Genomic DNA, 111,376 nt, shown 5'->3' with positions numbered 1-111,376 from the left:
GGTAAGGTAATTTGTTATATAAGCCAACGAGATTTTCTTTGTGATCGCAAGCCCACCACTCCACTTTGTACACGTCTCATCCAAGACTCCCCTACAAGTGACCAAAGAACTTGAGTTCATAACAAATTATCTTTAATTGCCATTGAAGTGACGCTTGCGATAGGCCGTGCAATGCCCTCGCTAGATATACCTCTGAATATCATTCGTTCAACTTATGTTAATGCATATTTTATATGGCCTATATCACGTTATTAAAACTCTCGGCGTGGATGCAAATATAGGATCTATAATCAAGGATTAGGGTGAACCAGCTCTGGCCTGAAATGATGCGATCTCTTCGCGCGGAATTACTGTATTCATATTTTCGAGTGTGTTATTAGTTAGGTACTAGATGTTGTGCGGGGCTTCGCTCCTGTGGGAATTTTAAGATGAAATATAGCCTATATATAGCAATCTTGGATAATGTACCTTTCTAATGGTGAAAGAATTTTTTAAATCGGTTCTATAGTTTCGGAGATTACCCGCCTCAAATATACTAACTCACAAACGCGTATACCTTTTTATAATAATAGTATAGATTATTACACTACAACACTGATGTCAGTTTCTATTCAAGTCGCCTAAAGATATCTGATACGGCCATGGAATTTGTAGATACTCCGTAGTACATAATGCCATGAACACGGCTTTAGTAAATTGGCAATCAGTGTGCAGGTTTCCTTTACCCCTTTACCGGAAGCAAGTGTCTCTCTCTCTCTCATTATATCAAAAATTACAAATGAAAGTGATTGGTATACAAACTCATGTTGCTCATTATACATTTTGAAGATTCTTCATTATTCTTCTTCAGATTCTTCATTAACGACCGACCGCCTACCTGAGGTCAATCCTCATTGGAAATTCTATTTTTGCGGTATCAGCAATTATGTAAATTATTTCTTTCACGCTTAATATACAATGCATAGGTACATACCTACTGCACAGGTCCTTGTCTCCTGACCTTAGGACAGAGCAGCAAAGGTCGGCGAGGTCGTGCCCGTGTCCTTTGGGTTACCTCCACTCCACGTTCAGCGTCTCTTCACCCCTGCAAATTAGATTTAATTGAAATTTCGTCACCACAACGTGACGATCAACTATTTATTAAAGCAACATTTTTCTTCATATAGGTGACTACTAAATCGTCCCGACTTTGCATGGGCAATTTCATCCATGTTATAAACATGTAAATTGTAAACCTTCCTCTGAAATCCTCTTATATCTATTAGAAAAACCTACATTAAAATCCGTCCTTTGAATACATTATAGGAACAAATACAGAGCGGGAAGCGACTTTCGTTTTATACTATTTAGTCTGTGTAATGTCGTAGTCATGTTGCTGGCCAAGTCCAAAGAATGAAAAGCGCGTAGTGTAGCGATTCATATAATTTTTAATTTACATATATTATTATATTCAATAATAAAACCGACATATCATGTCTGTCTGTGGACAATGACAGGATGGCGCGCGGCGTATTTCTTTGCCGGTGATGCCAGTTGTTCATGGCGATATTAATGAGTTATGACTCGGATACAAATAAAAATAATGTACCTATATATATGTACAGTCAAAATCATATAAGTTACCCTGCGTGACTTTGGCCAACGTCTTAGTTTGGCCATACAAACAAAGGATGTCACCAGCCTTCTTCTCTGCCGCGTAACGATGACGATCTACAGTCAATTTTTTTTTCGGAACAAAACTCGTTTAATCATGCCAGAAGGGCTTACTAATATTGTTTCTTACATACCTATTTAAATACATACAAAATTTATGATTGAATACCTAGGCGCTCAAAGGCATTTTCGTTAAACACCAAATATAAAAACACCAAAGGCTTCTTGGCGATGTTGACATTTTAGATTTAGCATGCGACTACGTAACAATGATGGATAGTCACATCATGACGATATTGCTGGTGACGCCTGATGACTCACTTAGATTTGCTGTGATATGATAACACCTTGTGATAATAATGGGCGGTTTGTGATAGCGCAAAAAATATCACAGCTATCAAATAATGTAAGCAGGGGTCTAGGGGGACATGGGGGCGTTATTCGCGAGATTGTGGAGGCTTCCGCGGGCGGGGTCACCGACCTCTCCCCCCGCGCGGCGCGGGCGAGCCAATGTCAGGGCCGGTGCAGCCGCGATCAGCTGACGTCTGGCGGCGCGCGGGGGACGCGGCTCGGCGGCGGCTGCAGTCCAACAGTCGGGCCCCGATCCTCGCCGGAGGCAGACGTCTCCGAAACTCGCGCCGCGTCTAATTATAGCAGCAGGCGGCGGCGCCGCGCGCTACTCCGGCGCCAGGACTGTCCTCACGAGTCAGGTACCTGAAGTAGCGCGCGGGGCCGTCGCCTCGACCACCAACAAGATTGTCCAGTCGGAGCCGAAACCGCCGCACGCCCATTGTACTTCATCAGGTGCTCTGGTGATGTTGGTTCCAGGCGCTTGTTGGAGTACACTTACCGTGTCGGCGGTTATCTTCTTAGTGTTGGAGAGAAGAGGATCCACGTGGTTCAGTGAGAGCACGTGGCCGAAGCGTCGCCTTCAGCTACCGGGAGCTGTGACGAGTTTGAGAGACAAAGCCGCGGTGAGTCACGCGTTAATCACCGGTTGATGACCGCTGCAGGCTGCACTCGCCTCACCCCTCTACACCCTCGCACCTAAAATCGCACACACATACACCCACATCACATTTGCATTGGTCAACGAACCCACCGAAACATCTGAACAAAAGCAGTTTAAACTGGTTTTCGCATATTTTTCGCCGTCGCCGTTTTCCTGTGCGATTCTCAAGACTATAAATTCGTCCAAGCATTACGGGGCAGACATTATGGGTGCAAAATAAAGGCATAAGAACAAAACACGCTTGGTCGTTATCTGACTGGTAAAAGGAATGGTGAGCCAATAATATGACTTGATTTAAATCGAGAACAAAGAATCACGTCAATTTTCATTTAAATTGCAAGGCTCGCATTTCAATTAGGTCGATTTCGCGAGCGATTAGCGAATTTCGCAACATCGAATTGTTGTTTGGACCTTCGATGTTCTCGACTGAAGTGTAATTTTTAATCTTATCAGAATGATATTGTTTGCATTTTGTATCTATTAAGTATTTTATATTTTTAACTGAACTTAAATACTCTACAGTAAAAATATTATATCACCATTTCACTCGCTATAAATCCTTAATTTATATAGCGAATGGACGGACATGTATGTGTCGCAGCCAAATGGTTAAAATAGCCGTTCAAACAAACAGCTAGCTCTTTGACTGAACAACGCCATCCAACCACACGTCTAGCCTTTTAATTGAATATTTGAGGCGCTCAAAACGTTCAACACTACAGCTGATTTAAAAGCCGCCGTCAAATTGAATTAGTTGAGCGCTCACCACCGCGACGCTACTGAGTTTTGTTTTCAATATGTCAACTAGCCGTTTTTGATTGTTTCAAGATATTTTTCGTATAGTAAATATACGTTACTGGGTGGTTCACGGAGCGTTTCGACCACTGCGGCTGCGCTGTCATTACAATCCGTCAATTTTCTTGAGGAAGGAATCATTTCCAAAGTCAATCTTTCATAAAATTGACATTACTACAGTACAGAGTAATTAATGTAAAGTCATATGGTAACTAAAACTCATTCTTGTCTTTGTTAAAATTTGAAAAATTGTAATGACAGCGCGACCGCAGCGGTCGAAACGCTCTGCGAACCACCACTTACAGTGTTGTTAAAGAGACAAAAATTATGGAAGCATATACGAGTGATTCAAAATATAAACAAATATTTTGATATATGTTTATGAAATGCATCACCAAGGTACCCATTTATTGCAATTCTATAAATAATTTCATTTTTACTTATATTTCATCAAACTTTTGGTCAATCCAAGAATAATCTCCCAAGAAATTACAAAAAGTTTTCCTATTCTTTCCAATTACATACAAAACTAATGGCCACCCTAGTTAAATTGCCATTTAACCAGTTGGCTAAGCGTATCGTCTCTGTAGTATTGAACGTTGCAGTCAACAAGTCGGCTAAACGACGAATAACCGTCATAGGGCTAGCTGTTTAATTGAACGGCTATTTTAACCATTTGGCTGCGACGTATGTATGTATGAACAGCAAATAGCCAATAAAAAGTGTCTCGACTGGATGAATCACTGGCATGTTTCTAATTGTCCAGTGAACGCAAGGAATTCTTCGTGTTAGATTGCAAATTAAAGTGAAAAGAAATATAGCGTTCGTTATTCTGTGTAACTTTCTATTTAGCACGAGGCAGACATGGACCAATTGTTGCTAGCTGACGGTTTTAGTAGCTAGCGGACGCCCTGGGCGAAATAACTACGAGGCGCCCCCGTCTCTATGCAAAGTAACGTTAAATGCGAAAGTCTCTCTGTCAGGCTTCCAACACGCCGCCGGTGGACCGATATTTACGAAATTTGGAATATACATAGTTAATGACCCGATGCCACGCATATGTATAATTCTAGGGTATTGTACGGATTAAACAAGTTACTTTGCAAAAAAATAACTGACCTGGCTAATTTAACATTTATGTTTTGCGACCTAAAAATAAATTTACCAGTCTCGTCTTGTTACCATTCTCTTCAGAACTGTCTAGGATAGATTTAATATAAAAAACACAAAAGCACAAAATTAATTTTAAAAAAAAGTATATATGTATGTGGCCGTCCAAATCAAAAGGAACCTTATGGCGGCTGGCACATAGGTCTTTATTGCCGTTGTTCGAATACAAAACAACGGCAATAATGGCGTAAGTGCCGGGCGCCGTAAGGTCCCTTTTGATTTGGATGGTCACATATTATCACGAACTAGGTGATTAAAAGTATAAAAGGGGCGCCCTTTTGATCCAGTGCCCTGGGCAACGCCGCCATTACTTACTGTTATTGGCAAAGCAAATAAATCAAATCAATAGAGAAGTTACACTCCCAATATCTGTGATACTTTCTAAATAAATAAATATTTAAAAAAGTTCTTCACGAAATGTAGTCTAACCATTCTATATTCTTTTTCGTTGATCTATGATCCTACTAACCACAAAATAAATTAAATGAAAAATATTATGTTCACAAAGCGTACATACAGACAAACAAAAGGGACACTAATTCAAATTCAAAATTCTTTATTCAATTTAGGATTGACACTTATTGACGTCAAAAACTTAAACTAAGTCTACTGCCGGCTTCCAAAGCGCAGGTGAAGAAGAAGCGGCGCAACAAACTTCACCGCAGCCTTTTCTCCAAGCACGTCAATTAACAAATATAGGTCATATACAGAAATATACTAATTAAGAAATGTTCATTTTTCAAGTTACTATTTAATTTACTATGTATGTATGAGGGTAACATTTTTGAAGCTAATATTTTCCGAGCTGAAATTTTGTACAAACCTTTAGTTTCGATAACATTGCGTTATTTTGATATGCATAATCTGATGGTGCATCCGGGTACGGCTCCCGGCCAGTGAATTCCTAGCGCTGTCATGAAATTTTACACGTGGCTAAAGCTCAGATGAAAAAAAGGATTATTGCAATAAGCAACACCCGATGGTGGACCAGAGTCGGCTCCCCACGAAGGAATTTAATTGCACATGATTTGATTTTTTTTATAACGCGTTGAACGAAATACAGACAAACTTATAATACACCTTTATGTCGGAGGTTATCTATTACATATTATAAAGAGGTAAGCGTTTGTGTGTTTGTATGTTTGAGGCGGGTTATCTCCGAAACTACCCAACCGATTTCAAAAATTCGTTCACCATTTGATAGGTACATTATCCAAGATTGCTATAGGCTATATTTTATCTCAAAATTCCCACGAGAGCGGAGTCCCGGCCAACATCTAGTACGTAACTAATAACACACTCAAAAATATGAATACAGTAATTCCGCGCGAAAAGATCAAACTGTATGGTCCTCTCCTAAATGGTATGTACTCTCCAAGAGAAATGCTTGCATTGTTGCGTTTCAGTTTGACAGGTGAGGTGAGAGAGAGAGAGAGGTCGGTGAGAGAAAGAGAGGTACAAGTACAGAGTTATGTGGCAGAGACCTTATGCCGGCTCCACACGTCGAACATATTGCCAAGCTTTTACGGATACATTGCTGGTTTTTCATTACGGTAAATAAGCTTTTATTTACCATACTAACTGCACGATGTTCACGCATTCGTGTCGTGTCCGAATTCGGCGACTGTGTGGACCTGGTATTAGGCCATAACGGGGGTCTCTTGGGGTGATGGTGTCCATAAATAGCGGTTATTGCTTACCATCAGCAACCCGCATGTTAGTTTGCTTACTATGCTACGTATATAATAATAGTACCTACTAATATTATAAATGGGATAGTAAGTTTGTTTGTTACCTCTACACGCATTATCTTCTGTACCGATTGTTATGACATTTGGTACACGGGTAGAAAATAACCTGTATTAACACATAGGGTGCTTTTATCCCGAAATTACCACGGGAGCGAAGCCCCGGGGCGGAGCTAGTTACATAAAAATCCATAGTATTATAATCCGATACTTTGTCTATAGATAAGGTATGTCTGTCACGCTTTCACGGCTAAACCGCTGCGCCGATTAAGATGAAATTTGGTATAGATATCATTAAAGACCCGAGGTCAAATATAGGCAAAGCTACAGGCAACAGCTAGTCATCAGTTATCAGGAAAGACATAAAAATATTTACCTTGATATTGTGGGTTCTGACTCGAATTAACAATGATGTGAATCAGAAATTATATGAATCATTGATAGATAGACTCATCGAAAACATTAATGTTAAAAAGAGACAAGATGTGACAAAAAAAATGTCAGTAAATTTGACAGAAATGTTTGAGAAATGTCAGAAATTTCTATTATGTTAATTTTAAAAGTAACAATTTAGAATTCATTGCAATATACCATTTGCCAACAATACAAACACAGCAAGCAAATCATCAAAAGAAAATTCGTATTTTCCGTTACAAGAGCTGGGGTAACTTAAACGTAAACAAAATACATATAGGTATAACGTTAGGTTTATAAAACAGAAAGACTATAGTATTCAGAAATAGTATAGCGTAATCATAATTTGCCTTACCTTGTCCCACCATCTGGGGTCGGCGCAAAATGTCTGTTCCCTCCACAATTCTCTATCTTTCCTCATATCCTCCCTGACACAATCATCCATCTCTTCCTAGACCTTCCTCGTCCTCTATATCCGTGTACCTTCCTACTTAAAGCTTTCCTCAGTAAATGATTCTCTTCTCTCCTCATCACTGCGTGATATCAAATTAAAAGTAAACTTTAAAATAAATGTGAAAAACTTGGAAATACAGTATAGTTGGCAGTATTAAATTATTTTAATACAGTCCACTCAGTGTTCCACGGTTAACTTTTTGTACCCGTGGTTCACCTAGGTGTTCTATTTAAGTTAATTTTTTTTTACCACAGATTAAATGTGGTGTGGAAACAAGTGATTCTTTTAAAATACCGAAATCTTAGTGGCATGTGCGTGTTAGTGGCATTATCTAAACTGTGGTTTAAGCTAACTAAGTTAAGAAATCTGCATGGTCTTTAAGTCTGCCTGTAATACGACTGACAAAGAGTCATGTGAAACTATTCAACTGTGTTCCTTTTGCATTAAACTTACCAGTTCTACCAGCACACACGTTTGAGATGAGCATTGAAATAGTGGATCTATAAAATGAACATAAAAGGAGACGGGATTTTTGTTCCCATATTGCTGACCCCGACGTGATTTGAGCAACTAACAATTACGTTAATAGCTGTAGCACCATGTTTTTCTTCTTCACCATCTTATATTGAATCCCTCTAATTAGATAATGATAGTAGTAGACAATTATTATCATGATGCGATGTGACTTCAAAAATCCATCTTATTAAATAACGTTCAAGAAGAAAACTAGCAAGATTTCACATTTAATTTTATTTTTATGATTCACAGAGGTTTTTGAAGTGTTTTCCTGGGAGGTGCCAAGATAATACACCAAGCAAGCAAACTTCTTCAAAATATCTATGGATGCAGTGAAGACTTGTAATACATAGACGAATTAACATTTTGTCATCACTAAAATTTCGACCAAAAAGACGAAAACGCCTAGAAGTAGTTTCCCTTTTTGATGGTGTATCAGTTGAAAACTATACAGAGCGTCTTACTATATCTTTGACAATATCCTTGATCCTTGAGCTTTGGACAACTTGTGGGTAATTTATGATTAGGTAAGTATCAGTCTATATTTGCATAAAATACAATTTGACCATAGATTCAATTTGTGATTACCAAAATTGATCTTTAATTTCGCGACATAAACAACAGCCAGTGTCCTTTTGCTTTGCGAACTTGTCATCACTCTACCGCGTGCCCAGAGCCGTATTTCCTATTTTACGGGCCGTGGATGAAACATTACTTTCGCTGAGCCTTGATTTTTCCAACCATCTTTTTCTTATGGCTACTTTTTTAAAAACTCAACCCCCAAATGACTATAATGTGGGGGGGGGGGTGAAAATTTGTATGAAAATCGTATCTCCGCTTTCGCCGTGAAATTTACGCGGGCAGAACCAAAGGAAAAAGCTAGTCATTTATATTGGTAATCCAACCAAATGGTAATCATGATGTTAAAATTACTATACCTAGTACTTATTTCTAACCTAGGTACATTATGTATATTTTAGACTTATAGTAAAATGTCTGCTTTGTACAAGCTTTTATTTAGCTTACAATGTATGTATGAAAGTTACTATCTCACTATGATTGTTCGGGTTCAATTTTGATGCAAATGTCTTCAACCGATTGAGCTGAAATGTTGTATAACTACACGTCATTTAGTTTTAGTGATAATGCTTATTATTCTACGCATGGGCATATGTTGTACCCAGAGGATTGGCTCTCGACGAGGGAACCCCTCAGCGGTTTACGGTTTGGGCATGATTTTATTGCCATCTGTTGAATGCAACAAAATCTCTCGGGCGACAATAAAAGCTTGTGTCAAAATTTAATTTTTGTAAAAAAAATTGTAGTTTTTAAAAGTACATAGGTACTTTTAAAAACTACCTATATACCTACGGTTAATGTGCGACCGTCCAAAGTACAGTCTGTTATGCTTTGCATATCAGAAAGACTTTTTGTATTTTTGGTAAGTTGTGTAGTTGACTGTAGTTTCAAATTAACACCAAGTAGGTAGGTATTTTATTTCTAACACCCTAAGCCCTTTGAGAATTCGTCAACAAAGAACAACTTACAACGTTATTACTTTTTTCTCAGAAAGAATATAGGTAGCGTACCTACCTACTTACGAAGTTTATGAACGTGTCAGAGGCCCGGAGGTGACCGTGAGCCGTCCACCCCTGTTATCTGACAACTAGGCACAAACATAAAATGAACCAGCCAACACAACGGTTGAAGATACATTGTACGCTTTATTAAATTTTATTTCATTACTGGCTGTAACGCTGTCATTCGATTCGTAGATTCTTAAAAAAAAAAGAAATTCAAAATCGGCAAAATATCTACCTATTTTTTTGCTCGCTGTACCTAAGGAATATCTAGCTATAGATTGATCTAATAGGTTGGTTTATAGGTCATTGTAACGAAGGTCATTGTAACCATAGATAAAAGAAATTAAGTAACATAATGGATTTAGTAAGTCGGAGTACCTACTAATTCCATGAATAGTAACTGTAGTAGGTAGGTACCTATGTAGGTGCAAAGTACGTAAAAACATAAAAATAATGGGAATGGTTTATAAAATTATTGTAATTATAAATCACATCAATTTCGATTATAAGTAGTAGGTATATGTGGCTTTGTGGTCCCTAGTAAATTTTATTTTTCCAACAAAAAGTCATTTCGCCCCAACCGCTCCAGTTAAATTGCTATTTTCGCAATGTCATTGAAGACAAAGGTCGCTGACCTGACACTGCTTCGGACATCGTGATGCCAACAATGGATTCATTTTGATAAAATCGATGTATTTGTGGCGATATCTTTGATACTTATGGCTTTTATGAAAGTTTTATGCATAGACATACTACCTAATTAGATACTAAGTAAATAGGTACATTTTTCATTCGGAGAATCTCATTCAACATGGAGATGTGGTGTATTTTCGGTCTCGTTTAGACATAATAGCAAATTTTTGAGAGTCTCGATAGTTATAAGTTAATTAGAATCGAATTTCACGATAAAAGGGCGACCTCTGCGCATACCTACATAATGTCATTCTACCCGTGTAGGTACAAATTTCAACGAATTCCCTACAGCAGATTTTGCGTATTTGCAGCTTATTGTGTTGTGATTCTGTATATAACACTTATAAACGCAAATGAAATGCCTCTGAAACGTCCGTCTAACCATTTCTCCCTAGTTTCATGTGAATTAATATTTAAATGTATATAAAACTCTGCGCGCCCGTCTGCCCTTCACGTTCGAAGGTAAACGCGCGGCCAATCCGCGAGCAGACATGTTTTTTTTTTTTTTGCTTGCGATTTTGTCCGACTTGGCTGTATGAGTAGCGGTGCTGTCGGCAGTTCTATAGGTACGATGCATAAGTTTTTAATTCGTCCCACAGAGTATATGTATTATTAATATATTTACTCATAGTTTCATTTATTTTATTTACTGTGACTGGATTAACAATATGACAGCATAGATCAATTAAAAAGAAAAAAATAAGCAGTTTGATGTATCTATGTATGACAGCTAGTTACTTTACGTAGACATTAGTAATCGTTATTTTATAATATTATTATATTATAATTATATAGGTAAGTACATACTTAGTACAGACTAATGTATAAATATTTAAATAAAAATATTTAAAAAAAAATAAAATCTATGTAGATTTTGCACAAATATTTATACATTTGTCGAATGTAAATAAATTCCAGTAGGTATTTAATGAAGAAAAAAAAAACACAGCGAATGCAATGAACAATTTGCAATCCAAACCTATATCATCGAATCGCTAGGGAAGATAAAATGATTGTTAATAAGTTGAAGATTCGACGATTGCTCAAAGGTCGTCTCGAGGTTACAAGTAATCGAATAATCCCCTCGTCACCCCAAGGTAGAGGGAGCCACCCGCGACCTACCCCAATGTCCTTGCCTAGGGAAAGGTCAAGAATAAATAGTAGGGCTTTGGCTAAAGATCAAAACAATGTTGATGCCGCGCGACAGAAAAGTAAACGAGGTTTTTTTTAAATATTTAAAATTTTTAAAACAAGATTAAAGTACCTACATTGCCGCTCGATTCCAGAATGTTTTCATCTCATTTACTATTTTCAAAAATAAGATTAAGTACAGTCAACACCATATCAAGTTAAGCTGGATGAACTTCTATGGCGCGGTACCCACCTAATAGCGGCGAGTTTGCAATGAATTTGGGTAAGTTGATGTGCTTTTGACTGTACCCTCGCTACTCGTTTTTTATACACTGACCTCCTCTAATATGCGTGGCTATGCTACTACTATTATAGTACAAAAATAAGAAATGTGAATGTTATGTAAAATTTAAATTAAAAACCCCTTATTGATTTTATATATGATTAGGACAATACAAAAATCAAATAAACTTTAATAGTCTCGCAGGGCATATACGGCATAAAATAATGGCCGAACTTCTTTCACATGGGCAAAGCCACAGGCAAAAGCGTAGTTGTGTCCCGTAAAAAAGAAAGTCATTTCAATAACATGAAAATATTATCGTTATGAGATACTTCACCTATTGGAAGTCGCAGATTGTACCCTTTATGAGCCCGTACCACGAAAGAAGTCCCGCCTACATGGCGCTACTGTCGCTGAGAGTGAACAACGCGGCCTATACTGACCTGAATAAATGTTCAGGTCAGTGGTAGCCTGCCTAATTCTGTTATTAATAGTTCCTCGTGTTGCCACGGGACTTCTTTCATGGAACGGTCTATCGAGCAGAGGATATAAACTTATCTAGCGTGATAGTCGCTGCTGTTAAAATTTGACAAGAAAATGGCTTTTAATTAATGTATCTAATATCTAAGTGTTGGATATTTAAATCCAATCAAAAAGAAATTTCGCTATGAAAATAAGTAAACAAACAATAAATATAGATTTACCAAGTAGATGAGCAATTAAACTATAATATAAATATAGGTACTGATAAAAAATGAATAATTGTCTGTTTGACTTGCAGTTCCTGATAAAAGCAAGTGATACGAAGTCTCTAGAAGATAAATAAAATATATCTATCATACGGGAAAAGCGATCGCGCTGGAGGCAAACAATATGATTGTGTTCCCTGTGTTACACTCACCTCTGTGACGTCCCAAATCCCGAGGACTCAGAAACAACTGTCAAGGTCTTTTTCATGGGGCTTTTTATGCCTCAGTTGCCTCGTACGACCTATATGGAGTTATATAAATAGGTCGGGAATATATGTATTCAGCCAGCTCCACGACGTCGTCGTCACGAACAAATCGCCGACGCGATGCGTGAACATTGCTTGGTATGAGTGCTTTTATTTACCGCAAATGATCGAAAACGAGCAATGTATACCGAATCCTCGTAAAGTTTGGCAAAATGTTTGACAACATTGTGGAGCCGGCGGCGTTAGTTGAAATCTAAACATATTTTGCGTCATTAAACCTATAAAATGCTGTTCAACTTTCGCTAAGGCTTCATTTCCATACCTGTTGGTGTAACTGGGTTCTTATAATAAAGTATAATATTAGTATCCAATGGAAGTTTATTGTGTAGGGAATATGTAATTAAGTCTAGTTATTTTTTTTAATTTGGGAAGTAATCATATATAGGTATAATAAATCGGAAGAAGGGTCAAATTTGTGCATTGTATATCTTTTGGAAATTCTTACTGGAATACACTTATCTCTAACGACATAAATTACAAACCTACAATTTTTCATATTTTTATATATCTGTCTGAACGCGCATCACGCAAAATCTTTAAGTAGTTGAAGTATGGTAAGTACATATGTATAGTTTATTCCGAAGTAATCTTTGATTCCCGTGGAAAAGTCAAATATTTAATTAATTCGTTTGCCTTCATATCAAATTTCAAGTAACTCGGATGTGTACGTAGTTCAGTTTATCTCCGTCGGCTACTTGAAATTTGGTATGAAGGCAAACGAAGTCGCGGGCACATAATAATCTTGCATAACTTGACGTAGCTTGAGTCACATAAGTGGTTGTAATAATAAAATAATTAAAATTACAATTGACATATTTACAAATGTAATTTAAAATAAATAATGTAAAAATACCCATAAGTATGTTTCTGTTGTAATTAAAAATAAAAATGTTTTTCACATAAAATTGTATAAGATTTGGTAAAAATTAAAAGTGGTAATTGTAATCTTAATTTTACTTAGATGGCAATATTGTTTGCACATATATACCTATTACGGTATTTCGATCAATTTGAATTAAATATAAACTTTATGAGAAAAAGAATAAATGAATTTGTTAATAAAATAACATGTTTTACTTTCCATCCAATCCATTTGTCAGGTTCATTAATAGATTAACAAAAAAAAACCAGTAATTTGGGCATTGACATTCATCTCTATTCAAATCATTTTAGCAATTTAATTTTGCGGGGGAAAGGGTTAGGTATTATATCTGTGGGTTATACGCACGTGCACTATGGCATACACACATAAAAAATATTTTCTAGTATAATATGTGAAATGAAACACCATTGTTTTGTTGTTTAGTTTGTTGTCCCCGGTTCTTTTTTGCAGCAGAAAACTGAATTTCATTCGCCCGGTAGACTTAGTCTAGGTGGGAATCCGAGCACATCTTGTTTTATTACTCGTGCAGGTCTGATGACGCATACGTTTCGCTTTTGTTTTAGCAGAGGGGTTAGCTTAGCTATGGCCTCTAAAACATGACATGTGGAAATCCCTTGACTATTCTACTCCCATGGGAAACAAGCGTGTGTATCAAACCCATATATATAACAGCAACAATCCTACATCAAATAAGTTTACTTTAAAACATAGGGTTGTTATGAGTATTTCATTCAGGGAATTAAACAAAATTAGGGGATCAAAAAGAATATTTTAAATTTTAGAAGAAACGTTGCAAGCAAATAGAGAAGGAAATCTGAATGAATGTCATCTCTCAATATGGTATAAATCAATCCGTGTCGTAGTCGACAAATTACATCAAGATGGGAGATTTTGATACTCCCTGTTTTTTTAAATATACTCCTCCGTATTCCTGAAGTGAGAATCAAATTTGAAGAATTTACTTATTCAGAAATTGGACTTTCCAACTTTCAGATGCAATTATTGTCAATTTTTAAATCAGATACCTATAGTATTTCTCAAACGCTAACCTTCGAAACTACCTCTGCTGAGAAGAAATTCCGAATGAAACTCATTTAAACATTTTTGGTCGAACATTAGGCTAGTCCCTAGGCCAATGGTGTAGTGGAAAACTTGGAGAACATCAAACATTCAACAAAAATCTGTATAGGTATTCAAAAATCATTTTAAAGGACAATGTCCAGAATCCAGATACTGCCAATACAAGATATCAGTGGTTTATATGTAAGTATCGCATTTTTGCATGTCTGTGTGTATTTATAGCTGTAGGCGTCGGACGAGGCGACCTTGCGCGCGAGACGGTCTCCATACCACGAATCGCAATTTCTCTCGCAAAATTATTAACTGCATCGATTTATTCAGCGCACAACGATGCTGCAAGTTTAAGAATGGGTAGACGTTGAATGCAACGCAGCAATGGTGTTGGAAATGTGCGGTGTTAGCGATTTCTGTTTGGATGAAGTGGTAGGGAGGCGATGGACAACGCGCCACACGCCGGTTTGCCAATTTTGCAGTGATAAGTTCATCGACACACGCCGTCGAGCCACGAAACTGACTTCGGTGCGATGCGCCATTTTTTACTTCCAAAGCTTCCCCATCAACGACTGACGACAACACAACCCAAATATTTATTAAAATTTTCATAAATTGGCAAATGTTATCATAAAATTATAATATGATTTTTTTGACGGATAAAGTTATTGTATGTATTAATTTACACATGTTTTTGCAAATAAAATATGATTTATTTGTTTCTTTTTACCTTTAACCCCTTCTAAATGGGACTTAAGCACGCGGCTAAGGCTCTGAATAACAATGGACTCTCCATTAGCCGCTCAGTGATTGCGTTACGACCATTTTGAGCAGGACACAGTATTTTATTTATATGAAATACGTGATAGCGTACACATTTATGAAAGCTTTTATTTAAATATGAGGGTCGTTTATTGGAGCGATGTCTTGCAACTCAATTTTGAAGCATATATCTCTAACCCATACCTACTTCCATACTATTAGAGATGTGAAATTGTGTTTGTTTGTCATTCTTTCACGTCAAAACGTCTCTTGTGAACTGTGGAGATAGGCTACAGCTAATAAAAGCATAAAAACTGAAATGATGATTTTTTTTTTATTCCCTCTTTTGGCTTGGAGAAGGTGTCTCCAAAATTATAAATCGATTCCTAGTTTCACGGATCCATGTCACACGCACACATACATATTTGGCTATATGGAATCAATTGGTATAAGTAATGTGTGCGTGCGCTGTGCATACCTTACAACAATTAGTCATTAAATTATGAGCAATTATACTTCTTCATTGCTTTGATTGATATTAATTTTGAAATCCAACGTATGACATGTTACCACGCCACCATTTCTAAGATTTAAATACATAATTAGTAGCTTAGTTATTATTTTAGTAAAACACATTTTCGGTAAAAATAAATGTTCATAGGAAATGTTGCAATGAAGGAGGCGTTTCTGTCGATTAGAAAATAATCAATGTGGGTGCTTAGTTAATTTAAAAACAACAGTAGGAAAGTTTGAGCTGATGATTGCTATGTTCTAAATTAGGTGTATCTGTACAAAATTTCGTCAAAATCAGCCGAGGAGTTTAAACTTGAAAAAGTGAATTAGGCGTATGTAATATTAGTATGGATTGGATAAATCGGAGATAATTATCATAAGACTAATATATTTTTGAATAAATTTGATTTTTACATCTGATGCAGAAGCGAGAGGACAACTTTGTCTAAACGGGGTATATATACCCCGTTTAGACAAAGATTAGATTTCGCTTCTTATTAGTTAGTAGTTATTTTAGACATATTTGACTAATTTACGTTACGTTGGATGGAAGATATTCTTGAAATGAGAGCGCTGTCTCCTGTTGGCTGGCTACACTGGGTGTTTAACAACCAATCCTGACCTTTCTCTTTGGTATTGCAATGGCAAAAAATGTAGTTTGTTTAAAACTAGTTTCCTTGACAGAATGTAGATGGCAGAATTCCAGGGCATATTTCTCAAGGGATTATAGTTTATCCTCGGAATAATCTTAACTAGATTATTCTTATTCACAAATTAGCCTTTCACATTGATTTTATCACGTGATTCTTTCTTTACATATTCTTCATAGACGTATTCCTCATGGCTGAGGGTCGTGGTCATTACGTGGAATTAAACACACACAACAACTTTATTGGCATTAGTAATGGAGTGGTATGCCATTGCCTTCTCCATTTCACACACAAGTTAATAATCAACCAGTGTGCAGGTTTCCTCGCGATGTTTTCCTTCACCAGAAGCAAGTGGTGGTCTATGAATACTACTATACAAACTCATGTGGCACGAGTAGGATTCGAACTTGGGACCTTTCGATCCACCACAGCTTCTCTCCAGGGATAATAGTTCATCTTTGGAAAAATCTAATTACTTATTCACAAATTAGTGTTTCACATTGATTTTTTCACGCAATTCTTTCTTTACATAGGTAAAGGTATTTCTCAAAACCAAAAACTACTTTGGAACGACCATTGCTGAGAAGAAACGCCGAAATAACTCATTTGTATATACTCCCATGATGCCAGAAATGCTTAAAACCTTGGAAAAATCTAGATATCTACCAACTAGTGCTCAGGGTACGAGTAATGCTGAAGGTTCATTGCCCTATATTGCTAAAATTAGCTTTGAGATGCGTCACTTGGTTAGCTGGTGGCAGATAAAAAATTGTGTTTGAGATAGGTAGGCATTCGGTGATTTTGTGTTCCTAGGTACCTCTAAATAATTTATCTAGGTAAGCTAGGTAGTTAGTTAGTTATGCCACTCAAATGTGTCCCTCCCTATCCTCGCATGCGATTTCCATGATATGGCGAAACGGTGGATACTTATTATTATTTGTCACATATTTTACCTATTCACGTAAATAATGGTACATTCATTTATATTCCCGGTCGCATTCGGCGCTGTGACAACGTGAAGCCGGTGGTCAGCGTAAAAATAAACGTTAAAATTTTGAAGATTTTTATCAAAATGCTAACATAGATAGGTATATTTAAAATCATTAAGATTAATAAAATAAAGCTAATTAAATAAACTAATGAAACAAATATTAAAACTAAAATATACTTATAAATTATATAAATATTTACAAATTCAATATTTCGTCCAGCGCGTCTGATCGAGGCAAGGTTTTAAGCATTTACATAGTAATAGAAATACATTTATTCATAGCATATTAATATACGTCACAGAAAATGAACAAAATTTTAATACTCAATACAAAGGTACATTAAATATGCTACAAAAGGGTACCACTCAGCTTGTGCTATGACGAAGAGCCATGACGCTGATTTTCAGTGTAGCGCGACTTCTCTCTGACCAAGGAAACTGCCACAACGTTGCCTCACGTCAAGTTTTGAAGGTTCATCTATGATTTTAAGGTAGAAAATCTAAAATTTTTATATATAAGTGATTTGATTTTGCAAAAAAGTCAAAATGTGCACTACATTGGATCACGCACGTCTCGCATTCGTGCCTAATTAGATGATTAGACTACTTTTCAGAAAAAGCAATTAAAGGTGTAATAAATTGTTTAATTTATGAGAGCAGCTCATTGTACTCTACCGCACAGCAGTGTACACTCTACCGCACAGCAGTGTACACTCTACCGCACAGCAGTGTACACTCTACCGCACAGCAGTGTACACTCTACCGCACAGCAGTGTACACTCTACCGCACAGCAGTGTACACTCTACCGCACAGCAGTGTACACTCTACCGCACAGCAGTGTACACTCTACCGCACAGCAGTGTACACTCTACCGCACAGCAGTGTACACTCTACCGCACAGCAGTGTACACTCTACCGCACAGTACAGCCAAATAGCATTTTATAGATCTATCCTTATCACCCATTTCCTATCCTGTGAAGTAAATATAAATCTCAAGCACCAGCTACCAAGGCTATGTCCGATAATCCAGTCGTAAGACATCTACGGGAGGATATTGAGTGGTCCTATTTTAGGGCGGAACCAAACGCTACAGTCAAGTGACTATGATAGGATATTTTAATATCAGGCGTCAACATGCAACTCAGTAATCCCTAAGGCTTGTGACTCATTCGTTGAGTAATTTCCGATTGAGATTCCTATAGACTGACAAAAATTCATTTGGCGCTTGGTCAAAAAGCGAACTAATGTCTACGCTTATAAACGTTCTTATTTAGAACTAAAGTGGCGCCGCTAATGTCAAAAGATCATTGTCAGACTGTCTGCTGACGTCACAGGGGAGGCGCGCGCGCGCAAGCCACGTTGGAATTCCGCGATAAAAATGACTTTTATTCTTCTATTCTACTTGACACATGCAACAACGGATTTCTAAACTTAATGGAATGATTTTGCAATTTTCTTTTATTCTACAACAACTGAAAAATATATCTAACAATCATCAAATTACAAGTGCCATCGAACAAGCAATAGTTAAAGCTACTACTTAGTACATCTCAGCCCTTTTCTGCTTTTCTGCTGAGAATAAACCTTCTTTTACGCTAATCAATTTTATCCAGTGCTAACCTAATCAACGTACAACCTGCGACCTTAATGATGTTTCACCTGTCTGTCGTTGTTCTTTCAACACTTCGTTCCCCTATCCTAGGCTGTCATTCAGTCAGCGTTTTACTCCACCTTCACAATGCTTAGAACGCGATCTGTAACCTGATGCCGAGCATAGCCCGCTCCATGGCTCTCTGTTGATATATATATACATGTATAGTAAAGAAATAATTTCTGTTAAGTCTTAGTTACATGTTTACTACGTCGCTTATAAGTGCATCAAGTTGGTCGCGTGCCGCCTTCAATAATTAAACAGAAAAACGCGTTACGGCGCGCGGCGCGGGCGCACGTTTTTTGCAGAGGCGCAATGCGCATAGCCGGAAACCTATGCGCTTTTTGCATCGAGAGCAATGCCCGTATTAATCTAAGCTATTGGTAGATATCAGGTTGATGGTGAATAGTAAACAGAGGAACTATATGCAGCGCGCTTTTACGTTCGGTTAGCTGCATAATAGAGAGCGTGTATAAGTACCTATATTACAATTATATATGGCTGATAGAAGCGAATTTGCTATGAATTTTCGTTGACATGAATGCGTGGTGCTGAAAATTATATTCCACATTTGTCAAAATCATCAAAATTGAAATAATTCACGCCATTTGTGAAATAGGTATTGATTTTTTTTTAATTAGAAGAACCACCACACGCATTGGACCAGCGCGGTGGGTTAAGGTCCAAGTCATCATGACGTAACAAGCTAAGTTGAGCCAACCTCAAACTCACATGCCTAAGCCCATTCAAATTCAAATTCAAATTCAAATCATTTATTCAGAAATTAGACCTTCAAAGGCACTTTTTCTCGTCAATCTTTATATTTATAGTTATTTCTCACAAGCTACAAACTACTGGCATTTCGGAACGACCACTGCTGAGAAGAAATGCCGAAAGAAACTCATTTGAACAGTGTTGGTCCCTATCATGCCAGACCGAATAATTTAGTCAAAATATATGATACATATACCGACAAGAGCATTCATAGATGAATTAAAAGACAAGGTAAAAGTCATGTCGTATAGGGAGGTAAAATCTATGGCAGGGGAGAGTAGAATGGAAAATAATCCATCGACAAGAACCTTGTTCTTAAAATTGATGATAAAATTGAGAAAACTATGTAACAAGTTTACTCAGAAAACTTTTCTGTTAAGTATCTATGCAATACTACAATAGTTAGGTTTGTGGTAAATAGCTCCCTAACCTGAGCTAGCATTGGTACTTAATTGATGTATTCCTTCGCGTGTCGATTCAAATCCAGACTAAATTCATTCTCGGTGCCTTATTTATAGCAATGAAACGACTCGCAGGTTTGCAATAAATTATGGGTCAGATAAAGGGTGTCACCTTCTGAATGTTGTGGGTGTATGACCTTCCAAGAGAAATACATACATATAATAAACGAATAGTAAATAATCTACTTACATGTGTGTTTTCTTCTGTTTGAGAGTTGACTGACTGAGTAATAAAATGAAGAGTGACAGCTCCTTTTTTTTCATGTTCCCGCGCATTTGCGGTGGGCAGGGAGGGCTATTATCATTAAAATATTTTTTAAAATGTCGGCTCAAACATTCAATTTTTCAGGCCTCCCCTTCTGTCTTCCAAAAGTCTGTGTGGAAGTCTTAATAGGGGAAAATTGTAACCCACCGCGCTGGTCCAATGCGTGTGGTGGTTCTTCTAATTAAAAAAAAAATCAATACCTATTTCACAAATGGCGCGAATTATTTCAATTTGTTTTTGTCGGATACCCGCGATTTTCTCTATCTATACCGCGTCTGCTCACTCGCCTGCCTTATTACCTAGCAAGTATTGCCGCCATAACGCGGGCGCTGACCGAACTTTTTCCAGCCTACACCGTTCTCTTGTAACCCCATTTCGCGGTGGTTTTTCTACCGTCACTCGCTCTGTTGAGCCACTGAAAAAACCCAATAGCGTGCGTCACACTGCTTGCCCAGGCATCCCCGACAATTATAGCAATGCATTATGGCCTATACTAGAAACATGCAATTAAAAAGAACCTTAAATGCTTGCCTCGACTCGTGGCGACTTTTTGTAAAATTACACTTGCATTTTAATCTAAATTTTTAGGGTCCTCTACACAAAATGGCAGGAGATCCTATGCTCGCCATCTGTAATTGAGAATTAACTACATAAAATAGCTGTCTCCAATGCCACGGGTGGGCTTTGGCCTAGTAAAGTAAATGTTTCCTAGGTAGGCTTGCCAAACATCCCGGATTTTCCGAGATGTCCAGTTTCTGAATCAATTTTGGGGCCGTAAAAATATATAGTTTTTTATGCTACCATTTTGTATATGTTGGCTGTGTCCCGAAAATACCATTTTTTAAGATGGCAAGCCTAGTCCAAGGCAATAGGATTGAATCAAAACAGAGATTGCTATTAAATATTGAAGCCATCTCTTCATAGTCGTATTCCTCATGGCTGAGGGTCGTGGTCATTACGTGGAATGAAACACACACAACAACTTTCTTGGCATTATTAATGGATTGGTTTGCCATTGCCTACCAGTGCCAACCAGTGTGCAGGTTTCCTCACGATGTTTTCCTTCACCGGAAGCAAGTGGTGTACAATGTAAAAAAACTATATATGAGTCAGATTGGTATACAAACTCATGTAGCACGGGTAGGATTCGAACCTGGGATCTTTCGATCCACAGGCGGGCGTCTTAATCATTACACCACCACCGCCATAGCCACCTTATATTTCTACAAATTTATTTTGCCCTATTTTACTTCATTAAAAGTTTTATTTTATTTCAAATTTAAAGGCCCAACTGAAAACTAGCGCCGTATTCGATATAGGTACATATTATTATGTCAATTGTAATGGTACAATTATAAATAAGTTGTTATTTTTTTTTTCGAATATAGCTTGATTTTCTTTCTTTCAGATCTCTTCAGCCTCCAACACTGCTCTAAGTGCTTCAGTGTTTTTAAAATTCTTATTATACTTAATACAACCCTTACAGTCAAATCAACTGAATGTCTTTGCTTGCCTTGAGCGGACCTCTTAGAGAAGTTATAAACAAAATTTATTTGCACCTTACCATAATTTATTGAACCATGTTTAATAAATAATTTTACTAAGCAGAATTCTGTGTTAATCTTCCCCCACCTCCCGCGGTAAACCCATCTCTGGTACCAATAGAATTTATTCACAGTACGGAACCCCGCATAAATTCAACTTGCTCGTATAAGTTTTTTGCTTGCCATTTGTCTTCCCAGATACCTATATTCCTCGTTGCTGTAAGGTCGTGGTGATTATGTTGAACTAGCGGCCGTCCCGGCTTCGCTCGGGTAAAACCTTAGGAATCATACTACCTACTTGTCTATAAAAATCCAAAATCAGTTACGTAATTTTAAAGATCTAAGCATACGTAGAGACAGACAGCGAGAAACGACTTTGTTAATTTCTTTTTAAAGTAGCCTGTGTTGTTTGAACGAGGGTCTTTAACTACATGCATAACAAATATCATCAAAAGCGGTTTAACCGTGAAAGCGTAACAGACAGACTCCCGTGGGAATTTTGGGACAAAAATTACTTACCTACCCTATGTGTCATTCCAAGTTATATTATATTATACCTACTTATGTATGTACTACATTTCACAGTATATTTTGCGTGAAAGAGTAACAAATATACTCACAAACTTTCGCAGTTATAATACCTGTTAGTAGGGTTGTTTTCAAAATAATAAAAATTATAGAATCATACAAATTAATTTTTTCGATTTGATTCCGACGACAAGAAATATGTATTTTCTAAAAAATATTTCCAAGAAATTTCACACAAATTGGGGTTTTGGCATAAACAAAGACCAAGAAAACTATATGTAGGTCATGGATTTAGTAAATACTTCGTACAACGTAGCTATGAATTCCATGATGAAAGTATACTTTTTTTTTCGAGTGTCAAAAAATGATATAGAAGACTGGAGTTTTTGGACAAAATTTGGACTTTCTTCGATAGTTTCTGAGGGCATTACATTTCTTACATCTGTTTTAAGTGCGAATTTTCAGAGAACTAATGTTCTTGTATCTGTGCAGAGAACGGAGATTTCCCTCGGACGGCACAACACTAAATGTCACTGTTCAGAGTGTCACTGTCATTTTGATTTGTCATTGTCTAAAGCAATCTCTATAGTCTGTAGTACCTACATTTTAGTGTTGAAAACGATTGTTTTATATCGATAGAAAAGCTGTTTTTTTATAGTTTGGTTGGGTTTTGGGCGGCTGTATAATATCACGTATTTATCGGTTACAATACAGAGTCTAGAGTTACAAAACTTGAAACTTTGAAACCCATATTTAGCTAAACAAAATAATTCACTTTCAAACCAAACACATGACCTTCAAGACACGCGACTCCTGGTTTTGTCTACCCCGTAAAAACAAGACCTAGACCTAGACTAAGGCAACTTTTCTAAGGTATGATCCTAACATTAGTCAAAAATATATCACATAATAATGAAAACATCAACACTTACATTATGTGTAAAGCCATTATACGATAAAACTATCGACATTGGGTTAATAGGCAATCGATTCGATAAGACATCGTGTGTGTTGTGTAATGTAGCAGCACTAGCCATTCATTATATGTTCATTCATTTCACTTGTGTAAATAATTTTTGGTTTATTATTGTTTGATATCCTGCCATTTGAATGCTAATGTTTTCGTTTTATATTATTGCGAAATTTGTCATAAGGAGTACTACTGCTACATAAAGATGTGTGGACGTTTCGTTTACTTATTCATTACATTTTTAAGGTAAGTCTGCTGCAGTGAACGTGACGTAAATTTTCTATTGACATCTGAGAAAGTATATGTAACATTTCGTAATCATTTCAGCTTGGATTATCTTCAACCAGCGAACTTGTTACTTATTCGTAACGTCCCATCAACGGAAGAGCATCCGTTCGACATTATAATATTCACACAGTTCTGGCCACAAACTGTGTGTAAAGAATGGAAAGAACACGACTCGTCTCATACTTGTGCTATGCCAGCTAAGAAAGACTCATGGACGATACACGGCATCTGGCCCACCAAACTTGGCACCAAAACCCCTGCGTTCTGTAACAGGACATGGTTATTTGACCCAGAAGAAATAAGACCTATTGAAAATGAAATGTTGGCTATGTGGCCTAATATAGAAGTTGGTTAGTACTCCATTTTGATAGCATAAACAAAATCGTTGTAATATGAGACTTTCAATTACAAGTATACTAGTAGGTAGCTATTTAACATTTTTTCTCTTTAATATTGTCTGTTTCTGGCTAAAGCATACACACCTATGGAATTCGAGCATGTTTAAATTTTATCATTTATTTGGAACATGAACTTTAGACATAATACTTTTTCACTGCAATATTTAAATTTATAGTATAATTCCATTCAACTTTAAATTTTTCATAAAAATGCAGACAGCTAACACTAATATACTGTCATCAATGTGTTATTTAAATTTTAAATGTATTAATACATGTGTTTCAGAATCACATTACACCCTTTGGTCACACGAGTGGTCCAAGCATGGCACTTGCGCCGCCGTGCTAGAACCGTTAGATTCACAGTTTAAGTATTTCCAGCAAGGACTGATGTGGTTGAAGAAATACTATATTTATGACATACTCAAAGATGCTGGCATTACTCCGTCCGATAGCAAACAATATCGCATTGAAGATATATATGAAGCTGTGGTTAAAAATGTAAGTGCTCGTCCCGCAATTGAGTGTGACAGGGAACAGGGAGCCAATTTTATAGTTGAAGTCAGATTATGCTTCAGCAAGACTCTGCAAATAGTTGACTGTGATGGTATAGCTTTTCTGGATGTGGACCAGGGATCAATTTTGACAAACTGCAATCCCACAATTGGCATTTATTACCTTGAAAATGCTGTGCCGAAATCCCTTTATGTGCAATTTTATAAATTATTATCATGGCTGCAATGGTTTACACTGTAAAATGCATTTTTTATCAGAGTCAAAGATCTTGCAATTTTCAATAACTGAAATTCAAAGTAAATTTGAAGATAACCTTTATTTTCATTTAATTTTCTTTTAAACTCATAAAGATAATGTAGCCATTTTACTGGTATCATTCTTGTGTGTGGTTTAGATTATTTAGATTATAAAATTATACCAAGTGCTACTTCCTACCAATGCCTTGGTTCAATCGTCTATCAATATTTTTGTAAAATTATACATGGTTTATATATGTATACAGATTGTCTAGCCTAATGCAATAAATTACAATCGTGTTTTTAACCTTGTCCCCAGTTCTTAGACTGGGCAGTTATTCTATTTTCAAAATATTGCCTGTGAACTTTTACTTTTTTTTCATGTTTAATTAATTATTAAAATTGACAAAAGAACAAAATTATTTTGTGCATCTTTCAATAGAATAGAAATAATTTAAAAACAGTGCCTAAATTATATAATAACACTAAACTACTGTGGAGTATTAATAGTGCATAATATCATAGAAAATTTCTTTTTGGGAAATTTTGAGATAATTTTATTTTAAGTAATAATTGTAAATAAGATTGATTATCTTCAAATTATTTATGTACTTACTTTTTCAAGGGGTAACTTTTTATTGCCTAGTCATCAGTGTGTATTTAAATAAAAAATATTGGTACAAATAAATATGACAATCTTGATTATTTTTTTCACGTATCTAAATGAAGTTTATGTGGAATTATATTTTACTTTTTATAGATGACTAATTCCAGTTTTTCGTTTTGTGTAAAGATTAATAAATGAATTCCTTACAAATTAAAGACTTTTAAATTCGTATTCTATTGATATATGACATTTTATAAATTGTTTCAAGTTATGTACATACCACATACCTACTTACGATAAGTAGGTAATATCAAAGCACGTCACTGAGAATGATTAATGACACATTCTGAATATTTTTGTATACTAGTTATATGAAATCAGTGTGACATCATACACTAAATATATTATGTATATATTTAGTGTATCATGTCACACTGATTTCGCCGATTTTGCCATTCTACTAATACAATTGTTTTATTGCTAGCAGAATTAAAACGAAATGGTTGAAAAAAGAGAGACCAATACACATTCACATGCTTTATTTCTCGAGCAATTGTTTGACAATTTTGTAACCCCAATAATACACTTGCACGCCTTCGCTTATGAAAAAACATACCCCATAGAGCTAAATAGTGAATTCATAGTTATGACACCACTCTCCCACATGTTCATAGAAATTTAAACTTTATTGCGACCTCTGTAGTCATGTTTTACATTGACAAATCAGCAGTCAGTGCTGTAATCTTGCTTACAGTTCCCGTATTGTCAATGTAAAGTATGTTTACAGTCCACGCCCTAAAGTGCACTTTGCAATGAACATTATATTAGTTGCGTGAAACCGGTTTAAGTCGGCTATATCCGTAATTGCAATTTTGAGTCCAGTACGTAAATTACATTAATAAATTAACAATATATCTACATTGCCAAATATTGAGATAAAGAGTAAAAAAAATGTATTATATTGATATCATATTATTATTATTTATTTATAGTGTTATATCGGTTGCAAGACCTACATTTTCACGTCAGTATGCAAATAGATAAACACATCACTGTATATTAATTAACTTTTAATGGCCCCTAGAGACAATAATGACTGCTGAAGGTACGAGACCTGAAAAAAAATATTAAAATTAAAACAAAAACTATTTGGCTCTCACCAATACACATATGGATTAAAGAACCACTTCAGATTCTAATGGGAAACTTACTCTCCCATTTAGTCAATGATGAAAGTGCCATATATCTTGGAATTTGTGCATCAACACATCCAAAGACATCAGTGTAAATGTCTGCTCCTGCTGATATTAGATTGACTAAATATCAGCTCTGTCTGGCCACCTAGATCTCAGAAAGTGCTTGATGAATATTGTTGAAAATTATATAAAGTTTTTGTGGTACCAGTGCTATGCTATTCATATTTCTACCCGTTGGATACGCGAAACACTAGCTCTAAAATAATTTTCGTCCCCCATAATGGCCTTCGATTTTCTTTCCCGGATAGGCGTATTGAATACTCTTAACTCATGTACGCTACGTCTATAATTTTCCTTGTCTTTGGTAACAAATGATACTTGCCCAATAACTCCAAAGGCATTTCGTAATCTTCACTGGTGAATATTTTCTTGGGGAATGTCGTCATCAGCTTGAAGCTATCCTCCGCTGCGAACTCTTGAGCGTGCATTTGAAGGTATAGTCTGGAAATTGATGACAACAATAATTCTTTCTTTTTCTTTTCGAGTGTGTTTGTTAATAACAGTATAGTCTGAAATTTTATGACAAGTGATGGAGGATATTATGAAGATTACACGCTTGTATGTGAAATAGAGATGAATGGGTAGATGTATTGTACCAATCTACGCATTTTTCTAAAAAAATGTTAGGATCATATTTAAAATCATTACGAATACATTTTGTAACTTGTTGATCATGAAAAGAAAATAATTTCAATACATTTTTATTGTAAAGTAACATCGAGTTGTTTTAAAAAATTAAAAACAATTCTTTTTCAGTATATAGATGTAAGTACTAACTTGACAGCGGCCAGTTGCTCCTTAGCCCCGAAAGTATGCGCCAGCGCCTTCCCGTCCGGCAGCCGCAGCTGTATCCGCGCCTGCGAGTACGAGTGGGCGGGGGCCGTGGCGGGGGCGGGGGCGGGGGCGGGGCAGGGGGAGGGGGAGGGGGGCGCCGCCGGCTGCTGGCCCGACGCTGCCAGTCTGCCATTTACCAAACATGTTTAAATAGCTACAACAAGTGGAACACAGTGGTCCCATTTCTAGGCAAAAGCACCCGCTCACTTTCTATTAACATTACAAGAGATAAATAATACCCTATTGAAAATATTTCTAAATCTACTGCGATTTTGTAGCATGCCTACTGTCGCCCTTCGTCCACATTAAATTAAAATGCACTTTTGGTTAATAATTTCGTTGAAATAGGTGCCTATGGGGAAAATCTATCTAGCTAAGAATTTAAACCATTTAACAACAATCATAGAAGTACTGACTACATATTGTAATGACTACTGTAAAAATACTAACTTTCTAGCTGCTTTGTCCGCCTCAATTTGTGCACGCACTCTTTCCCGGGCTTTCTGGTCCTCAATCTTCTCCCGTTTGCGTTGTTCCACCATCTTCAGCATCTCCTGCTCCTGGAGCCTCTGGCGGGCGTCTTGTATGTCTTTACCGGACTTGATGCGGAGGCGCTCCTTCTCTAGTGCTTCAGCCTACAAAGAATTTAACAAGTTTTGTTTGTTTTATGTTTATTATTAGTAAATATAGTGCATGAGTTGTAGAACTTTCAATACTGCCAGATATTTACATAATATTTTCTCTAAAAAAGCTGACTGTCTTGTATTCAACAAATTAATAAGGTTTATTTATTTATTGAATAATTAGCTGTTGCCAGCGGTTCTGCAGGTGGCAAAAAGTAGCCTGTGATACTCTAATGTTTGGATGGATGCAGCTTCCCAGTTGGGGAGTTATCCACACCAAAAATCACCTCAATACATTGCTCTGTTTTGATGTGATGGATAGACCAAACACACACACTTTCACATAATATTAAGTACGGATATACAGGCAGCCATCATCTGATACCAAGCAATGTTAAAGTCATTTCACTTTATATAGTAGCTTCACTGCTCCACAGGAAGAACAGCATTTTGTAGATTTGTATTTGTTTTGCATCCAATTTTAAATAGTAGTAGAAAATTTGGACCAGTTGTTGTATGAGGCAACTAAAAGACAAAGCCTAGACAATGAATGTTCCCAAAAAGTGTTAAATTCAGACATGCAGCATGGTCATAAAATTTGTCATGATAAATATTTAAAATTTTAATGGTCATATTTTATGCAGACACCATGCCTTGCCTAGTGTCACAGCTGAGGACGAAACTGGGAAAACACAAGAAATCTGTGTCTCTTACACAGAGTATTATCTCCTCAATCATCCTAACTTAAGTAAAAGAGCAATCTTAACATTTTCAACAAGAACCAGATAATTATAATAAGTACCTTTTCTCGGTCTTCTCTCTCTTTCCTCTTTTGTTTCATTCGCTCTTCAAGCAGCGCCAGTTGCGCTTTCTTTTCTTCTTCAGTCAATGGTTTTTTCTCTTCAGTAGATTCTGAGAAGCTGCTGTGATTGGTTTTTGCCGCGTGAAACTCCATTTCGTCCTGGTTCTTGAACAATTTTCCACATTCATCGCATTTGAAGGATTTAGCTTCGGCCTGGACATCGGTGTTAGATGTAGCGTTTTCGGAAGTAGTGGAGGAAGAAGCGGGGGCGCCGGATGCGAGCGTGTGTCCAGTAGCTTCCATTGCGGGGTCGTCCGCGTGAGCCAGAAGCCACTCCATAGCTGGCTCAACCCCTTTGTAGTTAGTTACTGCCAGAGCTTTCTCACTAAAATCCGGAATTTCGATTATAACCTATGTAGACAATATAAACAAAAATATTCCATCAAACTTTACTTACGCTCGTTCCTTGGAGAATCCCATTTCTATAAGAGTTTCTATTTCTGCCATCCTAAGTATTTTTGTAACAGATTCGATAACAATAATTTACTTTTTATCCATAGAATTTTCGACAATAATTTCACTGATCATCATCAAATCAATCAAACCTGTCTGACGAATGTCAAAATTTGTAAAAATATTGACAGTGACACATGTACCTTTTTTATCAACTTCTATTTTGACAATGCCAAACAGGCTACCTTCAAATCAAACTGATATAAAAAATTGCGACGGGGCGGTAAAATTGAAAATATTTCTCATTTGGATAAATGAAATGAATAGGTTCTGAGATAAAAACAAAGCGTGTTCATTGTTAGTTAATATTAATAAACAACATGATAGCAACGAAGAAATATGGTAAGCGCAAAACTTTACAAAACAGTGACCCAGGGAAAATATTGGATTTGGTTATGAGTTTGGAAGACGAAATATGCGCAGACTTACAAATTAAAGTTAACAATTATGTGAGTATTTAATTGTTTTATTTAGGTAGACACCTAATTAGTTACCTACATATGTAGATTTTCACATTAAAAGAGTATCAATAACAGAATAGAATAAAGAAAAGAAACATCGGTGGTTTCCAAGCACACCCACCCGTGCATGAGAACCACGGTCACAGATCCTATAGTATTCAATAAGCAACTGTTTATTTATATAATCGTAACTATGGCGTTTCATAGCAAATGCAATTAACTTGGTTAATATGACTTAGCTGATCGAAGAATGCGAATCGGAAAGTGTATTGCAAGTCGTGGTGAACAGCGAGCGGATGGAGGCGTTTATTGAGGCAGTGGGGGGTTCCGCTTTGCCCAGGAAGATGAAGATCAATGTGAGTGCTTTGTTCCGTCTTTTCATGTATTCCCGGTTACATTCTGAGCGGTGAGGCACTAAAGCCTGGAGTTCACGCAAAAAACAGTGATTATGTTAGCCGGCCGCCTGCCTGACGTTCCCTCTTTGGGAATGCTACCATTACCCATTAGGTATATATAAGGCTTAGTGTCCTTAGTCACCGGTACGACATACACGAGAACATGACTGGCCCAAGGAGGATATGGAGTGGTCCTATTTTAAAGTGGGACCACACGCCACGAGAGCTTCATTCATAGTTCATTATTCAGCGGATATAGACCTAGGTACTGTCTCATTTCAGTCTACTAGTAAGATATGGAAAAATATATATTTGGCGTTCGTCGTCTCAGTATGGACGTAACATATGTCTAATGTTATTGTGACTCCGATAAAAACCGTTACACTTTTTCAAAATTTTCTGTCTCGAGGTCCCGTTCGCTCTGGTCAGTGCCCCCGTCACATCAACAAGTAACAGACTTAGCCCTTCCTTATAGGATAAAATGGCCACTACAGTTAAAATCGACTTCTTTCAATATTTACAGATTTCACAAAAATTAGTAGATGTTATAAAACTTGGGAATGAAATAACTGACTTCTTCAGCAATTTCGAAGCAGATTTTCAGGGCATCGTATCACCGGTAAGTTTGTATTTAGGTATATCTTAATAATCACACTATGGTCGCATCAGCGCGTTGTCATCAATCTTCATCGAAATATGTTAAAATAATTATTTTAACATTATATCACCGTGAGCTAAATACGTAATTACTATGTTTTTTGCTTGGTACGAAAACAAAAGGGTACGCGATGATATAGAAAAAAAAATGTAATGGATGACAAAGTTTACGCGGGCGATGTCGAGGAAAAAGCTACCTATACAATAATTCTTAATTTATCACACTTACTATAGGTAATTAAACAAACTATAGTTTGTACAATATAGGTTGATATCTGTGACAGACCGATGTCAACTGGTATGTAAATATTACTTATTTGACAAACAATAGACAGATTTTTAAAAAATGCTAGGTATACATATTATCTATTCATGATAAAGAGTGGAGGGAAACCTTTGTCCAGAAGTGTGACACAGATGGCTCTAAATAATAAAACAAAATAACAATAGATCTACGTAGATACCGGGAAAATAGAGCAAATATTTGGTAATAGTCGATGTGTTTTCTTTGTACGATTTTCTCAGCGGAAACGTTAGGCATTATCCATGATTTCAGTACCTCTCAAAAGAGCAAATCAAGAGGCGGGTAGTGCTACACCCTATAACGGACAAGCCGTTCGCGTCCATCGTGTGCGTGATCGCGCCCAAGATCTTGGAGGAGAGGGTCAGTGGCGTCATTAACGAGTGCTACATGTGAGTTTTCAACTTGAAACTACATATAGTTAACTAATTTTTGCCTGCAGCGTCGCCCGCGTTAATTTCCCACGGGAAATGTATTCTTCGCGGATGAATACCCCTGTTTTTCCCTGTTCCTATCTAAAATGTTATTTAATTCTTCCTCTTTTTGACCTTATCCCACTCATGTGGGGTCGGCACAGTACACAAGTTCCTTCCATTTCGTTCTGTCATTTGCCATATCCATTGACACTCCTTTCCTGTTCATACTATCCTTGACACACTCCATTCATTTCATCTTAGGTCTTCCTCTATTCCTGGAACCCTTTACTTCTATCTGTAATTCCCTTTGAGTGATGTGATTTTGTGTTTTTAATATATAAGGTTATTCAAGTTATATCATCAGATTACAAATACTGTCCAACTCTGCATAACTTTTCGCAGGTTCGCATGGCCGACTTTGAAGAAAACTATTTGCTATGAATACGAATGCACTCTGAAACAGAAGTGTCAACAACTCCTACGTGTAGCGCGGCGGCTGTTCACGCAAGTAAGACGTTGGAAGTTGACATTAGGACAGATAATGCAAGTTAATCACGTGGTCCAATCAGTTTAGGTTTCACAACTGTCTTGAAATTACGCTCATGTGGTAGGAGCAAGAGTCTAGCGGCAATATGCAGAATTTTCAATGAAAGACCTAGGCGGTCTTTTATTGATAATTCTGCATATTGACTGTAGCGATGCGTTTTCGGCGCTTTCTCTCTAAATTTATAAAGACCAGAGACTGGCCGAATGAGATCTGCATCACTGTCGCGGCAGAGGCACGGGGCCATGTGTAAATTAGAAACTTCGGATCCCAATCCAATCTTATCATGCCTATTTCTCAATATTACCATTATTTTTAAATAAGTATTATCAGAAACAAAATACAATTCATATCGAATAGTATGTGAAGTTAGATTTTCTGGCCACATTTTGTTTTGACGCAAGGTGGCGTCCCTGGAGACGCTACTGCGCATAGCGGTGGAGCAAGCGAAACTGCTCACAAAAGCAGAGTACTGCTCCGTGATGCTGGTGGATGTGGAGAAGATGGAGCTCGTCGACTCGTACTCCATCAAGCTGAATTTGGTACTTCTATTATTTCTTTGACTATCATAAAACATAATGATATCTGAAAGGTTTCAAAAACTTGTGTGTTGTCGTGGTCAGTGACACCACCACTGGTGTCATAGCTTATACTTATCCATAAGCTGTGACAGGGGGTCACGCGGTGACCACTTCAAACAGCAAAAAGGCATGTGGGCCGCATGCCTGCTTGCCTGCTCAGTAGCCATCATTTCAGCTTACACCCACTGCTCTCTCTTTTACTCTCACTCTTTTTGTACGCTATCCTTCCCTGTCCTGTGCTTCTCTCATCTACCCAAAATGAAAAAGGCGTACTAGTTGCGAGCAGAACCCAGTCATAGTGTCACCAACCCATTGTATAGTGTCACCAATATCTATTGAAGGGGGGGAAGGAGCAAGTGGAGCGGCGGTTCCCGCTGAACATCGGGGTGGCGGGGCAAGTCATCCAATCGGGGAAAGTGATCAACGAGAGGGACGCCAAGCGCTCCACCGCCTTCGACGCGAACATTGACGGATTGCCTGGCGTTGAAAGCAAGTATGAAAGTTTGGTATATTCTTCTTTCTGTAGGAGTATTCAAGGGTAGAAAAAAAGAGGAGACGCCTTATTGCCATTTCTCTAAAAAATTAAGGTAATATACGCTGGGTAGAAGCAGACGAGTGTCCGTCGCTATATCGCCCCTACATCTATGCACTTGAGAATTTTCGAAATTATCTATCGACCGGCTGGTTTAGTGTACACACGAGTACTTGTCACTGAATGGAGGTAGTGGATTGGCAGTTGCCTTTAGATAACATGAATAAAATTTAACATCAGTGCTAGCAAAATACACCCGATATGGAATGACTAGTAACAGGCGATCCGATTAAGCTGACGCTGAGCCTGATCGTCCGAGAGAAAGGAACACACGTATTTTATAGAAAAGGCGGCCTGCCTTTTGCTATAAAATACGTGTCCTGCTTCTCTTTATTTTGGTATATCTATATCCCATTCTGTCGGTCTGCGTCTGACAAATCGAATCGTCTGTTGCACACACTTTCATTCCAGGGCAATCCTCTGCTTCCCAATCCGCGAACAGACCGGCATCATAGGCATCGGCCAGCTCATCAATAAAGTAGGAGACCCGTACTTTGATGCCATGGATGAGGAGATGGCGCTAGCCTTCAGCATCTACTGCGGCGTCTGCATCATGCACTCTGTGGTCTACCAGAAGATTCAGGAGGCGCATATCAGGAACACCTTGGCCAATGAATTGGTCATGTATCATATGAAGGTGAGGGTGCAACTTAGTTATCCAGCAGTCTGCTGGATCCTGTGTCATTGGTGTCAAAAGCTTTCTTCTTTTAGTATCTTTTTAAATCATCGCCATTTAAAGAATGAATATCGAAAAGCTCTAGTTTCAAAGAAGCTCTTCGAATTCCGAAAACATTATCAGAAATTTTTACGCGTTGAAGAGATGGCTGCAGCTATGTGGTCACAAGACTGCTCCGACATCTGACTTACGTGACGGTTCAAAAGCCAGTCAGTTCCTGAAATTAATCCTTTTATATAGGTTTTAAAAATGCACAAATTTGCAATACAAATCAGTATGAGTCATAAACTGGATATAGTATTAAGAGATAGTAGGCCCTCAGGTTTCTTTTAACGTGTAAAACAAGGTGGGCGACGCGGAAGTGACGCGGCTGCTGGAGTGCACGGGGTTCCACACGCACCCGCACCTGTCGTCGCTGCACTTCAACCCGCGCGCGCTGCCCATGCGCGAGCTCACGTGCTACGCCATGAAGATGTTTTTGGATCTCGGCTTCGACAAAAGGTATCTGAAGGCTTTCATCATCGTCAGTCTCAGAGAGGGCAATCGCTAGACATATGCCTTTATCAAAGATTTCCAGCTTGTCCTACCGAGCAGATTGTAAAAGTGTATCCATGGAAAGAATTACAAAGTGGTGATTCTCATAGGCGATCATAGGTACAGCTAAACGTGCCTTTCGAGTGTCGCAACTCTTATGCCACATTTACACTCAGCCCTATTGGGCAGGAAAGTGAGCATCCGAGCAACACGATCGAGTATGTAAATACTCGCGCTGTCACTGGCACTGCCCGGCACGCAACTTTATTAAATTGAGCAGGTAATATGGGATGACTTATACTGATCGGACATAATGCTGTCGAACCAGCAACCTCGACGAGATCGACGTCAGCCATTTTTGCGAGTTGATAAATAAAGAGAGAGAGAGAGAGAGAGAATAAGAATATGAAGGCTGAGTGTGAATGCTCACTCGCGTCGTTATTGCCGCATAAGTATTTAGGGAAATATTTCCGGAAGCGGCAGGAGAAGAGGCAGTGGGTTGAGTGTAAATGTGGGGTTAGCTCTGTGAGTTTCGCAACTCCTACTTGCGCAACTGTCCACCTACGGGATAAAGACGTGACACTGCATCACATGTTTTCTAATTTATGATTCGGCGACGATTTGAGCAGGTTCAACATAAACATCCAGAAGCTGGGCCGCTTCATCCTGTACGTGAAGAAAGGGTACCGAGACGTGCCCTACCACAACTGGCTTCACGCCTTCAACGTCGCGCAGTGGGCGTACGCCGCACTCGTCAACTTCAAACTGGTTTCCACTGGATATATCAAGTGTGTACAGTGTAGATACAAGTGTACTTAATAGCTCTTAGGGTCAGTTTTATTTTATCCCCAAATCTGAGTGGTACAATTCAAAGTTAAATAAAGTGGGTAGGTGTGAAATAAAATAAATTCTGAAACTTTACTGTTAGACGCTGATCATGAGATGGTCCGACGAACTGTCGGCCTTTTTGACGCTTTAAAAATACATTTTTCAGCGACTTGCAAGGTCTGATGTACCTGATAGCGGGACTGGTCCATGATTTGGACCATCGGGGGACCACCAACAGCTTCCACATACACGGACGTAAGTACTCCACTTAATCGTCAGATATCGGCTAATCAAAGGGTCGCCATGTATTATTGGAGTTGTCTTATAAAGGACTCGTCTGCATACCTATTTTATCCAGATGTAGCTAGAGCGTCTTATGTTCTTTATATCAAAAAGTTCTTAGCAATGCGTGTTCCAGTATTACATATAGCTACACAATGGAACCATTGGGGAAACCGCTAGGGAATAATGAACTTTATTCTCAACATCACAGAGACGACACTCGCCGCGTTATACTCCAGCGAGGGCAGCGTTATGGAGCGCCATCATCTGGCCCAAGCTATGTGTATCCTCAACACGGAGGGATGCGACATCCTGCAGTCGTTACCGAGGAGGGACTATGACAGAGCTATCCTCATGCTGAGGGATTATATCCTTGCGTCTGATTTGGCTACGTATTTCAAGTAAGCTGAGATGGTTATTTATTCCCTTATGTGTTGTTACACAGGATCATATGTAGGTAGTATAGGGTCATACATCTTCTGCCACCTGGGGCGTAGAACATATTGGGCAAACAGTTCCGACAACACATCTATAGGTTAAGTTGACTTTTGTATCACAACTTACCTGCCTTCTTACGTTTATGTGTTAAAGTGAAGAAAATAATTGTTGGCTGGCAACATTTGGCAACGTTTGTCAACCATTCTTGACCATTTTGGTGTAGCAATGGCAAAAAATTTTAATAGTTTGTTTAAAATCAGTTTTTTTTTTCACTTTCATGACAGACTGTCCCTCTGGTTGTGTTGATGGTTGCGCTGATTGAAACAGATGTAGGCACCTTTCGTAGGAATCTGAACGAGTATAAACAAATAGCGCAGGACTTCCAGAAAGGCAACAGGATACACGTGGCGTGCCTGCAGTCGCTGCTCATGAACGCGGCCGACCTCAGCGACCAGCTCAAAGACTGGGGCAGCGTCAAGAAGACCGCGGTAATTTATAAATTCCAATTTGTTTATTCAACTTAGGATGATAGACATCACTATTGACGACGACCTCGGTGGCGCAGTGGTAAAGTGCTTGCCTCTGAACCGAGAGGTCCCGGGTTCGATCCCCGGTCGGGTCATGATGGAAAATGATCTTTTTCTGATTGGCCCGGGTCTTGGATGTTTATCTATATATGTATTTGTTATAAAATATAGTATCGTTGAGTTAGTATCTCATAACACAAGTCTAGAACTTACTTTGGGGCTAGCTCAATTTGTGTGATTTGTCCTAATATATTTATTGATTTATTGACGTCAAGTGTACTGACGACTTTTAAAGCGCAAGTGAAGAATCGAAGCCACATACTTCACCGCAGCAAAACTGGACTAACGTGGACGAATATACAATTATTTATAACTAGCGGTCCGCGATGGTTTCGCTCGGGTGAAACATAACAAATTGTAGACCTAAACCTTCCTCGGGAATCATACTATCTATTGGTGAAACCGCATGAGAAACCGTGCAGTAGTTTTTGAAATTTATCGCGAACAGTTAGACGCAGCAAAGGTCTTTATTTTATAATATGTAAGTAGGATTAAGATATTAAGGATGTCATAATAAAAATTAGCTTTTTTAAAAAATATACGATAATGATAGTTGCGATTCGATTTGAAATGTTGAACCGAAAAAAAGTAGAATAGAACTAGTAGCAGTGTCCTGTAGCTGGTGTGGCCGGCAGGCGGCGGTGCTGACGGAGTTCTTCAACCAGGGCGACGTGGAGAAGAGCCGCGGCGACCTGCCCGCCATCATCATGGACCGCGACAAGTGCATCATCCCCGAGCTCGAGATACAGTTCCTCACGGCCGCCTGCATCCCGCTCTTTGAGTTAGTGTTATACAGGGTCTAACGAAACACCTATAATGTTATGGACCAGGTGATTGGTTATAACATTATTAAAAATGCCCGGCCACTTTGAATATGATGGTCAAGCAGATTCGGGTGAAATAAATTGAACTTTAAATTGAACTGTCATTAATTAATTACATGGTCCATAACATACATAATTTTACTCCGTTCTTTCTTACAAAGCTGTAGTAAACAATCTTACCCTGTATTTTTATAAATTACGCAACTTATCATGCTCGTAAATGGATCTAAACCGTCTAGATTCTAAGCTCTAGAGCATAAAAAGTAACTTTTTTTTCAAGAGCGTGAAAATAAAATGTCATACAAAAGGAAAATGCTTTAGAGTATTTTTTTTTTAATATTTGCTGCATACACATTAGACGTACACTCCAAAAAAGTGTCAGTTTTAAACTGACATTAAATATAAATAAACAAACCAAAAAACTGAAGAAACTGCTGAGAACAAAGATATATTTTCATGTCCGCAGATTACTCGGACGCATGTTGCCGAAAGCTGCGACATGCACTAAGATTATTGAGAACCACATCGAGAGATGGGCGGCCGCGAAGCCTATATTCGCTGAGGTGAGTTGTTTTTATTCCAGGTTTTACCAGGAACAAGATTTGACTAGATTACATTCTAAAAATATAGTTACTGTTATAATATACTTAATGTATTTTATTTTCTGAGACTAGCTTACCCTGTGATACTGTTGTTCCGTTGTCTATAGCTCCTGTGGTACTCTATGTTTGATATCGGGTTGTTAGCCGTGAAACCGTGACAGAATTTTGCATTTATAATATTATAGCGGCACGTTACGGCTCCGCTCGGGTAAAACCTAAATACAAGAAGTGGTCAGAAATAGAATTAGTCATGTCCAGAAGAGGACGTCACAAGTAGTTGTCACGCCTAAACGAACTAAAACTTCGTTAGGAATCCGATCCGTGAAAACCGTCCATAGTTTTTGAGTGTTTGACAGTGACACACGCGAATTTATTTATACAGACAGACGCGACAGGGGGTTCTTTTTATATATAAGTATATTTTGTAGGTCCCGCCGACAGCAGGTCTGTCTGTGCTCCTAAGCCCAGAGTTGGACAACCTGATCGAGATCAATATGAAGGAGATGGAGCGATTGAAGCTGGAAGCCGAAGCGGCCGCAGCGGCTGAAAACGCTTGATTTGTTACGTGTTCCATTACCTATATGTCGGAATGAAAGACTCGACTTAAATCATAACTTTATTCATAAAAGTTGACGAATGCTTTAAATTTGGTTATGTTATGTCCCTGTCTCTCTTCCCAATATTTGATGAAGGAGTAGTCTGTTTTATTCAAAATATTTGTGTACTTTTCATAAGTAAGACAATACGTTTAGAATTTGAATCTAGGTTTCATAAAACATAGATATTAAACAAGCTTAGGATAGTAATGGATTTGTGAATTTTTAGAACAAATTTAATATGCTATAACATGTGTATTGTTTTTCATTCCGTTAACGTACAAATAAATTATGGTTAGTTAATATGTTAAAATTCTGTGTTTTACGTAGGTTACTTAATGGACATAGGATACGATCTTTATTTTGAAAAAAAAAAACAAAATTAAAAATGTCTTGACACATTGATTTTAGATTTATACAATTTTGAAAATTTACTCTATTCTGGCAGAAGTATAAAACTAAAATATTTGCGACTGTTTTCTGTATGTTTTATAGTTATAACCATATATAATTTTATATATTATATTTTGATAAACAAATTATAGTTATTTATTCGGCGATTTTTTTATTGGTGAAGTAAAATTTGTTGTCGTGTACTTAATTAAAATTTAAATAAAAGTTATAAGTAAGGATTGAATTTTTATTTCCATTATTATACATATCTACTTAAATAACATATCTAATAAAAGATTAATATAGATTCCGGACTTGAAATAAATTAGAGTATATAGCCTTATACATAAATTAATACCTGACCCTTTTGTTATTCAGAAAAAAGTTAAAACATACTTTTAGCTAAAATATGTTTTGTCTATTTCTGTAAATTTCAAATTTAAAAGTGACCAAACATATTTTAGCTTAGAGTATGTTGTAACTTTGTTATGAATAACGGGCTAAATGTTTGTCGCTAATTTTAAAATTTGTTTTATATAGCACCTAGTTTTTTTGTGCGTAAATACATATACTATCGTGCTATAATCGTGATGTAATCTAGGATTTGCAATTTGGATAACAACAAAACATATTACACACAGTAAATAGAATTCATGTAACGTAAAATATTTGTACAATGCCATTATCATTCCGGAAATATTTAAAATGCAATTATTTTATCGTTTATTTAAATGCAAACTGCTAATTAAAAAATATAGGTGCCATTTTTTGTAATAGTTAACAAAAATACATTATTAAGAGGTCCGCGCCTTCGCTTGACCCACCTTGAGAATACATTTGAATTTTTACATCAGGTAACACTACTTACTACAAGTACTGCAATAACGCAATTGACTTACCTTAAACGTACTTGCAATATAAATTTTATATTTGCCTTGCGAACGAACGCGTCGTTACTGGGTGAAAATTCAAAGCGTACTGACAAGTACGATCATAGTGACGTCACAAGGTGTTGCCACTCAATGACATGTATAGGCCGATTGCAGGACTTTAGTGTTACCTTAGGTAAAAATTCGAATACATTATCATGGCGGGTCAAGCTTGAGCTGGACTCCAAATATCCGTTTTTTATCCTTCGGGGGGTGGGGTGGGGGGGGAAGGCTATGTTTTAAGTACTACACTGGTACAAAATGGAATTAAATTTAAAAATAAATACATCAATGTCCAAAATCATGTTTTGATGTACACATAGTTTCTTTCCTAGAGACAATCACAATATTTCACGATTTTGAAGTGAAAACTTTTTGTGATGTGTTAAAGGGTGAATTCTACGACAGTTTGAATGCGGCGTGTAGCGTTTTATTAGCGTCGCTCTCATTATGGTATTTTTTTAATAAAGAATATATTTTTTAAATTAAACAGTAGGGGAGACCGGGGATGGTTGACTATAGGGGTAGGTGGACTAATCGTCGAAAACACTCCGGCATCACGTGTTTCGTGACCTTCAATCAGGCGCAAGGATCGAGCCCAGCGCCCCGCTCAGTCGTACGAAGTGGCGTGTTGCCGACGCGCGTCGTTTTTGTGTGGTGCGGAGAAATCGAATTTTGACCAACGTAAGTATTATTTTCCTACTTCCCACTTTTTGTTGTCACATGTATAAATACGTTGTGAAGTTTATTGTTCGTATTTCACAGATAGTTTTAAGGATGGTCAAACCGGTAGCGGCATCGTGGATCGGGTCGGGAGGTTCCCTCTATTGTGGTTGAGCTTCGCGATGGCTGACTCACGCGTCAACTCGTGAACGGGTGCTGCCGGGGGAACTGGTCAGCTCGATCTTTTATTAAAAGTTTTTTTTTGTTTGGTTAATTATACATATATATATAAGTATATATATATTTTCCTTTCATCGGCACTTGATCACAATCATAATATGTTTCAGTATACCTTTTGACCATGTACTTTATTATGTACTTAATGTTATATTACTGATAAAAAATTATACATAAATTTATATATAAAAAATGGTAAGGCATAATAGGGACCAACACTGTTTGAATGAGTTTCTTTCGGCATTTCTTCTCAGCAGTGGTCGTTCCGAAATGCTAGTAGTTTGTAGCTTTGGTAAACATCATTTAATTTAGATTATGACGTGAAAAAGTGCCTGTGAAGGCCTAATTTCTGAATAAATGATTTGATTTTGATTTTGATTTTGGATATCTCTTTCCGATGCATAGCTTTATTTTCTGTTAAGCATGTTTGTTTAGGATATGCATGCGATCAAAATCTAAAATGGCGTCTGGGGCTTATTGACTAGTTTTCTATGGGGCTGGTAGACTAATAAGTCAACCAACCCCAATAAACCTAACAGATAACAAATTCATTATGTCTTGATTTTGAATAATTTCTTTTGTTACAGAAAATGAGAACATATAAGAGAAAAACAACTAGAGCTGATGTACCCCAAAATATAGTGGAAAGAGCTTGCCATAATGTAATTTTTGATAACATGAGTATTAATTCCGTATCTAAACAGTTCGATATTCCATATAAAACATTGCATCGATATGTGTCCAAATTAAAACAAAATCAAGAAAGTAATCCAAGCTTATCACGAGCTGAGTTAACTCTAGATTCTGTAGGGTACAAAAAAAATAGACAAATATTTACTGCTGACGAAGAAGAGGCTCTCGAGGATTATTTAAAGACATCTTCTGATATTTATTTCGGTTTGACGCCATACAAAGCACGTAAATTTGCTTACGAGTTTGCAGAAAGAAATAGTAAAAACGTTCCGGAGTCATGGAAGATTAAGAAGGTAGCTGGAGAGGATTGGCTCGGAAATTTTCTAAAACGGCATCCCACATTATCAATAAGAACACCTCAAGCCACAAGTTTATCCAGAGCCACTTCATTCAACAAAACGAATGTGGGTGACTTTTTTAAAAATCTGAAAACAGTTTACCAACGCTTGAATCTGGGTCCAGGGGACATCTGGAACGTTGACGAGACAGGTCTAACCACAGTTCATGTCCCTAACAGAGTGATAGCACGCCGTGGTGTGAAGAACTTAGGTCAAATTACTTCTGCTGAACGAGGCGCGTTGGTAACAGTTGCAGTGGCAGTTTCAGCACTTGGCAATATGGTTCCTCCATTTTTTATATTTCCGCGAGTTCATTTTAAGGATCATTTTGTACAAAGTGGGCCTGTAGGTTCAGATGGCGATGCTAATCCATCTGGGTGGATGAAAGAGGAGAATTTCATAAAATACGCTAGACATTTTGTTAAATATGTCAAACCCAGTAAAGAAAAACCTGTACTCTTATTGTTAGATAACCACGAGTCGCATTTATCTATAGAAGTTATTGATTTTTTCAAAAACAATGGAGTGACAATTCTCTCGTTCCCTCCTCATTGCAGCCATAAACTACAACCCCTTGATAGAAGTGTTTACGGGCCACTGAAAAAATATTACAACAAAGCAAGTGATAACTGGTTGGCTAGCCATCCTGGCAAAACGATCACAATTTATGATATACCAGGATTAGTAAAAACTTCTTTACCTCTGGCTGCTACCATTGAAAATATACAGTCTGGTTTTAGAGTATCCGGTATTTCACCACTCAATGAAAATATATTTTCTGAATCGGAGTTTAATGGAGCTTATGTGACGGATAGGCCAGTGCCAGTATCACAAGATATTGCTGGTTCTTCGACGGCTAGGATGAACGTAAATGCTATACCATCAGTGCCAGAACAGAATATCGACAGTGCAGGGCCTTCCAGAGCTGAGCATTTGATCACCCTTCCGAATTCTGCTGTACCATTCGATAATATGGTTGATATTGAAAGTACTTCAGAAGAACCAGTTGTTTCAAGTGAATTGTCTACTGCTTTACCATTACACTCAAGATCTGCTAGTACTAATTGCGAATCACCTTCAATTCTTGAACAACCTGAATTAGGAGAAGAGCTCAGTTTACAAATACCCGAAAGTGAATATCAATTGGAAAAACACTCAAGTGTGACTCCACCGTCTTCAACTTCTGATACCCCTTTTACTTCTTTTATTCATCCAACAGAGATAATGCCCTTTCCTAAAGCTCCAGCTCGTTTAGAAAATCGAAGAAGTATACGCAAACGTAAAAGTACTATTTATACAGACACGCCTGAAAAAGAAAAACTTATGGAATTAAAACAGAAACAATCGTGTACAGAATATTTGAAGAAGAAAAAAACTGAAAAACTTACACCTAAAAGTCAGGAAAAGGGAAAAGGAAAATGTAAAGGGAAGGTTAAGGGTAAGGGAAAAGGTAAGGGAAAAGGCAAGAGTGGTAACAAAGGAGCTAACAACAAAAATAAAGATAATGATGCAGCAGCTTCAGATGAAAGTGATGATGATGATGACACGATTTGTATAGAATGTACTGAATCGTATTCTGTTAGTCTTCCTGGAGAAGAATGGATTCAGTGTATTACCTGTAAACTATGGGCTCATTCAAAATGTGCAAAAGGCAATTTAATGTTTTATGAGTGCAAAAATTGTGATACTGATGAGGAAAATTAATTTGAAAGTTCCTAAAAGAGACTGAAATAAAGTAAGATACTTCATTATAGGAGTCAGATTTTTTGGTAAATATTACAAGACTAGAAGCGAGAAAGACAAGACTGATTACTGTCTCAGTATTCATAATTAGATTTAATTAAAATTGTTACTTTATATGCCATGATCAGTTAAAAAATGTTTTGTTTAAGATTGAGTTTCTTTATGTTAAATTTTGTGAAAATAAGGTTTTCATCTGGATTGCAGAAGTTATTATGATTGTTAATTTTATTAGTTTTTTTTACTAAGTTACCTGATATTTTTATTATTAAATACTTCGATACTGAATTGTTAGATACGTTTGCTTGGTAAATACTACAAAAAAAGTACAAGACTGATTATTATGAAAGTAATTATTAGATTTAATGTGCCATGTGAAGTGGTGAAAAGATTTTGTTTACGTTTGAGTTAATTTATGTTCTTAATTGTTGTTCAAATAAGAAGTGTTCCATCTGTATTAAAGAGGGTTAATGTGATTATTAATTTTGTAGCTTTATTTTATTTTCTAAATTAGATTTCTCTAATTTGTGTTGATAAATCATCATCGTCAGTACCATAGGTCAACTTACCCCCTGAATGTGGTCAACATACCCCGTGTTTGGGGTAGATAGGCTAAAGGTAAGAGCTCTTAAAAAATCTATAAATATCTAATTAAATGTTAATATATGTTAATGAAATAAACTTTTTTAGTTAGAGGAATATATAATTAATCATGTGAGTTAAAATTTTGGTATATTTATCTTAAAACTCCAAAGTTATTAAGGTTCAAACATAAAACTAGTCAACCATCCCCGGTCTCCCCTACTTTACTTATTTATAAAATAGGATAATTAAATTGATTACTGTGTATGGCACAATTTAATAAACACGAATGACAACCCGCGGCGGAGTTTTAAACGCTCGTGAAATTCACCCAAAAATTGTTAAAGTCGCGTCAGGACACGTGACAGTGGTTAGTGCGGGTTTGCATTTCACATTTCACCATCGAATCGATTCGAAGTGAGACGCCGCGAACCAATTACATTGCAGTGTGGTTGTTGTTACGTCACAATGGCGCAATGTGATTGGTTCGCTGCGTCTCACTTCGAGTGAAATGCAAACGCGCACTTCGCCCACGTATCGAAAATTCGTAAGAGTTTTCTTCATTGTGAGAGTTTTCACTTCTGCCGGCACTTCCGGAGTGCAACCAGTTTTTTTTAAATTATTTATTAAAATCTTATCACAGCTTGGAATGACATTCTTGGTCCTATTCATACATACGATATCACTTGGGAAAGTAACTGATTTGGGTATTTGATCGCTTTATCTCTGTCGCTCCTACAAATATTTTTATCTACATTGTATTAGAATCACGACGTCGTGAGAGCGAGATGGTAGAATATCATGCTTAAAAATGTACAACGATCATCACTGATTTTTCAATTCAAATCTTATCACAGAAATTACATTCGAAATTCTTTGGTCCTACATCAAAAAAAGAAACGGTATAAAATGAATCCTTATTGTAGTACCGTTATATATATATATAATATTTCAACTATTAAAGTTAAATTAAAATAATAAACATAGGTAAACGTTAAATATATTTAACGATAACTTAAGGTGAGTTGCATCATTAAATTTGACGTTGATTTTTCTGGCGCGCCGCTGACGTTTTGACAAAATGGCGTACTGCCGTACGTGTATTTTTCTGCGCACGTTAAAGTTAATGTCAAAGTTGACGGTGCAACCCACCCTTAGCGTGTCACCACACCTTGTTTTCTTTACATGTAGCTATCTCACTTGCACAATATTAAATAAGCATAATATAAGTACCATTTCAATGAGGAAGAACGTGTTCTTGGCGGGAAACACACCTGGCATGTTCCGTTATCAAATCAAATAATTTATTCTGAACTTAGGATTTCACATGCACTTTTTCATGTCACATTCTAAATTAGATAATATTTACCAAAGCTACAAACTACTAGCGTTTCGGAACGACCACTGCTGAGAAGAAATGCCGAAAGAAACTCATTCAAACTGGTGTTGGTCCCTATTACGCGAGAAGGGCTTACCATTTTTCAATATACGCTGTGAAGTCACGTCACAGACAATTGTAAAAAGAATTCACAAAACAATAAATTAAGCGGTTGATCCAATTTTTAAGTACCTAACAGGGCGGGATGACACGATAATTAAGTTGGTATTGGTTTTGATATAATTTTACTTTACCCAATTAGACCATTTTCTTTGGGCCGAAGCAACTCTGTTACGAATTCCTGCACCATTACTTCCAATTTATTTTTTATCATTTCTTGCTCACTGAAACAAAAATAATTCTAGCTGAAGACAACAGTGAAATTAGAATTTAATATACACTTAATGGTAGACTAGTAGCCAAGGGCTGTAAGGCATCAATTGCAGCCCGAGATATTTAGTTTTTTTTTTTTCAAGAATGAAATTGAGCTTCGCCGTTCGATATTTAAAATTGATGACTATTATGCTCATACGAAGACAAGGCTGAATAGCGAAGCGACCTTTTTGGTCATTGGGCTGAATGCATGATGTCTATTGCCAGTAGATGATAGAGGTTAGATGTACGCGAACTTTTTGAAAGAGTGAAGTGTTTTTTTTTTAATTACTTACCGCCCTAGGGCTTTTCTAGCTACATTATTACCCTTAAGTGCTTATTGGTCACCTACAAGCCCCATGTGGGGGTAATAAGGACCTGCTTACCGAATATGAGGGATGTAAATTTACTTTTATTACTGGTATCAGCTTAGCAAACCCTGAGTCCACTCAAACATCATGGTCTGTCCCACAATGAAAAAAACTTTAAATTAGTACTAATTAAAAAAAAAAAGTTCAGGGTAATATTTAAATCTTGGGTGCAGAATATAGCCATTACGCGAATACTATATCTCCATGACTGTAATCCTCGTCTAACTGTGCCCACCAAATAAAAATACCATTTAATGGTGTTTATTTTACTTTATAGCTTCAGCTTTGCATTCTGTGTACCTTTTTGAGTTTGTGTTCTGTCCAGCTGGCGAGGACTGTACGTAACATCCAACCCAACACTATCTCCCCGCGACTGTAGCACACGTCCAACACTGCCCACCACAAACAATGTTGATTTACACTATCGACTTACTCTCTAGTGTCAGCCTTGCAGACCAGCTCGGTGTAATACTTCAGTTTGGGCTCAGTGCCGCTGGTGCGGACGGTGACCCGCAGCCCATTGCTGCAGCGGAACATTATCATCTCCCCGTGATTGTAGTCCTTGTCCAAACCCGTGCCCACTACGTCTATCAAAATTGAAAGTGTTATAGTAACTCAAACAATACAGTCGTGGACGCCAAAATGTTTTGTATTTCTCGTTGTCTTTTACTGTGTTGTTAAATTACATAGGTATATAGTAAATAAATAAATAAATATATTAGGACAAATCACACAGATTGAGCTAGCCCCAATGTAAGTTCTAGACTTGGGTTATGGGATACGAACTCAACGATACTATATTTTATAACAAATACATATATAGATAAACATCCAAGAACCGGGCCAATCAGAAAAAGATCATTTTCCATCATGATCCGACCGGGGATCGAACCCGGGACCTCTCGGTTCAGAGGCAAGCACTTTGCCACTGCGCCACCGAGGTCGTCAAATAGGAATTTTATTCAAGTCGATATAATCACAAACTTAAGATAAAAAGAAAATGGTACAAATAAAGCAAGGAATTTAAAAAAAAACTCATACAAACGAAAAAAAAAACAGACAATTCTTTGAACCAAAAAAAAAGAACAAGTTTGAAGTATCATGTGTGTGCTGTATGGAATTCAAATGCCGCTCAGTTGTAATATTACTAGAAAGCAATACACTGAATGAGTGAATTTACATAATATTTTCATATACTCACCAATAAAAGAAATTAATCCAAAGCGTGCAAATGCATGTAACGTAGTTAAATCAGAAAGAAACCACCACACAATAAAACACCTTGGCGCAATAAGTCACCCATTGTTTTATTTATGGTACGGTGTGTTTGTCTATGGTAAACTTACTGAGATGTGATTCCCCGGGCGCTTCGTCGGGGATCCTGACGCCGGCTGAGAAGTCGTTGATAGACGTGATCTCACAGGCGCCGAGTTTCGTCGGGTACTGTCGACAATTTATTAATTTATTATAATCAATACACACATGAGTATGTATACCAATCTGACTCATGTATAGTAGTTTTCATCGACCACCACTTGCTTCCGGTGAAGGAAAACACCGTGAGGAAACCTGCACACTGGTTGATTATTAACTTGTGTGTGAAATGGAGAAGGCAATAATGGCAAATAATCACGACCCTCAGCCATGAGGAACACGACAATGAAGAAGAACCTTAAACATACCTTTCCAAGCTCGCCTTTCCAGTTGCGAATGTTCTGGAAGATGTTGTGTATGGTGTTGGGGTCGTGACAGATATAATAGGAGTTGTAGGACACGTGGTACCCGTACTGGCGGTACAGCTCGTACAGTTTGCTCTGCAGCGACGAACCCGACGAATACAGCTTCGACGCCAGCGACGCTACCTAGACGCGAGGAATAAAACGAATTTGTTTCTCAAGAACTGGTAGTCTGTCCAGAAAGTAATAAATATATAAATAAATAAATATACATACGGACAAATCACACAGATTTAGTTAGCTCCAAAGTAAGATCGAGACTTGTGTTATGGAATACTAACTCAACGATATTAAATTTTATAACAAATACATATATGGATAAACATTCAGGACGAGGGCCAATCAGAAAAAGATCATTTTCCGTCGTGACCCGACCGAGGATCGAACCTGGGACCTCTCGGTTCAGAGGCAAGCACTTTACCACTGCGCCACCAAGGTCGTCTGTTGGCTGGCCACACTGGGTGTTTATCAACCAATCTTGACCATTGGGTATGGTATTGCAATGGCAAAAATAATTAGTTTAAAAAATAAGTTTTCTTCACTTTCTGGACAGACTCAAATTCAAATTCATAATTCTTTATTCAATTTAGGATGATATACATCATTTATTGACGTCAAAAAAATTACTTAAACTAAGTCTACTGCCGGCTTCCAAAGCGCAGGTGAAGAAGAAGCGGCGCAACAAACTTCACCGCAGCCTTTTCTCCAAGGACGTCAATTAACAAATATAGGTCTTATACATATATTAAAAATTAGGAGGACGAATTTACATCATTATTAAAAATGTTCTAATTTGAATGAATAAATAAAATAAAAGTTGTATTTCCAATAAAATTATTGAAAATTGTCACACAAAATACATAATATATATATATAAATAAAAAGCTAAATGTACAAAACGTACGTAATAATGTATAGTAAGTAGGTTAATAGTACCATTATTGTTATAAAGGTGAAAGTTTATGAGTTGTTACTTCTTCACGCTCAAACGTGCTTGCTAGGTTTATTTTTATAACATTTGATATTGGGGTAACACTTAGGGTACTTTTTATCTAGAAATTCCCAGAAGCAAAGCCGCGGGGCGCAGCAAGCACTATACAAATACCCATCAGGGCCAAGGGAGCTGATGTACAACATTATTGAGTAAATACTCATGCCGGGTCCACAGCATCGTCGAACAGTTTGTCAAACTTTGTCGGATTCGGTATACATTGCTGGTTTGTCAATGTTCACGCATTCGCGTCGGCACGTGTTCGAGTTCGGCGGCAGTGTGGAGGCTGTGGGGTTGGCATGAGAATATGAGTCATACCTGAACGGCGGCTGAGACGCCATCTTTGTCGGGCACAGCGGGGTCGCACATGTAACCGATCGCTTCCTCGAACGCGAACAGCGGCCGCGCGCCTTGCTGCTGCAGCAGCAGGCAAGTGTTGCCTGCGTGGAGATCAGCAGCTTTTGTGATATCCGGATAGTGTACAGATTTACATTACCGTTTCTAATGTGTTACAGAGATAAACTGTAACACTTTACACACATTAACGAAATGTAATTTTAAGTGTTCTCATTATATACTGTTTATTTTTTTTGAAACAAAAGTACCAAACAATGATTTAGCTCCCAATGAGAGAAATAATAAAAATGTTTTAAAAAAATCGGACATTATAGATAAAAACCATTAGAAAACAAGAAATCCTTTATTCGGCTAACTCATAATATCCAAACATTAAAAACATATGAGTACACAAAACGAAAAATAAAGTAATAGACTAATTGTAAAGATTTCAACCGAAAAGGCGACCAACTCAGCACGACGTCATGGGAACGAGCCAAGATACTGACTTTCAGATGATCATCAGTCGTATTTCCTCATGGCTGAGCATCGTGGTCATTACGTGGAATGAATCACGCACAACTCTCTTGACACTATTAATGGAGTCGTTTGCCATTGCCGTCTCAATTTCACAAGTTAACCAGTGTGCTTGTTTCCTCACGATGTTTTCCTTCACCGGAAGCAGGCGGTGGTCTATGAAAACCACACGAATCAGATTGGTACACAAACTCATGTGTCACGAGTAGGATTCGAACCTGGGACCTTTCGATCCACAGACGGACGTCTTAACCATTACACCACCACCGGTTGTAACAACAAAAAACAGTTGGTAAAAGGTAAAGTAACAAAACACTCACCCATCCATTTAAACCCAGTCAAGGTTTCCACAAACTGCCCCCTCCCCTTCACTATAGCCTGCAGCATCTTGGAGCTCACCACGCTCGCCAACACGTACACTTCAGCATCTTGTGAAGTAGAAACTATAATGAACATTGTTGTAAAGCAGAAGTGTAAGAACATGTAATATAGTGATAAACTATAAAATGTAATGGATATTAAGAACCGATATAAGATAATATATTAGGACAAATCACACAGATTGAGCTAGCCCCAAAGTAAGTTCGAGACTTGTGTTATGGGATACTGACTCAACGATACTATATTTTATAACAAATACATATATAGATCAAGCAAGACAAGAACTTTTTCTTCGTGCAATTTATATCAATTGAAATTGATGGTGACTTGAAAGTCACCATATAAAAACATATAATAAGTACCTACCCTATGTCTTACTCCAGGATTTGATTCGAATTCTGATCATACATATATTCCTAAGAGAAAAATTTGTCCAATACATCCAAGACCAGGGCCAATCAGAAAAAGATCATTTTCCATCATGACCCGACCGGGGATCGAACCCGGGACCTCTCGGTTCAGTGGCATGAACTTTACCACTGCGCCACCGAGGTCGTCAAAATTGGAAACCCAAAAATATGTATTGTGTCACTGTATTCCTCGCACTACATTAAGATTTAATTTTAAAAAATAAATAGGAGGTTAACAGAAAACTGTAAACGGGCATCCCACCCGTAATAAGAATAAAAGACGTATGAAAGTACGATAGGTATAAATGATAGAATTGGAATGAAAAAGGCTCAAAGTTTGATTAAAATAGGCTCCATTTCTTTTGGAGGTACAAGAAAAAGAAAAACACTTCGCCATCACCTGATGGTGGTGATGACGGTGAGCAGTGCTGCTCCAATATCCACCAGCCGAGCAGAGCACCCATCTCGTTACCCGTGAATATTTTCCACTGGGAGTACCTGCAATGATCGTTTATTTCATAGAACAGAAATTAGACTTGTTTAGTTTCTACGCGCGAGTACATACGGTAAGATGACTCACGTTGGGTCGTACTCAGCCACGGCGAGGCGGTCGGCGTCGGGGTCGTTGAGGAGCGCGAGGCGCGCGCCGGCCGCGCGCGCGCGCGCGAGCGCCAGCTGCGCGCTCGCCGGCCGCTCGGGGTTGGGCTCCGCCACCGTCGGGAACGACGGCTCCGGCTCTTGCTGCTCCACCACGCTTATCGGCGGCTGCAACCACACTTCTACTCTCGAGTAGACGCTCCGAAGCGGTGGTGGCCAAGTGATCGATAGGTCTCGAGTAGGCTTGCCGACTCAAAAAAGGCATTTCCGGGATTTCCCAGACACACGAACCGACACATACAAAATGGTAGCGAAAAATACTATATATAATAATATCAATACTAATGTATGTTTACAGCTTGAATAAACGAACACCGAATGCTCCTCGAGCGAAATATGTAATGCGTAGGTGATTATTCATTAAATAATATAAAAAATAATAATAATATTAATGATCACCGATTCCCGGTACAAAAGGCGTCCTGCATGGGGTCATAGCGGGACGGTCAAAAAATTTACCCAAAAGCGGAACGTCCCGGAAAATTCGGGACGGTTGGCAACCCTAGTCCCAAGTCCGAATATTACCAACCCCCAGACTGACAGACCACTGATTGAGGTGACAATTTAACTTTACTAGTGTATGCGATATACCAATCTGCCTCAATTATAGTTTTCATAGCAATATCGTGAGGAAACCTGCACACTGGTTAACTTGTGTGTGAAATGGAGAAGGCAAAAAAAAAAAACACTACATTAATATAATAGTGCCAAGAAAATTGCTATGCATTTTCCATTCCACGTAATGACCACGACCTAAAGCCATGAGGAATACAACTATGAAGAAAATAATACTGGCGTACATTTATAAATAAAAAAAAAGAGTTAAAAATAACAGATTAATAACACAATAGAAAACTTACCTTTAAATTAGCAACTTCAAAAGCCTTCACAATGTATTTATATCCGACACCATGCATGGCACTGTACACGATGTCAACGGCGGCCATCTTGTTTTGTTCTAGAATGCTCTCCGACAAAGATCCACGGATGTATTCCATGTACTTAGTGGTTATTTCTTCGGTACAGTCGGACACTAGCGGGTCGGTTCGTATCTCGTCAATGTTCCAGTGCTCGTCTGGTATACTGAAAATATTTTTAACTAGCGGCGACGGGTGGAATAGTAAAGGCAGACCTTTGCCCGGCAGCGGGGCACAATAACTAAAGGTTAAATTAAAAAAATATATAAATGTATTGCTAAATTGTATCATACTATCTCCCTGACCCATCTTCGCTCGGGTACAAACATAATAAATTCTTCACCTACACCTTCCTCACCTTCATCTATTGGCGCTTACATTTTAAACTAAACGAAAACTAAAAGAAACTAAAGTTAACTAAAGAACTTACTCTAGGCATCTTAGAATCTCCTCCAAGATATTGTCATCATGGGGCGTTATAATCTGCGAGCCGTTTCCCCAATACACTTTGTATCCGTTGTCCTCCTTGGGGTTGTGCGAGGCGGTCACCATGACGCCTGCGCACGCGCCGTAGCGGATGGTGGCGAACGACACGAGCGGCGTGGGGCACACTGTGGAGAACAGGTGCACGGGGATGGAAGATGATGTGAACACTTTGGCTGTCAGTTCTGCGAATCTGGAACAAGATATTTAATTTTTTTTTTATAATGAAAAAATATATTGTTTATAGCTACGGCATGAGTTTCTGGCCTTGAAGGATATAAGTGGTCCGTGGATGATTCACGAGACGACTTTGGGATAAAAATAGCCCTACAGTTGACTGTTAACAATTACATCCCAAAAAAGGTCCGGCATCAGGCAGGCGGTAACAAAAACAAAGTTTTATATTTTACGCGGCCTCTGCCTTCGTGACGTCGAGGACCAGAAAGTAACTATTATCATACGATGTCGAGTGCTAAAATATTGGCGCAGTAAATATTGTGTGAAAGAGTATTCACAGACTTTGCCCAGTCATGGTGCAGTATCCCCATAACATATGTAATTGATTTATGACATTATTACGTACGTTTTGTACATTTAGCTTTTTATTTATCTATTTTTTTGTGTGACAATTTTCAATAATTTTGTTGGAAATACAACTTTTTTTTATTTCATTCAAATTTACATTTTTAATAATGATGTAAATTCGTCCTCCTAATTTTTAAAATATGTATAAGACCTATATTTGTTAATTGACGTCCTTGGAGAAAAGGCTGCGGTGAAGTTTGTTGCGCCGCTTCTTCTTCACCTGCGCTTTGGAAGCCGGCAGTAGACTTAGTTTAAGTAATTTTTTTTGACGTCAATAAGTGATGTATATCATCCTAAATTGAATAAAGAATTTTGAATTTGAATTTGAAAACTTTCGCATTTATAATATCAGTAGGATTATATATGATTTATTTGTTACGTATGTTATCATCATGTATATATGTTAGATTTAAATAATGTTACGAAAACGTAGGTCTCGTCGTCATCAGATGTTTGTTATCCAAATCAATAGACCATTGCTCCGTAACATTATTTATAACAGATATATATATATAGCAGCAGCGACGACCTCTGTGGCGCAGTGGTAAAGTTCTTGTCACTGGACCTAGAGGTCCCGGGTTCGATCCCCGGTCGGGTCATGATGGATAATGATCTTTTTCTGATTGACCCGGGTCTTGGATGTTTGTCTATATATGTATTTGTTATAAAATATAGTATCGTTGAGTTAGTATCCCATAACACAAGTCTAGAACTTACTTTGGGGCTAGCTCAATCTGTGTGATTTGTCCTGGATATTTATTTATATATACAAATCAACATGGATCCCTATGAACTAAATGAAGGAAGAAAAAACTAAGTTGAACCGCGTTTCGTTAAGATATGAGTATATATACACTGATTTATCACGCAATCATAACAAATATTACACAATTTCGATGTTATCTCTTAGTTTTATATAATATTATTTTAAGAAACTTTAATAAACAAACAATTTTAAACTGCGACTGTAAGCAACCCAATCGAGCGGTTTATTTGTCACGTGCGTAAAGGTGGTCCAGTCAAGTGGTAATGTGGAAAGGTCCTAGGTTCAAATCCTACTCGTGCCAGTGGCACAAGAGTTTATACCAACCACTAGTCTTCGTAGACCACCACTTGTTTCAGGCGAAGGAAAGTGTGACAATGGTTGACTATTAAATCTACTAATGTGTATGCGACTACTTGCCATTAAATGTCTATAAAAGTCATGTCAGATGCCTTCAGGCGACTTGGATAATACAAAGAAAGATGGTTCTCCAGAAGTATTACTTTCAATTTTCATTTCCTTCGTACTTCACAACGTAGTTCAATATTATGAAGACGCAAGTCATGCTATGTCACACAGATAAACAATTTTCTGTTAAACTTATCCAAAAAAAAGGCGTGTGTCTAAAATTTATATAGTACAAATATGTTTTCTTTTAAGACATATTTGTATCTTAAATTTAGACACACGCTTGTTGCCTGTATTTAAGTCGTTTAGATATTGAAGATTGGTCAAATCTAGTTGGAAAAAATACAAAATTCCCTCTGTGAACTCTCAAGATAACTCTAATGGGATATTGACTTGATACTTATCTGCCTATCTGAATAGTAATGATGTCGTAATTACCCACGTCTTCTGAACAGTGGAGATTACATGACCCCCGCCAGAGTGCCGATAACAGCTGATAACACACAAATCGGAATATATTCTGTGGCTGATATCGATTGGATAATACGAACATACATACGAACTTATGAATAAATGACGCTTTAGAAAATAGGTATAACAAAACAATTAGCACATTAGTATACTCATAAACCTACAAGATATGTACCTATGTACTGGCCAAAAAACAATAATAAAAATACCGTCAAAAAAGTTATAAGTTCCTCTGTTACTAACACTATATGAGCTATGCCTGCAATAAATGATTTTTATTTTATTTTATTTTTATTTAAAAATTTAACACTGAAAACATTGTAAACATAGATTCCAAAAATGTGTTACCTAAGAAATACTTGTAGAATAATAATGTCGAAAATGTATTTTTTTATAAATCAACTATTAAATTAATACAAGTATTAATCAGATTTCATTTAATTAATGAGAAATAGATTATTTATAGTATATAAATAGGTACTAGTATATAAATAGGTACTAATATACTTTACTTAGGTATTAATTATACTAATTGTGAGAGAATAAATACCTAAGTGAAGGCAATATTCGCTCGATTGGGCGCAATGAATGAACATAAAGTTGCTGGTAAGTATTTAAGTACTCACGTTGTTTATGGCTTGAGCTGTGTGGTGTAATAGATCAGGCTAGGTTGCTTCTAGGGTTCTGGATTCCATTCCCAAACACTTTTTTTTACTTATTTTCACATATGCGTTTTGCTTTGGGGTACAAGTCTTATTTATTTGATTTATCGTATATCTATTTAGTTTTCTTATTCAGTGTTACAAAAACTTATAATGTCGGCTCCACACTATCGCGAGCCTGTTCGCCGAACTTTGACGGACTCGGCATACATTGCTGGTTTTCCATTGCGGTAAATAAAAGCAGCACATATACAAATTACGCAATGTTCGTGCATTCGCGTCGGCATCTGTCTGAATTCGACGATAGTGTGGAGCCGGCATAAAAGCAATACGAGGTCTATAAATCTTCGGGAATAACTTTTTTAAATAACAGTAAAAACTGCATCAAAATCCGTTGCCGTTGCAGTGGGAGGGCGAATTTGCTTTTTATTATGTAGTGGATATTATAAAATACAAATTTATCTGTATGTTTGCAACAGTGGTCATAAAGTTGTGAAGGAAAATGCTAACAAATATTTACTTGCATATGAACAAAATAACATAGCTGGAAATTGTGACACTATATTTGTTAAGCCAATTTTCAAGGCAGTGTTAACGAAATAAATAAATACATTATTTGTACATAAAATCACTTTAACAGTTACAATTTTATTCCACTGTGTCTGTGACTTCGCCCATAAATAAATAGAGTATTCTTCATTCTTTACGGTATACCCAAGATGGTTAAATAAATTGTTTATTAAATAAAGGTTATATTTCTAAATATTATTTGTAGCTGATTATTTTCATGAATCTATACTTTCATACTAACATTATAAACGTGAAAATGTGTTTTTTTTTATGTCCCTGTTCTATGAATAAACAAAGCATTGGATAGAGATTTTTTCGATTATAAAGTAAATAGATTACACCAACCTCTTACTATTGTAGCGCCCATCATAACCCACAACAACCCCGCCCTGGAGCTTGCTTTGACTGCACTCATCTTTCAGATATGAACATAAGCCCTGGAAATAAACACAGAGCAAAATATTTTATGTTCCACCTCAGTTTTATACATTATGTTCAATAAAATATGCTTAAACATTTCCAGAAATATATAAACTAAGTAATAAAGTGAAATAAACAAACTTTATTATTAACATTACATTTTTTTTTACATTTGTTGTATAATCTATATTAAATTTTAAAATAAAAAGTTGGTAGAGCTTTTTCTTCTGGAAGAATTTGTATAAATTATACTCAATGAAAAATTTCTGTCTCTTTTGGGACATTTTCTTTTCCTAGTTGTGTTCATTATAGTCAAAACTGGACCATAGATAAGTTGTCCTCACCTGAGCAGTTTGCAGAATGACTACATCATTCATACACACATATCCTGCACCCATCCGGCCCCGGAGCCCCGCCGTGCCAAACCTCTGTCGATGGAGCATCACTTTGCGGAGCTTGTCCCATCTTGCATTGGCTATGTCGTCCTCTACTTCTTGACGGGTTTCCACATTCTAAAAATGGTGATTAGTTATATTTTTCCTAACATACAAAACTATATTTTACCTTCTATTCAACTAGCATTTCTACACTATGTATGTTGCTATGAAACAATTAAAATAGCTACTCAATTTAACAGCAAGTTTTAGTTATATTCTCAATTATTTACTCATTAACTGATCACAACATTCAATATTAATTTTCAAAAAGTTTGAGAACTGTTGTTTTGTGAAAAGTCATTTGAGATTAATTTAAATTAAGTTAAGGTGACAAGGTTAAGTTAATTAAAATTCTAATGACTATTAGAACACCATTTGACACATTACTGAGATATCTTCACATAGTTATGGCCTTCATATGTTTGAAAAACAACAAATTACTAATTGTTGGACACATGATTGACAAAGCTACAATTTCCAGAAGTGAACATAATAAACAGTCATTTACATAATTGAAAGTAGGTATAAATGGTTAACAATGATGAAATAAATTTAAAAATAATTACATACACATTGTATGAGAGAGAAGTAAGAAGTTTTTAGACCTTATTGGATTGTATGAATGAAAATTTACAAATACCTACCTTATCACGCTTCAACCAACCGTTGACTGTATCATCTAGTTTGGTATCACCACTTTTACAAAGGGACATCTTAAGAAACTTGAAACTTCCCGTAGTTAGGTGAAATTTGGTAAACAATGAGTTTATATCCACTTAAACGATCAAAACTCCATCGAATTAAAGCACACAGTTTTAAGTAATGATTGTATAATAACACGGAATAAAAACATATATTTTTCTTATTAATTTTAGTAAATTGATCTTTAAAGTCAAAGCCGGTATCACACACTACTTAGAGTAGGAAAGAATGAAATGAATTGTTTTTGATTTGATTTGATTGTGATTAGTGTTGCCGAGCCGAACGATAGGCCACTATCAAATCGACTGAAAAATGAATTTAGTAATAGTAGACTATCGATAGTTTTATGCTATTATTATTATCATCACCCTAGTGGGTTCCTGGAGAGGATGATGTAGCGTAGGTACTTTGTAGATTACATTTTTTTGTAATTTTTTACATAGTTTAATTTTTGTAACTAATATAGGTTTTAATAACTGCAAATATTTAGGACAGAAGGACAGAGACGGTGAGAAAAATGGACAGACCGACTTTTTGTACCACCATCTTATTCTTCTACATCGTGACCTTTATCCCACTCACAGCACAGTACAGGGTCCGTACAGGTACATACATACATATATTTTACAAAAAATGTATTTTTGCCTATAGTTGATTTGTGGAACTCACTCGCTTCGCTCGTTCGGTCGACATCTTTGTGTATAAAATTTACAAACCATATTATCTTTTGATTCACCATCGAGCACTATACACTGTATCGAAGAATAAATAGATGGTACCTATCGATACTTTATCTTCATAGTCAATTATCAATTTTGACAACACTAATTGCGGCTGTCATGTGACTTCCCATGACATAACTACAAATGTCAGCTGTCATGTGGCTGTCAGTAAACTTCACATCAATGACAGTAGGACGAACAGTGACAGTCAGCTGCATAGTTTATGTATGTAATATATTTGAAGCATTGCTATATTTTTAACGCAGGAGTTTTGGTGTAGGTGCCAGGTACCATGGAATTAGTAGGTACTCGTAGGTACAACGAAGTACTTACTAGATCCATGGTGGAATGAAACACATACAACAACTTTCTTGGCATTATTAATGGAGTGGTTTGCCATTGCCTTCCCCATTTCACACAAAAGTTAATAAGAATCAACCAGTGAAGGTCCCTGCTAAGACTATGTTTACGGCTCTACTACCTACTTTAATGAGTTGCCAATGTGGTACATCTCCCTTAACCATTTAAAATCAAATCATTTATTCAGAAAGAAGACCTTCACTTTATATATTCATTACTCAAATAACTACAATCTACTGGCATTTTGTATGGACCACTGCTGAGAAGAAATGTCGAATTTTTTTTCTAATAATATAATTCTCGTCGAACAGCTTGCCAAACTAGCGGATTCGATATACATTGCTGGTTTTATATAATTCTCGTCGAACAGCTTGCCTAACAAGCGGATTCGATATACATTGCTGGTTTTTAATTGTGGTAAACAAAATAACTTATACTAACTACGCAATGTTCACGCAATCGCGTATGCTTATGTTTGACTTCGGCGACAGTGTGGAACTATAGCATTACAAAGTACATAAAGTACCTAGGTACGTAAGTACATAGTCAAAAAATTAGAAATACATGTTACGATCCTGATCAAGTGCTGATAAAGGCACACTTGGCACACTTATTGTCCTGCCCTATGTGTGCTAGCACTTGCACACTGAAGTACCTACCTAGATACCACTGACGAAAACCAAAGATCTCATGTTTATGGTAGGCCTCCGGTTCAGTTTCGGTGGCGTTGTATTGATTCTCACAAATTTAGCCGAATCGACACGCGAAGAAGCTCAAATATTACTTAAGGTAACTACTAAGAAGGTCCTATTTTGTCTAGTGCCTAAAAGGAATTAAAAAATATATACATGAATACATGACCTTGATTTTTTTTTTGCTTTAAAAATTAACAAAGCCAATATACGCGTACATAATACCTTCACCTACATTCCTGGTGGGGGCTTGATTAGGAAACATTTTTTCAATCAGAGGCCAATCATACAATTGTAATTGGTCGGCGGAACCGACCACTACAACCTCGGCGGTGTACCTTCTGCTGCATCCGTCCGTTTTATTCGGTACAAACAAATCTCAACTTTTTCCAAATGCCAGTCTGAGACACATTACATGAGATACTAATAGTATCATACTATGCACAGCACAGCCAAACCAAAACTACTGAACGTAGAGAGCTACAATTTTGTAAACATGTAGGTACTTAACTACCTAATTATGTAATTAAAATTCCCTGAAGAGTGTAAGTGAGCGTATTCCTTGCGGTCAGGTATGAAGCTTCGATTACAGAAATAACAGTACCTTTTATTAATTCTGTGGTTTGAAGTCGCGATTAAATCTAAGTAGTCTTTAATGTCTTACAGATTTCTTGGTTCACTGGTCTATGTGCCGTATTATTTGCAGGCGGCCGTGGTATTCACATATTATCATGGTCAAAGGCTGTCAGAATGTACCTACCATTATCCATGGCAGTTATGTAAATGAAAATTGACCTGGCGATCACAAATATACATAGTAACGATCAGTCTTCAAAGAGGTCTAAATTTATTATCTGAATATTAGAATTTATGAATCTGGCATCAAAAACGCTTCCCATTTCATATAAATCTTGATACCACTTTGATAGAACCGATCACCATAAACTGTATTATAAAAATAAAACTGGCGAACGGATCGTAACATTGGCATTAGTCGATAGGCAGACGTCCAAGAGTTTGCGTCTGCAGCTTGTTGTGAAATAGTGGAAGTGTACCCTCGCCTGTTGCGATGGACTCTCAAGATTCTGATGCTAACGAGTTGTTGTCAGTAGAATTCGAGGTTTATGGTCAAGTGCAAGGTTCGTCAAGTGATTTTTAAATTATAGATTATTATTTTATTAGACCCAGCCCGGTTTCGCACGGTCTAATACGCTGTTGTGTTGTACAAATCTATTGAAAAAATATCTAAACAACAGTGAACAGTGCATCAAAATCCTTAGGGTTGTTGCCAAAGATATGTGCTTAGAACGAAGGGCGGGCGAGTTTGTTTTACTATGTAGTTGGAGCACATCGTCTGTGTAATGTGGTTACTACGTCCGCTCGCCACCTGAATACTAGGTTCGATCCCCAATGCGTTTAATTTTTTGTATTTGTTTTGCCTGTGCTGGTTCGATATGCTCATTTCTGTGTGTGTGTCCATCGGATCCGAGGTATTGCCGTCGAATGTTGAAGATTTTTTGTAAATCTACAATAAAATATACAATTGCTTTTGTCAACGAGGTGACTACTTTTATGTCTGTACCATGTATTTGATAGAACAAATAGTGCAAATGTGATTGACGGTGATGAAAGATCGATCGCTGTTGAGTTCGAGAATTGATTGATTGAAAAGTTCTACGTGTAGGAAAAATGTAGATTTTTTTGATCGCTGAATAGACTTCCGAACTGAATAGAATTACCGAACTTCACCCTGGAGCACAACTCCCATAGGGATATCGGTATAAAAATTATTATACCTACTATATTTTCATAAAACTGTGCTAAAGTCGATGGCTGGAGATTGAATATTTACCCGTGGTAGGTAGATGTACTAAAATTCAACAAAACATGTATTGAGGCACTTATCTTTTTATCTCTGTGTCGCAGATGAGGTTGAAGTTTAGCATATAAATTCCCTTCAGAGTTTATTCATCCTGGGGGCTTACCATCATCTCGAAATACACTTTACGACTTAAACTGAACTGCATCGCAAATTCGTACCATCGACTTAATTTTTCGTATGAATGCGATTCATTGTAGGTTACTAAATTGAACTGAGTAGCATTAGAATCTTTCTGTAAAAGTTGATGGTAGGCCTGTTGTTACTGGACACTTAACGTGTATAGAAGTGAAGTTTTTGCGTCTCGTTTAATGTTCATCCAAATAAGACCGGCGTAAGATTTATTAATTGATTAAGATTCCTTATATATTATAAAACAATATCCTCCGCCGCGTCTATATGTCTGTCTGTCTGTTCGCGATAAACTAAAAAACGACGGCACGGATTTTCATGAGGTTTTCACCAAAAGTTATTAAGTGATTCTTGAGGAAGGTTTAGGTGCATAATTTATTATGTTTTACCCGAGCAAAGCCGGGCCGGGCCGGTAGTAATAAATATAATTATGATGATAAAAAACTTCGGTTTGTTTACAAGCACTAAATTGTATGATACGATAGAAATGATATCGACCTACATGTTATTGGCGCGGCTAAATTTAAAGTCACCACAACGTATTGGCAATGGTAAATATATAGGTAGTAAGTGCTCATACAAACTTTTATAGTGATACATTCTATAATAAGACATTCATCGTTTAATTATGAACTTGAATACTTGGAAATCAAAACTTACCAAATTCATCAAACAATCAGAACTTATCCTTACATATGTATGCATATTGTCGAAATCGAAGTCTGTCTGTCTCTTTGTTCGCGATAAACTCAAAAACTAATGCGATTTTCATGGTTGAGCTAAGGATAAGCATACGTTTTGGTACCAAAATCACGCTACGTATTACCGGAATTCACACTTTTGTGGACTTTGGCATCTCTATCGTAAGAAGAAGAAATATTTAAATATAAATAAATAAATATATATAAACAAATCACACAGATTGAGCTAGCCCCAAAGTACGTTCTAGACTTGTGTTATGGAATACTAAGTCAACAAAATTATATTTTATAACAAACACATATATAGAATATAAACAAATCCAAGACCCGGGCCTATCAGAAAAAGATAATTTTTCATCATGACCCGACCGGGGATCGAACCCGGGACCTCTCGATTCAGAGGTAAGCACTTTACCACTGCGCCACCGATTTCCTCAAGTTTAAAAACATAAAAATAATAACATAATTAAATATTTGTGTTGGGCTCCAACGCTACGGGGAACCAAAACGCTCGAGTGTGAGAGATAAGTGACTAGTTATATGAAACTTGATTTTGTTACAGGATGCTATTTCACCAAATACTGCAAGGAGCTGGCGGAGCAGCTAGGGATGGGCGGCTGGGTGAAGAATTCCAAGAAAGGCACGATTGTTGGCAAGATCCAGGGTAACAAGAAGGACGTCGACCACATGTGAGTAATTTTCATCGTCGTTTCAGCCACAAGACAGTCATACCATAGATTTTCCACTTTCTTTCTTCTATTCAAGTTAACTTCGGTAGGTGGTCGTAAAAGTCACGTCAGATTTCTTCGATTTCACACCAGTGTTAGCAATAACACACTCGAAAATCTTTTAGAGATCTCTCTAAAAGTACTGCTTACGTTGGAAATCAAACGTAATCAGGTGCAGCTGGTATCTCCCCATAATATCTAATTAAGTTTGTAGAATAATTCATAAATTAATTTAATGAATAACATTTTATTTGTAGCTAAGTACTTATATCCGGTTTATATAAATAATTTTTAATAATGTTGGGATTGATCCAAAAAAGTTTTTGGATCGAATCCAAGTGATCAGTTATCAGTTCCTCATATTTGTTGACACATAATTAAATTGTAACTAATTAAGATTCAATATTATGAAACGTGTCACCATCAATTAATTGAAGAACATTGTTCTTGTCGGTGGAGCATTTTCCATCTATTTCTGTCCTCAGCCATTAATTTCATCTCCATATACGTCACGACCTCTGGCTTCTCTTTTAGTTCAAACGTATATTGAACTAGTATTTGCCCGCAGATCCGTTCGCGTGAATAGTTACGTCCTACTCCGCACTTCAAACTTAAATATGTAAATACATATATTAGGACAAATCACACAGATTGAGCTAGCCCCAAAGTAAGTTCGAGACTTGTGTTATGGCATATTAATTCAACGATACTATATTTTATAACAAATACATAGATAGATAAACATCCAAGTCCCGGGCCAATCACAAAAAGGTTATTTTCCATCATGACCCGACCGGGGATCGAACCCGGGACCTCTCGGTTTAGAGGCAAGCACTTTACCACTGCGCCACCGAGGTCGTCAAAACTTAATACTATCTCCATCAATTGTTCCAGGCTTGACTGGCTGAGCACCACGGGTTCTCCTGGATGCAAGATCGAGAAGTGTGATTTATTGAAAACGGAGCACCTTTTGCGGCCCGACTACACGGACTTTAGCATACGGTTTTAAATTGAAATGTTCATTAGTTTTTTTTTTATTTTGTGAAGATTTCAAGAAAAAAAAATATTTTGTACTTACATGTTTTCAATTGTGTGATTATTATAAGAATGCACATCTGATTGTGGTAAAACTACGAAATATAAAGGCTTTTTTTTTAAATTTATTTTTAGTATCTTTCAGCCAATAAAGTATCTTCTACCCTAAAAATATTTTGTGTAAGAATGTTTCATTTCTCATACTTGGAAACTGATCCGTTTAGTGAATGACAAAAATAACTCAAAAATCGCTTCATTCTCTATGGCAGGACATTTTAAAATTAATTTTATGTTTGAGTTCGAACCATTTTGTCATTAACATTAAGAAATAAAAACACGAGTCAAAAAGTGTGATTGTAAAGCAGAGATAGAATATATACACAATTTAACATGTGTCTCGTTCATAAGCCATATAATTGTTATATTAAGTTTATCGTAAGTACTTACTTACACATAGGTAGTAGACCTATCTGATTTATTAACTAACAATATTTACAAGTTATCGCTGCGGTAGGTACATACACACAGAGTGCAGTTCTGAGAAGCTGTCGGTCTGTGTTTTGGTTGATTACAATCTACTTATTTTATTTGTGGGAAAATTTGCAAGAGTATTTCATTTGTTCCTAGCTTTTACCCGCAGCTTCGCCCGCGTGAATTTCCCACGGAAGCGGTACTTTATTAGAGTGGAATGAAACACACAAAAACTTTCTTGGTATTATTAATGGAGTGGTTTGCCATTGCCTTCTCCATTTCACACACAAGTTAATAATGAACCAGTGTGCATGATTTACGCGTAATTTTACATAATGTCTGGTGCATTACTATACACTTTCAATTAACACCAACAGTCTTAATTAAATAAAGTGATATCGCTATCAGTAGAATGTCTCAATGAATCCGCAAAACTCGTGTTTCTGCCACTTACATTATTTTCAACTCTATTCTAGTACGAGATAAAGATGTAAACACTCGTAAATCTAAGTTTGTTAGGCATTTTTCAGGGCAAGGAACTCTGTTTTCTTCCAGTAGTATTTATAGATGATTTCAATATAATTATAGAACGAAGGAAGTGTTTTATATCGCTCGTTGTCTTTGTTGCAAGTGCAATTTATGCAACCTTCCCGTTTATGCAATAAGTAATATGAAAAAATATTGATAAATAAAGACTTTGGTCTGGTTATTTAAAAAAATAATTGCCCGCCGCTATCCTAAAAAAAAGCGATGCCGGACTTTTAAGAAGTTGTAGAAGCTCTTGAAGATTATAATATCGCATGAAGTGGATTCCACAGTTTAGTCGTACCAATAATCGAGCCAAATCGTAAATATACTTAAGTACATAAGTAGGTATCTATTTTTCAGGATGTCGATAAGAAATAAATAAAAGTTTATATAAGCTTATATTTTTATTATGTACTTCCGTCTTCAGATAATATTAGGTACATAAAATCCTTATCGTTTATTGGTTTAAGAAAGACTTCTCTTTTCACGATTTGGTAAAACCCTCTATGGGATCATAGGCGAGATGCCGTCTTTTTTTAGAATCTCAAATAAAGTGTTTATAAACTCAATTATTATTTTTTTTTTACTGACCAGTAAGAAGAGTACGATACAATCGAAGAGAAATAGAAAACGATGTATCGATTACAGAGTTGAAATTTATTCATCACAATAAGAATTCGAAATTTGCATTTTGGCGAACATGCGTATTAATACATTATTTTATGCCAGCTATACATTACACAAACAGTCCGCCAAGCTTGGCGGTTTCTACGTACATTGCTGGTTTTTCCTATCGATAAAAAAAACTTCACACGCAACGCAATGTACGTTCATTCGGATCTGTCTGAATTTGGCGACAGCGAGCATAGCCGCTTTATATAATACATAGTATACTCTTTATATTTACAAATAGATTTTTTGCATTATATTCTTACTTATAGGCATACTACACCAGCACAGTATAAATAACAATTAATAGCGGTATATTGCGGCCACTCCCTGCCCCCCACTGAAAATGGCCCTGCCACATTCGCTTACGTAACAGGGCAACTGTTAAGGCTAAAGGCTTGAGTTTGAACACCGCGCCGTATCAACGGCTCACACGTTGTTGAATGCACGATTATGGCGCCAAACCTGGCGTCTGTTGACTTGATGTTTTATGAACTACAGTAACTCTTGACAATTCTATTAAAACAATAGAGTCGAGTCTTATAGAAAGTACATAAATAAATCAACTACGTAATTAACACTACAAATTATAAATTTAAAAGAATATGTTATTACAGGACTCAGCTCAAATTTGTCATAAAAAATAAAATAAAGTTTTAAATTAAACATATCGTAACAAAATCTGTTTATAATAATGAATAAGCTTTTTACAAAAATGTTATTTTTGACTTGTGTCTAAAGAGCGAGCGCTTATTGCATTAAAAAAACTGTCTGACACAAATTCATGTCCGTCCGTACAGTAAACCGTTGAGGAGTTTCCACGTCTAGAGCCGTTCCTGAGCGCACGATCTGGTCAAGCTTATCATTATAATGCATTGCCATCCAAACTTAACGTGTGTACAAAATTTTAGCTCGAACGGTTGAAAATATCTGCATCAAAATGGAGTTGCAAGATTCCACCCGAGACATAGTAACATTGCAAGTAAAATGAAAGCTAGTAATAAAAACCAGTGCAAATAATATAGCTGCGGTTCACTTTATTATCTTACTACTTTAACACACCTATTGCTTCAATCATTAAGTGAATGTTACCCTAAACTTAATTAATGTGTTTTATTTACATAACTTTACATCAGTGGCATGCAAACCCATGTGGAGATGCTATAGGAGATCTCACTTTGGGTCATTGCCGCACTATTTAGTGACCTATAGTCGAAACCCTTCGAAATTCTTTCAAAGATTGGTCACAGCACATTCTTCATCACTGGATTTTTAATGTAACTATTAGTCCACTACACTTTTTCTTCAGGATGTTGTAAAGGTAAACTCGCATCTTCCTTCCTAGCCGCAGCTGCAGCAGCTAAGGCCCTTCTGTGCCTCTTCTTGGTTCGTTCCTTGTGGAAGTACAGCCTTAGGTAGTGGCATGGGAAGACCACGCACTCGCCCGCGGGTTCCTCCGCGTCGATGTAGACTCCTCTCACGAGAACTGAGTTGGAACAGTTGAGGAGGATCAGCAAAGTGAGGCTGATCACATGGGAGCACCAATTGCTGAGTTTTGGCGTTTCTGTTGGAGACAACGTATTTTTAATGTTATACTAGTTATACATGAGTGGGTTTTGTGGTCGGATGATTATGCCAAGCTGTTGACAGATCCCAGATTTGAGTCTTACTTATTGTTACGAATTGGGTGATCAAAATAGCTTGTACACGCGCAATACCCACTTAGTATACTCGATAGCAGTAGTTTTTTATACTACCAATCAGACAAACAGGCATGCGGCATACCTCATGGGAAGTAGTCTCCGCAGCATATAGGGACACCTGAGGTACGTAGTATTCTTATATCGACGACCTCCATAGCCTAATGGTCATCAAGCCAGACTGCTTCATTGGAGGTCCCGGGTCCGATCGTCGGTCAACATCAAGGTCAACATGGGATATGATCTTTTTCAGATTGATCTGGGTCTTGGGTGTTTATCTATGTAATGTATATGTTATAATATGTAGTATAACACAAGTTTCGAATTTACTTTGGGGCTAACTCAATCTGTGTGATTTGTTCCTATATATTTTATTTAATTTATTTAATATACTGTCTGTGCCAGAGATGTTATTAGTGTGTTGCCGCCTTATTATGGCCAATGGTATTCTTTCACAATACCCGGTCCTGTCTCTCTCAAATAGTGTACATAGCATCTTAGGTATATGTACGCGGCAGTATGATGACAAACCTGGGAAGAAGTACAGATCCAGCATACCCCACACGCCTCTCCACACATTGACTGTAGCAAGGAAGGAGACCAGATGATAGACGTCAGCCAGGAGGAGCCGGGGCGCGCCGTGTAGCCTCGCGGCCGCCCAGCGGATTGGCGCTTGGAGAGCGAAGGTAGCCACTACCAGGGCGTACCCAACTATCTGTTGATTAAAAAAATAAGTTGAATGTTAATGGTATCTTTCAACTGCTGTTGATAAAGTATCTGATAGTCTGTAACATATAGAACAGGTAGCGTTAAAAATTGTTCACAAGTGTTGGATTAGATCTAACTGATAAATAACTTCAGGCAGGCTTATCTAGTTGTTAGTTTACCTATCTGTCAGATTATAATATGATATTTAATCAAAAAGTGGTGAAGCAGGCCCTAAATCTAAGTTATACTAAAGATTAGAGCGGGATTAAACAGCGGTAAAAAAATCTTGATTGTAAAAAGTTATTTCGAGTGCTTCTAAAATACATAATTTGTTTTTATGGCATGGAAGACTAAAAAGTATCAGGGTTGCCTGATGATAGGTAAGTGTCGTTAAAACCCGCCAATTCGCAATAGATCCGCGAGGTGGGTCATGGCCCAAACTCCTTATCCATCCGTGAGGAAGGCCTGTGCCCCAGCAGTGCGAACGTTTAAATGGCTTTTGATGATCATGATGATGATGAAGTAAGAGTCTATGGACACCAGCTATCCAATAACAGTTACTGATGTGTTCTTGACTTTGTGGCTTAAGGTTTTTTGCCACAGTACTCTGTAAAAGTAAGCACTGTTAGTTTGGCGGCAAAAAAAGCTGAGATTATGATAGCAGTACAAATTTTTCTTCAAAATCATTTATTCAGTAAATTTCCACCAATACACACATTAATATTACCGAACCGCGAAAACCTCGCAGGGTTTATCTGTGTCCGGTGAGCCGCCATTACATTTATAAAATATATTTTATTTATTTATCATGCAGATGACATTTGTATCACAAAAAAAAATAGCAACGAACTTTGTGTCTATGACTGCTAAACATCCTTTGTAACGTGACGTTTCATTGGAATTGGCGCCTGTAAAATCCCTCGGCACACAAGCACTAGTGTTATCTACATTTATTTATATTTCGGCGGCGAGGTTGTATTACCCTCATAAAGGTTTTACCGTCTAAACCTTAGGCACATAGGATTGAAGTTTACGATGGCAAATAATGGAAATAACCAAACGGGCTTCTTTGTCAATATCCTTTTTATGTATTGCAAATGTTTCAAGTTTATTTTGATTTTTATTGTCGTCACAAACCTAATTAGTTTTGGATCTCGTGATGCCGCCATACACTCACACAAGTACAAAAATAGCACATCAGTCTAATACGTTGGTTTCACAGCTGCACAGTGGATGGTGCAACTTAAAATCTAGTATATGTTTCATCGCGATACGTTGCTTAGAACCCGTGATGTTAACAATGGTAAGTTATGAGCGGACGAAGCAACAAAGCTATGCGGGCGCAGCCGCGGTCAAAGCTAGTTATTATATAAAGTTGATTGACTTACATTGTAATGACGGAATTCATGTTATTTGTAAACAGATAGATACAATGTACGGAAAATTCTCCGCTTCTATTTGTTTGGTGAATCAATTCTCCTGTATGCCCGACAGTGTCAATATTAAGTAATGTTAGATAATGAGGTAATTGGAGTAAACATGTGTGCCTGAATGTGCCAGAAAGTTCCTGATCATACTTTGATTTTGATTTATATTCTGGAACTTTATCAATAATCCACTGAACTTTAACAATTTTAAATCCATCAATAAAATGCTTAAAACTACAAAATAAGTTTTCGAAAACGGTGATAAAATTTTTATTTGACATCAACTGTTATCACAATCTATACAATTACCTTGATTTTTTTTAAAAATATGCACATTTCCTTTTTAAATAAAAATGTTTTCTATTATTATTATTATCAAAATTAATCAATTTATGTGCATTTTATAAAAATACTAGCTGCACCACGGGGCTTGGTTCCCTTGAGATTTTCTTGATAAAATATATTATATGAGCTATTCCACGATATATTCTATCCATGTGCCAAATTTCATCGAAGTTCGCCTATTAGATTTTGCGTGATTGAGTAAAACAATATACAAACGTTCACATAATTTTAATTAGTGGGATATACTCGTATATAGATTTGTCTTCACTAAAATCCATAAATCTATCGTGATTTGAAAGGAGAGAATCTGACTAATATAATATAATATTTCATTTATTTAACTGTATTACAAAAATATATGTAAATGGCGAGTCTTTTTCTACCAATCAATTATTAGGTGATGCAGAGAGATAAATGTTATGAAACCAATAAAATTTCTAAACTGAAACGTAGATATAAAATATAGGTAGACTTACTGTTCAAGTGCTTACGGAAATATATCGCACGCTTAGCTCGTTAGGTTAATAAAACTGATTCCGTCTATAAATAGATCGTAGTTCGTAGTAAAATGAGATAATGAGTTTCAGGAACAGAGCAATGAGGTAAACGACAGTTTGTGACTTGTGGGGGACTCTCACACCAACTGTGTTAGTTTTTCTGTTAGGTTTCAAGCTTCCGTACCTTCAATATTAAATAAAAACAGAGTTTCCTTATGTAAAGTACACCAGTATATTGTACATATGTTGATCTGCTAGTTGCATCAAATATGCTTTAGCGTATTTGGTTTGATAATTGCCCATTCGGTCAACATACATATATATCTACTTACTCTTCGTGTATTTAGAGTTTTTTAAGAAATTCTTTTGAAACTTTGTGTATATCAAAATCATACATTTGTACTCATTTGTTATTACAATAGCCACATTCATATTAAATTGTTAAAAAAAATAAAATTATATAATGAATAAAATTACAGAAAAATATATGTGCAGTCAACAGCACATCAACCTACCCAAATTTATGGCAAACTCGCCGCTATCATGCGCCATAAAGGTTCATGCAGGATAACTGTGTTGTTGACTGTACAGGCCACATTTTTTTGTCTTTCTAAATAGAGCATATTTCAATATAATTCGACCTATGAAATTATCCACCTACACCTAATAACAGGGTGACAAAAGTCTTCCTTAACCAATCCTCATTGTAGTGACCAACTTTGACCTTCCTTCCACTCATCTGATATGAATACGCCTTCGGGCTCCGGACGCACTGTCCGTACATCCCACGTGCACAATTTGCTCAATGTCACCGTGTGGTAATGAACGGGTTTTCTGAGATCGCCACTGAAATTTAGGCTTAGGGAAATCAAGTTTTAAATGTATATTTATGGCGCCATTGGGGAATTGAATGACTTGTTTTTTTTTTTAACCGAAGAAGCGCAGATGATAAACCATACAAATTAATTGTTTAAAATTTGGATTTTCAGTTTCAGTGAATATAAATATATTTTCAATAAAAATATAAATATATATAATGATAATCTCCTCTGTCTAGGATTTATTGGAATAAAACCCCGTGTTTCTGTGAAAAATCAAGAAACAACATTAAAAGATCCTATTCCAAAGATTGTTTAACTAATTTGATATATAATCTAACAAAAATAAATTCAGATTCTCCTTCATGACATGTATATCTGACAGTGTCAGTACAATTTTTAAATTAAAGAAAATCTTATAACCATAAAGGTTTTCTTTTCTTTACATATATTTTCAATAAAAATATAAATATATTTTTAATAAAAATATAAATATATTTTCAATAAAAATATAAATATATTTTCAATAAAAATATAAATATATTTTCAATAAAAATATATTTATATTCACTCGACAATAAGCTTTTTACAAAAATTACATTTTTGACAAAAGCTTTTATTGTCGACTGATCTAATTGCATTCAATGTATGACATAAATGATGCAGTAAATCGTTGAAGAGTTTCCGTGTCTGGAGGGTTGCCTCGTCAGGCCATGCATTGCCATAATATGCATTCACATCTAAACAAAACGTGTGTACAAAATTTCAGCTCAATCGGTTGAAGCTGCTTCAAAATTGAGATGCAAGATTCCACTCGAGACAGGGACATAGTTACATTGCAAGTTACTGAAATAAAAGCTTGTAAAAACACATAAAAAGTACTCAGGTACTACTGGGATTTTGAATAAAAATATTGTACTGACACTCCTTCCCACTTTTGCGTTTAAATTTCGGGTGAGAATGTCACTCAGCAAGCATATCCATTCATTATGCATCAAAAAATATAAATTTACTTTTGTTACACTGCACATGCAGTAGTCCATAGCTCAGTAAGTGGATGTGCAATTAGATTTTTTTAATGGCGAATAAATTATAGTAAATTAAAAAAACACGTGTTGCACTCCGGGAGTGCCGGCAGAAGTGAAAACTTGAATATTAACGTTGTGCACTTTTGACGTCTTACGAATTTTCGATCAGGGTCACGTGTCCTGACACGAGTTAAACATTTGTACAGTGCACAACGTCGCTAAAGATGTTTTTTCACTTCAAAAAAGATCGTGCACATTCGATTGTCCAAAGACGTGATAGTTTTCTCGCAATATTATTCATAGCCGATAGATATACTTGTAGATACATAATTTATCTTTCCGCATATGGGTCATACGTAGTAGCGAGTCGCTAGCCACTTATAGCCAAATTGCTGTTTCCTTCGACTGTCTTAGTCCCCTAAAGTGCCCAAAGGTACAATATATTAGGTACTTTTTCTCGCAGCTTCGTTCGCGTTTATTTCATGTTTCCGCTCATAACTTATTGTTATCAATATCTTGGGTTCAAAGCAACGTATCGCGATGAAACCCATACCAGATTTTAAGTCCTTTCAACTGTAAAAACCGCATCAAATTCAATTCAAGCAGATGCAAGTGGTGGTATATGAAAACTACCCTACCTGAGTTAAATGATTGCGGCGGCGTGTGGTTCCGCTCTAGAATAGGACCACTCCATATTCTCCCGTGGATGTCATACGAGGCGACTAAGGGACACAGCTGATAGGGAACGACAGCGTTCTATAAGAGAGTTGACGTCAAGCGGACGGCCGGTTGTAAGATGATAGCCAAATGTTGCAAATTTAATGGCAATTTTTCTTACGCTAACCCTGATATTTGGGGTGTCACAGTTCCGAACGCAACCTGGAACACGACAAGTTGCGAGAGAGAAAGACGAATCAAGTTGGTACACAACCTTATTTACCATGAGTAATGTATGAAATATCAACCATACAATTAGACAATTATTAAAATTCCCGACTTCCGAAAAGTGAAATCCTCAATGGTTTATTGCACAGATTTTGTGTCACACGTTGAATGCAACAAGATCTTTCTGACGACAATAAAAGCTTGTAGCAAAAATGACGACTCGACCGAAATGGATATTTATTTACAATGCAAGCATTATTGTAATTGGACAATTTTAGAGGGCTAGTGGTATTTTTTCCGAACATACGTCGTGTAAATGGCGTTATCGTGGCATCATTTGAGTATAAGTGAACAGAACTTACCAACGACGTCCAGCTTGACTTAACCTTGTCATCAGGGAACAGAAATATGTCCAGCAATGCCCATGACCCTCTCCACACGAAGACGACGAGCGAACCAACCACCGCCACGGAGAACACGCAGTCCAACACATACAGTACTGTCTCTCTGCTGCTCTGTAAATAATAACCTCTTTTAACTATTACTTTAATGAACTGGTCAGCGGATCGTGCGACGCTCAACAGCTGAGGAAGAAACCGGAAAAACGGCCAGTTGATAGATAAATCAGCTATATTTGTATTTGTAAAACTGTCCACGTTCTAGGAGATTGTTCACAATATTTATAAATTCCGTTTGTGTACCATGAATAAAAAATATGTAACTAAGAATAATATTTTACTAGCTGTTCCCAATATCACTTTTCATATTCACACCAAAAAATTACATTAATTTATTGTAAACCTTATTGTGAAAGAAGAACAAACAATACACTTTCACATTTTTAATTATAACTAGAGGTTGCGTGGAGGCGCGAGGGGCGCGCACCTCGCGAGGTAGTCGTGCGGCTGTGGCAGATAGTGCAAAATTTGTTAATGATTTATTCCCTTTTTGTGTGTCGTAGTTATAGATTTGATTTGTTGGTGTACACGTCATAGAGCACATGTATGTAGTAATTCTTTCCATCGCAAAAATTGACACAAAGACTTTAAAAGAAAAGAAAGCCAAATCACCCGGCTGTTTATTTTTCTTTTGCGCTTTAAAAATTATGAAATTATCAGAAGAGCAAGTTTATTATGCTATTTCTTTTAATCTACTAAAAACCAATTTGTACATTGTATTATTACATTGTAAACAACCATAAAGTATTGAACAGATATATTCTTATATCTATTATAGAGTTACAATACCAGTCAATCAAAATTTAATTCCGTTTTATAGACGTCTCAAATGATCGTGAAATAGGCAAGATAACAATGGCTAACTTATCAGTTTCGCTAACATATGTATTTTTATATGTTTCCACAATCTAATGAGAATGTTTATGAGAATATAAGTAATGTAAATCAAATACTTTCTAATATTAAAATAGTTTTAAAGACTACTTGACAATTATTTACACTGTATTATAAAGAGCTTTGAGTTTAGATCTGTGACGTCTATATTTTTAATACCCGTCGATAATGTTTATTTGTATTTGTCGTACATTTTATTTCCAGATTTAACAATTATTAATAAAAATTAAGTAAGATTTCGCTTGAATAATTAAAAGTACTGAATGACATTTGCTTTAATTTAAATATTATTGATAGCAAGTTGTTGTCTAAAAGAGCTGTTAAAATAATTATCGAAAGCTACGACAAAAGCTCGTAGCGGACAGCGCAGCTCGTAGAGTACACTCTACGCTTGCTACAACAACTTTTATTATTTTGTGTGTGACCAATGAAATGACATGACAAAAATGTTGTCATTCGTGACCACCCGTTATGTGAGAGAGTACATTGTCCAATGCTATCAGAGACATTAACAACACCAGACTTGTTTAGTTTGTACGACATTGTATTTTAAAACGGACAGTTTGTAACATAATTTAGCCGTTTTGTCAGATTTTTATATTCATACCTATGCCTTTATATAATAAACATGAATAACGTGTATTTTTTAACCGATTGAAAGTAAAGAGTTATATGTTTCAGAAGTATCTTGTATTTATGTATTAATCTTAATACCTCATATCATCCAAGCAATGGAATTCCATTATTTTGTCGTTAAAATCACCTTGACCGCCCAAGATATATATTTTATTTATTTATTTGTTTATTTTAGTATTCACAAGATACATCTATCTTTACATGCTAATTATAAATGAAATATTATATTAAAAAAATTAATTTAATAAAAATTACTAAAATCTCCTTTTAATCGACATGCAGGCGAGTTTTAACTATTATTACCTCATTATTTTATTATAAGGTTTAATAAACACTAAAGCTGCCAATTTTTACCGTAAATAAATGTGAACAATGTGATCTGAGTAGTTAACAATACTGTACATTCAACAGGGTATTTGGTTAGACAAGCATCATCGTAAACGGATTTACTTGGATGAAACCAAGTAAAGAGGTATGATATTAGGTGACTAATATATTCTTGGAGGATACTATTTACCAAAGTATACCTATAATTTAGGTAGATAGTTATTCTCAATGAGGTAATAGAATAGCAAATTAAGAAGTAAATTCAATGTAGAGATCAAATCCAAATTGCATGCTTCGATATCTATAAAAGATCCGCCCGATTATTAGGCTTTATTTTGGTCATAATTTTGATTTCGTTATTTCAGACGTTACTTTCAACTCAAAAACTTATTTGGTATATTTAAACTTATTTCTTATTTTGTTGATGAATCAACACGTATTTTAGGTGAACAAATGGGATTTTCTTAGTAAAAAAAATATCATTTGAGCTGTAGGTTTGGTTTCTGCCAAAATACACTGCTCTTTTACATACTCTTCTATAGTTTCGGTCGGAACTGATAAAGCATTAAAAAAAAGCTAGAAAAAGAGAAGTATTTTTCTTACTACATTTAAAAGTATCAATTGAAATGGTGGTTAAATCATTTAAAATAAAAAATAAACTGGTTGCACTCCGGGAGTGCCGGCAGAAGTGAAAACTTGAATAGCATTGTGCATTGTCCTGACGCGAGTTTAACATTTTTTACCCATCACAAACAGTGCACAACGCCGCTAAAGAAGTTTTCACTTTAAAAAACACATTTATGTCCATTGATTCATCAATAAAAGAAGAAACATGACTGACACAGGCACAGGTTCCCGCCATATTTGACATAATAATGAATCGGGATGGCTGACATTGTGCCCATTGAGTTCGTTGAACACGAGTACAACGAGTAGAAATGGCATTACTTCGGTAATTGGATAAAGATGCTCAGAATAGCTGAGCAGACGACAGAAGGTAGCAAAAACGTAAACGCTAAGTACAGGCTAAATGGTCAACGGGTCATGGTTAATGGGCAGACATAATATGTATATGTTGTTCTATTTTCTCTCTTTCTCGCGTCTTCCCGTAGTTACATTCACTGCTGTGACTCCTTGAAGCCTCGGGGTTACGTAAAAAATAAATCATTGATTTTATAACAAGTCACTAGATGTATTACGCGAATTATTATTTTATTTATTTATTTTATTTTATCTGACGACCTCGGTGGCGCAGTCGTAAAGTTTTTGCCACTGAACCGAGAGGTCCCGAGTTCTATCCCCGGTCGGGTCATGATGGAAAATGATCTTTTTCTGATTGGCCCGGGTCTTGGATGTTTATCTATATATGTATAAAATAAATGTTATAAAATATAGTATCGTTGAGTTAGTATCCCATGATACAAGTCTCGAACTTACTAGCTCAATCTGTGTGGTTTGTCCTAATATGTTTATATATTTATTTTCCAATGTAACCTCCATAGGTATAATAAAATGTCCTTGACATTGGGATTGTTAAGATTCGTCTAAGGTACACTAAATGTTAACTCAATCGGTTCAATAGTTTCGGAGAAAACTTGATTTGTGAAAGGTCGAACACACATATGCGGCGTGTATGAGTTCAACTTGCACTTGGCCGATATACTTTGTATTCCCTCCGTTGGGAGGCCTCTATACCTAGTTCTCCACAACAAATTATCATACACTTGTATAATATCAGTGAGCTAGTATATAACGTATAGTATATAATGACAGCAAAGTATGTAATAATTTTCTTATGAAATTAACTGTATTGTTGTGGAGAAGAATAAAGTTTATTTGTTTAATACTAGTTTGACAAATTACGGTTCCTCGATTGTAGAATGTATAAATTTCTTAAGGGATTGGGAGCATAAGAACAATGTATTAGCTATATCTCCTTCAGCGCAGATTGAAAAAGTCAATCTGGCAAATGTCTTTAGGCGATGACCTGAGCGTTTCAGAAACCCAGTCAATTGTGGCCTTCGAGTCCCTATTCTCCCTATTCTCTACTCCGTAAGTAGGTAAAAGTTAGGAATACAGTAGTACTAACCGTTCGACTGGGCGACGTTCTGAACATGGTCGGCACATTGAAGTAATCCTGTGGCGAATCGACCACCACGGCGAACGGAGCCGCCACTATGTTCCTCAAAGTCCTCAACGCCGCGAGGGACAGCGTTGCGGCTGCCGTCGTCGACAGCAAAGTCCTGGCGCTGTTCCCCGTGCACTCGTTCAGGAGGTTCCACACTCCCCTCCAAGCTCCCACGCAAGCAGCACCAGAAACGAACGTATACAACCGCGAAAGAACATAGTACATGAGCCGTCCGCGATCAGGGGTTAACTGTTTCGTCATATGCGTTTGGAAAACACACACTAATATGTTACAGCACAGTCCGAAGGCCGCGCACGTTGCAGCGCTTCCTACGGGATCCTCCGGCAACACGTACAGGTCCATGAGAGTCCATGTGGATTGCCAGTACGTTACAACTGCGGGCGCGACGACGACGCTAGCAAAGATGGCATCAGCTGTCTCTAAGACAGCAGCTTGGGCCCTGGAGCCGCTCGCGAGTGTGTCCGCCAAGCCGGCCGTGCTTCCGCGCATGCTGAACGAGTGTGTCGCTCTGAGCGGCAGATTGCTATAGTAATTGCATTATAACTGCGTCCCGCGCGGTGACGTCGCGTATTTGTCGGGACGATTCTGCGTGAGATCCCCAGCCGTATCGCACCGTGGTATGTACAAGTGAGAGTGTGGAATTGATAACGCGGTCTTTCACCAGTTTTGTATGAGTTTAAGTAAATGCGTGATTCCTTCCTTATTGTAACGTCAATTAATATAAATTAAACGACTGATTTGTAAGTAATAACGGCTATCAATTAATAAATGTAAACATGAGATGAACTACTTTTACATATATTATTATTTAACATGTCTAACAAGGTCTCTCTCTCTCTCTCATAAATAAATAAATAGTAAATGGTAAAGTAAATAGGAAAAGTCTGAAAATACATAAAAATATAACTCTGAATCAGAACATTATGTCCTCATCATTGGAAATATTTTCTTCCTAATATTTTCAATGTGTGAAATTTTAATTTGTTAAATTATGCTAAAGGCTCGATGTAGTTCATAAAAGTGGGGAATACTAATACAAAAAGCGGCCAAGTGCGAGTCGGATTCGCCCATGAAGGGTTCCGTAGCAGCAAGTAACATAACATTGTTCTTATTGATAGATTTTTGTATATTTTTATATTTGCGTTGATTGAATGAAAGGTAAATTGCGTTTTACAATTTGTGATATATAAAAAAAAACTATTTACTAGATCTCGTTCAAAACAATATTTGACGACCTCGGTGGCGAAGTGGTAAAGTGCTTGCCTTTGAACCGAGAGGTCCCGGGCTCGATCCCCGGTCGGGGTCACGATGGAAAACGATCTTTTTCTAATTGTCCCGGGTCTTATATATGTTATGTATATAACACAAGTCTAGAACTTACTTTGGGGCTAGCTCAATCTGTGTGATTTGTCCTAATATATTTATTTATTTAATATTCGGTGGAAGTTTACATAGTAATGTACATCATATATTTTTTTGAGTTTTATCATTCTCTTATTTTTCAACTTACAGGTGGGGGGAGGGGGACCAATTTTACCACTTTGGAAGTGTCTCTCGCGCAAACTATTCAGTTTAGAAAAAAATGATATTAGAAACCTCAATATCATTTTTGAAGACCTATCCATAGATACCCCACACGTATGGGTTTGATAGAAAAAAAAATTGAGTTTCAATTCTAAGTATGGGGACCTCAAAATTTATTGTTTTTTTTTTCTATTTTTGTGTAAAATCTTAATGCGGTTCACAGAATATATCTACTTACCAAGTTTCAACAGTATAGTTCCTATAGTTTCAGAAAAAAGTGGTTGGGACATACGGATGGACAGACAGACATGACGAACCGTAACCATTCCGTTTCCGTTTTTGTGATTTGGCTACGGAACCCTAAAATGGGATATGTTTTGTTTACGAGTGTTGTTTTGATTGGGTTTTACCGTATCGTTCAATTAGTGTATAGAGATTTGGAGAGATTGAAAACCGAAGACTGGGACCTTGATCGAATAATTTTGTAATGATTTCAATTATTAAGCAATAGATAAATATCTATAATAGACATAATATCTTAAGCGTGTGTTCGCTGATATGGAATTTTGCTTTGTGTTAACAATACGTGCCGACAGAAGCTACGGCTCTCCATATACTCCCGTGAATATCGTAAGAGACAACTAAGGGACGAATAGACAATAATATCAAAGTTTATTTTTTTACGACTGATCACAGCACCGAATGCTACGAAGACACGTGGAGAAGAGAGAGACTGTAATAATTAGCAGGTAGTAGGTGCCTAATTTTATCGACTGTGTGTCCGTCCAGATACCAGATTATCCTCATTATGGAACCGAATAATGGAAAAATTGTAAATTTTAATAAAACTGAATTACAATAGTAATAAAAGTAACAAAGACAGAAATTCACCAAAATATTGTGTGCGCGCCTGAAAGAGCTTCCGTAGGAAGCTGACACGTTTAGATTTGATCAGTTTAATTGAAATATGTTTGAAATGTTCCCACCTATTTCAACAATAGTTCTTAATTTATGTGAAATATTATATTAATTAACGTTCTATATGGTTATATACAAGGTCAAATGGGATACTCAAAATATTTGTATTTGTTTTTACAAGTTTTTATTTAACTTGAGCGGTAGTGGTGTAATGATTAAGACGCCCGCCTGTGGATCGTCTGTGGAAGGGCCCAGGTTCGAATCCTACTCATGCCACATGAGTTTGTATACTTATCTGACTCATGTCAAGTACTTTTCATACCAGACCACCACTACATAATCCGGTGAAGGAAAACATCTCGAGGAAACCTGCACACTTGTTGATTATTAACTTGTGTGTGAAATGGAGAAGGCAATGGCGAACCACTCCATTAATAATGCCAATGCTAAGAAAGTTGTTATGTATTTCATTCCACGTAATGACCACGACCCTCAGCCATGAGGAATATATGACTATGAGAATAAGATTTAACTTGAAATGTATGTGTATGTATGTTCCCGTGGAAACTTGTAATTCACTTATGAAGCAGATATATCTTCAACAGATTAAGCTGAAATTGTGTACACACGTTTTAGTTTGGTACACCCAGGAACGGCTTCCGATGAGGAAATTCCTCAATGGTTTACTGTACGGACATGATATGTTGTCACGTATCGTAATAAGATCTCTCTGACAACAATATATTTTTTTGTAAAAAACTTATTTCTTTGACAAAATGATTTGGTGGACCAAACCTTGATTGATATTAGAACCAATTGTAACCTATTTATATGTACAGTTTTATATTTTGGTTCAATTGCGATGACAAGCCAAGATAATTAAGATCGCATTCTAACTAAAAGAATTATTAATAAAAACTTTTTCATTATTTCCTCAAAAAAATATTTAATCATATATGTTTAATTATATAAGCCAAATTATTTATTTACAAATAAAACCTTTACTGGCACGATTTTACGTCAATTTTAAAATTATATAGTATTACCAAAAATGCTACGAACTAATGGCATTTGAGAACGACCACTGCTGAGAAGAAATGCTGAAAGAAACATTTAAACATTGTTGGTTATATGGATGAATGCTATACCTACAGTTGTTTTGAATCTGGTGGTGAAGATGTACGTGGCTTCCTTCCCGTCGGTGACGAGGAAGTAAGGCGGGGCGAGGAGATTCCTCGCCGAGCGCAGCGCCGCTATGCTGATGTAGAAGAATATGTGGAAGGATGCCATTAACACCCATCTGTATGGGACAACAGATCATTTTGTTTATTATTTACCAGCATTTATTGTCAATATCGTGGGTTCTAAGCAAGTTATCGCGATGAAACCCATAACAGATTTTAAATTAGACCATGCGCTATTCAACTGTGACAATCACATCCAATTCTATTCAGTAGTTTTCGCGTGATGCGCGAACAAACATACAGATAGATAAACATTCTAAAAAAATATTTTGTATTATAAAGATCCCCATATTTATTGTTCTTTAATATACATTTTATATAACACAGTGCACTTACAGTTTTATTATATGAATATATATTCATTTAAAGTATTTTAGAGTCAAAAAGTCGCCCAATGCGAAGGCTTTTTTCAATTACGACTGACTGGATCCGGACGATTTAATATGAAAATGATGACCCTCTAAATCCGTCCCGGTGCAACCGAAGCAGCTGACTTCGGTTTCATTCTACCCGTATACTAAATCTCACCGAAATCTGTTCATTACTTTTGGTCACGTTACGATAGAAGAATACGAAAAATCCTTCTAACAATCAATCAATGTATTAATTTAACAAATTTTAATGTTTATAATTTTAGTAGGATAATTTATAAAGTGATTGATGTTGGCGCGTATGAAGACGTCCTGTACACTCTGGACATCGTCCGTTCCAGCAGGCATCCTGGGTCTCACCTGTGAGGATCGCTGTCATTGGGCAATATAGCCACGATGACGGCATCGAGCAGGCCCCAGCCGCCCCTCCAGTGGTTAATGTTGGCGAGAATGAAGATATACGTGTACACTCTGGACAGCGCCCGCTCCAGCAGCCATCGCCCCGCGCCGCCGTCCGCCCCGCTCCACGCGCCTTTGGATCGCGCCAGGAGTCGTGACCTGAACAATAATTGCAGGTATACATTATTTATAAAAACAAGTCACGATGTCGCATCGGCCTGTCTTTATGAACGCGGTAAATTAAAAAACCTATTTTTGTTTTTTTTGTATAGTCACATTTTAGTTTAGATAATATTTGTACGGTTTTTGTGATTCCTGAGAAAGGTTTAGGCGTATCATTTATAGTTTTCCTTAGCTGGGCCGCTATAGTTTCCAATAATCTAAATTACAAATCTGACTAAAAAGCATTTAGGTACAGTTTACAGTATAATAGTACATCAACCTACGAATTCATTGTAATATCGTCACTAACACTAACACATAGAGCTCCAATTAGAATAAATTGAAATGCTGTTGACTATATTCGCCTTTTGTCTATTCGTGTTTCAAACTAATGACTAACATTAGTAGCAGTCTCACTACGCAGCAGTATAGTGTCAAAACCAACATTACCTCTCTCTCTCTCTCTCTCTCTCATTCGAGCGTTTTCCCGGGTTCTTCCTCAACCGTTGAGCGTCGGAGTCCAGGGACTGCTTTCCTACTTTTTCGTCTCCATTTCGCATTGTCGTTCATTATCAGACCATTGACACGCTAACATCCTTGACGACTTTAAGCCAGCACTTTTTGGGTTTGCCCCTTCTGCCAATGCCAGTTCTCCACCAATACAAACATCACCTGACTAAAGCGAAGCACGTGTGGAGTACGATGCCCATGATATAAGTCTGTGCGTATGGGAACAGCTTGTGGTTGAGATCCATGATGCCCCAAGTGCTTCTCCAGACTCCGACCACTAAGGGCGCCACCACGAAACTGCCTAACATTGCATCTCCTGTTAGAATCATTACAAAATTATTTTATTTTTATTTTTTTATTTTAAATAGCAAGACAAATAGCTCTTAAAAACAACAGGTGACTTATGGGTCCTCACAAATATAAATTTCCCGTCTTATATGTTAAAATTAAAGCATAGTAAAGAGTTATATATTTTAATATATTTATATTTTTAATAAAATTATATTTAATGAAAATTAAAACTGTGAGCCATCAATGTGGCTCAGTTTTGGCAAGAATAGCATTCAATAAAGCGTTGTAGATTTGCCATCGGTGTCGACGCTTTATTGAATGCTAAGCAAAGAACAAGAAGTAAACAGTGATCATTTTTTATGAATAAGAGTATAAATTAAGTTTGCTCCCTTGTCACGAGCTATAAGGTTTGTTAACGCTGAAGCTAATGAAGCAGATGTCTTTAATGATAGCCTGTCAACAATCATGGTTGTCGTTCGGAAATACGTGAAATCATATTAAATGTATCTTACTTGTTTATATATCTATATATTTTATGTAATACCCATTATATATACCTATTCATGTACTTATAACATTGCTTTAGTGTTATTATTGTTATAATGTTATAAAGTTTTAATAAATAATAAATAAATAAATAATAATAAATAAGTAAGAAGTTAGTAGCAACAGTTGTACACTTTTGTTTAGTCGTATGCAATAATCATTTTATAAAAAATATTTGTTAATAACAAAAAAAAACTTTATTGACATCGCAGTAAATAAATTATTTTTCTTGTTCAAGTACATAATCATAGATGAAAAGGAATAAATATATAACAATCGTTTTACTTTTATGCCGGCTATATTTTTGTTTACCTGTTCCATAGCCGATCTCTCCACCCTTGCAATGCGTGACTTCACCTTCTGACTCCTGGTGTTGGGACTCTGTCTTCTCATCTTCCACCATCAGCTCGCTTAGCAACCCATCAGATAGCTTCTCATTGCTCTGGAGTTATTTAATGATAATTAAAATTTGCCATTTGTAATTATTGATGGTGGACCTACTGGCGTACGATAGTGTTCCCCTACCTCATGTGAGGTAGGGGACGGAGGTCCTCACCAGAGTGGAGTAAGAGTGGTCACATACTGTTCTCTGGTCTTCTGGTTATTATAGAAATAGCGCGACTTGAAAAGAAGATCGCAGTAGATGTCTATAATTCTAATCTTTTAGGAGACCAAGATATCTCCTTTGCGTTTCCAATATCCAGAATTTTTTTAATTTATCCTTTCATAACTACTCGACAGGTTCGAATCCGTAACTATAAATTAGTTAATGAAACAGAAATTACGCTTAATAATTAAGTATTTTCCGAATTTTCCGTCAACCTTGACCCATAATTGTTTTTTTTTTATTTAAACCGTAGTTAACACTTCAACATGATATATAAATAGTGGTGTACCTCTTCTTTATGCTTTCCCATTTCCGAAACTATTATAAAATTATGTTCACTAAAATTAAACTTTAGAAATGCAACCGGCAACCAAGGTGAAGTGCTTGGCGACGCGTAATTCTTAGAATACGACTGGTTTACGCTACGCTGGTCTATTTACTAAGGAGATCCGATAGCTTTGTATAACTTAAACCTTTTCATCGACCCGTGTTGCAGTGAGCGATGACGATTGTGACGAATCCCTTAAAAGCTGTGTCCGACCAAATATTTAGTTTCGGTTTCGGCCAAGATTATACTATACTTATAGACTAGATTTTTACGCAAACCTGTCATCAATTTTTTAAAATTTTTTCGAAGAATTATGCAAAAATGCGTTGGACTGAACTTTCCAAATGCGATTTTTTGTAAACCGAAACAAATTTAGAATACCTACTTCAATGATATGTGTACGTTATGAGAAGAGAGGAGAATGGGAAAAGAAGTAGAGAAAGACCAAAGAAAAGAAGGATGGAGTGCGTTCAGCACGACATGGTAAAGAGAAATATGACAGATTGATTAACATTGAATTGACAGGGGGAAGTGGAGGAGGCTGACATGATGTACCGACCACACATAAAGTGGGATAAAGATAGGCAACAATACAACGATGAACTGAACAGAAATTCGATTGCGTGAAAATCGGTCCCTGACCGAATCTAAATATTTTTTAAAGTCTCACAGGTTAGCAAGCGCCACAGTCCATGGACACCAGTAATCTAATAAATGCCCACTGATGCGTTATCGAATGATTAAGACACAATAGCACAGACAAACATAATAATAATAGCACAGACAAACGTACTTTGTTCATACGATCACCGTTAGGGAAATGCCTTCAAAATAGAGTTCTTTTTTACAAGGTTTTATTTAGCTTGCAATGTAACTATGTCTCGGGTGAAACCTTGCAACTTAATTTATTAGTATAGACAATTGTCTTCCTTTACTTTCAATCTTAATCTTCTGTCTGTACCTATGATATTCTAAACATCGACCCAAAAAGTACACGGTTTAACAACAAAAACGACCTTGAACCTGAAAAAATACACTAACCTAATGTCTATAAAAAACAAAGTGGCAATCTTTTCATATAATACGGAATACTCTCGAAGAGATTTAAAAAACCAGTATTTTCCTATTGTATCGATTCGCTACGTGATTTCTGTCAGAGACCGATTAAGTTTTTCTATTCGATATGATAATGGGTTTACTTGAAAATTGAGTTTTTACATCGGTTTTTCTAAAAATCTATTTTGGATTAAAATTAGATATGATATAAGTAATATCTGTGGACAAAGGTGTAGATACGTATGGAACAGAACATTTACTTTGAATAAATAACGCATCTTTTAATAGTAATTTTAAAAGCTTTTATTATTGTCAAAGAGATCTTATTGCATACAATGCGTGTCATTCAAACTAAACGTGTGTACAGAATCTCTGCTCAGTCGGTTGAAGATATCTGCTTCAAAACTGAGTTACAAGATTCCACTCGAACATACATACTTACGACTTACATACATTGCAAGTTAAATAAACGATTATTATAAAAATAATATTTTAGGATATTTATAAATTAAATCAAAGCCGGTACACATTATGTAAATATTTTTATTGTATTAGGTATATCAACAATAAAATTTAGTATTATAACAATAATATTGTAATCAATACTAACTTAACTCGTGACAAGCTTATAAATGTAAGAATAGGTACTTAGAATAAGATTAAGTACAAACTTTTTACTCAAGTAAGTATATTTGTCACATAAAGATATAAGAAAATTAATTTGATCAGAATTCACAGATTTAAATCTAAAAGTATTGTATCCTCTACAAAGTTAAAAATTACCTATTTACTTTTCCCATTTAAAATTGCATTCAATAGGTCCATAATGTCCAATCGTGTCCAAATTTTCCAGTTTTTGTCCGAATTTCCATCCAAATCAAATCCATCAAAATCCAAATGCAGTCCAAATTTTGTCTTAATATTTCGATCCTACATAAATGCGAAAGTTTGTGAGGATGTATGTGTTTTGTTACTCTTTTACGCAAAATCTACTGGACCGATTGTTATAAATATTGGTACACGGGTAGAATTTAACCTGGAATAACACATAGGATACTTTTTATCCCGAAATTTCCATAAGAGCGAAGCCCCGGGGCGCAACTAGTCTTTTTATTATTTGTAACGCCATTATTAAAGCTATAATAATATTATTATTAATTTATACATATAATATAGGATTTGGACATAATGAACCTAAATTAAATATCGAAAATATTTTTCGAGAGACAAAAAAAAGTCCCTGAACGCGGCGCTACAATCGCTGAGAACAACGTGGCCGATCTGTTATTGATCGTTCCATATATTGCCGCAGCACTTTGTCAGAGGCGCGGCCTCTACTTGCTAACTTCTTAGAATTTGACCATTGTGCAGGTTTGCAATTCACTTTTCACTATCGAATAATTTCTCATCAATTAGACACAAAATTAGATTTAATTTTTTTATAGTAATTTGAATAAAAGGAACAGATGCTTTCCGTTCCCCCAGGGGATTGAAATCGAAGATCCAATAGTGTCACGAGTGAACTTGTTGCATTGTAACACGACTATGACAATACCGCAATGGTATTGGTCGGACTTCTCACTGCAAAAACGTAGTGAAAAGTGAAAAGCGAACCGCGACGCCCCCAGCATATAATAGAATGGAGTTCTCAAAACACCTACTCAACAACGGTCTAACTACTACAACAGTTGCTTATATTTAATACTTTAAAACTCTCTCTTTTCTCAACATGAACTACGGATTTTCCAATTTAACATTTAATTTTATAATAAGCTCATTAGAAACGATATAAATGTAAGTATTGCGTTTATTTTTCGAATTAAGTAATGTAACATCTTAGACTATTTAAGTACATATGTAAAATCTTAATTGAAGACAGTGAACTTAAGTACAAGAGGCATCGTTCCATATTTATTGAATTTTCAGTCAACCTTCACCAGACAATAGAAACAATATGGACAAAGACAGACAATAAGTTAGGAGCCTTAAAAAATATGGACAAAAAGTGAACATAGGTATAATAGGAGTTACAATTTTCAAAAGCTACATAACAATTCCTATATTCTACTTGTAATAATATATATATATATATATATATATATATAAACAGGCAGGCATTGCTTTGTTTACTTTTGCATAGACTGTAATATTCAGTATCACGTAAACTTAGAGTAGAGAGAGCAGAAATTTTCTAAACTCAAAAAGCTGTATGGATAGCTTTTTTTTTAACCCTCGAAGCAAAGAGCGGGGTGTTATTAGTTCGACCGCTAAGTGTGTGTGTCTGTCTGTCTAGTATAGTGGGCGAACGAGCTGTCTGATGGCAAGCAAACACCGGCAACCAATCACCGAGGCACCGGTGCTTTTTGAGAAACCGATAGACTCTTCTTGAAAGCCAATGTCGAGACTATTAGGGAGCACTGCCAAGGGAAGTTTATTCCATAGTTTACAATACCTATATATCACATAGGTAGTTAGTATGTTAGTATGCCGCTTATGAGATGAATTCGTTTTGTTTTGCCTAGAATTTTTCAATATGGGAGAGGCAGCTAGTGCATATAATTTATCTAAAATCAGTACCTAGTCCCATACAAGGGTCGAAAGAGAAATAAATTAAAATATAATAAATGTGTTTATTTGGTTATATCTATTGAATATTTTCTCCACGATTTCATTTTTTCTGTTCTCAATTCTCAAATTCACCTAAATTCTCATACTACTTGTGCAATAGTCACGCAAACACGTGCTTCGCCGTTTTAGATATATCTTGATGATAGTACTGACATATAGATATGCAACACATGTGATATATATCTTAGCTTGATACAATACCGATTGTAATATGATAACCATATTTACTTAAAAAATAATAAAGAAAACTGGAAAATGCTATATTTCTTCTCCGAATTTTCATATACTTTTATTGATACTTACACACATACTTCATAAATCATAGGAAGCAAACCAAACTTTAAATATTATACGGATACAATACAAAACCTATTTATTAAAAAAAAAAATCAAATTAAGTATTGGATTGTACTTAGGTATGTTGGTGTTTTAATATTATCTTCCTGAATCGCTACCTGGAGTGGATACCCTGATACCTCCCACAACCCCCTACTATTTGGCCATCGAACATGTCGACAAACAATTCGCAGTTCAATTTTAGACTGCCACTCTCTGCTTAAATCTAACTGATTTAAAACCTTCCTCTTTCCTTTCGAGTGTGTAAACTGCTAACACTAGTGTCAGATTTTATTTAAGTCGCCCAAATGGATCTGTCGTGACTTTTTAAACGCTCTATTTAAAAGTGTTGCAATAGAACATCTGAGTATCCCTGTAAGTAGTTCAAATAACAACGAGGCCTAACAACACTGTCATTGTTTAAGGAATTTAATAAACATGTGCAATTAATTCGCATACAGACTTCTTTCATCTTTAAACCATAACACTCCATTGGTAGTCGTATAAATGTTATTAAGCTATCATTTAGATCAAATTAATCTCTCTTTAAACATTTGTTATTAAATATCTTATAATTACCAAGTATCAGAACGTCGACAGATCAATCCTCCTTACCTCTACTTAGACTAAACCTGCGATGAAACTTAAATCCTTTCTTCTTCTCCGGCGCCTCCTTGCTATCAGCTAGATCATCAGCACTTTTGGCAACTTGTACACTTTTTCTCCTATTCTTCATAGACTTGACTAGCTTATAAAACTTCCCTTTCTTCTTCGCGGGGTCTAGCGTGAGATCAGCTAAGTCTTCCTCTACTTCTACGCTAAATTCTGACGATATGTCACCGAGGTCTTCTACGCTTTGGCTCTCTATTTCTTTTGGGGGAGGCACAACCAGTTTCTTGGATGTATCAGGTTTGGGCTCCTGAGGGGGTGGCGGGGCATCAGGATCTACACACTGGAAAAATATATTACAGGGTTAAATGAAAATGGTCTATGAATCGAGCGCATCGTCAGCATCCATTTAAACGTATATTTTACTTAGGTCTCTATTGCTGTACAATTAATAAAGGTAGCCACCGATGACTGTCAATTTAATTTATTTAGTACCAACAAATCATACAATTTATCTGAAATTTTTTACAACCTTGAACCTCCATTTTTTCAAGAGGAAAGTTACCATGAAAATCTATGGGCTCTGAACTGACTATAGCTATGGAATGAATACTTAATACCTATTGAAACTTGACTCCAAAACAACCAAAATACACATTGTAATACTAAACCATTTTAAAACACAATGTATCTTTTATTGGAAATTTGGTATGCCGAAATTGACCTTAAAATACTCGTGTACAAACTTCATCTGAATCAGTACAAAAATTCCGTTTGAAACTCCCAAATAATGAGTTTAGGAATGTTGGGAGTTTCAAAGAATCCGTTGCTAAGTTTAGAACGGTAATTGTTTTAGGGTTGGCTGGGAAGACAGGGTCGTTTATAGGATTATATTCAAGATAAAATACGTGAACATTAGTAAGTTAAACACTAAATAATACAGATATTTATTAGTTCTTCTTCTTTACGTATCGATGGTGAATCTATAAAAGCTACATCATTGGAACATATGTGTATATTGGTAGAATCAAGTTATAATAAGTTTTTTACAAAAAATACATTTGTGACACAAGCTTTTGTTGCCAGATAGATGTCATTGCATTCAATGTATGACAAAAAATAATGTCTGTGCAGTAAAGTATTTAGGAGTTCCCTCGTGGAAAATTTCAACTCTTAACAAGCAGAAATATGTAAAATAACTTGAGCAATAGATTACACAAATAATATAAAAGGTTTTGCAAATAATAATGAGATGAAAAAAATATGGAATCGAGCGGAAATTATTGTTTTGCTCATAATTATTATCAAATTCAATTCAATAAGAAGCCGTATAAATAAATAAGTAAAAGATCGTGCTAACGCTTACATCGTCCAAGGAGATTCTGTAAGGCGGGACCTGTTCCGGATGCCTCCAGGGTTTGTGGTAGGGCAGGTCGGTGAGCGCTTTCCAGCCCGGGTAGCGGCGCGCGGCCGCGTGCAGCTGGTTCACCAGGCGCGGCGCCAGCTGAGCTGTTACCCTGACAAATTATATAATAGTTTTTTTTTTAATTTTCGCGCTTTGAACTCATAACTACATACATTGTGTTAACGGGACTTTTTTTTACGGTAGCTGATGTAGATGTTGTAGTCGCCGTGGTGATCAAGGGCCACGCTACAAGCCCCATTAATAAAACTTATGAAATTATATTATAACTAGTATACATACAATCTGAATGTTACCTGCTCAAGTGGAAACGTGGCCAGGCGAGACTGATAGGAACCTACGAGTTGGGTACTGTCCAGAGTGTCAATAGTAAAATGACGATTGTTATTTTTGTAACGAGGCCACAGACCGAGCCCTCCTGCACACTTTTATATGGATGACATTCAAATTCTTCAACTATCTCATAGCTGAGGGTCATTACGTGGAAAAACACACAACGACTTTCTTGGCACAGAATTAGATATTTTGAGAATCTCATATTATGCGAATAAAGGCCAATGGAGTAGTTTGCCATTGCCTTCTCCATGTCACACACAAGTTGATAATCAACCGTAGTATATGGGTAACTTGATAACTAATAACAAGTAATGTGTACTTATAGTTTTTGTACCTTGTAGTCCAGGGGACAGAGGGCAGGTTCGGATGGTGTCCATGTTACCTTCCTCTTTGCGAGTGGCTATGGCTATTTATATAATTTGAGACCAAATATGTGGCCAGTTTTATTGCTCTGTCGTTTGACTTGTAGGTCTCCCATGGTACAAGAAGTGTTACCTGTTGACCAGCCACGCAGGCAGGGAGCCGCGTGGGTCCGACCGGGACACGTAGCCCAGCCAGCTGCCGCCGCCCGCCCGGGAGCGAACCACAAACCCGGTGAGTAAGGATATAGCCCTGGAAATAAATATTGGTTGTTAAAACTTCGATACAAATTTCTGTTTGGTCTTATTTGAATGGTAAATAATGCCATATGCTATTAAGTACATTCGTTACTTATTTTAATTATAGTACTTATGTTGTAAATACTTTTATTCTTTTAGTATATATCGTTGTTTCTAATATGTATTTGTATTTGTACATTATTTGTGTCGTATAAAGTATTTATATAATTTAGTTTTAATTTTTAATTTTAACTTATAGTAATATAATTTTTGTAATAAGTTTTGACGACCTCGGTGGCCCAGTAGTAAGGTTCTTGCCACTGGACCGAGAGTTCCCGAGTTCGATCCCCGGTCGGGTCAAATGGAAAATGATCTTTTTCTGATTGGCTCGGGTCTTGGATGTTTATCTACATATGTATATGTTATAAAATATAGTATCGTTGAGTTAGTATCCCATAACACAAGTCTAGAACTGACTTTGGGGCTAGCTCAATCTGTGTAATTTGTCCCAATATATTTATTTATTATTTATTTATTTTAAATAAATAAAAGTTTTTAACATCTACTTAGCCTACGTTTTACTTCGTCTATCGTTAGTGCTTCGAGTGGTTGACATGAGCGTGTAAAATAAAATATACGTTACGTCGTCGGTCGATCGGGAGCTAATAGATTTCTGTATATTAGTATGCGTTGCATGACGGCTGCTTTAATCTATTGACTGTTCATATCTACATTACTCTCTGGTACAGATTCAGTTTCATTATATTATAAGTAATCAATTAAGACGTGTGGCTTGGCCATTTTGCTACCGTCACGTAGATTTCATAGGCATACGTTATCTTATTTCTAGAGTAAAGAATCATCCCGCAAAACAAAATCGAATAAATAAAAGTAACTAAATTAACTAAATTTTTATCTAAATGTATCATTAAAAACATAGTTCAAATTATAATAACATTTATCAATCATCGAGGAACTGAGGTGCTTTTTAAATTAATTTAAATTCTGATCTTTAACTTGTTGTAGGCTTATTTCTAGAGTAAAGAATCTGCTAACGTTTTAACACGTTTTAACTAAAATGTGGAGTATGTGAAGTTAGGTCTGGTAAAATTATGGCGTATATATCAAGAATCTTGGCTCCACATGAGATCTGACCACTTGTTCATACATTTTGACTAAACTGTAGAGTTTGTGAAGCAAACTAGACACATCTTGGCAACATTTTTACATGAAAATGTTTTTGGTGGGATTATTTTTTCCAATAATAGCTACTTTGTATGAAATAAGCAAGTAATGAAGGAATCACCTATGTAATTAGAATAAGAAGTGACGCAACACGAAGGACCTACTAAATGCATGGACACAACAAAGTGAATTGCACCAGTGCTCGTAAGGACGTCAATTTACAAAATTTAATCATTCAAAAGGAATAATATATTATGATAATAATTATTTATATTTATAATACAATATACGTACACCCGTAATCATAAAGTGAGGAAGTAACTTTATCGCGATCTAATTTAAAGTGCAGGAATATATCTAAAATCTAAATCGTAATCAACAAAGCTACACTACATTAGCAAATCTAGATTATCTAATTGAGACTTTCCCGACGCGAATACATCGATTATGATGTGAAAAACAATGATGAATATTGGAAACCTGAGTTTATCACGATTATTCACACTAATCTCTTGTAGAAATCTTGATGTTTTATTTTGATCATAGTAGTAGTACAAAATAAATCTATCTTCATAAAACCTCCAATAATATATGAAATTAGTTATCTGAAATGTGTTATGTGACGCATGCCAAGCCTGATAAAAGGGACAAAAGCAGATACAAATTAAAATTACGTATCTTAATAGGATTTTATATGAAAGAAGTGTGTTTATTTGTCTTTCTTTCATATTAAAACAGAGGATTGGATCGAGGTGATTTTTTGTTGAGTTAGTTTTATTTCTGACACAAATTCAGTGCAGTTAGCCAGTGAGAAGTTCCCTCAAATCATTATCAAACGCATTGCTATCAAACTTTACATAGATAGGTAGAAAAAAAAATGTAAATCGAACTCATATCCAGCCACCACTGCTTCCAGCCGATCGTCCACGCCCAACTAAGTTAGTTTACCTAAGCTCGCATAATTGAGTCAGTTTATCATAGACAAAGACAAAGATTATTTATTTGCAAATACATGAGTTTACATTTTTTTACGATGTGGTGTTAAAAGAAAAACTTAATCCTACATATTTCACCGTCCACGGGTATGCAAATTTAAATGGAGAGCATGCTATCATCCCACAAAACAAAATCGAATAAATAAAAGTAGCTAAATTAATTAAATTTTTATCTAAATGTATCATTAAAAACATAGTTCAAATTATAATAACATTTATCAATCAGCGAGGACCTGAGGTGCTTTTTAAATTAATTTAAATTCTGATCTTTAACTAAACTTAAAATTTGTGGATTTTTTATGGACATGTGCGTCCACCGAAAACTGTGCTACTAAATATAGCTATGTAAAGTAGGTGCTGACCAATCCGTCTTACTCGTACATGGTTTGAGCTTATTTTTCGGTAGACATGTAACTTATTTCCCAGTTCTGTTCAGCTTAGTTTACTGAGCGAAGTTAATTAGTTTTACTGGCGGTGGATTTTCTACTTTATACCAACTAACTATCATACGCAACATCAGAAAACAACGGGTATCCATTAAAGAATATTAATGACGTCATATCACATTAGAGCAATTGTTTCAAACAAATTAGATATACCAGAAATGGCTGACGTCAACCTAGTTTAATAATAATTTATTAATAGCTAATGTTAGGTCAGTAGATCGTCGTGTGGTCGAGTTATTGTGAGCTACGAAATTGTATTGCATTTATATGTTAGCTTAAGTTTATTTCGATTCTGTCTATGCTAAATATAATACACCAGAGTTTAACTTCCGCGGGGATTTCTTGATAAAAAGTACCCTTAGTTATTTCAGGTATATCACCATCAAATATATATCAAATTCAAAAATTCGTCGCTTCGATTTTGCCTGATTGAGAAGTAAATATCAGTAATATCGTCAATATCATTTAACATTTATCATATCAAATCATTTACATAGTAGAAGGTAAATTTCCTAAGTAAAGCACAAGGTTTATTCTGTTCGTTTATTTATTATATTTATTTATATTACAATATTCTCATCGAATCGAAATAGATTTCTGGAAAATTATCCGAACAAATTTAGAATCGTTTTATTGTAAATACTATGCGGTGGAATTATAAAAAATGTAGATTCCCAAACAACTTAACATTTATTTATTCATATTTGGATATTCTTAATTTATATGTAAGTATTTATAAGTTATAATAGTATTATTTTCAAGTTATAAGATAACTAACCTGAAAATAATACTATTAAAAAAACGATCTAGTTTTTAGTTTAAATTAATATATTTTTGTATTTTATTATAAATAATATTTTATTGATTCCGTAATGAAGATTTATTTATATCTATTTTGGTTTTCAATTGTAAAATGAACACAGCAGCCATGCAAGCGAGTTCATTTGCTTGTTTGATTACCTTTAAAAAGCATAACGGAACTTGAACAATGATTGAAGGTTACCTCCACGGACTGACGCGCATGGTTATCTTATCACGAGTGCCTGCTCATTGCTAAATGAGATACACCACTCTGTCACAAATTAAAAAGCCTAAAGATAGACTCAATGGACGATATAGTATAAACTATAGAACAAAAATAAATACCAATTTAGAAAGAATTTTATTGCAATTTTCCATTGCAGTTCAGCGAGGGAATGCTGCCTGCGTGATGGGCACTTTGCTTTCTCTATATTGTGAGGTAATTTAATTATAACTATTTCATTCTTCATATGTTATTTATGAATAAAAATTGTATATATATTTGAAAATACGACAGTAAATAATGTAATAATTTTTTCGTTATTTAGTTTTCGTTATTGATTGTAATTGCTATACTCCTTCAACATAATGAATTGAAGAACTTGCTACGTTCTTTGTTTTCGCCGGATAATTCAGCCATCTGTAACGTTGACGTTTGTGCAAAAATTAATTGATGCACAGTCGCGTTGTCTAGGCGTGAAAGCGAAAGAAATAAACGAAATGAAATTCGAAACAATTGTTTACAAATCACAGAATTGTTTATCACTTCTCGAAATCGCCAGTGTCCGAAACATATGGGATCGTCACAAATCTGACAAGCTCCAATGGCGGGTGGTCACAAACCTGACATATCCCTTCCTGGGCGGGTAGTCCTTGTGGTAGACGGAGTGGTTGAGGATCAGCTTCTCGTCGCCGGTGTCCAGCCAAGACCTCTGCAGCACAAAGTCACGGTTCTTGAGGGGCGCGGGGCAAGACACTGACAACAAACAAATAACTTTTTCAAACAATAATATATATATATATATATATATGTGTATATATAGTACGGCATGGAATTGCAGTAGGTTTGCATGAAATAAACTCGTCAGTGTAATATGACTTTTCGATTAAATTCAAATTCAAAATTCTTTATTCAATTTAGGATGATATACATGACTTATTGACGTCAAAAAAATTACTTAAACTAAGAAGAAGCAGCGAAACAGGTGAAGAAGAAGCAGCGCAACAAACTTCACCGCAGCCTTTTCTCCAAGGACGTCAATTAACAAATATAGGTCTTATACATATATTAAATGATTTCATAGGTCATTTATCCGTTTTCTTTTGTTCGTATTGGACAGAAAAATTAGCGTAGTTTTTACAATGAAAAATGTGGACATCAAAGAAATCATTTTTTTCCAAAATGGAAGTAATCTTACTTTATTACAAAATTATAAATAGTTCGCTGTCTACTTTCTCAACGACCTTTACCTGCAATTCCAACAAATTATACTAATAACCGTTGATGTCGGATCTTTGATTATTAAATCTCTACACCTAATACAGACTATACAGGGTGTTACAAAACACCTATATATTTGTAACATCCTGTATAATAATGCATTGTGATTCAAACTATATATGTATAAAGAATTTAGCTCAACCAATTGAAGATATCTGCTTCAAAATTGAGTTGCAAGATACCATCCGAACAAACATTGTTAATTTCCGTCACATGTACATTTTATGTTGAAAAAGGTTATAAAATCATAAGTAGATCCCTTTTGAAGGAATGTAAGCAATATTTTGTAGCGGTCAAATAGAAAATCTATTTACGCACGGAATAAAACCAAACCAAGTAACAATTCATGAAGCCACCCGCGCCGCACTCGAGATTTCCCATACCACCTCCTAATTCCCAACCAATTAGGTACTACGAAAATAGAAACGTTATAGAAGTTAATAATATTATGGTAACTATAATATTGGGTAACTAGACTTAGGCGCCGTCACTTTGATGCTCGTGCTTGTGCTCGTGCTCAGAAAATCGCAAAGTACGCCATTTTATCCAAATGTCAGGCGGCGCGCAGGTAAAAGTCAACGTCAAAGTTGACTGGTATAGATAGTATAGATGGCCCACTTCACAATCTCTCACTCCTCGGTTTGCCGGTATCATTCGGGGCTGCGAGGCTACGAAACCCGAAGTCTGCCCGAAGTTGAAGATTTGGCCGTAGCCAAACTTTACGACCGGCCGCTGCCGTCAACCCTATTCAGGAATATCATGGTTACTTATCAGCTTTCCAATAATGTGTCCCTTTTTCACCTAGTATGACAACTACGGGAGAATGTATGAGGGCGGGGACCACACGCCGGCTTTATCCTTTCCTTACACATTATAAAATAATCGTCAGAGTCTCTCTGTCTGTTCGATTAACACAAAAACGACTGCACGGATTTTCATGCAGTTTTCACCTATAATAGTGTGATTCCTGAGGAAAGTTTAGGTGTTAATTTAAGTTAAGCCGGGACGCACCGCTAGTAATATGATAGTAATATAGAAATATATGATAGTGATAATATTTCGTGCTGGCGTCAATCTCCTGCAGTCATGGCAGACTGGCTAATTAGTTCACCGCGAGCGGGATTCCACCTCGGATATTTTAATTAATTTGTGGCCATGATCATCTTAACGCAGTCTATAAAATTATAAGTTTTAGGGATTCATTTATATAAGACCTACATTTGTTAATTGAAGTCCTTGAAAAGAAAAGGCTTCGTCGCTTCTTCTTCACCTGCGCTTTGGAGGCCGGCAGTAGACTTAGTTTAAGTATTTTTTTTACGTCAATAAGTGTATCATCCTAAATTGAACAAAGAATGAAATTTGAATTTGTCTAAATTTATTATAGAAAGCGTTTGTAAGATTTTTTGTAGAGTGGCTTAGAATGCTAGTGTTTATTATTCCTTCAGGAAAAATCTACTGGACAGATTGTTATTAAATTTGGTAAATGGGTAGAACATATTCGTTATACATGTCACACATGTTTTTTTAACTTATTTTAGAAAATAATAATGAGATGAAAAACATCTGGTATCGAGCGGGAATTGAACCCTGTCAATCACTGTCTGTCGAGAGCACTGTCCCGGGACAGTGCTCTCGACCACTGAGCTATCGAGACTATGCGAGTTCGGCTGAATTAATTCATCTCTTATAAGTTGGTGACGCAGTCGCCATCTATTCCTTATTTATGTTATTTTTTTAATTTTATGGACCGCTAGCGCTACTGATTTTATCCAGCATGCATTAAGATTCTGCTGGAATTTGACAGATGTCGCTTTTCGCGGCAAAAGGTCACTGCGTGAGAAAACGCCCGCCATTTTTTTTTTCTCTTCGCTTAAATGTTTCGCGCCGCATCGAGCTCCAATTGCTCTCTTTAATTTTATTATAATTTCGCATTTTTTCGTCATATGTGACCCGCACGGCATCTCCATGTGCCTTTTATGAAGTGGTGTGTGAAATTGTGGATCCTACATGGACTATATAACACTGCAGTGTCTGAACTTTATCCAAGTGCCGGTACATCATTTAACAGCCAGAGATAGCAGCCACCACTGAAGACAGCAGCTCATCAGATTGAGGATCTTGATAAGGAAGGCAGATCTGAAGGTCAGTGCTGGATATTTTTGTTGGTCCTAGTGGTCCGTTCTTTCACCAATTTCCCTCCGCCCAATAACGCCTTTCGTCGTTGTATTAAAACCCGTGAGCAATCACAACTACAGGTAGGACTATTTACACGCCCTACCATTTATTTTGGTCCTTTTCGAGTCGGATTACATCCAGCATTTTAACTTATTTCGCCTAGTATAGCATTTTATTTCCCATACTAAATTTGAAGACGCCATTTTGACGTCCGCGAATTATCCGCAAATCCCGCTAAAAATTCCTTGATCTTACATATTTATATGTAATTAATTTAAAACTAGCTACTAAACTACGATTCTGTTTTATTTGTTTGCACTTTCTCCTTAATCAGCAGTTTTCGTTGCAATCGCAACACGCGTTTCCTACCTACCTACTTTAGCAAATATTAAATATGTCCACAACTCAGGCTGAAAACGTTAATAAAAAGCAAGCAGAGAAATCAGGAGAGAGCGACATTATGCTCAAGTTACTTTATCAAAAGAGAGAATCTTTATTTCAACGCATTAACCGTTTATATGACGCGTCGAAGAAAATAACTAATTACGATTCTTCGACACGGACAAACGAAAATTTCATATCGGAATCGGAAATGATAGATAACTGGCGTGATAAGTTCGAATCTATTGTTGATGATATCAATATGTTAAATTTGCAATCAAAACCGGACGCAACTCCAGAGTATGCCTCTTTGGATTCATTTGAAGAATTGTACCTACGTGTTAAACGTACAAGAAACAACATTCTCAGTAGTAACGCGGATTCCAATGCGAGTTCTCATAGGGCGAGTGACTCGTCCAAGTCCGTAGTCAAATTACAACCTTTAGTGATTCCTAGTTTTGACGGTCGACCGGAAAACTGGAATATATTTTATCAGTCATTTAAGGCTAATATCCATTTGAATAGTCAATTGACTGACTCGCAACGCGTGCAATACTTAATTTCCAAATTAACGCATGATGCTTTAAAGTTCACTGCTGGTATTATACCTTCAGGGGAAACCTATAATATATTATGGGACGCATTGGTTAAAAAATACCAAGATAATCGCGCGTTAGGTACATTTTATTTGAATAACATTCTTGATATAAGGAATTGTTCACACAGTGCGAACGCCCTTGATTCGTTTATTAGTAAATTTTCTGCTTCAATGTCTGCATTTAAAGGATTGGATATACCAGATTTATTTGATTTTATTATGCTTCAATGTGCCTTGAGAAAAATGGATTCTCAAACTGTTCAGGCCTTTGAATTATCAGTTCGTGATATTAAATTACCTACTACGCAACAGTTGATCGCCTTTGTTCAAGATCAAGCCAAAATATTGGAACGTTCCAATCCGCGCAGTTCGCCTTATGTGAGCAAACAGTCCTTAGTCAAACCCCGCGATAATTTGAGCAAGTCGTTCGTAGGTACGAATAATGACTCGTCATCTTATTCACGCACGGACAATAATAATATATCCTGTTGTTTGTGTTCTAAAAATGATCATAAACATTTATATGAATGTCCGCAATTTCGGAATATGCGAGACGCTAAAACGCGATATAATTTTATAAAATCGAAACATGGTTGTGTCAATTGTCTAAGTACACGACATACGCTTCCGGATTGCAAAAGTACATCCGTTTGTTTTTGTTTGAAAAAACATCACAAATTACTTCACTTTAGTAATGATCATGCTATCAAATCGCACACAGGTGTGTCGTCGGCTTCTCCGCCACCTGTAATGCACACTAGTAAACAGGTAGTGTGTGAGCCCGCTTCGGGAGTCATTGACTCGCCAACGCAATCGCAATCTTATACTTCTTGTTATAAGGGTGATATTCTTTTGTCAACCGCTCAGGTTTATGCCTATTGTAAAAATAGTACTAATAGGAGATCAGTAGTTCGATGTTTGATTGATAACGGATCTCAAAATAATTTAATAACAACTCAGTGTTGCCGCTCATTGAATTTACCAATTACGCCCTTAAGTAACTCATTTGTTAAGGGAGTTGGTTCGCTGTGTAATCCTATACTTGGTTATGTGTATGTCGATATTGAATCTCGTGTCTATCCTGATAAAAAATACACCATTCATGCGTTTGTTGTGAAATGTATAACAGATCGATTGCCGACGCGATTTATCGACTGTCATGATATTGACATTGGTAAAATCGAACTCGCTGACCTAAGTTGGAACATTCCGTCAGATGTTGACGTAGTTTTGGGAGCTCAGCTCTTCCCATATATCTATTTAGGCAATAGGGTCGATTGTGGTCCTCGCGCTCCGCCTGCGTTGCTTACGACGTTTGGCTATGTATTTATGGGAGACTACCCTCGTGGGGTATGTTCACCAACCGCCGCCGTTGAACATAGGGAAGTTGCACCCACCGCCGCAGCTGAAGCTTTTTCCGCTTTAGCATTAAATGACGCAGTTCAAAAATTTTGGGAACTCGAAGAAGTACCTACTACGCGCCTATTTTCGCCTCAAGAAATTGAGTGTGAAAATATTTTTACATCGACTGTGAGCCGCGATGATTCAGGTCGTTTTTCAGTTGCGCTACCGTTCTGTAGGGATCCTTCGGAGCTAGGTAGTTCGTACGCCGCCGCTTATCGTCGCTTTATTTCGCTCGAGCGTAAGTTACGCTCGAACCCTCTCGTTCGTGAGAATTATAATAAGGTAATCAAGGATTATATTGACAATGGTTATCTCAACCCGGTCGATGATGCTGATTTGTCTTCTGTTGGTTACTATATACCGCATCACGCAGTGGTACGACCTGATAAGCCGTTACCACGAATAGTGTTAGATGCCAGTTGTAAAACAGACACTGGTCTTTCGCTCAACGATATTTTACACTGCGGCCCGAATTTACAAGCTGATTTGTTTTTATTGTTATTGAATTTTAGAATGTTTCCTATCGCTATGAATGCTGATATAAAACAGCATTATTTACAAATAGGCTTACCTGCGCACCAGCGTAAATACGTTTGTATTTTATTTAGATTTCACGAATCCGAAGAAATTCGCACTTTTGCCTTCAATAGACAACCATTTGGTCTTAGGTCCAGTCCTTATATAGCTTTGCGCACCGTGCGCCAGTTGGCTTCTGATATGAAATCAGACTACCCTGACGCCGCCAACGTGGTAGAAACGTGTTTGTACATGGATGACTTGGTTCATTCAGCTCCAAATGAGGATTTTGCTATAAAATTGGCTCATGATTTAATCAAGCTTTTCAAGGCTGGCGATTTTGACCTTATAAAATGGTCCAGTAACTCTTTCGCGCTTCTGAATTCGCTTCCAGATTCACATCGCAAGTCGATTGAATTCGACTCTGGTAATAATATGTCGAAGGTTTTAGGCCTTTCTTGGGATCCATGTGAAGATATTTTTTTCTACACTACCGCCGCTATTCACGAAAAATGTACTAAGAGAAATATTCTCTCTGTTGTTGCAAGATTATTTGATGTACTTGGATTGGTCGCTCCTGTTATACTTGGTGCCAAGTTGCTTATTAAGGAATTGTGGCTTACTAAGTGTGATTGGGATGATCTCGCTCCGCTGCATATATGCGCTCGCTTTCAAGCTTTAATGCAAGAAATTCATTTACTCAACAGCTTGAGGATTCCACGTCATGTAGGAGTGGAGTTAGGTTGTGAGCTCAGACTTGTCGCGTTCTGTGACGCCAGCCTTAATGGGTTTGGATCGGTCATCTATGCTCATTGTACTTATCCATCGGGCATTGTTGAATCACGCCTTCTTTGTGCTAAGTCAAAGGTTTCACCAGTAAGAATTACTACGCTGGCACGTCTTGAATTGTGCGCCATTTTGCTCATGTCAAAATTGATAAAAACTGTTAGAGATGCCTACGCCTCTCGTATTGCTATTGTTGACATATTTGCATTCTCTGACTCTACGATCGCATTATCGTGGGTTCATTCTTCACCACATCGTTGGTCTGTTTTTGTGAGTAACAGAATCGCTCAGTGTCAGGAGAATTTGGACGCAAAACATTTTTACCACGTCTCTGGTTCTATTAACCCAAGTGACTGTCTCTCTCGCGGTATGCTTCCCTCTCAATTGTTGTCGCACGAATTGTGGTGGAATGGTCCTAGTTGGATTCGCAGTCACCCTGAGGAATGGCCGATTCGGCCATTTTCTCCTTCCAACTGTTTTGATTTGCCTGAACATAAGGCTAAGGTGATGACTGTTACAACTCATATTGAACTACCATTGCTGTGTATACTCGCTCAACGCATTTCTTCTTGGCAAAAATTGTTACGTGTCATAGCATATGTACTGAAATTCGCTAAACCTAAGCCTAAAATTGATGCTTTGACTGTAGCTGGATTGGCTGTTGCCGAAAAAGCTCTGATTCTTGCCGTTCAGTCTGTTCATTTTTCTGAAGACATAAAACTTCTTAAGGCAGGTAAGTTACCTTCAAAGAAGTTACAAGGTCTTTCAGTCTTCTTGGATAGTGATGGGATTGTTCGAATAGGAGGAAGGCTTTCAAGGTCCATGCTTCCTTATGAAGCTAAACATCCAATTTTACTTCCAAAACGCGATCATATTGTCGATTTGATAATACAACATTATCATGTGACCAATTGTCACACTGGGCCTGGTCTCCTTATGTCTATCATTCGGCAACGTTACTGGATATTAGATGCCAGAACAGTCATAAGGTCTAGATGTCGTAAATGTAATATTTGTTTTAAATGCAACCCTTCTCATCCATCGCCAATTATGGCAGATCTACCTGTATGTCGAGTATCGGAAGCAAAAGCTTTTACGCATACGGGTGTCGACTATGCAGGACCCGTCCGTATAACGCTTTCTCGACGTAGGGGTCAACACGCACAAAAGGCATATATTGTCCTTTTTATTTGTATGGTCACAAGGGCCGTTTATATTGACCTAGTTAGTAGTCTTACTACTGATCACTTTTTAGACGCATTCAAACGCTTTATTTCGCGACGTGGTCCTGTGTCATGTCTTTATTCAGATAACGCAACCACCTTTATTGGAGCAAAGGCTCAGCTAGATGAATTATATGAATTTCTGTTGAAGTCAAATTTTCAAAACGCTTTGTCAAATGAGCTTTTGTCACGAAGAATCGAGTTTAAGATGATTCCTCCTAGATCTCCGAATTTTGGAGGCATATGGGAGAGTAATATAAAGAGTATGAAGACTCACTTGTATAGAGTGATTGGAATCCAGTTACTCACTTATGAAGAGCTGCAAACAGTTCTTGCTCAGATAGAGTGTATATTAAATTCTCGACCCATGAGTGTAATATCTTCAGATCCGCACCCAGAAGTTTTAACTCCCGCACACTTTTTGATGTCTACTCCTCTTCAATACTTACCTGCTTCTGATCTGTCAGATCAACGCTTCAATTTGTTAGATCGTAAAAAATTACTTGATCATATGGTACAATCATTTTGGAAAAGGTGGCATCTCGAGTATTTGCATACGTTGCAAGTCAGGCAAAAATGGGCTACTCCGGACAAACCTATAGAGGTTGGCACTGTTGTTCTGCTTGAACAGGAGAATTCCGCCCCTTTGCACTGGCCGTTAGGAATTATAACTCATGTTTATAAGGGTTCTGATAGTGTAGTCCGTGTGGCTACAGTCAAAACTCAAGGTGGTAGTTATAAACGCGCTGTAACGAAGTTATACCCTATTCCTACGCAATAATTAGTTAAGACTATCCATAACCGCTTAGTTATTAAATATTTTAGTATTTTCTTAAGTATAAGTCGCTATTTATCCTGATAATTTCTCTTGCTTGTTTTGAAACATCTCCCGACGTTTCAAGGCGGGGTGCATGGTGACGCAGTCGCCATCTATTCCTTATTTATGTTATTTTTTTAATTTTATGGACCGCTAGCGCTACTGATTTTATCCAGCATGCATTAAGATTCTGCTGGAATTTGACAGATGTCGCTTTTCGCGGCAAAAGGTCACTGCGTGAGAAAACGCCCGCCATTTTTTTTTTTCTCTTCGCTTAAATGTTTCGCGCCGCATCGAGCTCCAATTGCTCTCAATTCTCTTTAATTTTATTATAATTTCGCATTTTTTCGTCATATGTGACCCGCACGGCATCTCCATGTGCCTTTTATGAAGTGGTGTGTGAAATTGTGGATCCTACATGGACTATATAACACTGCAGTGTCTGAACTTTATCCAAGTGCCGGTACATCATTTAACAGCCAGAGATAGCAGCCACCACTGAAGACAGCAGCTCATCAGATTGAGGATCTTGATAAGGAAGGCAGATCTGAAGGTCAGTGCTGGATATTTTTGTTGGTCCTAGTGGTCCGTTCTTTCACCAATTTCCCTCCGCCCAATAACGCCTTTCGTCGTTGTATTAAAACCCGTGAGCAATCACAACTACAGGTAGGACTATTTACACGCCCTACCATAAGTATAGACTACATAATATTTAAAAATAAAAAACAAACCATATAAAATAAAAGTAAATATAGGTACTTATTTCTAAAAAGAAAAAAAACTATAATAATTCTATACATCATAATATACTCACGGATCCGTTTAGCAGTAAATCCTGTATTTAATAATAATTAATAAATTTCAATGACATTAAATTAAGCGTTCTGCTATTTAACGAAATATTTTGTGATTTTTAAATGTTTTCATTTTACGATGTGAAATACCCTTTCCTTATTTTTCTTTTGTTTGGGATTAAAAAAACCGGTTAGTTGTTTTTTTTTATTTTATTTTGACTCTCAAACAATGCGTAAAAAAATAATGCAACCACACAAAAACTGTGTAGGCGTAACGCAAATACAAGTTGTGTAAGTTTCCAATTTCCTGAGAGCAAAGCCGGCTGATTGCCCACGGCAATCCCTTCGAGGTCTCGGCTGTGTGTCAACACACGGGGAAATTCTGAATCATTCTCATATGAAAAATGAGCGGGATGAATAGAATAGTTCACCAGTTCTGAGTTTGATTTAGTTCTGAGTTGTTATGAGATATTTTATTTGTTTGAAACCGCTAATAAACGTTTGAACTCGCTCTCATTTAGTTTTAATTAACTTTTATCATTTGATCCGCGTGTCGTTCCATTTCTTGTTTTAAACCCCGGCAAGGTTATATACATATATAAACAAACTATAAACAGCGTGCCTAGTGCTTAGAAAACTGATGTAATACTATGATATGAATAACAATAAACATTTTGAACTGAATCTGAATTGAATTTAAAAGTTGTTGTGGATGTTTCTTACTTAATAGTTAATTATCTATCCGGTAATACGCTCATATATCTAGATAAAAATCTAATTGAGGGATAATAGAGAAATATCATTTGTCAATAAAATAGCATAATAATTTTGGAAATCAATTGACTAGTTGCATACACACAAACTTGCAAACATTTCCCTTTTATAATATTAATTTATTTCATTATATTTATTCGAGAGCAAACGGCACGTAGTTTTTGTAGCTTTTGGTAGCACACGTAGCTTTTCGTAGCACACGTAGCTTTTCGTAGCACACGTAGCTTTTCGTAGCACATGTAGCTTTTCGTGGCACACGTAGCTTTTCGTAGCACACGTAGCTTTTCGTGGTACACGTAGCTTTTCGTAGCACACGTAGCTTTTTGTAGCACACGTAGCTTTTCGTAGCACACGTAGCTTTTCGTGGCATACGTAGCTTTTTGTAGAACTTCGTAGCTTTTGTGGCTAATCGTAGCATTGTAAAACAGCTGGTTCAGCGTGTATTGGTGTTTTTTAGAAGTTTTTAAATGTCAAACACACTCCAACACTCCAATGTCAGTAGTTGGTAGCTTTTTGAGTAATGCTCGTATTAAGGACTTGATCTGTATTATGCTGACACAACTGTGTAGAGCGACTGACTAGCGAGTTTCCCCTCAGCTCCAGTCGTCTCCTGTACCGCGTCAACGACTTCCCAGTCGAATGCATAATTGTGGTTAATTGCGTTATGTTGAGCGTTATATAACCTATTGTGAATCTTAGTGTACCGCATAACTTCGTTACTTTAATTTCATTTTTAACATCTCGTGTCTTGAGAGATTATTAATTTTTATTTTTAAAACAAAAGGGGGGAATATTGTAATCCCAACATTATGCTGACACAACTGTGTAGGGTAGAGCGACTGGTTAGCGAGTTTCCCCTCCGCTCCAGTAGTAGAATACGCATGTCACCATCCAATATAGTGCCTACAAGTTGCTATGGAAAAGACGATGGACTTACTGGCGTAATAGCCGACGTCGTTGTTGACGTTGATGTGGCCGGCGTCCTCGGCGGCCAGCATGTGGGTGTCCCACACCGACCGGTACTCGGGGTCGTGCAGCACGTCGTACACCGCGTCCGGCTCCACATCCTCGAACTCTGCGACCACCTGCCATTACAATTTGAATAATACAATACAATGTTCCATGTAATGGACACTTGAAAAGAAAGATGATAATATAAATTTATTTTACTGCACATAATTTTGCATATTATACATAATTTATATATGATTTATAAAACTTAATTAAATAAGCGTAAAGTGCAGCCTTAGCGCCGTAAGCAAAGTATAGTAACTAAACAAAAAAAAAATTGAATAAGTTTTTACTAAAAAAAACGGTGTTGAACGGTGTTAATGTTAACGGTAAAAGAATGTGGCAGTATTTTCTGCCATCTATATGAAATGAATACCCTAACAATATTTGTGAGAAAATAATTAATTTAGAAACCAGTACCAAATGTAAATTAATGCTTAAGAACTATATATTAACTGAGTAGTGACTCGCCTTACCACGGATAAATCTATAGGTTTCTGTTAGTGGTACTTGTGTTTTTCATATAAAAATATTGTAACTTCAATAAAGAAATAAAAAGAAAAAAAAGGTACTAAAATGTAAAAAAAAAATCTGTACAACATGCTACAATTACACAATTGCACATTTTATCAGATTGGAAGGCTTGGTCGACGGTGAAAGTCGATTTGGAATTGCATGGCATGGCGAATTTAACTTAAAAGATTACCAACTTAAATTGATCTAGTATGTGACAAGACTTTAGTTTCAAAGTAAGGCTTATAATATACCTCAGGAGGGATTGTCACCAATTTATTTGCCTTTGTTAAAACAAACAAGTTCGGACAATCGATTCGATTTTAGCAATGCATTACTTATGGTCTTTTGGAAGAATCTTATTTCAATGCCGTCAGAAAATAAAGTAAACTATTAATCTACCACAATATATAATAGTCATAACGTCATTTCATTTATTTCAATAGCACCGGCCCTAAGGGACGCACGGAAAGGTCAGACCTTTCCTCACATCACTTGCTCCTTTGAGCGAGAATATAATCCTGTCAGCATCATTATCTACATGTTTAGTTATCATAATAGTGAGGCCGTGATAAATGTCAACGCTTTTCTCCAAATCCGTGACTGAACTTTACTACGGCTGAAATTTGTTGACAAAAGTGTGGGAAGCCCATGCGATTCCTCTGTATTCTGTTAGATCACTGGTACTGGTAGCTAGTGATGTATGTTAATAGGAGTTGTCTGCATTCTGCAGTTTGTATAAATACTCTTGTGTCATGATAGGGATCAATACTAAGTATTTAATGGGTTTCAGCATTTTTTCCCAACAGTGGCCGTTCCAAAATGAGTTTATAGCTTTATCAATTAATATTGCCGGCTCCATACTATCGGCAAAATGTTGTATTTTATGTGGAAAATGTATCATTTTCAAAACTAAGGTTCAAACTTGTGACTTGCAATAAATAAATCTGAACCTAGGATAGACATGCGCCGCAAAAGGGCTTGAAGCGATGGTAGTCACTTGACTACCATCGATCTCATGCGGTCTTAACCACTTGGTTAAGACCGCATGAGATCGAAAGGTCCCATATTTGGATCCTACTTGTGCCAAATGAGTTTGTATACCAATCTGCCTCATGTGTTTATAGTAAATTTTCATTGACCGCCACTTGCTTCCGGTGAAGGAAAATATCGTGAGGAAACCTGCATACTGATCGGTTGACAGTTTAAATTAAACACACTACACACTACATGTCGGTAGGCAGTCGTCATGTCAGATGCCTAAAAGACTTGAATAAAATCTAACCCCAGTGATAGCAATAACACACTCGGAAAGAAGATGATCATTTGTGTTCTAATTTAGGTACCTAATAATTAGTTTATTCTAGGTATAGTACTAATACCATAGTAATCACGTAGACTAATATTTTGTTTAGTATGGGAGCTATAAGCACACTTAGCCTCCTACTTACCTATGCCATTAGCAAATTAAAGTTACATGCGTTAAGCTAATGTTATTTATTAGTAAGTACATGTTAAGCAGAAAAGTTTACATCAGGTTATGGGATGTAAGGTCAACTGTACTATGTGTTGTAATAAACATTGAAGACAATTTGATTGACCGGGTTTCGAACTCAAGATTTTGGAATAGTAATCGCCATGAACGGGGCACAGACCGGCATTTAACGCCTCATGGCATTTAAGTGCACCTATTCTCAACTGTTTAAGTTGTGTTATAAAGTTTAAATAAATGGAAATACATATGTATATTTTGTAATCTCGTATTCGAAAAACGACTCTAACGAATTGGTTGAAATTAGAAACGCAAGGGTGGCGAAAAATCGATGGAGCAAGGACTCATGTCTAGGAAAATCGGTTTTTCGCGGAACTCGCCTATGGACATTTTAAATGGCGGCCAAACCAACTCAAATATAAAAATAAATGCAAAATCGTTGCAAATTCTATAATTCGATTTAACTCCAAGGCCGCCTTCTTATTTTGAAATTAAAATAAACTATTTATTCAAACGAACCGTTATAATATATTCACCGTTCGTCCAATATGCACACAAATTGGCAGAACCAAGCTACCTAATATAATAGAGAATCTGTCCCCACCTCACGCAATTTAGGACGGCCTAAACAAACTCTGGGACCAAATATTTGATTATCTTCCGGTTCATTTATGATTATGACAACACTAAAATTGAAAATATGGAAAAGAGTTTATGTTTATTATATGATGTTTTAGTTTTGTTGACCGTGTCCCTTTTACAAAGTCAAAATTGTTTATTAAAAGTTTTATTGGCGCTATAATACATACTGCTCTCTAGAGGTCCATATAGCGTAATTTGCAATGTAGTTATGTTATATACCTATCTATAACTATCCTTAAATATATATTCATAAAAAAGTTAAACTTAAGCAAAAGTATTTTTTGTCTCGTTCTATCAATGTCAAATATTGTAGTGTGATAATGACAAAACATGCTTTAGATTAAAGTATGATTTAACTTTGTTTTAATAAATAAGAGAGGTAGTTTCTACGCATTTCAACTGAAATAAAAAATAATTAAAAAAACAATTTCACTAACTAATTAGGTTACAATTATTTAAAAACATTACATACCTAAATTAATTTAATATTCTAATATGTGTAACTACAAGAGGGAGTAAAATATTTCGATAGCCTCATTCATGATGAGAGATTAATCATAGGCTGTCCAAAATCCCGAAATTCCCACTTGAGTGAAGCCACAGAGCGGCTAGTTCAATAAAAGGCTCACCGTAGACCTACAGAATTTGACAAAGCATTATTTACCTTGACAGTCCTGAGCGCGCCGTGCGCCGCGTCTTCAGCCCAGACTTTGACACCGTCCTTCTCATACTCAAGGGTCCACCCTTCTTCTGAAGACAGAAGGTCCTTCAAGGTCTGGAAGTCGGAATCGTCCGCGACGCGCGCCTCGCCGCGAGCCCAGCCCGACCCGCCCATCCGGGTGACATCACAACACGGATTGAAGCAAGCAATATGGGACTGCAATGTGAATGTGAGCCAGTCGATGGCCCGCGCATGCGTTAACGCCGCCATTTTTAAAGGTGCGTTTACAGGCTTCAGTCTTTTAATTTTGTTAAAGTTTACTTTTGAACCAACCTCAAACCTTCCTCAGGAAACACAATATCTATTGGTGAAAAACAAATGAAAATCCGTGCATTAATTTTGGAGTTTATCGCGAACATAGACAGAGAGGATTTTGTTTTATAATTATATGTTTGTAAGATAAGGATAAAGACAACAATAATATGTAAGGGGTACCTAGTGATTTTTTTTGCTCTCAGCATAAGTGGTGACGCAATTTAGGTATAGCACTGAATCCGACAGGCGAAAAATTCACACTGAACGGTGTAAAGCCAAGTCGCATCTGTTTGAGTGTCACTGTTGTATACCGGCCTATTCAAACGGCTTTTGAGTTGCAATGCGGTCGTACAGATGGATTTTAGCACGAAAGATGTCGTTCAGTTAGCACGACATTTTCATAGCTTTTTTCTTTGTTTTGCAGGCTATTGTGGGGGGCCGAGTACGGATAGCAAGACAAGTTATGAAACGGGTTTTTGTAGCATTTTCTTATTATAAGTGTTTGGTTTATGAGGGGACATGAGGGGTCGTTGGGCGGCTGGTATCCCTATAAACTGGGACCGTAGTCCCAGTCTCTAAAGGTTGCGTT

At 36.7% G+C, this 111,376-nt stretch overlaps 8 protein-coding genes and 2 long non-coding RNA genes across 13 annotated transcripts; 6 read left to right on the top strand and 4 right to left on the bottom strand.

Moving 5' to 3' along the window:
• Window positions 1–2,487: 2,487 nt before the first annotated feature.
• LOC128676419 (uncharacterized) lies at window positions 2,488–13,531 on the top strand. The gene is made up of 4 exons (XR_008405409.1): window positions 2,488–2,627; window positions 8,015–10,833; window positions 10,957–11,452; window positions 12,234–13,531. It is a non-coding gene; the product is annotated as an uncharacterized LOC128676419 (long non-coding RNA).
• A 10,040-nt stretch (window positions 13,532–23,571) lies between these two features.
• Window positions 23,572–25,787, top strand: RNaseX25 (Ribonuclease X25). Its single transcript, XM_053756517.1, has 3 exons — window positions 23,572–23,778; window positions 23,860–24,170; window positions 24,505–25,787. The coding sequence occupies exons 1-3, from the start codon at window positions 23,738–23,740 to the stop codon at window positions 24,972–24,974; spliced, it is 822 nt and encodes a 273-aa protein (XP_053612492.1). The 5' UTR covers window positions 23,572–23,737; the 3' UTR covers window positions 24,975–25,787.
• A 312-nt stretch (window positions 25,788–26,099) lies between these two features.
• On the bottom strand, window positions 26,100–29,720 carry LOC128676415 (uncharacterized protein). The gene is made up of 6 exons (XM_053756516.2): window positions 29,550–29,720; window positions 29,093–29,477; window positions 28,118–28,302; window positions 27,611–27,793; window positions 27,156–27,274; window positions 26,100–26,691 (listed from the first exon to the last, which is right to left on the bottom strand). Exons 1-6 carry the CDS (start codon window positions 29,597–29,599, stop codon window positions 26,648–26,650), a joined length of 966 nt encoding a protein of 321 aa, XP_053612491.1. The 5' UTR covers window positions 29,600–29,720; the 3' UTR covers window positions 26,100–26,647.
• A 77-nt stretch (window positions 29,721–29,797) lies between these two features.
• On the top strand, window positions 29,798–39,539 carry LOC128676409 (cGMP-dependent 3',5'-cyclic phosphodiesterase-like). Its single transcript, XM_053756507.2, has 16 exons — window positions 29,798–30,054; window positions 30,306–30,422; window positions 30,985–31,080; window positions 31,675–31,811; window positions 32,238–32,343; window positions 32,784–32,921; window positions 33,302–33,453; window positions 33,964–34,189; window positions 34,575–34,729; window positions 35,392–35,550; window positions 35,757–35,845; window positions 36,084–36,273; window positions 36,657–36,798; window positions 37,533–37,678; window positions 38,188–38,284; window positions 38,752–39,539. Exons 1-16 carry the CDS (start codon window positions 29,926–29,928, stop codon window positions 38,878–38,880), a joined length of 2,208 nt encoding a protein of 735 aa, XP_053612482.1. The 5' UTR covers window positions 29,798–29,925; the 3' UTR covers window positions 38,881–39,539.
• Window positions 39,540–40,572: 1,033 nt separating this feature from the next.
• On the top strand, window positions 40,573–44,569 carry LOC128676410 (uncharacterized). Its single transcript, XM_053756508.2, has 2 exons — window positions 40,573–40,925; window positions 41,729–44,569. Exon 2 carries the CDS (start codon window positions 41,732–41,734, stop codon window positions 43,874–43,876), a length of 2,145 nt encoding a protein of 714 aa, XP_053612483.1. The 5' UTR covers window positions 40,573–40,925; window positions 41,729–41,731; the 3' UTR covers window positions 43,877–44,569.
• A 32-nt stretch (window positions 44,570–44,601) lies between these two features.
• Pgm2a (Phosphoglucomutase 2a) lies at window positions 44,602–58,351 on the bottom strand. 2 transcript variants are annotated; one of them, XM_053756509.1, is made up of 13 exons: window positions 58,024–58,351; window positions 57,287–57,454; window positions 56,868–56,959; window positions 53,011–53,256; window positions 52,524–52,746; window positions 51,587–51,771; window positions 51,407–51,504; window positions 50,536–50,658; window positions 49,661–49,782; window positions 48,298–48,477; window positions 47,962–48,058; window positions 47,049–47,202; window positions 44,602–46,216 (listed from the first exon to the last, which is right to left on the bottom strand). In XM_053756509.1, the coding sequence occupies exons 1-13, from the start codon at window positions 58,090–58,092 to the stop codon at window positions 46,123–46,125; spliced, it is 1,851 nt and encodes a 616-aa protein (XP_053612484.1). In that variant the 5' UTR covers window positions 58,093–58,351; the 3' UTR covers window positions 44,602–46,122. The 2 variants fall into 2 exon arrangements, with proteins under 2 accessions (XP_053612484.1, XP_053612485.1); XM_053756510.1 differs by having other exon boundaries at window positions 50,536–50,643.
• A 2,478-nt stretch (window positions 58,352–60,829) lies between these two features.
• LOC128676418 (uncharacterized protein) lies at window positions 60,830–64,452 on the top strand. 2 transcript variants are annotated; one of them, XM_053756520.2, is made up of 4 exons: window positions 60,830–60,994; window positions 63,130–63,256; window positions 63,864–63,962; window positions 64,190–64,317. In XM_053756520.2, the coding sequence occupies exons 1-3, from the start codon at window positions 60,925–60,927 to the stop codon at window positions 63,916–63,918; spliced, it is 252 nt and encodes an 83-aa protein (XP_053612495.1). In that variant the 5' UTR covers window positions 60,830–60,924; the 3' UTR covers window positions 63,919–63,962; window positions 64,190–64,317. The 2 variants fall into 2 exon arrangements, with proteins under 2 accessions (XP_053612495.1, XP_053612494.1); XM_053756519.2 differs by lacking the exon at window positions 63,864–63,962 and having other exon boundaries at window positions 60,834–60,994; window positions 64,190–64,452.
• A 1,273-nt stretch (window positions 64,453–65,725) lies between these two features.
• fusl (fuseless) lies at window positions 65,726–84,874 on the bottom strand. 2 transcript variants are annotated; one of them, XM_053756512.2, is made up of 8 exons: window positions 84,732–84,874; window positions 84,148–84,277; window positions 83,161–83,314; window positions 82,288–82,485; window positions 81,465–81,612; window positions 73,769–73,921; window positions 68,230–68,413; window positions 65,726–67,562 (listed from the first exon to the last, which is right to left on the bottom strand). In XM_053756512.2, the coding sequence occupies exons 1-8, from the start codon at window positions 84,750–84,752 to the stop codon at window positions 67,291–67,293; spliced, it is 1,260 nt and encodes a 419-aa protein (XP_053612487.1). In that variant the 5' UTR covers window positions 84,753–84,874; the 3' UTR covers window positions 65,726–67,290. The 2 variants fall into 2 exon arrangements, with proteins under 2 accessions (XP_053612487.1, XP_053612488.1); XM_053756513.2 differs by lacking the exons at window positions 81,465–81,612; window positions 82,288–82,485; window positions 83,161–83,314; window positions 84,148–84,277; window positions 84,732–84,874 and adding an exon at window positions 77,811–78,437.
• LOC128676422 (uncharacterized) lies at window positions 78,349–91,749 on the top strand. The gene is made up of 4 exons (XR_010370100.1): window positions 78,349–78,487; window positions 81,467–81,614; window positions 82,272–82,502; window positions 91,628–91,749. It is a non-coding gene; the product is annotated as an uncharacterized LOC128676422 (long non-coding RNA).
• On the bottom strand, window positions 88,021–110,911 carry LOC128676414 (START domain-containing protein 10-like). Its single transcript, XM_053756515.2, has 6 exons — window positions 110,476–110,911; window positions 107,091–107,238; window positions 96,028–96,160; window positions 91,654–91,770; window positions 90,766–90,916; window positions 88,021–89,742 (listed from the first exon to the last, which is right to left on the bottom strand). The coding sequence occupies exons 1-6, from the start codon at window positions 110,740–110,742 to the stop codon at window positions 89,392–89,394; spliced, it is 1,167 nt and encodes a 388-aa protein (XP_053612490.1). The 5' UTR covers window positions 110,743–110,911; the 3' UTR covers window positions 88,021–89,391.
• Window positions 110,912–111,376: the final 465 nt, after the last annotated feature.

Source organism: Plodia interpunctella, chromosome 16 (genome assembly GCF_027563975.2).
Source record: "Plodia interpunctella isolate USDA-ARS_2022_Savannah chromosome 16, ilPloInte3.2, whole genome shotgun sequence".
NCBI lineage: Eukaryota > Metazoa > Arthropoda > Insecta > Lepidoptera > Pyralidae > Plodia > Plodia interpunctella.
Note: the sequence above shows the minus strand (reverse complement) of the source record. Positions and strands in the feature narration are given on the sequence as shown.

Coding starts and splice junctions, on each gene's coding strand:
- LOC128676414 (XM_053756515.2), bottom strand. CDS start 110,742: ATGGCGGCGTTAACGCATGCGCGGGCCATCGACTGGCTCACATTCACA. Junction 96,161..107,090: donor CGACGTCGGCTATTACGCCA/GTAAGTCCATCG, acceptor GTTTGTTGTCAG/TGTCTTGCCCCGCGCCCCTC. Junction 90,917..91,653: donor CCTGCGTGGCTGGTCAACAG/GTAACACTTCTT, acceptor ATAATTTGTCAG/GGTAACAGCTCAGCTGGCGC.
- LOC128676418 (XM_053756519.2), top strand. CDS start 60,925: ATGGACTCTCAAGATTCTGATGCTAACGAGTTGTTGTCAGTAGAATTC. Junction 60,995..63,129: donor GGTTTATGGTCAAGTGCAAG/GTTCGTCAAGTG, acceptor ATTTTGTTACAG/GATGCTATTTCACCAAATAC. Junction 63,257..64,189: donor AAGAAGGACGTCGACCACAT/GTGAGTAATTTT, acceptor CAATTGTTCCAG/GCTTGACTGGCTGAGCACCA.
- LOC128676409 (XM_053756507.2), top strand. CDS start 29,926: ATGATAGCAACGAAGAAATATGGTAAGCGCAAAACTTTACAAAACAGT. Junction 35,846..36,083: donor CAGCTTCCACATACACGGAC/GTAAGTACTCCA, acceptor TCAACATCACAG/AGACGACACTCGCCGCGTTA. Junction 36,799..37,532: donor GCAGCGTCAAGAAGACCGCG/GTAATTTATAAA, acceptor TGTGGCCGGCAG/GCGGCGGTGCTGACGGAGTT.
- fusl (XM_053756512.2), bottom strand. CDS start 84,752: ATGGGAAAGCATAAAGAAGAG. Junction 73,922..81,464: donor CCACCAGATTCAAAACAACT/GTAGGTATAGCA, acceptor TATTATTTACAG/AGCAGCAGAGAGACAGTACT. Junction 67,563..68,229: donor GGATCTGTACTTCTTCCCAG/GTTTGTCATCAT, acceptor TGTCTCCAACAG/AAACGCCAAAACTCAGCAAT.
- LOC128676410 (XM_053756508.2), top strand. CDS start 41,732: ATGAGAACATATAAGAGAAAAACAACTAGAGCTGATGTACCCCAAAAT.
- RNaseX25 (XM_053756517.1), top strand. CDS start 23,738: ATGTGTGGACGTTTCGTTTACTTATTCATTACATTTTTAAG. Junction 23,779..23,859: donor TTATTCATTACATTTTTAAG/GTAAGTCTGCTG, acceptor TAATCATTTCAG/CTTGGATTATCTTCAACCAG. Junction 24,171..24,504: donor GTGGCCTAATATAGAAGTTG/GTTAGTACTCCA, acceptor CATGTGTTTCAG/AATCACATTACACCCTTTGG.
- Pgm2a (XM_053756509.1), bottom strand. CDS start 58,092: ATGTCCCTTTGTAAAAGTGGTGATACCAAACTAGATGATACAGTCAAC. Junction 53,257..56,867: donor GGGCGCTACAATAGTAAGAG/GTTGGTGTAATC, acceptor ATCTTGTTCCAG/ATTCGCAGAACTGACAGCCA. Junction 50,659..51,406: donor ACCGTCATCACCACCATCAG/GTGATGGCGAAG, acceptor TGTTCATTATAG/TTTCTACTTCACAAGATGCT.
- LOC128676415 (XM_053756516.2), bottom strand. CDS start 29,599: ATGGCAGAAATAGAAACTCTTATAGAAATGGGATTCTCCAAGGAACGA. Junction 28,303..29,092: donor AGAGAGAAGACCGAGAAAAG/GTACTTATTATA, acceptor AATTCTTTGTAG/GCTGAAGCACTAGAGAAGGA. Junction 27,794..28,117: donor GCGGACAAAGCAGCTAGAAA/GTTAGTATTTTT, acceptor GGTAAATGGCAG/ACTGGCAGCGTCGGGCCAGC.